Below are 144,179 nucleotides of genomic sequence, written 5' to 3'. Positions count from 1 at the left end.
AAATAATATTTTGCCTGTCGAGATGCCCCCTAATAATAATAAGGGATTAGGTGTCATTAGGTTACTGAAGAGGAGTCAATGTCGAGAATAAAGTATTTTTATATAGTTCTTATAATTTTTCAATTAAGAAGTTTAACTTTTTTTCATTTTAAAATGAAAACTTTCTAGAAATAGTTCCCAGGCGAGGGTATCAAAAACACTCCGTGATGGAAAATCTTCATCAGAAACTGGAAATCGTCTTGCATGTCAAAGAGAATGCGCATCGCAATCGCGTGCCGGAGAGTCGAGTATGGAGCACTCGCAGCGGCTTGTTGAACAAAATTTGTGAACCTCACAAGCACGTGCATGAGAATCGATTACCGAGGGATCGCAGCGGCTTGCCGAACAAAATTTCAGAACCTCTCAAGTACGTGCTCGAGAGTCGAGTACAGAGCATAGGCATCGGCTTGAAGAGCAAAATATTAGAAATATACAAGTTCGCACTAGGAAGTCGAGCTCTGAGCGTTCCCAACGCCTTCATGATCCGAGAGAAAGACAACGGACATCAACGATTAGAGGTCGTAATCAAGTTTTAGCTAATAGCAACAGATAATTTGGGGAGAAATTTTCCTACTCCAAATTTAACCAGTAATTATAATATTCATCTGGATGAGTCTCTAGGCCGAATAGCCCATAGTTTAAAAATTTATTAGATGCAGTATACCCTGACATCGAAAATTTGCACGAAAAAGAATTTCATTGGTTATGTTCTAGGGCAATAGTGTCATCCAGGAATGATAGTGATAAACGAAATAAACGATCTACTTATTCAAAAAGTTCCCGGCCAAAAAAAGACACATGCATTATCCCCAGGAGTTTTTAAATTAATTAAGCCCTTTTAGACTGCCACCACATAAATTGGCTTTAAAAATTGGAATTCCAATTATGCTTTCCAAGCATGTGCAACGGGACGAGGCTGCTTAATAAGGACAATTTAATGGTAGCAACCAATATCACCTGCCCAGCAGCTGGTCAACTAGCTCGTATACCGATGATTCCGATGATCCCAAGTGATCTGCTAATCCAATTTAAACGTCTTCAATTTACGTTGAAAACAAACAAACTTTCGAATTAATAGAGTTTGACATACGAAAATAATGTTTTACTCATGGCCAACTGTATGTTGGTCTATCGCGGGTCGGAGGTCATGAAAAACAATTTACTATATATTGCGGCCACAAAATAAATTAACATCAAATATCGTTTACAGGAAAGTTCTGACTCAATAACTTATTTTTCAGGAGCAGAGAAATTAAAATATATAGTAAAGAACTTTTTACAAAAATTAAAAAGAAATAATAATAATACAAAAAATATACTTTCACGTTCGAATTTCCTTCATTTTACTATTTTTAATGACCCCACGAAAAAAAGAAAAAGTGTGTGTGGGAGAGTGGGTGTAAAATTATAACTTTTGAAATTATTGTTTAATACCCGTGCGATGCCGGGGCGGCTACTATATAACATAATTTTAAATTTCCGCCTTTAACATTCCAGTATGCAAATAAATCAGCAATAAATGTATCGGGATAAAACTGGGAATGTGTCTCTGAGGCCAACCACCTTATGATCAAAACTTCTCCAAATCAGACCGAAACTATTCAATACCCCGGATAACGAACACATATGTACATATATCAAAGATCCCATTGAGAACTTTTTACCGAAAATATCGGCCAATCTATTCTAATTATACTAGTATGCCTGTATGCCAAAAATGGGTTGAATCAGATCAATAATTCCCGTAGGCTCCATAACGCAATACCATAGAAAGATTTTCGAACTTCCAGCCGACCTCATATCGCATATATCAGTCAATATGTAAATTATTTCAATTGGAGAGCGTGTTTGTGCCTAAAATTTATGTAATTGGGCGAATACTTGACCTCATATAACTAATATCCGGATTTTTGAACATCCGTCTGACTTTACTCTATATATGTATATTGGTGACGGTACGTTAAGTACGTAGACGAAATTCAGGCAGCATATTATTGATATGTGACATATTATACTTGTATATATGTATGCTTCCGCCTTATATTATTACACCCACTCCAATATATTACATATACTTAATGGTTTTCGTTTTCTAACAAGTATTCGTCATAAAACGTTCAGTGTGTGATCAATATTTATAAAATTACTTGAAAATATGTTCAAAATCATACTTGAGCAGTGCCCACATTAATGCAATCAGTCAATCCCTTTCTCTGTCCCAATATAGTATATATAATGATTTCTGCCTTTCCGCCTGACTTTACAGTAAACTGTTTAGGTTGGTTAAAATATGCAATATTTTAAAGAAATTAAAATGACAAAATTCCTTGAAAACTGCGTGGTTTACCACTGAATATAAATGGAATTGGTCAATACCTTAATAGATATCTCATACCTCTAATATAAATAATTTCATGAACTCAATATATTATTATTAGCCTCTTCGGTTGAGTTTATATAATATTAGAGGACCCGTCTCGCTTTGTTGTAGCTAAGGTATACATTAATTATAAACTACTAGCTGACCCCGCAGCCGTTGCCCTGCGTGAAATTATGTGTTTTGAAATGAAAAAAAGTTGAAATTATATTGTGTCGAAAATGATTTATTTTCGATTTTTCTACATTTTTTTAATGTAGCGCAGCTTAATAAACCTAACTTTTTGATTTCTGTTCTGGTGCGTAAATATATAGAGAAGATGGGTTTCCAACTCGTCAACACGCCACATATATCTGGCCGTGTGAAAAACATAGCATTTCCCGATTTCCTTGTGTCCTGTTGATTATCAACGCAAGGGCAATTTTCCCTGGAAATTGAATACGTTTGAACTGAAATGGCTGTCCCTTGTATTCGATAACTACGTCATAATCAGTCGGGTTCCTTTACACAGTTTCGGCGCATGAAGATTGTGAAACATAATAATGACAGATCCAACTTTAAGACGCAAATGATGCTGGGGCAGGCTTGGTATGGTATTTGGAAATTCCACTGGATAATTTACGGTTTCGTCTTCCTTGTCAAGACGATCGATCGATTTATATGAGCGCAAACCTCCCGGAACTTGACTTTGAATCTTCCAGTTTAAATCACTAACATCGGTATTTTTGGCAGCTAAAATTGCTCGTGCACTCAAGCTATCGCAGTTACGATAATTTGGCCAATGTTCGGATAAACATTCGTGATAAGTTCAACTTCCGTTGAAGTGAATTGACAAAAGGGAGGTGAAATTGATATCAAACCACTGGAAGTATCAACCGAAATTTGCCCATTTCCAATTCTTAGCGAATACAATGTAAAATGTCATCGGTAATGTCATTTTTTCGTATCCCATAATTAACGCGAATTTGAAGGCTGATATGTCGAAATGATCTTCGCGAAAAGTATGCGAACTTCAGTGGCATGCGAAGTAACTATCGCATTGTCCTTCGTCTGTTTCCAGTGATTATCATGTTCCAGCAAATGCAACTGCTGGCATGCTTCTCAAAAAGTTGCACACACTGTACCATTCACAATACGCAATGACTTAAATGAAGTTGAACCGCGAGACGCACAACAGTCGGAAAACTTTCATGAATTGCAAAAGTAAATATCCTACAAAGCGCTTTATTGCAGTTCACATATCGACCCATTTGATACTGCTGATCTCATATCGTTCAAGGCCAATAACCGCTATGTTGCTTTCTTTGGTGACGTACTTGCAAACGTATTTGATCGATTTCACCAATCTGCAATATTCAACATTGACATGAGTTTTGAATGTGAATTAGACAAAAGTGGCGAATATGGTACGACCCATGTGTTGTCAACTTTCGATGTGTTGTTAACGTCGATATTCACGCCTCTAAATGCTAAATGTTCTGCCACTGTCGTCTGGTGAGCGACGGCGATACAGTTAATATCCATCATTTCCCATTCCCGTTTCCGAAAGAAAAGCACATGAGTAGTGTTTCGTGCATTTATTGTCAAACATACAAACCAAAGTGGGATTGTAAGGTTCGCAAGGTCCATGAATCATATTGGTTTTCACCACTTCGTATAATTCTGGATCTATCTCTGAATCAGGAATTTCCGCTGAAATGAGTTCATCAATTTGATCTGGTGTAATCACCATCTTTTCTGCTACTCAACAGAACACATTCAGCATCTAACAGCATCATATATACCATAGGTTGCTTCAAGATAAAGACCATCAAACATCGCAGCTATTGTTTAACCATATTGACCGCGATCCATAATTCCGCACGTATATCATCGCATTTTGGGAGTACTTCTTGCCTTTTCGTGGGCTGCCATACGTTGATGGCAAAAAGAACGCCTACCAATATTAGCGCCACCTCTTCGTGGCTTCGTAACAAATTTCAATCTGTAATTGATCACATCGTCTGAAACACACATAAAGTTTTCACTGAATAATTTTCAATAATTTTTCCTTTGCATAGCCGGAATAAAAAAGTAAGCGACCGCAACTGAACGATTCAAATAATTTACAAATCAAAATATTGAAAAACAAAACAAACAAAAATTGAAAAAAATGTGTATGGAAAATGTTGCTTTTTGGAATTGTCCAATTTTCCGACTTCTCCTCATGAAAAGTATAAGGTATTTTGTTTCTAAACCTTTCCCGATCCACAACAAACAACCTTTAAAAATTTCATTAAGATTGGTTCAACCGTTCTCTTAGTGTTACTAACAAACAAACATTCATCATATGTATTGTAACGTTTGTATGGGGAAAAGAAAAGGGCTGTTTTTAGGGGTTTTCCGGAAACTATTCGAATTTTTCTCGCCGTAAAAACCATCCTTGAACTTCAACAAACATTTAAGAAAAAGAATTGGCCAAATTGGTCTAGGCGTTATTGAGTTATGCGCGTACATACAGCTTGACGATTCAGTTTTATTTATATAGTAGATTCAATACTGCAAAATTGTAATTTTGAATAACAAGTAATGAAGGGATAAGTTCGGGTATAACCGAGCAATGAAAAACATCTCTGTTGTCATTAATACATACATACATATGTATGTGAAATATAAAATTAATCATACAAGTCATAACAAGTCTATTTTTATTTTAACAACAGGAGTATATATAGATAATATATCATTTGTAACTTAATATAATGAATTGTTTTTTCACAAAAAGTTTCACTTTGAACAAAACATTTAACTTAAGTGAAAAGTTTTGCTACGACAATAACGATATTGTGTACATCAGCTGCTTACTTCAATTTCATTTCAGATAAAAAATTTCGCTATCGCGCAGTCCATCTTTGAGTTCAAAGCCTAAGGCTTGTCAAATTTTCCCTAAACAAATTTTCACTCGATTTTGTTTATTCTAAGCACAACTATGCACCGTTATTAGAAAACCACGCTCTCTCAATTTATCTTAAAGCGCCCATACACGAGCACACAAGTGCGTTCGATCGGTATGTGTGCGCTTGCAGTTTGTCGTGTATGGGCTTGTTCGCGTACCGATCCATGTTTGCGAAAATGTTTGATTTTTTACGATCGGTGCGCGAGCATGTGTATCGTGTATGGCGTTGTCGGCGCACAAAATCTCATTTCTCTCGTGTCACCGAACAGTGAAGATCGCGGACAATGGCAAGTGTTAAGGGCAGAGCCTGCTTTCGAGGCTTCAAAAAATCGATTTTTTTGAGGATTTTTTTGGGAGGGAAAGAAATAATTGATTCAAGCGAAATTTCTAGGCTTTATAGTTACATATATACTTGAACATCTTTCACAAATTTTTTGGATACGAAATCTTTGATATTCTGCCTTTGGGAGGCAATTGCCCGATGCATCTCGCATGTGCAGTTTTCGGACGGCGGGCAGGATGCAGGTCGCAATTTATATCGGAAACAAAAAATTCAAAGAGATACATATTTTTTATTAATTTATCTTCTAGTTAAACTAAGAAAATTCCAAAAAAAAGTGTAAAATTTAAAATTTTATTAAAAGTTGAATAAATAGTGGCTTTTTGAAAATTTTAATTTATGCTATTTAAAAATATGTTAAAACTTGATTTTTCTTAATATTTTTTTAGTTTAAATAGAAGATAATTTTATGCCAATGATAATAAACTTTGCCCTAATTCTATACGACGTTTAGTTTTTTTTTCTATCCTGCCCGCCAATTAAGAATCGTAAAAATGAAAAACCGAGAAATCACGCTTCAAAGTTTTCGCTTTTTGCCTAAGCGCTCATACATACATATAGTGTAAGAAAAATAAAAGTTGGAATAACTTATTATCGAAATACATACAAAGAAATATATATAAGTGCTACATTAGAAATAAATTCGAAGAAATGTTCCGCTTGCCTGTCACACATGTTAACTCTGTGAAAAACGAACTCAAAATGGATTTGTGTGTCGTGTATGGGCAAACGAATTCACACCGATCGAACCCACTTGTGTGCTCGTGTATGGGCTCTATTAGGTATATGGAGCAAAGAGAAGTATTGACGATTGATGATTCTCTCCAAATTATATATCTCATACCGTGCCCATTGTCCAACTTTGACCCCGTCTCTTTTAAAGCCTTCTCTTACAATCTCGGAAATAAAATTTAATGTCTATGGCGTATTTAGTTATTGATTTATCTTGGTTTCAGGAGTCTTTAACAGTGCCTCTGTGCCAAATTACTGTTTTATATCTAAATTTATACATACTTATAACATCCGGGTGAATTAATGAATCTCAGGTAACATTTAATTAGTATGAGGCATGTTAATAGTAATAGATAAAATCGAGTCGATACCACCCCCAACTTCCATATACTACATATGTATGTATGTATGTATAATTTTTTTCGTTTTTGTAGCAAACCTTATGTCGAATATGTCGGTCAGTGTTTGAGTCATATACATATACATATGTATATACACTATCTATGTAAATATAATTGATCCTCTTGTTGACGTTTTGCACCTTAAAGTATTTACCTCGCTTTGATTCTTGAAAGTTTAGAGAGTCGGTTGCATCCGAACTTTTGCATGAAACCACCGGAAAAAAGGTTACGTGTGTGCAACAATGTACGCAATATCAACAACTCTAAAAATATATAGGCATCTGGGTTATGGAAGGAAGTCGGCTATTATGACACTCCCCAAAACATTCGGAAGCTGATCCAGCGTTCAAAAATAAGGATTGCAAAAGTCTAACGGAAGTTTTGTTCACAAGAAAATACGAATGTTCACAGCTATTCTATATACATATCTACAAAACATTAAAAAACAACGTTGTCCAAGGTACACTGAAGAGCAGATAAGTCAAGTGAGATCACAATGTTGGTGGATGTGCTAGAATTTAAGTTTAAAATTGTTCATTTTGAATGACGATAGCTACTCTCAACTCAACGGTCCGCAAATTCCGGCAACGATGTTAATTACACGAACGACATGTCTACAACCGCTCCAGAGATAAAGTACAAATTAAAAATAAAAAATGTGAGTCCAAAGTTATGCTCTACATAGCAATTCCTTCTAAGGGTATTTCTGAGTCATTCTTTAAACCAAATGGGCTGCCAATAAACCATGAGACGTGGAAACATCAATAAAAGTTTGGACAAAATTTTGATTCCTTTCAACATAAACACCATTAAAACGATGAAATCGTATTTTGGCCTGACCAAGTTTCTCCTCATTATGCAAATGCGACATGGGAGTTCTTGGTCAACAAAAACATCTGCTTTGTGCTTAAAAAAAATCCTACAAACTTACCACAATGCCGACCGATTGAGAATTTTTTTAGAGAACTCAAAGCATTAGTGTATAGAAATGGTTGGATGGCCCAAAGTTTGAAGCAGTTGACATGTTGCATCCGGAAGTGGCTTAAGGAGTTGATACTAACGCTGCTAAGACGGGTTGCTGACAATTGCCTGTATTTTAAAGTTCATTATTTTTTTCGTTTTCATACTCTTGAACATGTTGCTACAGAGTATAATAGTTTTGTTCACCTAACGGTTGTAAGTATCACCTAAAACCAAGTGAGATAGATATAGGGTTGTATATACATATATAAATGACCAGGATGATAAGAAAACTTAAAATCCGGGTGAATGTCTGTCTATCCGTCCGTCCGTCCGTCCGTCCGTGCAAGCTGTAACTTGAGTAAAAATTAAGATATCTCGATGAAACTTGGTGCACATGTTCATTGACAAAAAAGTAAGGCAGAGGCCGTAAATGGGCTTAATCGGGCCCACAAAACGCCATTAAAGGAAAAATTGTAAAGTTCCACAACTAAATACTAAAATAAGATATAAAACTGTAATTTGACCCGGAGGATTGCAGTAGCAAAGGGCACCTGTGGGGTGAAAACATTGAAAAAGTAGATATGGCCCCGCCGTCTAATAGGTTTAAAGTACATATCTCCTAGACTACTACAGCTATAATAGTCAATTTGTATTCTAACAATTATTATAAGAATTATTACTAAGTTAGCATAGTTGTCTTTTTACAGAAAATATTGGTTAATGTGTCAGTTTTACATATAATTGAAATTCAAAGATAATCCTTTCCTGATAGTAGTATGTATGTATATGTGCTGCATATACCTTATATAAAGATATTCGAACTTGCGGGTGACTTTATACCGCATATATCAGCCATATTTTCGGGTGAAAATCGGGTGAAAACTCGACCTATATTCCAACTAACTAACAAGCCTTATATATCATACCTGAAGGTACTTACCTAGCTGTAATCCTTGCAAGTTGCAAGAGTATAAAACGTTTGGTTACACTCGAACTTAGCCTTTCCTTATTTGTGATATTTGCATTTAAATTATTTAATTAAATTAATTCTACAAACTTAACCATGCGTTGTGATGGATTTTACTGAAAAATTACATACATATTCTAAAATATTTAAAGCTTAAAAATCAAAATGCGAAACCCCAAACAAAATAACAAATCTGTTTATTTAACTACACAAACACATGTATATATACATATATGTATATACTCATATCAAATTTTTAATGCATAATGGCTTTTAAAAAATATAAGTATTATTTCAACACACTGGTCAAGTTTTTTTGCAAAATCAAAACATTTACAATTTTTCTTCAAAAGTAGGAAAATTAACTACAGTTAGGGTAATTATTGTTTAACATAAACAAGTACTTGTGATTTTCATGAATATTGGCTTCTGGAAGTTTTTTTTCCTTCTCCAACAATAATCTGCCCTCCAGAAATCCAGACAAGAGTTTACTACATACTTATATTTATAAGTACATATTTCGCCCCAATGCTTTATATGACATTATAAGTTCATTTATTAAATCTGCGTAATTTTCCGAGTTATGGTTTCCTAAAACTTTAGGACAACGTTCTCAAACAATTTCCAGGCAAGTATTTCCCGCTCATTCATTAGCCGTATTTATGGGCATAAAAATATTCCCCTTTTCTTCTTTGCCTCGCTGAGTTAGGGAAATTTTTCTACCAGATATATAAACCCACTGTCATAATACAAACTCTTTATTGGCATAGACATCGCTTACGCGGTTATAGCCGAATTTACAACAGCGCGGCAGTCGTTCTTCCTCTTCGTTGTTTGGCACCAATTGGAAATTCCAAGTGTAGCCAGGTCCTTCTCAATCTGGTCTTTCCTACGGAGTGGAAGCCTTCCTCTTCCTGTTATGCTTCCTCCAGCGGGTACTGCGTCGTATACTGTCAAAGCTGTTCATTCGGGCGACATGACCCAGCCAGCATAACCGCTGTCTCTTAATTCGCTGAACTAATGTCGTCGAATATCTTGTACAGCTCATTGTTCCATCGTATGCGGTATTCGCCGTTGTCAATGCGCAGAGGACCATAAATCTTCTGCAGAACCTTTCTCTCGAAAACTCGTAATATCGTCCATGTCTCTGCATCATATAGCAGGACGAGGATGATGGGTGACTTGTAGAATTTGGTCTTTGTTCAGCGAGAGGACTTTACTTCTAAATTGCCTACTCAGTCCAAAGTAGCACCTGTTGGCAAGGGTTATTCTGCGTTGGAGTTCGAGGCTGACTTTGTTGTTGCTTGCTAGTTCCAAGATAGACGAAATCATCTATGACCTCGAAGTTATGACTGTGGCTTTAATCTTGGAGCTTAGTCGCGACTACGACGATTGTTTGTTTGATGACAGGAGCTATTTCGTCAAGCCCTCGATAACTACTAGACCCATTTTAGGATGTCATCAGGATCACTTAATCATCATTTTTAATATTTTTGTAGCCTGAAATGAGTGATTTACCTTTGGCCCACATTTCTTCGTAAAGCGTCTTTTCTGTCCCTACTCTACGATTCGCAAATGAAACAACAAAATTTGTCTAACTAAGCTGTAGTCCAAGCAAAAGTGCAATGACTTTGAATCGAAACAAATTTTCTAATAGTGTTAACGACGCTGAGATGTCAAAGTTATTTCTAACAAAAATTTCAGTGTCGTTAGAATACTACTTTCGTGGCATGTTTACGATCTAACAATCGTATCTATATACATATGATGCAAATTAGTCGAATGTAATAATTATAATGACATTACTTAAGAAAGAGATACGTATGTATATGAGGTCAGAAATGAATATGTAGCTGTCACAAAAAAAATGGACGATATCGAAAATTAACAGAATTATTTTATATTGTTAATGAGGACATACCAACATAAACTAAAATCATCACTCAATTCGTGCGAAAAAACAATGTTTATCAGTGTTATTATTATGTCTAAAGTTTAGTGAATAATATTTGCATTATTAATATACGAAATCGAAAAAAGTGGAAGACAAATCTCACTTTTTACATTGCTGTGTCACCCGACAGATGTTTTATATACATAACTGACATTATATTCACTCTTCACAAATGAATTATTGCACTTTTAGTAGTTTTCAACATTTCTCCCGTTTTCAGTGTATAAAAAAAAAAGTTGGTACATACATACATACTATTCAAATAGCTTTTTTAAGGTTAATTCAATTCTCCCAATTTGAACCTATTTATTTTTTTACACTTTGAGGTTAGGACTTTTCTATCTTCTACATTCTTCTTCTACATATTTAAGTTAAATCGCTCAAAGATGGCTCTAACCTTAGCCATAAAATGTGACTAATAGGATCTTATGCAGATTTCCCTAGTTTCTAGTCGCTCATTTGTTACTATAGAAAATTTGTGCTAATTTACGTAAATTAAGAAAACTTTATTGTAAATGCTTATCTGTTTTGGTTTGACTTTAGAGTATTCTATACTCCATTTAAAAAGTGGTTTTTATTACATAATGGTAGCGCAGTATCAGTTCATCCCCGCTTTTCAAGTTCACTAGGTTCTCTTTGTTCTCTTTTTTCAATTGCGACATCAAAAATTTGTTTTAAGGAGAAAAGGAAAGCTTACAAAAGTAGATTAAAAAGTAAGATATTTTTAGAAACCAAAAATTACAATGGTATCTATGGTGAATACTTTCACATATTTCAATTCTTTACGAATTTGAATAAAATGTTTATTTTCTCTTCTCTTCTTGTAAGAAGTTTTTGTATGTAATGATACATTGCACGTACATACGTTAATGTTTTCTGCATTGTTTTCTCTTGATTCCTATGTTTTCACAAAACCAATTCTTCGTTGTATTTAGAACCACACAAACCTCTCTAGAACCGAATTTGTCACCAAAAACGTCAAAACAAATTCGGATCTACAGGGTGGATGTAGAACATAATGTTGTCACATAAACCATTACTTTGTACTTATAGACAATGCACCTTACTATGGTTTTGTTCCATCTTCTAACCTACATGTGTGCGTATGTGGTTGGTTTCTAATCTGTAATTAGAAATAAAAAGTATGAGTACTTATGTACTGATATTTTAATTTATGTTTAGTTGAATGTTAAACCATTGGAAAAATCGGGACACTCGATTCATTAATGAACTTTTTCATTTGTTTTTCTTTAAATGTATTATTAACGTTCACTCATTTCTGTAATTACTTATAATCGAATGTAAAAAAAATAGTTTCACCATTTTATTTTTTCTAGCGCCAGTAATATGCGCTTTAGGCGGCCTTGATAGATTGTACACCGCAACAAATCCTTCGAGAGGGCTTACTATTGCTCACATTATTACAATTCTGACCATACGGAAATTGCTATGAAATTCTGAATATGACGTACAAGAATTAATTAAATTAACTTCGCAACACACAAAATATTTATGTTTCGCTTGCATTAAAGTATTAAACAAAAACTGAATCTTGACTCTTTCTCACCAGAGGCAATTTACCAACAGCCCACGAGCTAGCATTGGTGTTCTCTACCCGTCCACGATCCAGTATCGACTGATTACTATGTGGAACTATGTAATCATGGAAGGCTTTATAGATAATGATTCGAATGTCGAAAATTCCGATTAAAATTGTTTGTCCAAGAGTTCAATGCAAATTCCTCTGTCTTTAAAACAAATCAGAAAAGCTTGCATTGTTGAGTTTTTGCTATTGTTTTATCATATCTATGAAATTAGATGGGTGTCTTTGGCTCGAAGACGTATGAGTTTGCCGATAAGATATTGAAATGGAGCACCGAATATTTATATATGTATGTGTACATGTACATACAAATGCACAAATGTGTTCGTATCGTCTTAGACAAATTAGGCTAAACATTCCGAAAAAGTTGAAAATGTCATCACTCACAAAGAAATATGCCGAATTGAATACAAGTAATATGTACTGTACAATTCATTTTATTTATCTTTGATTACATTTGTGGATTAAAAGGTGTCGCCTCTTGGAAACAGTTTTTGTTTGTTTTTCACATTGCTATCATAACCAACTTAACCCTCTAAGACCGGTAGAGTTACCTTACACATACTCATGCAGAAAAACAAAATAAAAGCGCATAGAGTAAGAAATATGGTATATAAAGATATGTGGATGTATACAATTATTGGCACAAGTTGTGATATGGTATATCCTAACTATTGAACGCTCACACCTCGTGCGCTAGCTGGCCTACTGCCTCTGTTACCAACCTCGAATGAGTAATTAGGTCTCGTTAGAACTCCATTGTATGTGTGTGTTTATTTAAAATATTATCATCAATCAATCTCCTCCTTAAATGACTTTCCGGTAATGGGGTTAAGTTCGCATACAACGGCGTGAATAAGGTGTAATACACATATTCAAATATACATATATAATTACTTCAATGACAAAACCAAAAAGTTGGCGCCAAATGTATTTCTTTTTACATATTGGAACAGAGCTGCTTTGAAGTCAATGCAATATATTGTATAGTTGTATTCATACCATTTTCACCTTGTTATCAATCTGCATAAGGCTGTAGTCAAAATAATAGGAGTGACTGCAGTACTGAGTTCAAAGTTATAAATTTTTCTTGAAGTAAATTTTTGGTTTTGAAACGACAGTGTTCCTCTTTTACTTGGAATCAACAATTTCAACTAAATTTTTGGTTGTTACCAAAACTCATACATACATATGTTTATTGTGATTACTCTTATGGTTGATTGATTATTAAGAAATTTGTTGTTCTATATCAAATCATATAAGTGATATAATAATTTTAATATTTAATTCAATTAACTTGAAAATATTTCATAATTTCAATATTTAATTCAATAGTCTCAATATTTTACCTTTTAAGGTCTAAAGAGTGAAACCTTTGCAGACTTGTGTTGAACCCATCTGAAAAGGAACTGACAAATATATTTAATACTTTTGTATAATGTTGACAAAATAAAAGAGATTATAGACGGAAAAATAATTTTAGATGTTGGCAAAGCTTCATATTAAACAAGTAAGGAAGGCTAAGTTCGGCTGTAACAGAACGTTTCGTACCTTCGCAAGGTAAAGTGATATATGAGAATTTCGTATATGCTTAAATTAAAATTAGGAATTTTTGTATTAATTATTTTGAATCATGGGCAAAAAGATACACGGCTATCCGAAAGATATTCTTTCTAAATTTCGTTGAGATTTCTTGCATAATGACTGAGAGAAGTAAACCGGTATTTCGAAAATATATTGGGTATATGGAGGCTAAAGAAGGCACAAGAGCATGCTATCATCCCAAGAAAATACTCCCCAAACTTCAATACTAGTATTCACAGATCGGCTCATATGTTCGATTAAAAATCAGCTAAATTCTCTAGGGTCCAGATATTTGGTGTTTGGGTCCTTGAAAAGTTATAGACTGATTTCGATAATTTTTGGGCATAAAATTAATTGCTTTTAGCGAACTACTTGTGCAAAGCTATATCCCGATATAATCGACTGGAAGGGAAGGAATCAAATGGTATGCTAGTATATGATAAGATTTCACCTAAAGGTGAGTGGTACAACGCCCACCTTCCAAATTTTACACTTGCTCCTATAAAGCTCTGCCCTTTCATCTTGGTTGTGAAATTTAATGCTTCTGGCGCATTTATTGAGTGAGTTATCGCACTTTTAGCAATTTTCAACATAACCGTTATACGGGGAGTTAAGGAAGTGCTGAAAATATTTGCTCTGAGCAAATTTGGTTAATTCAGCTTTAGTGCTTTGGAGGGTGGTTAGGGTCACTTTTCAACAATTTTTTTTAATGTGCGGATAATAAGCAGTTTTTTTCTTATTGTGAGTGTTAAAATGGTCCGATACGCTTAAGCCCATCTGCACAAGATTCACAAGGTATCTTAATTTTTACTCAAGGATTTTTACTTACAGGATGCATAGACGGATGGACGGACGAACAGACAGTATTACACTCTGCAGCAATGCGGTGCGAGAGTGTTATTATAATTATAATGATAAGTGTGATATAAAATGTACCATACCTGTTTAGAAGTATGATAAAAAAAAAACAGAGTTGAAATCATCAACAAGAATATTAAATAAGACTATTTAACTGCTATAAAAAAACGTTACTTTAAACTAAAATTTAGTTAGAAAACAAAAAAGTTGGACTAAAATTAAAAAAAAAGAAATTATTCCAAAGTGAGATATTCAATATTTGCCGGATATACTTGTATAACGTTTATTTCCAACTTCAAGAATTATTTTCTTTAATTTTTTTGTCAATATCAAGTAATTACCTTCGCATGGAATTGTGAATAAAAAACCATGTATGCGTGTATGTCTTCTTGCCAATGCTTAAAGGAAGATCGTCAACGTTAAATAATTTGCGGAACTAATTATGCTGACTAATGTCCCGGCTATGAAGGCATAAAGGGCTATTTCTCAGTATTTCTACTGTTCCTTTTACAAAGCCACCCGTTGCCAATGGTTCGGTTCCGATGAAAGCGATCTGAGCGCACATGTTTGGTTGGGAGCCGGCAGCTGATGGCAACTTCTCCTTTAGAAATAAAATCGAAACAGCAAAAATAAATGCATACATAGAGAAAGTAAAATCCAAACAAAAACTTAATGTAACCGTCTAAATCATATTGCTCGACATACTTGTATGAAACAAATCATTACGACATGCAGAGCGTAGCAGCACAGCAAGAAGAAATTTTCCAATGTCAGCGGGTTTTCCAACGCCTTCGGACGAGTGCAGCACACACATACACCAACTGTGTTGAAATGTATGAATTTTGCAATGGATTATAAATAGTCACCTCCGCCGACGTTTAAAATGCTTGTCATTGTTCCTTTTGCTTATTTGTTGTTTTAGCAGTAAAGTAGGTTAAACGTTGCCAATTTTATGACTTTAGCACCATTGATCCCGTTATTTAGTTTCGTTCATAAGTACAGCATTAATTCCTGTTGATCATTAATTCTCTGAAAAATACACAGAAAGAGATGGGATGTAAGTAATGTGAGTAATACCTACTTAAGCCAATTCATTAGGGATATTCAGAACAGAAAGTATTACAACTCATTACCGATTGTTTTCTAGTTAGTCTACATTTTATTGACTTAACAATTTAGTTGGTGCTAAAACAATTATGAAGTCAAAAAGCAAATATTGAGGTAAGATTTTCGAGTATGGTTGCAAGTGTCTACCTCTATTTTAAAATGTTTTTCTTTTGGGTTTAGTGGCTTCCCCAGAGGACCCAGCCAAGATTTGAGTAAACAATGCATAGAGTTCGCGCAATTACACCGTTTTACAAACACATATGCATTATACCCACTTTTATTCGGCACCACCTCTAATAGTTTGTGCTCTTGCTCTTTCACTCTCCAATCATCAGGCCTCTCGCACGCACACACAATCAGCTCTGTTCGCCTTCGTCCTTTCAGTACATTGAAGTACACTTTTAATGGCTTCTATGCAGCATTGCAGACACATTGCAACATTATGAGACACAGGGGTAGGTTGGTATATATGTATGCATGTGTCGTGTAGCATTGTCGTGTACTTGTATACATAAACGTGATATGCAATATTTACAGTGGGAACTTTTCTTACTACGATTGTGAGATTTATCTATCGTAATCATCTCAAATCTATCTTACTCATATGGTAGATAAGAAGATAATAGGTAATAGATAATTGTAATGAAGTTCTTCAGTGTTTTATTTTATAAGCTTTAAGAAACAGTTAATTTTTTTTCACTAAACTATATGAAAGTTAGTAAATGACATTTGTTTTTTTCCAGTTATTAACGTTATATGCCAGAGAAATATTTTTTCTCCGGTTGCCTCAATAGACGATGGGTGATAAATTATTAACAATGATATTATATTAATTAATTATTTCCCGATTTTCGGATCTCATGCAAGGCAACATACTTTCGTCTAACCTCAGTTCAATCTGATCTGAGCGCTTGGAGGAAACCTAATTGCGATAAGAGTTAAATGAAAAATTAAATTTTATTTAAATAAGCTGATTTAGTTGCTTGAAAAATACTAGGCAATGCATTTTCTTACATTGTATGAAGTGTCTGAATTGTACTTGCCAAGATGTTTATACATTAATAATACATATTTACTTATGTATATTTTGTAGGTCATTTAACGTATAACTGCTATATTGTATGTAAATAACTGTTTCAATTCGGCGACTGATAATTAAATTCACGTGTCAAGCCATTTAACACCAATGAAGCTAATGAAAAATATTTGATCACGACTAACTTTGAATTCGTATTTCTACATTCATATGTACATATCCAAATACTACATATGAATATGTATGCATAAGAAAAATGAGCGTAAATGTATGGTTAAATATGTAAATGTATCATCATTGCTATTGATAAAATAAAAAATAAAGGGAAAACAATTTTGTTCAGTCTTTACTCATAAGACGTATAATATTTTTAATTTTGAACAGTTGATTATGAAAATGTCCTTGTGACAGAAAATTTGAAACGCTTCGTTTGACCGAAATATTTGGAAAATTAACCATATTTGATTGGATGAGATTTCATCTTAAAACAATAATGTTGTTTACAAACCAAAATTTGTTATCCAGACTCTTAATTTTATAAAAAATTATAAAGTGTTATGAAGAAATCAAAATAAATAAATAATTTAATATTTATTACAGTTCTTCCAAAATATTAGCCTGATTCTAAAATTTTTCTTGTGGCAGAACCTTTAAACACCGATCGAGCTCATTAACAGACAATTATAAATGTACATCTACAGAAACGAAAACATATGCATGTATTTTATAGGCACATACATACTTATGTATGTATGTATTTGTTCGTATTCTCGAAATACGTTGGGAGTATTTACTTGGTGCGCGGTTCGCACAACATAAGCACCTATTCATTCTTTTGCCAAAAAGTCGGAACAACGGAGCGATCGCGAAATTACAATTTCCTTCAGTATCTTATTGTGGCAAGTTCACTCCGGTAGTTAAAGCCGGTTTGTTGTTTACAAACATCGAAGCTGCGCATTCCATTAATAAAGATCATTTACCCCAGAGTCGGCAAAATAAAATGCATGTATGTATGTATGTAGGTATATGGGTTAGAAACATGACTACGGACAAATATATCTGTTCATATATGCACACATATAATACATACATATGTGCATAGTGATTCAGCATTATACCGTTGAGAAGTCAACAGATTTCCCAAGAGCTTCGCTACTGAGATTCATTTAATTTGTATAAAATGTTTTAAATAGGGTGACTTTCTGAGCACACCCACAGTCGTATTATCTCAAATAAATCTGGTTCAAGGATTTTGTCTGTACTTTCCAATTTTATGATTATGTTACGACAGATATTCTCGATTGGGTCACTTTCATTTTAGTTTTAGTGCCAAGTTTTGTTATACCTGAGAAGTTTGATAAAACAATATTGTATTATTTTTTTAATATCATTTCACATTTTCATAGATCTATGTACAATACGTCTGGACATCACCTTGTCTGTTCAATATTTTTATATATGTAAATGTAAAATAAAATTGTGCCTTAATAAAGGTGAGAATTTGCGCGTGTAATTTTATTATAAGACAGACTAATCCTTCTAAGAATTCGAAATCATGGTCAGAATAAAATCGGTCTTGAGTATAGAAATGACAAAAATTATGTTGGGTCCATGCTATTTTTTAATATAAAACAATTTTAATTGAAACCACTACACTTCTGCAAATAAGTAGAAATAATACAATAAAACTGAAACGCTTAGTTGAATTAAGGGTATGCTTAGAATATAGCGTAGATTCGAATTTTATAAACATGCTAGAAGTGCTTACTTTTGTCGAGTTTCTCCTCCAATTTGTAGCGTGTATGGAATTTTATAAAGTCTTTTTTGGCAGATTTGCTCTCCAAGCTAAAACATGTAAGTTGTCTGTTAAAGCTTGAGGCCTAATGTAAATTTAAAAGTTGTAATTGTAAATGTAAATTAATAGTAACTATTTTGATAATAAAAGTGCGAAAGTTGAGAAAAATAATATGCATTGTATACCATCGATTTATGGGAAATATTTTAGTTTGACCACCTTAATGATACAAATACAATTGACTTGCGCCCCTAGTACATATTTCCGTCAAAGCATAGATGTTGCGAAGGTAATACTGAAAACAATGCGGAGAACAGGTAATCTTTGCAACTTAGACCGCTCTCGCAAACTGAAAATCGCATGAAGGTTATTGCCGCATGATATGTTTGTATGCCGGTTTGTTATTGTTGTTAAACATTGCGCGAGTGGCAAGGTTATAAAGCAGATATATTCGTGGAACGTGAAAAACAGAATGCACATGCGGATACGAACGTTGTCAGACATTGTACCGGCGTGTGCGCGCAAATGCGACCGCCAACAATAAATGAACAGTTGACTTTTGCCTCCGACGGAGCATAGTTTTGTTTTTATTCCTCCATATTTTAGGCAGTTCCTCTTTGAGCTACGTTTGTAGTATTCGAAAAAATGTTGAATGCCCGACTTTGTATCACTATGATAAACAACTGAATCACAAGATGTGGAAAAATTCGAAAAAGAGAGGAATTGACAAAAGTTTCCTTTGAAATATACATACATACTTATATCTTTGCTGTGAACTCAATATTACGATGGGGGAAATAAAATGCTTTTTAAACCTAAAATGTTTTGGGACATTACTTCTATTATAAAATAACAATTGCTTCAAGAAATTTTTAAATTAAATTATTTTTTTATGTTGGAATTAAAAACAACAATAACATACAAATCAGAACTATATTTCTATTGAACTAATCATGCGTGCTGTTAATTAGTTTCCGTTGAATCACCGCGAACCAGTGCAGGTGAATTTGTGTGATATGATCATTTCACGTATTATTCTTAAAAACAACTGTCCAAAAACCAAAAAATTAATTAGAATTTGAAAAAGAAGAATTATGAATTTATAAATTGTACACGGTTTCCTTGCCAAATTTTATGAAATCTTGTCCGTTTATCAAAGATAGTTTGATCGAAATATTGCCAAATTAGTGTTCGCGTCCGGTCACTAGAACGTACTCATGTCGAATTGCTTGTGTATGAAAATAATATGAATGTCGGGTTCATGAAATTTATCCAGTTACGGGAAAAGCGATGAGGACTGCCCGTAAGGTGATATTCTTATAATATAAGTTTGTTTTATTGTTAGAGTTTTTAACTTATTAAATATTCGTAGTTTCAACAAATAAAAAAAAATTCGACCGTGTAATTAGTTTTGTATATAATAATATGTTCTTTTTCCTGGTGATATGAGTATTTTAAATTTACTCCTTTAAATTGAACTCATAATAATGTATATGCGTCTGATTTGTGATAGCAACAACACAACAAAGTATACAAATTAAGTAATATGGAATTCTTTGGAATAAATCAGCTAAAACAAACTTTTCGTGTCGTAAGCAAACAGCTGCCAAAAACACCAATTGGTTAGTGTGAGATGGAGATCAAACCTGATTCTAATATAAAAAATGATGTATCAATATAGGAAATAAATATTTAATGATTCGGCTTGCGCCCGCAAATTAAATGGACCCGTCTGGGTCAGTTTTCGACAATTCCAAAATTTAGATTAATATTCTCCGTCACTAGTAAACTTTTTATACTCTCGCAACAAAGTTGCTAAAGACCTAAGTCCTAAACTAAAAGAGTCAGATATAGGTTTATATATACCAAAGTGATCAGGGTGACGAGTAGAGTCCGGATGTCTGTCTGTCTGTCCGTCCGTCCGTCCGTGCAAGCTGTAACTTGAGTAAAAATTGAGATATCATGATGAAACTTGGTACACGTATTCCTTGGTTCCATAAGAAGGTTAAGTTCGAAGATGGGTAAAATCGGCCCACTGCCACGCCCACAAAATGGCGGAAACTGAAAATCTATAAAGTATCATAACTAAGCCATAAATAAAGATATTAAAGTGAAATTTGGCACAAAGGATCGCATTAGAGAGGGGCATATTTGGACGTAATTTTTTTGGAAAAGTGGGCGTGGCCCCGCCCCCACTAAGTTTTTTGTACATATCTCGGAAACTACTATAGCTATGTCAACCAAATTCTATAGAGTCGTTTCCTTCAGGCATTTCCATATACAGTTCAAAAATGGAAGAAATCGGATAATAACCTCGCCCACCTCCCATACAAAGGTTATGTTGAAAATCACTAAAAGTGCGTTAACAGACTAACAAAAAACGTCAGAAACACTAAATTTTACGGAAGAAATGGCAGAAGGAAGCTGCACCCAGGCTTTTTTTAAAAATTGAAAATGGGATTGGCGTCGCCCACTTATAGACCAAAAACCATATCTCGGGAACTACTAGACCGATTTCAATGAAATTCGGTACGTAATATTTTCTTAACACCCTGATAACATGTACAAAATATGGGTGAAATCGGTTAACAACCACGCCTTCTTCCAATATAACGCTATTTTGAATTCCATCTGATGCCTTCTCTGTATAATATGTATATGTATGTATATGTACATTAGGAACCAATGATGATAGCGGAATAAAACTTTACACAAATACGGTATTTGAAAAATATGTAAATGACTGGTAATGAAATCTCGATTATCACTTTATCGTGCGAGAGTATAAAATGTTCGGTGACACCCGAACTTAGCCCTTCCTTACTTGTTATATACATACATTTGTTTTCATCTAAAGCAAGTAAAAAAATAAAATAATTTGAGCAAAGATTTTTGGCATATATGTATAACAACAAAGGTTTAACGAAAGTGAATAGCGAGATAGAAGCAGTAAAAAAATTGAATGCAGACGTGATTTAAATTTTAACCTACATTTGTATGAAATGATTTCATTGTTGCCCTTAATGTGAAGCTACATTTGACGTGAACCAATAAAAAACTCCATTTTAATTACCGCACCCTAATTTAAAATATTTGATAACATTTAACAATAATTAATAAATTATAAATAAAATAAGCTCGCTTCATTTTTACTATATTAATTTATTTTAAAGAAAATAAGCTGTTGCTGGTAAGAAAATAAAAATTGATTTTTAACTGTCAGAAAACTGCCTGAAACTAAAAATGGAAATTTTTTCATAATAATTTCTATAAAAGCTTATTATTTTTACCTCCTCTTCTCACTATATCGCAAAACACAATAAAAATACTGACAATGTTATTCGACGCACATCCAAATGAAGATGGCTTTGGAATCAGTTAATTGTCTTTGATGGGACAGAATCATAAAGCAATAATATAACATCAGAAGAAGGATTTTTGTAGATGTCTACTTCTAAAATAATTCAAAATGAAAGAAATCCTTGAAGAAAAACTCTAAATCATAAAAATTGTATTCATAATATATAGCAAACACGATAAAAAGGCAAAATTTAAAATTACGAACATTTAAGTTTTAGATGATTTAGTCCAACTGTGCAGAAAAATATTTAGGTACGCAGAAAAATAATAGTGGTATAGCGTATATGGTATGACGGCATGCAATCATTGAACAACTTTAATATTTATTAAATGATTGGGTTAGTTAGTTAGAATATAATAACTGTATCCAAAGTTTAAGTTTAAATATTGGCAAAACAAATTATGTATTTCGAAACATATTCACAGTTTTAGAATGGCGTCAGATAAGAATAAAAATATTTCAACTATTAACTAGCGTTTAGTTAAATACATCGAACGTTTTACACACATACAATATAATACAGATACATTTTCTTGTATGACCTTCCTTAAAATTGGAAGCCACATACACAATTACACGAATTCGGCCGCCATGTTGCACACAATCAGCCGTACTGTAGTGAATGCTTATTTTCACGCACACACATATATAAGGTCCAAGAGCTCCTTTTATGCACACATGAACAACTCTAGACAGCCTGCCAGTCAGGCAGGTAAGCAAGCCTTGTGGCAAAAATACCCTGTTCATTGCCTCCGAATGACGGTGGTAGGGTTGCAAAACCTTATTAGCTAACGTTTGGATAGGGGAGAGCGAGAGATCTTACGGCTCAGCTATGTTTAAACGCGGTGAAATGGATTGCAACTATGTCTGGGTAAAACGAGTGTTTTTTAAGTTCCACATGGGTTACGTTCACTGTTATCCGTTATTTGTTATCGGTAGCTTTATCATTATTACTTTCTATATTTTTGGCTCCTCTGTTAAGATTTTAGTATACCTAAATGATGAATTAATACTTGAGAGTCTGACAAGTGTCATCATTGGCGCTTATGGATGAGACTAAGTTAATTTAAGGGTGGATTTCAATTCAGTTTCCTTCTGTTCAGATATTTTTAAAGCGTTATAAGTAATAATGTAGTTGTTAGTTAGTTAATTGTTGTTTGTCTCTTTACTAAGGTGTTAATAGCAATGCGACTTTTAACATCGGCAGCAATTCGACAGTAAAAGGCTTTTGAAAATATCAACGGAGGTGGTGGACTCTCCCCTGCTGTTTTGCCCCTCTTCGCTCTGGGCTCATAGAACAAATGTGGATGAAAAGCTTTTACTTGCTGAAAGTTAAACACACGCCAGAGCAATGCAGGGGTGAATAGAACTGTTGTTGCTAGACTGTTATAGCGGCAAATTGGTGTGTTTCTCACACTCAACACATATGTACATATTTTCAGAATTATAGTTTTTTAAATAAGAACCAACATGAGGTCCTTTTGCATGGCTATGTAGTATTATATCCTAGTAGTTCTTTGAAAATATTAAAAATTTCATTTACACGCATCAATTGATTTGCAAATTAGTCCTTGTATGTATATGTAGCTTGTATGTAGGCGAAGAGCCCATTGGAAACCAAGGCAAGCAAACAATGGTAGGGGGCGCGTCTGCGCAATAATCGCAGGCGTTTTTTATTGTAAGCGATTTTCGACACAATTTTTAAGATTTTTCAGTTTTCATTTCTAACTTTCTAAATATACATACATAAACACATATGTATGTATATATATCTTTAATACTATTCCCAAGACTGTACTTACCAAATTTTGGTATCCGTTTTATTTCCTATAAATCTATTTTGTGCTGCTTAAACGATTTTTTCTATTAGCAGGAAATATAATTATTTTTTAATATTATAAAATTTTTAATTAAACTCGGCACAAGCTAGTAGAAAATCACACTTTACTGAACAAAGAGTTATTAGTGAGGTATCAGCTCCAATATCCAACCCTGGATGAGGACACTTCTGTAATATCCACAATAGTTTGCGACGGCATTGCGCAGAATGACGCAGTGTCACTAATATTTGCCCACAGAGACCCTTTAACTTCGGCGTTTAATTAACAACTGAAGTATTATATCGAGCTGCTGTTCGCCACATGTCTGACCTCGTCGCGCTCAGCCAATGGTGTGGAATCTGCTGGGTAGAGAGCGGCAACGATGAGCATAACAAATGTTACACACAACACAACTAACGCTACAAACGGTGGTAAATATTCGTTCGAATAAAATTTTTAGTCTGAATAAATTTTCTCACAATAACAAAAACAAATTTCTACAAAATACGAATAAAAAAAACAAATGAACACCAAATAGTTAACAGCAAATCAGTGCTCTAGCAGTAGTGGATATCTATGCACAGACTGTAGACTTTCCAGCTTAGCTTTAGCTACATTTATGTACAGATGATTTTGCCACTGTATGCACACACTTAGCACAAGATAAGAAGAGAGCAAACAAAAAATGCTGGCTTCAATGCAATAAATTAGTAAGCGATTGTCTGACTTAAAAGCGAGGGTATGTTAAGAGAAACTGAAATATTTCTAAATGTTATTACATAAATCAATTAACACCACCTGAGCGGGAAATTCGACATATGTACATATCTCCCCTCTAACTGATAGTAATTATGTTTACTGAAGAAATCAAGGCGTCTTTTTGGGCTCTATTTTACAATGCCTTCCTATTCTGAACGGCTAGTGAGATCTCCGGCCGTCGACTCGAATGTTGGAGACAAGTTTGTGGTAAGCAACGTCATAAACGAAGCAAACTGTCAAACTTTCATAACAATTGTAAAGAAAGCCTTCCCCTAATTTCCTTCATAAGGTAGCGAACGTATTTTTTGCCAACGCACTTCAAAAAAACACCGAGACGAAACAAATATCGAGTTTACTATTTCTACATATGCATCATTGTCGCCAGTTACTAGTTAGGGGAAGCAGAAGTAAAAATTATTGCTTGAATATTTTGTCATTGTCTGTATTTTTTCAGGAGGATGGAGTCATGTGTAGAAGTTCACGCAAGTGAGGAAAGTTCTCTGATCGCCATTCACTTGGGAGTGGCCAGAAACGATTCTTTTACATATGACTCAAGCAGCTCACGACTTCCGGTCTTTGACCAAGTATCCTCTGGGTAGCCTAAGAACATCCGTTTGAAGGCGAGCGTGCGTTGGGTTTGGGACTAGCCACGTAAAAAAACACCCCCAATGAATATTGATATCATCGGCCTCAACACCCGCGCCGTTAGTTCTGCTTTCTCCAGACTGGACATGGAAGCAATGCAAATGGGTCTAGCAGTGAACGAGGGCAAGACGAAATATTTCCTGTCATCAAACAAACAGTCGTCGCACTCGCGACTTGGCTCTCACGTCACTGTTGACAGTCATAACTTTGATGTCGAAGATAATTTCGTCTATCTTGGAACCAGCGTAAACACCACTAACAATGTCAGTCTAGAACAGTGGTCGGCATTTCTTAGCACAATTGTGCAAACTAACTTCACACGTACGCTTACGCTCTATCGTTCAGTCGTTATCGAGCCAGCAACGAACTAATATCACGCAATACTATAGCGCAAAACCAAATATGCCCTGCGAGAAATATTTTATGATTCTAAATGCCTTTGGTGCCATGCAATGCCTTTCAAAGATAATAGGGAATATATCCTTAAAAGACATTTTGTTAATTTTCATTATACTATTAGTTGTTTAGATTAGATGCTTAATTTTAATTCCAATTTCTCACTGTGCTACTTTTTTTTCGTGCTCGCCAACACAGTGACAGATCCTCTCATGCCGACCACTGGTCTAAAAATCCAACGGATAACTCTTGTCAACAGGTGCTACTTCGGACTGAGTAGGCAATTGAGAAGCAAAGTCCTCTCTCCACGAACAAAAACCAAACTCTATAAGTCACTCATAATTCCCGTCCTGCTATATGGTGCAGAGGCTTGGACGATGACAACAACTGATGAGTTGACGTTGCGAGTTTTCGAGAGAAAAGTTCTGCGAAAGATTTATGGTCCTTTGCGCGTTGGCCACGGCGAATATCGCTTTCGATGGAACGATGAGCTGTACGAGATATACGACGACATTGACATAGTTCAGCGAAATAAAAGACAGCGGCTACGCTGGCTAGGTCATGTTGTCCGAATGGACGAAAACACTCCAGCTCTGAAAGTATTCGACCCGCCGGGGGAAGCAGATGAAGAGGAAGACCTCCACTCCGTTGGAAGCACCAAGTGGAGAAGGACCTAGCTTCGATAGGAATATCCAATTGGCGCCACGTAGCGAAAAGAAAACGACTGGCGCGCTGTTGTTAACTCGGCTATAATCGCGTAAGCGGTGTCTACGCCAGTTAAGAAGAAGAAGAATGTATTTTTTCTTCCAGAACTTTATGCCCATATTGTAATTTAATTCAGTATTAAAAACTAAAGGTTTCAATGAAAATTTCTACCGACTATAAGAGATACGAGAGGAGTTTAAAAATAACGGGAATATTCGTCTCTTGAGAAAAATATTTAATCATATGTCTACATTAATGTTGTCGTCTTCAAGTCTTAGTCCCCATCCGATATTAATCGCTTATGCCAGCGCTTCCTCCAATTCTCAAACTCTTTGGGATAACTTTAGTTCTTTCAACGATTTTCATTTATGTTTTAAAACTTTTTAAAGAAGGAAAAAGTCACATTGAGGCTTTGGCACTATTGTTTTTGGCCAAGAATTCATAAACAAATTATTTGATAATTTATTTTTTAACAAATGAAAAGCGACAAGCTTGAAAATTTCTGGGGCATGGAGGATACATATATCTCTACATAATAAAAAAATGTTACTTTTTGAACTTCAAAGGCTCGTGAAATGCATAATTCTAGGATTAAAGCTTAAGGTCCTGTTAATAAAAATAATGAGTGTTGGATTGTATCAAGCTGTGAAAGAAACCCTATCAGCACAAACCGGACTGGTATAACGAATGCGAAATAAGAACTTTTTAAAAATGTGCAAAAATTATAAACAAATTTACTATTAATAAATATACCATAACACATATTGAATTCTAAAATGTTGACAAAATTAGGAATAATAATCCTAATCACAAGAATATGCATTTTGAAAAATTTAGTTTGGAATTATTTATGTTTACATACATAAATTATACTTTGAAAATACATTACGTAAGTAAAGATAACATTTTAGTAACATCAAAAATGAAAAAAGTAATGTTTGACTACGCCTGAGAAACGTTCTCTCTACATTACGTATTCATATAGATATATGACATGGAAGTATGTACATAAACGTACTAGTTATTTACTCGGGTTTTTATTAAAAAATTACATCGATATTACTTAACTTACCTAAAAATTCTTTATCTTTTCATTTACTTAAGTCAATATACGGAAAGCTTTAATAACAGTTTGTTTTTGTTGTAATAGGTTCTTTGACCATGCATTAATTATCATCGATGTTTTTGGATATAAAATATGTATGTGTATTCGTATGTTATGTATGCATCTCTGTTATGTTCATACCTATAAGTACGCATGTATGTTACTTTTAACAGAAATGTATTGTTTAACATTTTGCAAACCCCTGTAATCTTAAGCTGTACTCTGTGCATATTAATCGAAACTAAAAATTACCCCAGTTGTCAGTGTTGGGAAGGAAAAAATACTATTAGTTTAAAGCCATCAATGTTTAATAAATGTTAGGAGGAAGCACGAGCACACCTGACTGCAGAAACAACATTACTGGGTAGTAATTATTAACATGGATCTTGGTGTGACTTATTACATTTTTTGCGTGTGTTTTGTTCTTATGGAAACCAGCAAAAACTTAAAAAACTTCGCAATACGTGCACCTTGCATCCCCCAACATTCTTTCTAGTATGGATGCATTAATCGATTTGTGTTTCAGTGATTTGGAAAGAGCTAAGTTCGGTAAAACAATTACAAATTGAAAAGTATCACAATATGAAGATATTTGCCAAAAGTCGTTCCACTAACAACATGTTACGTGCAATACAGGGTGATCCATATTTAAAGTTAAAGTTAAACTTTTTAAATTTTTTTAAAATCCCTTATACTCTAGGGACATATTTCAACATAGTACAAAAGCATAAAAAAACAAGAAAGTATGCTATATCTCACCTCCAATTAAAGGTATCGCAGTGGTTTTTACAAGTGGGCATGAACCCACCCCTGATTGATTTAAGGGATCGTCTCAGTGTAAAATTTTCGAGAAATCGAGTCTTTTTTTGGATTAACGGATAGTACATACAGTAAAATAAATATTCTCTCAAAATTTTAAATCGAAATTCAAATTATTACGGTCGCTACAGTGATTCTTGTAGAAAGGGAACAGAGTGGGAAACATAGCGACTCTTAACTTTAAACGCGTTTCTCTCAGAATGGTTTCCACTCTCAAAGGAAGAGTTTTGAAGATATTTAGTTCTAATTTGGAAAGAACATTTTTAACATCATCGCGCTATGGAAATTTCTATTTTTTTTTAAATCTTCCTATTTTTTTCTACGAAAAACTGTCGAAAAAAAGAGCAAAACTCGATACTTTTTGTTCAAACCGCTGCCATTTTGTCAAATTTCAAAATAAAAAACAAAAATCGACCAATATTGCGGCCGGAATCCTGGACATAGTACAGGACTTTTTCTACGTGTCGTTTCAACAATTTATTTAACTATAATACACCCAATAAATAAAAAAAAAATCATTTTGTACTATATTTATTTATTACAAAAAAGACGCATTGATTAGTTAATTTAAACATTAAAAAACGCGAAATTCACTGATTGTATTGTACTATATATCTCCGAATTCAATGTATCATTTCAACACAATTTTCTCAGGACAAACCTTTTTAACAACCTTTTGAACTTTGATAGTGTGAAAATGGGTGGAATCGAAAAATAACCCCTTTTGCTGGTCATGTTGTGTTGAAAACTACCTAAAGAACGATTACTCCCTAAGGAAATATTTCAGAAGCAATGAATTTCACAAATAAGATGGTGCGCAAGAGTTTTATGGGCGCTAATATAAAAATTGAATAATAAGCGTGGCACCGCCCACATTGATATGGAATCCCATATCTCAGGAAATTCGCGACCAATTTCAACTCAATTCAGTGCATAACATTATGTTAATATTGCTATCTTACAGTGTTAAAATGGGCGAAATCGGAATACAACTACACCTAGCTTCAATATAGTAAAATTCAATATAGAAATTCGACAAATTAAACAGCATTGAAGTTATAATGATAAAACTTTATATAAATAGTACTCCTAAGATATGACATCTATCGTCACAAAATGGTCGAAATCGGAAATCTTACCAAGCCCAACATAAGATTTTCAAACTTCCGTTTGGCCCTATATAACATATAAGATATATTGGGTAGCCGAGAAAGTCTTTTCGTATATCCAATCGAACTTAAAATTATTTTTGTTTTTACTTTTATAATGAACTTTAATGAACCAAATTTTGGTCGACCACCTTTAGCCATTTTTCCGCTAGATACATAATTCCATCAGTGTAAAACTTTTCTGGTTTCTCGCCAAAAAACTGCGACAAGTAATTTACTCCATTAAGGGAGTTCTGGATTGACCGAAACAAATGGTAGTCCGATGGTACAAATTCAGGAGCTATATGGTGGATGCATTAAACTTCCCAGCCAAGCTCTCCCAGTTTTTGCCGAGTCATCAAAGATTTGTGTGGTGTAGCGTTGTCCAGATGGAAGACGAAGCCCTTTCTGTTGATCAGTTCTGGCCGTTTTTTTTCGATTGTTTGCTTCAATCGCACCAGTTGTTGATAGGAAAATTTAGAATCAATCGTTTGACCAGGCCGAAGCAGCTCATAGTGGATGAATCCTTTCCAATCCCACCAGACACTCAGTATAACCTTTCGAGGCGTCAATCCTGGGTTTTTAAATGGCTTTAAACCGATTGATGATGAATGTCATGGCTGATATATGACGGCCTGTTCAATCTTTTCTATAATTTAATCGACTTTTTCAACGAAAGATCAACCAGAGCGAGGTGCATCTTGCACATCGAAATTTACGAAAAGACTTTTTCGACCCAATATTAGGAACATTAAGTAAACTTATAACACTGGGTTAACATTAGTTGAATGTTAAATATATGCGATATCAATCACTAAATATGATTGCGAACTATTCATGGAATAAAGATTATTACGCAATATTTTTATACTTTTGAAACATGTTGCTACAGAATATAATAGTATTATTTATCTAATGTTTGCTTGTTTCAACATTAATAGAAAACTAATAAATTGTCATAACTAAGGTCTACAATGATGTATGCAAAAGGCTATTATAAGAATTCGGATTCGTATCTGCCGTTTAAAAAATGTAAAATTTGGGAATGTCGCCGAACACTAATTGATTCAATGTACACATCTTCTAAGCGGTGAAGCTAACGACAAATCTCTGTTGGTAGAACAGGGTAGCCGAGATGATACAAATAGCCTTTGTGGGAGCCACCGTTACAATTGGACGATGAGCGTGGCATTACCCACATTTAGGTGAAATCCCATTGTTCAATATAAAGTTTCGTCAGCACTTTAAGGAAATTGCCGGACTTTGATTCTTGCAAGTTGCAAGACAATAAAATGTTGGGTTACACCCGAACTTAGTTCTACTTGTGTCTTGTAATGTTTTGTTAACTCCTGAAAGTATTTCCCTGGCTTAAATCCTAACAAATAGTGAGACTATAAGTATTCAAAATTACTGACACTCAAATATTATTTAAAACTATGATGTTTGTGCAGTTAAATGATTAGCATAAATTAAAGTTGGTTGCAGATAATTATAACCAACTTAAAGACAATAAAACAACATACCGTATATTATGGAAATAATAATACATACATACAGTTTCCGTAAAAGATTGAAAAACCCTCAGTATTACTTGAATACATGGAAGGAATCTAAAATATATTGCATACTGTTAAAATGAAGTGAGTGTAAGATTTAATTTTCACATATTTTAAAGTCCATTCTTAGATTAGGAATGAATTAAGCAGAAACTAAATAATTTCGTCAAACAGTGTAGTCCTGTATGTCAGCGCCACCTATCCGCCAATTATACTACCCTTCTGGCAACACCATTTTGACATTGGACTATATTGGAATTAATTACCGCAAGCTCTGAATAATGTATACGGGATATGTAGTCTAAATAAAATTACAATTTCTTAGTTTTCGGCAGTCAACTTTACTTCAAAATCAAATTTTCCAATGCCCAGCGTTGCCGCCGCCCTGTTTTGAGTATGCGCCGTACATATTCTATGGGCACGAGGAATTTTTGGCAGTAATTTGTCGCTGCCGCTTTTATTTAGGGACGCCAGTAAGAAAGGGCAAAGGTGTAACCCAACATTTTGTACATACGCAATTCGCATAGACAACAGCCGAGATCGCTTTGTCCTATGTATTATGAATACACTTACTTACTTGTGTTGCCTTTAATATTTCAGGACTAGAGAACAAAAATAAATATTAATCATCGAAAATCGCTTTATTGTTTTTAAAAATAATCTCCATTAAGATCTATACCCTTTTGCATGCGTTGGAACCAATGGCAATGTTTTAGATATCTCCAAAACATGAGTTTTGATCGTATACCGCCTTTTCAGGTGTCGAAAAACGTTGACCCTTAGTTTATCGTTTACATACGAGAATAAAAAGAAGTCATTCGTACTATACGGTGTATGACTCATCAAATCAAAGTTTTCACAAAAATGCATTTGTTTCAGTCGATGTGTGAGAGCTGGCATTGTCGTGGTGAATAGTGATCCGCATTCGGTGGCTGGTTTTCCTGATAGTTTGAAAGACATCGTTGTGAACCACTCATAATTTACTGCGCTGTTCTACTGCTGTTTATTTTCGTGCTCATTCATATAAATCCCAGATTCATAATCTGTCACGTTGTCGTAAAGATGTTTCGAAGCACCGTTATTGTGTGGGATCCCATGTGAAAAACAATCTCTACAATGAAATGTTCATGCAATGTAAAATATTTTTCTGGTCCCATTAATGTCTATAGTTGTCTAATTCTCACGATAGATCATATGACGGTCTTGCAATATCTGATTTTAGACGATTTCCATGAAATTCGTTTGGAATGACCTATATCCTCGATTAGATACACCATACCATCGATAAACACTGGTTTAAATTAATTTCATAGAAAAATAATCTCGTGAAAATGTTCGTGATTCAATTCCGAAATATAAAAAGCAATCTACGTAAAATCAATCAACACAAATTTCTAAATTTAACATATTGTATTATTGGCGAAAAATATATGCAATGATTTATAGAATTTTTGTCATTACGAGAATCACTATTGATATGTTCTTGCATAAATTAATTGAGATATCTAACAAATTGGCGAAATTTAAAATATTGGGTATATGAGGGAAAAGTAATTGTAGGTGCAGATACCTTTATATTAGTATTTGGGTTAAGATCAGTTTTAATCATATTCAGCTAGTGGTTAAGAACTTGGTTAAGCCGATTTTACCTGGCAAAACGGTCAACAGGTAAAAATTCTCTCTGAACTACAAAAATATATCTGTGATATTTATCTATATTTTTAGAAAAATATCTGTAACATGAACTTAGGGCCACATTTGCAGTATGTGGAAACTTGAAACCTTATAGTCCGATTTAGACAATTTTTATCTTTAGAATTTAGAATTCCATATATAAAAATGATTAGGATAACGAGACAAGTTGAAATCATGTTCCTTGGCATCATAAAAAGTCGGTATTGGACCACACATCCACAAAACGGCATTTGTACCACATTCGGTGTAGAACATTATTTTGGCATTAGTATGTTACATCATTAAAAAGGGATGAATACGAACAACAACCACGCCTACTTCCTTATATCACAATTTTAATTTCCATTTGACGATTTTACTTTACAATGTAAAAACCAAGTAACATAGAAGATATGGTATATAGAAATTTCTATAAAGAATGTTATTGGACACGTCTAAAAATTGTCGAAGTCGGACCATACATTTTCAAGCTCCAAATAATGTCTACGAGTACATACAAGTATGTTGATATCAGTGCCTATAACTGATATTATTCGTAATAATAGAGTGTCGTTTTGCCAAAAAACAGATTTTCGAACTTCAGGTTGACTTTATACCGTCTATGTATGTATATTGGTCAGTATCAAAGTTATCTTGATGAAACTAAGATATAAGAAAAGATAAAATCAGGTAAATACAAAGCATGCATATACCTAATATACGAGATGACTTTGTGTATAATATATTGCTCAGTAAGTGAGGTATCTTATTGATGCTATCACTACTACCACTCTAGTCTTCATATACATATATAGGAATTTCAAACTTCCGGATGGTCATATGGACCTAACAATTCGTTAAATATCAGTAACTTTAAGTGAACGTATAATAAGGGTCTCTGCGTTAAACTATACTACAGGTTAAAATTACTTGCACTAAGGAAAATTATTATTTACATGTGGTCTATGGGAGCTGTAATAATTTGTGGACCGCTTTTATATAATGTATTTCTGCACTAAACTATAGTACTATATATAGTATATTTATAACACACAGCAGAAAATGTCACAGACCTATAGAGTATATACTAATATATAAATGATCAGCATGACGAGCTGAGTCGATTTAGCTAAATCCGTTTTTGAGATATCGATCTGAGATTTTGCACACATCCTTACAGAATCTCACCACTTTTGGGCCACATAAGCGGTTACACCCGAACTTAGTACTTTTAGAGATAAGGTGGTATCCCTTTATGGCACTATTTATGCAAAGTTTTGTTCGATATACTGTACAGTTAAAAATCGTACAATTTTCATACCGAGATAGGTATGATAATGCTGTGCACCCAATTTGGTTGAAATTAGTCTAGTGGTATAGGATTTCATCTGAAGGCGGGCTGGGCCTATTGTCTAATTTTTACACCCATTACTATGAAACCCTTAAGCACCATCTCTGACTTGCTTCTAACGCATATATTAAGTGAGACATTTAACATACTTAAACATATTTTTGTTAATAGCAAGCCAATCCTTAAAGTTATTCTACATATGTACAAAATTACAGTTTTGTATCATAATTTGGAGTTTAGTTTTAGTTTTATAAGTTTCCGATTAACGACATTTTGTGGTCGTACCAACGAACTTTACTAAGTTTACGAAGGTATCTTAATTTAAGTTTTCGCCTGACGGATAGTCTTCCCGAATTCTACTTGTCTTGTCATGCAATAGGTAATTCGGCATAATGGAAGCCTGTGAGTGTTTTGCCGTTCTACAGGTAGTAGATGCATATCGCACTACCGAGACAGATTCGGCTAAAATTTTTATAGTAGCCTACATCTATTATATTTTGCTATACGTGAGTGAGTGAGGCTAAGTATATATATGTACATATGTACATACAAGTATGAATGTAAATTATTGTTAATTTTTCTTACTTAACGGAAAAATAAAAAAAGTATTTACACAAAAATGTGTTAAAAGTTTAACTCAAAGATATACATATGTATTGATTACTTCAATTTGCGATGATTTGTTGCTATGTACATTTACACATTGACAGACATGCCTCATACCTCAAAATCAGCTAAGATATTAAATGGTAATGTAAAGAGAAGGTGTTAATTATTTATACATATCAAGCGATGTTCCAATTCAAATAAAATAATATTAATGCTTTGGTGGGGCCTAAATTTAGTAAACCAATTTCGAAACTTTTGAAGTTTTCTTTTGATCAGAAGGTGTACTTTAATTATTATATATTCCAAATCTATAAATTTTATACTATCGCAGCATTGTAATTGTGTTGTTCACAGAACGGTTTTTTGTAACACATAAAACTGAACGAGATAGATATAGAGATATATAAATGATCGTCAAGTTGTAGATGAGTTGAAAATAAATTAGGTATATTGATAAAACTTGATACAAGTGTCGCCTGGCACCATAAATGACCCAATTGGAAATTTCCCAAATCGCACTATTGGCCAGCCTACCAATTTCGTTAATTGGAAACCAATAAAATGCCATAAATTAATAAAAAAAACCTTAGTTTGGTATCGTTTCTTTAGAAATTCTTTTAAAAAGTATGCGTATTCGCGCCTCCTACTATGTTTAACGCAAATATCTTAAAATTCACTACAGTCTCATCAACCAACTTTGCTGATCTTTTCGGCATCTTGTCGGCTCCTGCGACAGTGGGAAACAGTTATTTTGAGCACTACTAAAACAGGGATAACTCACTAACTAAATACATTAGGAATATAACATAAATTATAAGCACATTATATGCGGTATTCTAATTTAAATACGTGAACAAGTTCCATTCACAATTTTGTCGATTAGTATACAGTTTTGAAACAATGAAATTCTTTATGGAACTCGAGCATAAATCAGCCGATTCAATTACACGTTCGTTATTTGTACGAAGTTCATCAATCGTCTAGCTTGTTGGCATAGGCCATAGACTAGACGTAGCCCCACATAAAATAGTCTAACGGCGTCAAACAGCACAACCGAAGCAACCAATTGACTGGGCTATTTCGTGACAAACACGTTCACCAAACTTGTTTTTTTAATAAATCGATTGTGACATTCGCTGTGTGGCTTGTTGGAACCATATTGTCCAAGTCCATATCATTCAATTCGGACCAAAAATATTCGGTTATAATTGAGCCGTAGCGATTCCCATTCATAGTAACGTGCCGGTCTTAATCATCACGGAAGATGTACGGTTCAATGACTCCGCCGGCTCATAAACCGCACCAAGCCGTAATTTTTTGGGATGTAAAAATGAGTGATAATGAGCCTCATCACTGAAGATGATTTTTCGATGAAAATCCGGATCATTTTCAAGTTGTTGCTCAGCCTAATTCACGTAAAACGACGATTCTGGTAGTCAAGCGCCTTCAGTTCTTGCGTCAATTTGATCTTTTCGGAAAATTAACCACAACTACGTCACAGAGATGCCCAACGCTTGAGAGCGACGTGTGAGAAACAAATTTGGGTCTTTCTCTTTGTCTCATTGGCAGGGGAACATTTTGTATTGTGCCTGTGGATTCTAACTTTTCCACTAGATGCTCAATCGTTGATCTGACGGGACGATTGTGACGACCATAAATTGGATGTAGCATTCTTAACTGACTCCAAATTTTGGTAGTAAATTTTAATAATTTCGACTCATTGTTGGATTACATAGCTTTCAATGATGAAATGGCAAACCTTACTGAAGAGAAATATCAAAGGAGCGTGAAAAAATATGGCGCTGTCCTTATCGGTCTACTTTTGTAGCTTCCCTTCTGAAAAACCCGTTAGTGCAAGTATAAGTCCCAACTGTAATCCAATAACGTCACACGACTTTGTTTAAAGATAAAAGGATATAGAATATAAACTACTAATTTCGGTGACTTGGTTAGAAGAATTGGTTCATATGTGCACTGCCGATCAATTGAAAAGTTTCATGAGTCATGATTATTGTAGAACTAATTTGAAAGTTAATTCTTTACCAATATTCCGATTTACATACATTTTTATACTCTTGCAACCAGTTGCTACAGAGTATTATAGTTTTATTCACCTAACGGTTGTACGTATCACCTAAAACTAAACGTTATAGATACAGGGAAAAAAGTTGAAATCCGGTTGACTGTCTGTCTATCCGTACGTCCGTCCGTCCGTGCAAGCTGTAACGTAAGTAAAAATTGAGATGTCTCGATGAAACTTGGTATGTTCCTTAGTACAAAAATAAATATATAAATAAACAAAATATTACTTCGTAGATGGGCGTAATCGGAACATTGCCACGCTCACAAATAGCCATTAACCGAAAACATATAAAGTGCCATAACTAAGCACTAAATTAAGATATAAACTAAGTGTAATTTGGTACAGAAGATCGCAGTAGTGGGCAAAATATTTTGAAAAAGTGGGCGTGGCTCCCCCTCTAACGAGTTTAATGTACATACTTATCTCCTAAACCACTTAAGCTATAACATTTGCTGAGCACAAATCTTATAATAGCTCTTATCGACAGTATGAAAATTGATGAAATCGGAGGATAACCCCGCTCACTCCGCATATAACGGTTCTGTTAGATCTACTAAAAGTGCGATAAATTGAAAACTAAATACGCCAGAAACATTAAATTTTACCACCGAGATGGTATAAGAGAGAGTTTTATGGTATTCAGTGTGAAATTTGGATGATGGGCTTGGCACTGCCCACTTTTTGGTGAAAGCCCATATTGGGAACCTATCAACCGATTTCGACAAAATTTAGTTCGTTGCATTCTTATTGCATTCTAATGTCACATTGTGAAAATGGACGAATATCAGGCTTTTCGAACATCCGGCTGACTTTACTTTATATGATTGGTTTTACACCTTAAAGTAATTCCCTGGCTTTGATTCTTGCAAGTTGTAAGAGTATCAAAAGTGCGGTTGCATCCAAACAGGGATAAAGGAATGTCCAACTTATAGCCATGCGCCTCAAAATTACCGATTTTTATACCATTTTAAATTATAGCCAGATCGAACAAAGTAATAATTTTGGGTATTTAAATTAAAACACCAAACATTTATTACGATTAAAAATTACTATATAATGATCGTTTAATATATGGAGAAATTATTTAAATCTTTTAATGGTCTATTACAACAATTGACTTTCCGATTTTTAATAGTTAATAAAGGCATGTAAGTTTGTTAGCTCGAATTTTCAATGAATTTTAATACTACTGATCATCACATTACAAAACGTTTGATCAAATACATGTAACTTTCCACATTCTTTAATTTTCATTGTTTTGTATCTTTTTTAGTGGTCTTGAACGACGACTACAAATATCTCCGTTTACATATCTTGTTGCTAAGATTTCAAACTGGCCGTCCCTCGTTTCCAATTGCTAAACGTCAAAACCTCATGAAATCTGTGAACTGTCAAAGTTCAGGAGGATTTGACTTTAAGCAATTGCAATTGCTCTCGCATTTCCAAAGAGAGATGAGTTGGGCATTTCTGCCTTTCATACTTCTGACGTATTATGTTCAGTTTCTTAAACAATTACTAACAACATTTTGGCTTCTTTCAATTTTTTGATCGATTTTGCGATGACTAAGAGCGCTTTGGTCAATTGCTCTCCACGACCCATTTTGCTTTAATGTACATAAAATTATGACTTTAGAAACCAGTTTGGCCGCTATGCCTCTAAATCAAGGAAAATTATGTGAACCCATTCAGTTGAGCGGCAGTTCATTTCATCAATATTAGTAACGATTAAAATATGTAAATTTTTTCGGAAATAGGGAATGATACTGGCACAATTATCCATATTTACTCATAGAAATCATATTAGTTGAAAACTATATTTCTTTTCATTCAATTTGAATTGAGTGTTATCTTCGAAATCAGCTTCAGTGCACTCGCAAAACTTGAACATACGATAACTCGAACTTTGGGAAATTGAACATTTTTTCTTCCTCATTGGCTACTTTAAAACTGAAACAAAAATTTTCTATTATTTTATATGCAAAATTATATCATATTCGACATACATACATACATATTCATACTGTTGTTTGTTGACTTGTCTACCTAAGTATCCAGCTAGACGTTGTGATACGTATTTTTGTATTCCATAATGCTCAATTTTTACTCAAGTTACAGCTTGCACGGACGGACGGACGGACAGACATCCGGATTTCAATTCTACTCGTCACCCTGATCACTTTGGTATACATAACCCTATATCTGACTCTTTTAGTTTTAGGACTTACAAACAACCGTTATGTGAACAAAACTATAATACTCTCGTTAGCAACATTGTTGCGAGAGTTTAAAAAATACAAAGTTATATTATTGAAATTCTCAGTTGGCAATCATTTTCTCCGATGAATGCGATTCGGTCAAATGAATGAAAAAAATTAACCCATTGGAGAAAGCAATTCTGAAGATGAATTCGAGGCGGAAGTTGAAAATGAAGCAGAACGCATAAGTTCATCCGAAGCAGTATCAAGTGCTGAACACAATGAGCGCAATACGACCCTTGCTGCCATGGATGAACTAAGTTCGAGTGAACTGAATAGTTTGAAATTAAGAAACCCAAGAGATTGATTAACATACATACATTAGGCCGGGTCTATTTGTGGGGAGGCAAAAAAATCGCCCATTGCTCTATGAAAATCATATTCTAAGGATCAAAATAAGAAACTTTGCCGAAGGAACCATACCTCTGAAACGAATTCTGATGTCCCCCAATTTGGATCGAACTTTTGGGTAGGGGCAAATTTTGAAATAGAATTGAAATTACCATTTCATTCTTATTACCTCTGAAAGTGAGGAGAACTAAAGCAATAACCACTATGGTATTTAAAAAAAAATAATAAGTGAAGTGACCATTCCAAATCAAAAAGTTTACAATGAATCCACCATCCTCTACACCGCAAGATGAAGCAACTACATCAATAACTATCGAAAACCCAATGGGTCATATACCCAAGCATGATGTTACTGTTTTTGGTGTGTCTACTGATTTGACTGATCTTAATTTACCAACCCATCTGGATATCTTGAGGTATTATCTTTACTTAAGCGAACGTGCTAAAACAGAACAAAAAAGTTTTTCCATAAATCATTCACTATTCAAGTACAAGATAAGTTGATTGGAATTTGGGAAAAACTTGGTATGGAAATAATGCTGAAAAAAGTGTATGTATGTAATAAATTAAATAAATTGCTTGACAAGTATCAAGAGCAAATCAAGAGAAGAAACAACACCCAACAATTAACAGAGTATGTAAAATCTCTGGAAACAATTTTTTACATTGGAATATGTAAATGCGACTTGAAGGCAGCTCCATGTGCATGCGGCTGGGTTTCCGAACGCCTCAAAGAGTTCATGCACGATCAACATAATCAGAGAAGACTAACAATGAATGCATTTATGATGGAAACTGAAGAGCAAGGAGCAACGTCTATGTCATCAATGCCAACATACCAAGATCCCGATGATTCAACATACGCACCGCCACCGGTTCAAGAAGATATGGATAGAAGCACAAGTTTACAATACACAGAGAGATACGATTGTTTTAACTTTGCCTTGGTATGTGACAGATTTGGTGTGCCTGACAGAGTAGCATCAGCATTGGGAACCGCTCTTTTGCAAGATTTTAAAATTAAAGATAAGCATGGGAAACCTCTCATCATGGATAAATCGAAAGTTCGCAGAGAAAAGAGAAATGCAGACAAGAAGTGCTTCGCAAACGGTTAGATGATACCAATTTGTTAGCGTTTTCATTCGATGGCAGAAAAGATGATACTTTAACGATAGATAAAATTGATGAGAAGTATCATACTAGGATGGTAAAAGAACCTCATCTTGTTATTTTGAGAGAACCCAATTCTGAATTGATTGGTTACGTAAGACTGGAACATGAAACCGCTGAATACAAAACCAACAACCAAATTAAATGGTTTTTTTAACGATAAAAATATATCACTGGATACATTAACTGGAATATGCACTGACGGTGAGCCAACAAACACTGGCCCACACGGTGGAATTATACGACGATTCGAGTTTGTTTGCCTTCTACACTTCAACGAACTTGAAGCTTTGGATAAATCAACCAGCACTGGACCAAGATCGGCAACCGGAAAACTGAGCCGTCAAGTCGAAACTTGTGAAACTCTTCCGGGAAGTTATTGCTATCACTCATTTATTATAATTGTCAACCATTTTTAATTACTTTATTATTATATATTTTTAGGTGGTGGACGGCTTCCAGAAAATTGAGTTGCAAAATATGCCCCCTGCTCCAGAAAAAAAAGAATTTTCCACCGATTCGAAGTACTTATACGACATGGCCCATGCAATTTCTAGCGGCGTGGTTCCGGTGGATCTGGCTAACATCAAACCAGGGAAAATTGTACATTCTCGGTGGCTCACCAAGGCCGCTAGATTATTGCGATTATATGTGACAACGGAAAATCCAGATGCAAATTTAAGAATTCTGGTTGAATTTATAATTAAATGTTATGTGCCAATGTACTTCAATATCAAGTATTGCAGCTCTGTCGTGTACGGCAGTGCATTATTTTTCAAGTTCATTGGTTGGTCACAATTTCTAGAACCTCGTTTACGCAAAATTGTCAATCAAGTAATTAAAGATAATTCATATTATGCGCATTCGGAAAATATCTTGTTATGAATGTTGTTTGATGATAGGAACGAAAAGCGCGACTGTGCCATCAAGAAAATTCTACGCTATCGAACCGATGTTGACGAGCCAATGGAACTTAGAGTTTATAAAAAACCAGATATAAACTTTAATTGCACAAGTTATACGGAAATGATCAATTTGAATGATATAAATATCGTATTTGAACCACCATTCACGCGAAGCATTCCGTACGATACATTGAAAGAATATTTAAATCAAGATGATCCACCGTTTAATGATCCAAAAATTCCATCACACATGCAAGGAACGGAACGACATGTTCAATTGCTAGCTAGCGTTTCCAAACGGGTTATACCGGAAAATGTAGGGGCTGTTATGGCGACGACATTAGAGAGCCGTGCGAAATTGCCCAGACTTGAAAGTATAAAAGACTTCAAACAATAATTTTTTTTAGTTTCTTTTCTATAACTCACTTAAATTAATTTTTTCATTTACATACATATGTTCTGACTAAATAAATTTTTTAAGAGAAAAAATAGATATTATTATAAATAAATAAATAAAAATAAAGAAAAAACATAGCCATTTAGCTGATTTTTTTATGTAAAGGCCAAAAATGGTGACTTTTTGAAATTATTGTATGGGGAACCCCCCAGGGGAGTTCCAGGGGGTGTGCCACTGGCATGGGGGATCGGCCGTCCAAAGTTAGTGGGGGTCGGTCATACATTTGGACTCGATTGGAGCACTCTAAATGGGTCAAAGTGGGATTTTTCAAAATTTGCCCCCACCCAAAAATTCGACCCAAATTGGGGGACATCAAAATTCGTTTTAGAGGTATGGTTCCTTCGGCAAATTTTCTTATTTTGATCCCGAGAATATGATTTTCATAGAGCAATGGACGATTTTTAAATCGACCCGCCCTAACATACATACATATATGGTAAGCTATAAAGTCAAGCGGCTGCTTGAATATTATATACAGAATATTTGGTATATGGGGATTAGGGGAATATTGCTGTGATTTCATCCACTTTAGGCAAATGGATACTCTGTCATTAGAGAGGAATTTCTTCTGAATTTCCTTCTCCATTTTTTTCAAAAATTTTAACCCACGGGTGCCTCTTGCTTCTGCAGTCTCTAGTACCAAATTGCAGATTTATATCTTAATTTCGTACATACTTATGGCATTTTAGAGCTTTTCGATTAATGGTTTTGTGGGCGTGGTAGTGGTCCTCACTTTTTTGCCAAGGAACACGTGTACCAAATTTCATTAAGACATCTCAATTTTCACTCAAGTTGTTGCTTACACAGACGGACAACCGAATTTCAACTCGTCTTGCCATCCTGATCATTTATATATTTATATATGTATATGTAATACCCCATACCTAACTTGATTAGTTTTAGGTAATACAACCTATTATATTCTCCAGCAAAATGGTGCAAAAGTATAATAATAGTTATTTCCGTTACCAAAAATTTCCTTTTTTTCAGCTTAGATTTTTATTTAATTTAACGAATTTTTGAATGGTTTACCAAGTAATGATCTGCTTGCAGAATATCTGCACTCGTACTTCAGGCATTGGCATACTACAATATGTACTACATGTCTATCTTTGGCAACCAATTTGAACGAACTTAGTCATCAAACATATGATTTCATAATTTTAGTAACCTTTTTTCTATGAAATTGAGAAAGTTTTATAAAATAGAAATTCAGAAGTCAATTAGTTTCATGCTGGTAATATTATTTGCAGAAAAAATTAAATATCTATAACACCATTTCTCATAATTATACCCTAAACAGGATATATTAAGTTTGGTAAAATGCTTGTAACACCTAGAAGGAAACATAAAATATTGTCCAAGGCCAGGCATAATCTCGAATCTTCGTATGGAAACGAAAATATAATTTAACAAAACAAAATATTTCGTCGCCCGAGCAGGGACTTGAACCCTGGACCCTTGGATTAAAAGTCCAATGCTCTACCGACTGAGCTACCCGGGCACTTATCCCCATTCCATCAAAGGCTCGTTTTGTGACCATGTCACTTTGATTTATCAAATGCAATGTGGTTGTGATATTAGCTAATGTGGTGAAGAACGCCACAGTTTGTCAATTTACCGCTAGGTGGCGCCACACGTTCATAAATAATTTAGCACACTCTGATCAAAGCTGGAAGAATACACTCATTGCATTAAAATAAATTATTTAAAAGAAAATAAAATCTATAGTTTTACTTATTTGAAAATTTATTTTCTGATTTGTGTCATCAAAAAATCGATTTTTTTACGGTGAAAATACGCAACTTATTAAGAGGAGTACTTAAACATAATTATTTCTAATTTTTCAAAATCCACTAGTATGTATATGAGTATGATAAAACTCTTTTCCTACGATCCTGCGGCCTTAATCCTAAGCTGTGAAGTTGATGTTTGGCCACAAAAGTAGCTATGTATTGCTATTTAGCAATAGAATGAAACTCCTCCAGACCGGACAACCATCGGCACAGGCTTTTTGTCCGGCTAAGGGAGGTGTCCACATATGGAGACATGGCTAAAACGTGTGCTTAAAATATATTCTTAAAGTCAGATTCTGTATTTCTACTCAATAAATATATGCGAGCCAATGTCAGTCAGATGTGAATGAATGGCAATTATTCCATTAGTTTCCGTTAAGCCATCGCGAACCAGACGGCGCCAGTGCAAGTCAATTTGTTTTTCATGATGATTTTCCGTACTGTTTTAAAAAACTTTAAATTGTACACAATTTTCTTGAAATTGAAATATTGTCCGTTTATCGGAGAACGAAATATTACCAAAAGAATGACCTTGTCCGGTCATTGGAACATACTCCAATCCAGTTATATGAACTGGTTTTGTATGAAAATATGAAAGAAAACGTTGTGTACGTGAAATTTCTTCAGTTATGGGAGCTGTACGGTTATGAGGACTGTCCTTAATGGGGAATTTCGCTGTATATAATTTGCAGGAAAATGGATCGTGGACCTAAATCTAAGAATACGCAATTTGCTTCTAAATTACCTATTTATATGAAACCACTTCATTAGCTTTTCTCTGAAATGATCCAAGTTTTCTAATATAAGATAATATAACAAGATAGCAGACATCTAAGCGTTTAAACCTATTCTTCATATCAGCTGCGGTGAATTTATAGTTCGGAAAATTTATATTCCTCAAATACTGAGTCGCAACTTCTTTAAATGATATAAAGTATATTTTTTTGTTAAATGTCTACAATTAAGTGCTAAAATTGGTATGTGAAATTGTTAAATTTTAAAATTGCGAAACTGTTTGTTTGAATATGATACCAAAGAATATGAATGAATTTCATTAAGATTTTTCATGAATCTTGATTCTAACATCTTTATACTCTCGCAACAAAGTTGCTAAGGAGAGTATTATAGTTTTGTTCACATAACGGTTGTTTGTAAGTCCTAAAACTAAAAGAGTCAGATATCGGGTTATATATACCGAAGTGATCAGGGTGACGAGTAGAGTTGAAATCCGGATGTCTGTCTGTCCGTCCGTCCGTCCGTGCAAGCTGTAACTTGAGTAAAAATTGAGATATCATAATGAAACTTTGTACACGTATTCCTTGGTTCCATAAGAAGGTTAAGTTCGAAGATGGGCAAAATCGGCCAACTGCCACGCCCACAAAATGGCGAAAACCGAAAACCTATTAAGTGTCATAACTAAGCCATAAATAAAGATATTAAAGTGAAATTTGGCACAAAGGATCGCATTAGAGAGGGGCATATTTGGACGTAATTTTTTTGGAAAAGTGGGCGTGGCCCCGCCCCTACTAAGTTTTTTGTACATATCTCGGAAACTACTATATCTATGTCAACCAAATTCTATAGAGTCGTTTCCTTCAGGCACTTCCATATACAGTTCAAAAATGGAAGAAATCGGATAATAACCTCGCCCACCTCCCATACAAAGGTTATGTTGAAAATCACTAAAAGTGCGTTAACCGACTAACAAAAAACGTCAGAAACACTAAATTTTACGGAAGAAATGGCAGATGGAAGCTGCACCCAGGCTTTTTTAAAAATTGAAAATGGGATTGGCGTCGCCCACTTATAGACCAAAAACCATATCTCGGGAACTACTATACCGATTTCAATGAAATTCGGTACGTAATATTTTCTTAACACCCTGATGACATGTACAAAATATGGGTGAAATCGGTTAACAACCACGCCTTCTTCCAATATAACGCTATTTTGAATTCCATCTGATGCCTTCTCTGTATAATATATACATTAGGAACCAATGATGATAGCGGAATAAAACTTTACACAAATACGGTATTTGAAAAATATGTAAATGACTGGTAATGAAATCTCGATTATCACTTTATCGTGCGAGAGTATAAAATGTTCGGTGACACCCGAACTTAGTCCTTCCTTACTTGTTTCCATTACATTATATCCTAAAAAGTGAAATAAAAAGTATTTGATTTCGCCCGAGCAGGGACTTGAACCCTGGACCCTTGGATTAAAAGTCCAATGCTCTACCGACTGAGCTACCCGGGCACATATTTCGATTTTGCCAAATTACATTCTTGACATTTTTGCTTTCTTGTTAACATGGAGAATAAAAATGTAAGGCTCAAAGCTAAAAGTTGTGTGAGAATATAAAATATAATAATACTAATAGTATGTATGTATAATAGAGTTACCACCACCCAAACATTTGTCCATGGCTGGTATAAAACATCAGCGTATTTAATTATTTTGCACAACATTCAAATTAGGAGACCCTTATTTTGCTGTATTTGGAAAAATACGTTTCATAATAATCATTTGAACTTTGACTTTAAGGCTTTGACTATTTAAATGTTATTGAAATATCATTTTAGCTGATAACACTTTATAAAATTATGGGCACTTATTAAGTTTATGTTAAATTACCTTTGCTAAGTGCTTTGCCATCGATTGAAATACTTTTGCAGTTTTTAAATTTGAAAATTATTGTATTCTGCATGTATGACTTATGTTAAAAACTTTACATACTACATAACACATTATGTTAAAATCATACATGCAGAATACAATAATTTTCAAATTTAAAAACTGCAAAAACTGCTCAATAGAATTTCTAAAATATTTATACTTATGTATGTATATAAGGTCTTATGCACGTAGGACGTAATCCTGTGACCATTTTTTTATTGAGCTCTGTCCTAGTTTTCGACAAACCACCCGCGCTTTTTGACACCAAATGCGCATCACCACGCAATAACGAGTGGCACCTGTGGGTTGAAAAGTTTTAAACCCCCACCAACTAATAGGGTTCGTGTATACAAATATTTTATAATCGAAAAAGTCTTTTCGTATGTCAATACATGTCGTTGCAGTGCTACCAATCACATTGTGTCATACCATATAGTGTTGGAAAGATATTTGGTGAGATTTTAAGTTTCATTTAACCAAAAAAATTTATGAATAATGTCTCTAGCGGAAAAATTGCAAAAAGAAATTGCCCAAAATGTTTATTTATTTATTATTATAAATATAAAAAATAAGTTAAAGTTTGATTAGAAATACGAAAAGACTTTTTCGACTACCCATTATATCTCAAAGCATTTAAGTTATATGAAATCGGATGATAAACACACCCTCTCGCCATATAACAGTTTCGTTAAAATCAATTAAAAATACGTTAAATATATAACAAATGTGAAATGCGGAAACCACACATACTTTTCATATAACACAACTTTTAATTCCATCTGATTTCACTTTCCAGTATAACAAATCAAACACCAATAAATACAAGTATATATTCGGATGAAACTTTGCGCAACTTGAGCTCTTAAGGGATGTCATTTCAAGTGTAAAAATTGTCAATTGTCAAAATCGGACCAAAAAGTGGTTTGAATCGGGTTAATATTTCAGTGAGTTTTTTCTCTCTAGCAATCTATAGCAATATCAGGACAATGCTCCTTATATATTGTTCATCAGTTTGCTTTTCTGTTTCTGTTAATATGTAGTAATGACAAAAATAGATAATTCATTGACGATTTCATTGAATAATGAATTAAACACCCTAAGATCCTTGAAAAATCATCAAATGTTCGATAACACCCGAACTTAACCCTTCTTTATTTGTTAATATCATTTAATATTGCTAAAGAACTGCGTCATTATGGTTTTATTAATTAATACTTTATTAAATAAAGGTTCATCTTTAAATTTTGAAGGGATACTTTTTACACATAGAACGTAAGTACCAAATGGTACTTATGGTAAGTGGGATCCTTGTATAAGTACTATTCCCTCTTAAACGAGAATGACTCTACAAACAAATTGATTTCGTCATAGAAAATAAGGTTTTTATTTCTGAAATTCTACCACAGAAGGTAAAGTTTTCCCCGAACCGCACCATCAACACATACACCTCTACATTAATGGGCGACAAGAACGTGGTTCTTTCTTTTTGGTGTCCTTCTCACAAGAATTAAGTTCCTTACCATTCGATATCATAAATACATTTTAATCAATAGTTAATTTTATATTTAATTATCAACTTTACACATTAAAACCACAAGAAATCAAACCAAAATATTAATTCTTATATATAAGTACTTGTGCATACACTTAAGCCATTCTGTGATGAGTTCAGGCTGGGAAGCAAGACTCGAGAAAGGCATCGCAGTACATTAACTGAGGGAGAAGAGCGATCTATTTGAAAATAAATTAATTAGGATCATTTCAAAACTGAGAACGATATATAAGTATCCTTATTGTGTTTTGCCAAAGACTAGATTTTAAGGTTTTATGAAATCAACTTTTATTAATATATACTTGTATATATAATATATTACCCTTAGATTTTGTGTACTGATGAAAGTTAATTTCATTTACTTGGATCGGATTTTTTGGGATAAGTCAAGTATACTCTTCCAAATTACAGGAATCAGAGAATCGTAATACAAGGAATTTTATTTATACTCAGACACTAACCAACATATTTATTATATTATTACAGTATCGACCCGATTTTATCTATTAACTGTATCATGTCACATACTAAAAAAATGGTTCCTGGGTTTCATTATGGTAATGGAGTAAAGTAAGCCGGATGTTCGAAAATCCTGATATTTGTTATATAGGGGCTAGGTCAAGCTTTTGTCAAATTTTATTTATTTTAAGCACAAAGATACAATGTTATGTTATAGTAAAACATTGAGAAATTAGAAATATTTATATTATGTATATGGGGGCTGAGGGAAGTATTGACCTGAGTCAACCCAATTTTGATACACAGAGATTGACAGGAAATGATTCGCTCTGAATTTCAATTGTATATCCCATACATTGGCCGATATTTTCGGTCAAAAGTCAACACTAGATACTGGGGTCCACATTTCCGGCATTTGGGGGTTTGAACAGTTTTGGTTGGATTTGGGACCTTTTTGGTCATAATGTGGCATACATTAAAGGAATTATTAGTACAAATTTTTATCCTGTTATATTAATTACTTCTTCATTTGAAGAAATAATCAAATGGAATTTAAAATTGTGTTATATGGGAAGTAGGCGAGGTTTTAGTCCGATTTCGCCCATTTTCGCACTATCTAGTCGAAATCGGTTAGTCAGATTCCGAGATATAAGATTTCACCAAAAAGTGGGTGGGGCCACGCCCATCGTCCAATTTTTACCCCGGCTCTCATAAATCCTTTTCGTATCATTTCGGAGGTAAATTTTAACATTTTTTTGTTGGAAAGTTTGGTTATTGTAACTTTCGTAGTTAGATACATATGTACATTAAACTTATTAGAGGACGAGGTCACGCCCACTTATTCCAAATTTTTGCCCACAGAATTTAATATGCTTAGTTGTGGCACTTTATAGGTTTTCGGAAAGTGGCAGTGGTCCGATTGCGCCCATCTACGAACTCGTACTTACTAACTTTTACACGCGTACCAAGTATCATCAAGATACAGCTATGGACAGAGATTTAGCGCACTTTCTTATTGTGAAATACAAAACTTAATAACGTTACAGTTAAAGAACGTAAACCTGATACATTGCACCAAAACTAATTATTACTTCACTAAAAGCTAAAATAATTAAGAATAATTAGTTTCTTATAACAAATAAACAATTTTTGGTTCAGTTTACATTCTTAAGTCAAAAATGACTTGGACAAGTATTTAGCGCACTTTAAAAGATCTACATATAAGGCAAAATAAATATTATTAACAAGTGGCGTGACATTTTTTGATATGTATTATATTCCTGGTGGAATAACCGTTATCAACCGTTAATCACCGCTTCACAGCTGAATGGTAAGCTCTCTATTAACCTTTGGCATCTGTGCAAAAGAATATAGTTCCATGCTTCCTCTACTCCTGCCCAAAGATCGTTGCAGTTTGTAAATTTTCTTTGCCCAATTGTTCCTTTGACTTCATTCCACAAGTTTTAGGTCCAGTTTTGATCTGGATCTTGCGCTGGCCAATCAACAAGTGGAACTCTTTCTTGCGTAAACCAGTCCAACCAGTAAAACGACCCCCAAATATTTATATTTACTCCACCTGCTTCACGGTCTTTTTGGTATATTTTGGATTGACTTCTTGGTTTTTCTCTTGATGTACAAATGTTTTTCCATCAGGAGCAACGCGACCGTAAAGCAGGCGATATTAACTATGTTTAGAGTTTTTCACAAATGAATAGTTCAAAATTTTTATCATTTTTTAAGCATGAGTTAGAAGAAATACTAATGAAAAGCGAAAAAGCAGTTATTTTTTTATTTACTTGAAATGAGGATTGTCACTATTTAAGCTAAACAAATGTTTAGAATCGCAGAAGTATAATTCAAGTGAAAAAATAGGTAGGCATATACTCTATAATGAGAAAAACAAACTTATGACAAAAGCTGTTCGGATTTTTGAAAAATCATGAATCTGAGAATATATGTATAAATCTAATTTAATAGACAATTCCAATTAAAAAAAATATATGTATTAATTTCGGTGCAACCGAATCAAATAAAATATTTTCTATACAAGAAGTACATTTAGTTGGGTCGGTGTGTATGGCAGCTATAAGTTATTGCGATCCGATCTGAACAATTTTTATACTCTTGCAACCTGTTGCTACAGAGAATTATAGTATTTGTTCACCTAACGGCTGGACGTATCACTTAAAATGAAGCGAGATAGATGCAGGGTTGTATATGTTTATATAAATGATCAGGATGACGATAAAAGTTGAACTCCGGTTGACTGAATTGAAATGAGGTTGAGTAAAATCTGAGATATCTCGATGAAACTTGGTATGTGGGTTCCTTAGTACAAAATACCTTTCGAGTTTGTAGATGGGCGGAATCGGACCACCGCCACGTCCACAAATCGCCATTAAGGTATAAAGCTGGAATTTGCTCTGGGAATTTTTTTTTTGAAAAAGTGGGTATGGCCCGCCCTCTAACAAGTTTAATGTACATATTTCCTAAACTGCGTACGCTACAACAACCAAATTTGCTGAGTACAGTGTGAAAATGGATGAATTCGGATGATAAACCCGCTCACTTCCCATATATTGGTACCGTTAAAAACTACTAATAGCACGATAAATCAATAATCAAAGAGTAAAACCAATCATATAGAGTAAAGTCAGCCGGATGTTCGAAAATCCTGATATTAGTTACATATGTGCTTGGCCAAGTTTTCGCTAAAATTTATCTATTTTAGGCATAAAGATACACGGTTATGAATAAAACTCGACGTCTTATTTTCATTGGGATAACTCACATATGTATTAGCCTATATATGCGGTACAATGAGACATAAGAATGTAAGACTATCTATTTTCGTCTATTTTCACAATTTGACGTAAGAATATATGTAACTACAATAAGAATGCCGCGTACCAAATTTTGTCGAAATCCCTAGATATGGGATTTCACCAAAAAGTGGGCGGTGCCACGTCCGTCGTCCAATTTTCACACCAGCTCCCACAAAGCTCTCTCATACCATCTCGGCGGTAAAATTTAATGTCTCTGGCATATTTAGTTATTGATTTATCGCGCCTTTAGTAGTTTTTAACGGTACCATTATATGGGGAGTGAGCGGGGTTATTCCCCGATTTCATCGCCCACTTTTTCAAGAAAATTTTCGTACAGGTGCCCCTTGCTACTGCGATCCTCTGTACCAAATTCCAGCTTTATACCTTAATTTGGTGCTCTCCCATATCTCGGTACTCGATAAAACCGATTTCGGCAAAATTTAGTGCGTGGCATTCTTGTTGTAGTTATATTCTTACGTCAAATTGTAAAAATAGAGGATATCGGACAACGACCACACCTACTTCCCATATAGCACAAGTTTAAACTCCATTTGATTCGTTCAGTTTTCAGTACACAAATCAAGAAGCAATTAATATAATGGGAAAAAATTTTGCACGAATAATGTCTTTAGTGTGTGCCACCTAATGACAAAAGATTGTTTAAATCCAATGAAAACTGTTCAAGCTCCTAGGTATTTAGACCCCGGTACCTGTAGTTGACTTTTAATTGAAAATGTCGGTCAATGTGTTATATATGTATGTAACTGAAATGGTATGTCTGTATGTCAAAAATGGGTTGAAACAGACAAATACTTCCCTTAGCCCCTATATACCTAATATAAAGATTTCCGAACTTCCATAAGACTTATAGCATTGAGAGAGCAACGGTGCATATTTGAACAAAAATTCGTCCTAGACCCCATATAACAGGTCTTATGCACCTGAAAGTACATCCCTGGCTTTAATCGTTACAAGTTGCAAGAATATGAATGTTCGGTTATACCCTAACTTAGCTCTTCCTTACTCTTTCATACTTACGGTGCGCCAGTTTTTCCGGGTAGAATGGGGGAAGGCTTAACACATTTAAACAAATAACTTTAACCAAGTTAAATATACCTTTCCTAACATCCAGAATGAGCCCATAGCACCGAGGTGAATATATCTTATGAAAAGATGATTACTTTAAAAAGTGTATTACTGTAAAACGAGAAATTGGTCAATTTTAATTTACCTTATATGAATAAAAATATAAAAAGTGTTTCTAACTTAAAAGTTCTCCATATAATATTTGTAAAACTCTCAGTTTAAGGGAACATTAAAAATTTCTAAACGGAAAACTCCACAAAAGGTTGAATATTATAAAATATTTTGCATTTAAATATAGTAATTGTAATTAAACTACTGAAATTAATCTACCTAAGGACTTATTTTTATCTATAACAAGTAAGGAAGGGCTAAGATCGGGTGTCACCGATCATTTTATACTCTCGCATGATAAAGTGATAATCGAGATTTCATTATCCGTCATTTACATATTTTTCAAATACCGTATTTGTGTAAAGTTTTATTCCGCTATCATCATTGGTTCCTAATGTACATATATATTATACAGAGAAGGCATCAGATGGAATTCAAAGTAGCGTTATATTGGAAGAAGGCGTGGTTGTTAACCGATTTCACCCATATTTCGTACATGTCATCAGGGTGTTAAGAAAATATTATACAGCGAATTTCATTGAAATCGGTAGAGTAGTTGCTGAGATATGGTTTCTGGTCCATAAGTGGGCGACGCCAATCCCATTTTCAATTTATAAAAAAAGCCTGGGTGCAGCTTCCTTCTGCAATTTCTTCCGTAAAATTTAGTGTTTCTGACGTTTTTTGTTAGTCGGTTAACGCACTTTTAGTGATTTTCAACATAACCTTTGTATGGGAGGTGGGCGTGGTTATTATCCGATTTCTTCCATTTTTGAACTGTATATGGAAATGCCTGAAGGAAACGACTCTATAGAGTTTGGTTGACATAGCTATAGTAGTTTCCGAGATACTTATGTACAAAAAACTTAGTAGGGGACGGGGCCACGCCCACTTTTCCAAAAAAATTACATCCAAATATGCCCCTCCCTAATGCGATCCTTTGTGCCAAATTTCGCTTTAATATCTTTATTTATGGCTTAGTTATGACACTTTATAAATTTTCGGTTTTCGCCATTTTGAGGGCGTGGCAGTTGGCCGATTTTGCCCATCATCGAACTTAACCTTCCTATGGAGCCAAGAAATACTTGTACCAAGTTTCATCAAGATATCTCAATTTTTACTCAAGTTACAGCTTGCACGGACGGACGGACAGACAGACATCCGGATTTCAACTCTACTCGTCACCCTGATCACTTTGGTATATATAACCCTATATCTGACTCTTTTAGTTTTAGGACTTACAAACAACCGTTATGTGAACAAAACTATAATACTCTCCTTAGCAACTTTGTTGCGAGATTATAATAATGTCAGCGGAAATTTGGTCAATATATAAACACGTTTACACAGTTATTAACAAAAACGGCATCGCAGTCTCTATTCTACAGAGTAAACACAAACTTTCACTATGTTAAGCTTACGAGACAGAGCAATCACACATCAAAACCTGCTAAATGGTTCTGTTGCTCCATCTTGCCAAGCTTGTATGTAATTGTGTCAGAACAAAACACCATCAAATCTGATAACATAATTTTCTTTAGATAATGTAAGAAATTTTCATAAGGTTATACACCAATTTGGATTATTGTATCATATTTAGGTAAAATGTATCGTATTTTGTAACTCAAGTATTTTGCTTTTAAATATTTTAGACCTTTTCTTCACTTTTTGCTTAGTAAATTACCGAATATAAATATTATCAAGAGGTCGATAGCCTTCGTTGCTAGTGCCTATAAACTGTAATATAACTAACTATACAAGGGGCGTTCCAAAGTGAACAGGACTTTTTGAATCTAGCGCCCCTTGGTGGCGCCATCTATATGTCGACAGATGCGTTAGAATCGGCTATATTTATCGATTGTCCATGGAGTTCATGACATTTCATCGATTGGAAGTGAAGTTATTGCGTTTTAAGTGTCAGTATGTTTGTGTTATCGGTGCGAAAATGAGCTTCGAACAAAGAACCAAAATTAAATTTTGTTTTAAAATTGGTAAAACTTTTACCGAAACGTTTCAATTGATGAAACAAGTTTATGACGATGATTGCCTATACCGTAGCAGAGTGGTTTCAACGTTTTCAAAGTGGTCGTGAGGACAAAAATGACAATCAACATGTGGGTCAATCAAAATCCGTTTTCCCCGGAAATTCCATCGAAACTGTGCGTGAATTCATCAAAAATTCGCCGAAACAATCATTGAAATTCATGGAAATGGAAATAAACCTCTCCAAAACATCGATTTATCGCATTTTGACCGAACATTTTGGCTTACAAATTGACTGACGACCAAAAATTGCTCAGAATCCAACATTCAAAGGACGATTATTTGACCAAAAATCACATTTTAACTATTAACCACTTCCCGTATTCACCAGATATGGTACCGTGTGACTTCTTCCTTTTCGGAAAAATGCATTTGCCCATGAAAGGAAAGCGTAATGCAGACGTAGAGGCCATTCGAAAAGGCTTGCACCGGCATACTAGCGGCCATACCGGCCAACGAGCTAAAACACTCATTCGACATGCTTTTGGACTGTGCAAAAAGCTGTATTGAAGCAGAAGGAGACTATTTTGTATAAAGTAAATTGATTTTGCCTAAAAAACCATTTGTTCTGTTTTTTTTGGAAAGTCCTGTTTACTTTGGAACACTCCTTGCAATTATCTTCTTGTTAAATAAATACTTAAATATATTGTATATGTATGTTTTGGAGACCTTTATTTTGATTTTGGTCGGTATGTTTTAATGGCAGCTTGTCTTGTATGATCCGACCCGAACCAATTGGTTTGTGGTAAATTTGCCGTAATTTACCTTGTTTAGAGTATATTCAAGTCCAGGAGGACCATTAACGGAGAACTGGCAAAACGGAAACTCAGACAATGTGTAGCAATAACGAGTATTTATATTGAATGGATCTATTAAATGTCGCTACTTTATGCAAAGTAATATATAATTCTAATAGTATAAACAGTCATTGTGCTAACGTCATGATAATTTCATAACCACATCATTTCAATAATATACATACATATATATATAGTTTCTGATTCATACTTTACTTTAAAATTATTTTAATTAATAAAAAATGTAGATACGCCCGAGCAGGGACTTGAACCCTGGACCCTTGGATTAAAAGTCCAATGCTCTACCGACTGAGCTACCCGGGCGACACCATATTTTTTGCCAGATGTAATTCTAATTATTGATAGGGATCCCGTTGCGAATGCCATGTAGTGTTTAAAAGAAAACCAGTCGTTCGGACAGTTTGAAAGCCACTTACGGAAAATTTGTTTCTTGTCATTAAACTTTCCCAGCTTCCTGCTACAACTAAAAATCTGCACTAATTTCAATGGTTTGCCATTTTGTTATTTTTATTTTTCAAATGCTTATATTACGCAATTAGCGAACTGATTGCGTCGTTTTTTTGACGAGTAATTTGTAACAGCTTACAAATTCAATTAGTGCTTAAAATGTCTTCTAAGCAGCAACACCTCAGCGACCGCGTTGTACATTTTTATGAAAAACATGAAACCGCTGGAAAAAAGTTTACGTGTGTGTCCAGAAGATTAATATACTCAATATTAAGTACTCTAAAAATAGAAAGGCAACCGGGTTCTGGAAGAAAGCCGACTATTATGACGCTCCAAAACGTTCAGAAGCTAAAGACAGTGTTCAACATTAAGGATTGCATAAGTCAAACCAAAGCCGCACGAAAATTCTAATGCTCACAGCCACATATCTGCAAAACGTTAAATAGACTTGACATTAAAGCCCGAAAAAAGCAGCGTTGTCCAGGGTACACCGAAGAGCAGATAAGTCAAGTAAAAACACAATGTCGGTGGATGTGCAAGAATTTGAGTGGAAAATCATTTTGGATGACGAAAGCTACTTTTCACTCAGCGCGCAAATGCCGATGTTTATTACACATACGATATGTCTATAATGCCTCCCGAGATAAAGTACAAATTAACAGTTTCTCCTATGAGTATTTCTGAGCTATTCTTTAAGCCAGATGGACTGACAATAAATCATGAGACGTACTTCAATCAATGTTTGCACAAAATTTTGATTTATCCAATACATAAATACCATAAAAACGATGAAATCTTATTTTGGTCGGACAAAGCCTCCTCGTATTATGCAAATGCGACATTGGAGTCCTTGGTAAACAAAAACATCTACTTTGTGCCTAAAGAAAAGAACCCGACAAACTTAACACAATGCCGACCGATTGAGGATTTTTTGGAGAAGTCAAAGCTTTAGTGTCGCCTTAAGGAAGTTGATACTAACGGTGTACAACATGCTTGCTCAAGTATCCTGACTAAACTAAGACGGGTGGCTGACAATGGCCGTATTTTGAAGTTCATTATTTTTTCATTTTTAAAATATCATAATTGTACTACATGGAATAGCTTACCTTCCTGTTAATAGTATCTTTTGAGTTACGCTGTAATAAAATTAGTGCAGATTTTTAGTTCTAACCCGATAGTTTTCATCACCTAACGGTAGTTTGCATCACCTAAAACTAATTCTGATAGGCGAAGACCTATTCATATATGTATATACATAAAAAAAACCTCTTATAACAGTTATATTTGAAACAACAAAGGTGCGATTATCTGATTTTTCACCAAAAATGATTGAGTTATAATCTAAAATTCAATGAGAATCTTTTCTTGTTAATAGTGTGCCCATAGGCTAAATTAGATTAAATCGGGTCAATATTTAACTATTATAAAGATTTTCGACTTGACTCCATACCGAAATTTATAGTGTTTTTCTCTAATATTATTCTCTCCTTGCGTTTCAAAACAACACACGAGTTACCCCAGCTCTTATAGATAATATTCGTGCTCTTTTTAATAAAACGCTACTTGCGCGGATTTCTTTTCAAAATTTGAGCGTTTATTTGAGAAAACATATACAGTAGTATTATTCAAAGTATTGCCGGTCTGAAGCTGTAACAATTCCTATCTTCTGGCAATTTGTGAATTCTATCCCAAAAGAGCTGTCCGTCTTGACGGTCAAGGATACATGAAATCAATTTTTGATACCTTATTCTACCTTATTACCTTACCTTATAGCAAATACAGAGCATTACCTTGTCATCATGCTCAGTCGGCTATTTGGCTGGTTGGCCAGGCTCAAACATATGGGTTTTACATTTAAGGTTGTCGTAATGGATCTATTTTTTATGGCACTCACAATTCGATACAAAACCAATTTCTTTTTGTAGCGTTCAAGCAGAGTTTTTGACATAAAAAATGGTATTGTTTTCAATTCATATGCACTCAAAAGTAAGGAACTTTTGCTTTTGAACACTTTGAAATAACTGTTTAAGTGAATTCAGCCTGCTATTATTCCTTCATATAATATGACATATTTGCGTTAAAAAAATTCTTGTCTACGCTTCAAATGAATGACGCATTCTGCACGCATGTTCGGAATATTGGAACATTGGAACAACAATCAAATTACGCTTTTCTTGGCAAAAAGTTTGTTATATACCCAATATGTAATGTATTTCATTATTTTAGGCTGAAATGCCCTTAAATAAAAAAATAATAAGAAACTTTGAAGATGTTTGGGCGCCCGAATAATTGTTGTGCAATAGAATAGAATCCCCATCAATAGATTTGCTATAGCCCGAGAGTCAGAAGTTTCTTATTCTTATCATTGCCTACCAAGTCAGTGCCACTTTTAGATGAATGTGTCGATTATCGTGGGTGTTATATATTGATAAAATTGTTTGCAAACATGTTCTTGTGTTTATTTGAGTAATGCCAAAAGTTTACGCGATCACTCGAGAACTTCCTACACGAGACAGTGGTTTCCATCCATTATTTCTTTTATTATTATTGCTTTTCATCTGACTTCAAAGTGTTTATGTTGGTCAAAATTTGTGATATTTTAATGAAATTAAGTAGATTTTTTAACCATAATGTGGGTTGCCACTAAATATTACTGCGAGCAAAAAACGGACTTTTGGTGGGACTGTCAGTGACATTTGTGTCACATGTCACATCAAAATAATGATTGGTGTTTAGTATGTAAACGTTTGTCTTTCTGAAGTACATAAAGTGTAATTTCTGGTGCCGAAACGTTTAGAATGTTAGAAAGATCTTCGGTAATAATTGTTTGTCACGAACAAGTGTTTTTGATTGGTACAAATTATTCATCGAGGGTCGAGAACGTGCTAATCACGAACCACGTCCTTCAACAACAACTGATGATCAACGACGTTTAATATTCAGAGATCTTACTAGCATCGTTGGAATAGCGGAAGAATCAATGAAAACCATTTTGAAAGAACATTGGGCCTTAGAAAAGTGAAAGCACGGTTGGTTCCAAAATCACTCAATTTTTTCGAAAAATATCGTGGCGCTGACGAAAAATACTATTTGAGTGATATCCGTCGTTTGCGTGAAGCTATCCGTAAAAAGAGGCCGGAGTTATGGGCTGAAAACTCTTGGTTTTTGCACCACGATAATTCACCATCGGAAACTGCATTGATCCTTCGCGCCAACTTCTCAGCCAGTGTCGTGCCACAACCACCGCATTCGTCTGAGTTAGGTCTGGCTATTCAGCAAACTCAAACGACCGCTCGGTGGAAACCGTTTTGAGTCAATTGAAAATCTTAAACGTGAATCGCTACGTGCATTGAATGCTTTGTTGATTTATTCGGCAATTTTCATTAAATACGGAATCAAAGACATTTAAAATACTTTTGTTATGGTTTGCTCAAAAGGTGTTTCTTTTAGAAATGTACCCTATTCCTCTGTATGAAATGAAATTTCATTAACTAAATTAAATTAATAGATTTATTAAAACTGAATATTCCTTCGTATTACTATGACATTATGTATCTTCTAAGTTGGTTGTACCGTCAGCTAACTCTAATTAGAGATCTTATTCTCAAATGATGTCTAAATAAAGAGTGTTGTTTTTTGACATGTGGTTTTCAAGAAGAAATAAGGGTTCGCTTTTTGAATTAAAAATTACTTCAGACGAATTAACACTCCGGCTGGTTCGAATAAATTTCAGCCGAGAAGCTCAACTTCCCACCACTTTTTGCAGCAATTAAGGTCTTATGTCACCAATAACGTACCGCATATTCTCTTCCAAGACGTCACATAACCGCACCAAAAATAGCCTAGTTTTTTTAAACGCACAATCTTGGAGTCCACAGGTCCCCGACTAATGCGCCCACCAAAATTTTTCTTCATTAAATTAATTGTTTGTGGATTTAAGGCATGTATCACCATCTTATTGCATCCAATGGTTGTTCACTGTACGGCATCTATGAAAATTCTTATTACGTAAACGAGGTGCGAAACCCATCCATGATTACTCGAATTACCAACTCTGCTGGGAGCGAGTCTTCGCACGAACCGGTATTTTCGTTTCGTTTATAAGTTACTTGGGGACCCGTCCACACTTCACTGTGGCTGATATTTAGATAATACTACTACTACCATCTATATGATTTCTATTAGTTGGATTGTAACTATTAGTTAATGAGATATAGCATTTTTGTGAAGCAACTTGTGTTAGTTTACAATAAATGGAACATAAGGCATTTCGTGTGTTAAAAAAGCATTGCTTTCTGGGGGAAAATACTGTTGAATTTGGGCTCAGGGAAATCCACCGATGAAAATATATTTTCTAAGCTTAAAGAGGCGAAAGCTCTGTGCAAAGTGGGTGCCTCACAAGTTCATAAACCAAAAAAAAAAAGAATTACTGATTCTGACAAGTGTTTGAGTGCTCTTTAATCGTAATAAAATCGAATTTTTGCGTCGGTGTGTGACAATAGAAACATAGCTCCATCATTTCCCACTGAAGTCCAATCGACAGTCATTCTAGTGGACTGCACATGATGAACTGGATCTCAGGCGTGGAAAGACGAAAAAGTCGGCTGTAAAGGTTATGACATCAATCTTTTGGGATGCACGTGCTATAATACATACTCAACGACTGATTACTGATTACATTTATTGTTTTTATTAAGGTTTTTGTTTTTTTTTGAAGAATTGAAATACTAAAATGATTCCTACAAGCATGAATTTTGAACAAATGCTTATGATTTGAATTATAATTTTTGTATTTATGAGTTGTATTAAATTTTGACATAACGAGATAAAAGGTATCCTATGTCCTTACCCTGGTTCTAAGCTACCTCTCCGCCAATTTTCAGGCAAATTGGTTCAGCCGTTCTTGAGTTTTAGTAAATGGTGTAACTAACACAACTTTCTTTTATATATGTATATAGATTAGATACTTTTTTACTATATACTGAAATATTTAAATATAAAAATAAAAAAAAAATAAAATTTCGCCCGAGCAGGGACTTGAACCCTGGACCCTTGGATTAAAAGTCCAATGCTCTACCGACTGAGCTACCCGGGCACATATAAATATATCTTACGTCCAAGTAGCGGGTGTCACTACCATTTCCACATGTCCATCTTGCACCATAGAACACCCTTGAAATACGAAAATTTAAATTTTTTAAAATATTTTATTAATTTTGTTCTTTTTGATTTTTTAATCTATCCTTAGCTTAGTTTTCTAAGTATTGCATTACCATAATCTTACACTATTTAATCGTATGTTTACTTGTATTGCGCACTACATTCGGGCAATTGATTTATCTAAAGTATGCATACGTACGAGTTTGTGTGTACGCACACATACTTATTACGTAATACATATGAAGGTAAATATGGGAATATAAACTGAAGTCTGATTACTAAACTAGTGCGTTCATTGAAATTGTTTTTGAGACATATTATGTAACTAACCACTTTAATTTCTTTACATGGAATGCAGTGTTTTTATACAAATTGGGTTGATAACTGTGCACATACCACACATACACTTGAGACTCACTTAGCCATCGTATATCAATCGATATATTAATCGCTATTTATACTGATATTGCAAATCACTTATGAAACTAATTTTGCCTTACTAAACTAAGATAAAACGATTTTATTGTAGAAATAAAAATCGGAATACAAACAATTTTCGCTAAATTTTTTTTAAATTAACCTTGTCTTAACTAAATTACTTAATGAAGCAATGTTTTCAATTTGTTTTAGACTATCTCAATATACATATTATATATTTGATACGAATGCACTAACCTTATTATTACCGGGGAATATAATTAGAAGTCTACTTACATGGTCGAACATTTACATAAACCTACATATGTATGTGTATGTATGTACATATATGATTTAAGTACAGTATTTCTCTTTTACAAGTTATTCCTTTGTAAGCAGTGTGTGACTTTGCAGTTTAATTAGCTATTTATTTGATTCTTAATTAAAAGAAGGTATTGCTGTAATTTTTATGTAGCTCTGGAATTCGCTTAAAACGAAATACTTCAAAGTCTGTATGGCTGACAACTTCATATTTACTAATAACATTGATAACAAATATGATGGGAGCGTTCTCTTAAATTTTCACAAAAAGGCTAAAGTGAGGATTTGTGGCAAAAGTTCCTAAGTTTGAATATCAGTATTTATATTTAAGTTTTGTCTTATTGACTACTAAACATGACCTGTTTTCCCCGAATTTGTTGTTGTTATTGGTTTATAAATTAATATTTATGGATTATGAAAGGTTTCTGAAATGACGTGTAGTTAAGCTCAGTTGCGAACTTTGCTAGTGGAAATTCACAGAGTCAACAAAAACAATTTAAAGCTATATTATAAAAAATTCAAAATTTAAACAGATACTTTCAATATATACAAACATGAAAATAATTTTACATTAAAAAATATGATTTGTACAAAGATGAGTACGCAACAAATAAAATATTATGAGGTTTACATCCTATTAAATAGAATTAAGTACTGTCGCACATAATATCCGTCAAGACCTCGACACCTTTAAAATTGGCAAAACTTTTTCGCCAGGTTCAACAATAATAGTTTGTTTTTTGAAATGTTGAAGTTGGAGGGGTGCTGGGACCAATATGATTGGAAAAAATTTAATTCAAACTTTCACCAAAACAATTTGTGAATCACTGTATTGTTCTGTACACTGGAGATTAAACTACTTTTAAACTAACACAGCACTGCCGTCGTTGTCAAGCTTCCTTCAATTTTTAGCGTTTATAAATAAAATACAAAATTTATTTAATCAGATATTTTCTAATAATTAAGTTTCCGAAATATACTAATTAATCATCGCAGTTTTGAGCGGACGGCAGTGCTCGTGGTTTTCTTAAAACTAATTGCTTTTCGAATACTGCTTAGAGAATATAGCGGTTTATCATACTGGACGGTTTTCGCAATTTCACGAAAAAGAGGACGAAATGCAAAGTCTTTAGTTTAAAGCTTTGTCAGTCCATTGAGGTACTTATAACTTACAAAGGAGAGGATTTTCAATGTGAACATCATGAATTCACAAGATTCCAAATGAAACGAAATTCCTCTGTTGCTGACCAGTATCATAAACCTGCACGAGCCACTCTCGGAAGCTTCGGTGATAAGTGCCAATGCTCCACGAAAGCTATATTCATTCTTAGAGGCTCGTTGCTTGCTTAACACAAATCAGTTGCATTCAGAAATTATCATAATTGTTCTTGTTTCTAGCAGTCGCTAGCAGCAGCTATAGCAGCAGTCTCGAAGGCATCTACAGCTTTATTGCAACAACAACATTGGCATTTCTCAACAACAATACATATTACAACCACCGACGATTTCGTCCTTGAACTCCAACTCCGTGGTTTCTGCATCTTCGCACAATTGTTTATTTTCGCACAGCTGCAGAATGGAGCTACGTTCGGACTGGAGGATGTGATGATGATGCAGCGGTTGTTGTTCTAAATGTTGTTGCTCGTATTGGTGTTGTTGCTGTAGAAGTTCGTGTTCATGTTGGAAATGCAATTGCTGTGGATGTTCTCTGAAGATAATTTGAGATCAGAACTCTTGTGGATATTTGACACATTCAGCATTGGAAGCGGTCGCAGATGCGAACAGCGAGTTACCGCCGCCAGAAGCGACCCCAACGCCAGCACCGCCACCCAGGGCCATGCTAGAGTCTTGTGTGTTTTGTGTCTGATACCCACCAGCTGCTACACTAGCTGCTGCCGCCGCCTGATATGGTTCCTGATACAACTGATTGAGTCTCTAACCAGTACCCGAAAAGTGCCACGCGTCCTATGCACTCAAATGGGCAAATTGTGACGGATGAATATCGAATTGATGATAAGGGTGGCCATAAGGACCCATGTGATATGGTACAATATTCATAGAAGCCATCTTGTGCTCTTTTTTCCATTTCATTCGTCTATTCTGGAACCAGATCTTGATCTGTCGTTCGGTGAGGCATAGCGCGTGCGCAATTTCAATACGCCTTCGGCGGGTCAGGTATCGATTAAAGTGAAATTCTTTCTCTAGCTCTAACGTCTGATAGCGGGTGTATGAGGTCCGTTGTCGTTTCGTCTCGCCATTGGCATTAACAGTACCTGTAATGAAAAATAAAAGAAGGGTTCCATTAAAATAATGAAATGTATTGATAATGTAAAGGACGGAAATGCGAAATAGAATGAGTGAAAGTGGCGGACTGCCAAAATCACCTAAATGGGTTCGTGGGATCCTTCGTATCCTCGTAATGCTGAAAACCAGTCACTTTTTAGTAAAGATACATATACATATTTATATATACACTTTGAGAATTTTATGATACTCAAATATGAGCTCAGTGAAAGACCCCAATCAGTAAAACATTCGGTTAAAAGCGACATTTGTCAACTTTCCCAGCATTTAAATAGAAAACAAAGCGATTGCGCGTCTGTTATTCTTCTTCTTCCTTGTGATATTGACTCACTGCCACACATTTCTTAAACACTGTTGCATTTATTTTTGATTCACTTCGCAACTACAAACGTATTTTGCCTTCCGTAGATGCTTTCCACCCCTTGATTAAAAAGCCAATCTTATGTGTATGTAACCAGAAAATGCTTCAGTAAATGGTAATTTTCAGTAAATATAAAATGAGGTGAAAACGGTAATAAACAAATAAAAAAGGTTTACCACATGCCACACTTCACGCCCCCTCATTAGAGTCGACGCGTCTTGTCCTCTTCTTATGGTAATAATATGGTTAATAATAATAAAAAGGTAAATGTCGATATTATCAGCCGCACATGAGCGACTCTAACTCTACGGCAAACCTATACCATAAGGAATGAATGCTTTACCGTGTTGTTTTGTGATTCATTCATTGATGCAATGTAGTTAGAAAACTACGAAAACTTAAAGAGTAATCAAGTCTTTAGTCTAAATTGCGCCTTGACACGTGATTTTTTGTGAAAAGAGCATCGTGTCCAAAGTCGAGAAATCGCAAACCATAAATCGGGTGGTACGCGCCCACCTTATGGGTTAAAGGTCTTTCATGTATCAATCTGATGTATTTTCAGGTAGATGGATTATGATAGTATCTGTCAAATGGATGGAAAGACACTCTCTTTTATGCCAACTATTAAATATTATACAGTCAAAATTAACAGAACTAGTTTGCGTTTGGTGCAGATATTGGTGTAGGTCTAGATGAGTAGGTGAAGAAAGGTTGCACTAGCTTCGCTAGTTTAGATCAATTTGGAGTATGAGTGATTGTCGTTGGTGCGATGAACCTCTCACTTTGCAGGGTGTATTTCAGATAAAGAATTCTAATTGTCGATTACTCAAATGGCTGTGAACGCCTGCTTACGCCTTCCAACACCTCTGTGTAAGTATGTGATATAAAAAACCAAAATGTGAAAAATAAAAAAGAGCAAATGAGACTATGAAAAAAGGCGAGCGATTATATAATGTATTGAATACATACAAATGTATATCGAGCATAACTCATGCATGTATAATATTTGCTAATAGAACATTGTTCATCAGCAGTAAAGCTTCGACACCGCACTTTAGTGTTTTAAAAAGTGCTTTAAACATAGCTTTGTATGGACATGTGTAACCAACCTGGTCTGCAAAATAGTAGTTTTTATGTTAAGCTTGTACACTTATTAGTTCGAGATTATACAAAATGGTTTTTGGGAAGCGCTTTTTCGATTTTAAGCAAACAACGTTCATGTGAATTAAATCATTTGCTGATATAACAAATTGAATTTACGTGTATGCTTGTATATATTTGTACGCTTACTTCACATATTTATATCATATCATCGACAGAATAAAGAAGCATTTATTGTGATGTTAAAATAAATTTATGACGTTTTGTGAATCCTCTTAAAATTTCGGGATTTTTTCCATAAACTCAATAATTATGGTATTTCGTGTTTTATTCTTATGCTTTCCCCGTTACGCATAAAAAAAGTAACCATAAAACAACTTAATTTTTTTCCATTTCAATTCTGCCAGCAAGTATTTTGTGCTTTGTTTCTGATAATGAACCCGATAAAATTCCTATTTCGAACATCAAACCGAGAATATCTGTATTCATAATATCTACTACATTATTTCATCGGTTCCAATTTTAATTCCGGCAAATATCGGATTCTACGTCGGCCCTGTAAGTCTGGTAAAGTAATCACAAAACTATGTTTGGTTTAATTTTTTATGGAATAAATATATATGTACATATGTATTATGTAAATGTATGAAATATCGTACACTAAATACAAATGGGTTACAGTTCGAAAAATGGCGAATGTTTAGGAGGCAGAGGACGCAATTAACACAAAAGTAGACCTAACGGTGATTTACCAGTTAATTAAGATAGTGATGGCAATGGGATTTCTTAGGTAGATAAATAAATTGAAAAATATTGATTTTGAAACCTTTTGAGTTGTGACTGTTTTGTAGTCAGTATTTCAAAACAATGCAAAAACTTATCACATTTTTAAATTCGACTGAAGCGTATTTAGAAGTGTAAGAGATACCACAAATGATTTACTTTAATGTGAATTGTAAGAATATACATATGTATGTGTTATATATGTGTTTATAAAAAATCAATAAAAAGCTGATAACGGTGTAGGTCTTGTAAATAAGTAAATAGCCTTGAAAAGGTCACTTTCTCACATGTGGTAGCAATCCACGCATGTGTACATGCTATATGTACATACATATGTATGTTTGTATGAACATTAGCCGGGCTTTGTTTTGACGCCAAACCGCCAAACATGTCGAAGCATATCAATCAGAGGGAAAATCTAAATGGAATTTCCGATTAAACTTAAAATTAATTACCACTCATTTAATTAAGGTGCATTTGAGTGTGGCAACCGCATCACGTGTATATGTGTATGTGTATACAAATGCACATGCCATAGGGAGTTGTGCAACGCGCAGAGAAAGAGACGAATGACGAAACGAGAAACAAAATAAACGCACACGCCTTTATTGCTATGAATTACTCTACTTTGTGCACTATTGCATATATCCGCACACCTACACATATGCATTATAGTTATTTGGTGTGCACTCTTAGCATTTTATTTCTTTTATAAAAAGACATGTGTGGGGACATGTCAAAGAGCGCGCCAAAAATAGTAAATGAAAATGGAAATAGAGAGAAGGAAAGTGGAAATATTGCTACGTACACATGTTTATTGATAGAACATATGCCCCAGCCGGCATCTATGTGAACGGGTTAAAACTAATGACCAAGTCAGCAACGTGTAGACAGTAACCAGACGCTTGGCAAAACAATCGGCGAGCAGACAGAAGAAGCAAGAAGAAGATTGACAACAACTTCAGTGGTCACAATCAGCGGGAGCATCTACATATTTACTTGTGGTATGCGGCGTGCACCAGAACTACAAGTTCATCACTCATTCGCTGTTGTTCGTTGGAACTGGTGAATATCCGTCCGCTGTTCGACATACATATCCACATACATATCCACATACATACATACATATATACTTATGTTATATATAAAAATGATAGAAGGCTATTATTAATTCTAAAGGCGAAAAAGGGGAAAATTACTTTATTGGTATTTATTTAATAATTTTAGGATATGATAGGATTGAATGTACAAATAAAAAGTTCGGAAGAGCTAAGTTCAAATATGATATTTCATTAAGTTTGTTATAGGCCATGGACTCACTTATGTAGTTGTATTGGCATATTTTATTTCCCGTCAGCGAAAATTATTGAGTTGATGAGCAATTCAATTTATTACTTACGAAAAGGTGATACATTATTAAAATGGACGTTCGTTTTGATTTATAGTATAATACGATGACAAAAATTAATAAAAAACTCTCCGTTTCCTTGCGGTCAGTAGTTATCAAGAATGCATTTTAAACATGTTTACTTTGAGTTGGCGCAGACTACGTTAAGAAGGTTTTAATTTTTTGCGTTGTGGATAAAACATAAATGACTGAAAAGGAGAGAAAAGTTTCCAAACGTTAATTTAATTAAATAGTAGATTGTATAGACTCTTTGTGTTCGAAACACTTCCCACAGTTTCAAAATGTTATATTTGTTGTTTCCAAATTGTAGCTTGCCTCGTCCAGCTTTGGGATTTTCAACTAATTTTTCACATTTCTATGTATTTTTACAAAATAATTGATAAATATAGTTTAAAATTATAAATAAAATATTTTTTTTTACCCTATTAACATTTTTCCTAAATAAAGGCGGTAATGTTCATCTACAACTGCTTGGTAGTAGTTGAAACGTCAATGCTACTGAGACAGAATTGAAAACCGTAATATGTATCAAAAAAAAGTTGAAATGTGAGAACATTTCAACCCAAACTTTTTGGACGGGCTGAGTTGATATCGATAACACCGAATTTCAAAACTTCACCTAAAATGCAGTTGGTTTGAAAACCGAAATAGTTGCCATTATTATTAAAATATTTATTATTATAAGTAGTTCAACAAAAAAGTTAATTATTTAAATATTTTCGTGCATTTAATTTAGAATTAAAAATAGATATAAATATTTATATGGGGCTAAGGCAAGCTTTAACCGGGTTTTATATTTTTTTTTAAATTTATTTTTGTTGTTTGTAAAAAGTCAGCCATATAGGCACTGATGGCCACATCTTCGATACCTGGGCGCATAAATAGTTTTGATCCTATTTGCAAAATTTTATGAAAGGATCAAACGGAATTGAAAATTGTGATAGATGGAAGTATGTGTGGTTGTGGTCCATTGTGAGACTTTTCTACAATATAGTTAACATAATAAAGTCATAATTTCATAAATTTTCACAGGTGCAGAAGAAAGGCGGCTGGCCAGTTGTCTCCGAGCACATGTGAGTGGCGCAAGCCGAAAATGCAGCGTTCGTTAAAGCAGAGGTACGCGATTAAATTCTGTGTGAAACTCGGTAAATCTGCGACAGAGATGTTTGATATGATCAAGCAGGCTTACCCAGATGTTGCTTTAGCAAGAAGTGGTGTGTTTTGGTGGCACCAGGCTTTTTTGGAGGGCCGGGAAGAGGTTGCTGATGAATGAGCAAATCCAAGGTAAAAACGATGCTCAAGAGATTCAAACGAAAGGTAAATCGGGTCCGACTAGACATCACAGCCGAGTGGAAGTTGCACCACGACAAAGCCCCGGCTTACACCGCCTTTCTTGTAAGCCGTTACCTAACCAAGGCCGGCATCCCAACGCTTTCGTAGCCGTCCTACAGCCCAGATGTGGCCCCCGGACTTTTTTGTTTCCTTGCCTGAAAAAGCTGGTGAAAAGCAAGCAATTTGAGCAAAGTGGATCCAAGCAGCACGCACCTCGGCTTTCAAGCCTACATATTCCGGAGAATGCCTTCCGTGACGCCTGCTACGCTTGGAAATCCCGCTGGCAGCTGCATCGACGCAGAAGAAGTTTTTGGAGAGTTGAAGCGATTTGTTCAAAAATGTTTTTAAATCGATATATCTTAATTCGTGGCTTAGTTATATCCTTTTATACTTGTAGTGGCATTTGATAGACGTGGTAATGGTTTATTTCCGCCCTTCTGCAATTACCAACTACTTAGAGAACTAAGGAACACGCGTACTAAGTTTCGTCGAGATAACTTAATTTTTACTCAACTTGCCGGACAGATGGATAGAGAAACAGGCACCTGACAAAAAATATATAATAAAGGAGTTACTGTAGAACAAAAGAAACACAAAACAAAATATCTGGCTTTATGTCCGCATGCAAAGAAGTTCAGCTTTTATTGAAGCATTTAAGTTACTGTATAATTTAATCGATATATTTATATACATTGAATCTTCAGTAAAATTATAATTAACATTTTTCGTCAACAAATTTCATATATTTTTCTATTAATAAACGGTTCGGAAAGATTGCATGCAAATTCCGTCATTTTCGACTTTTAGCTCACTTATTTAGAAAAACTTAAAGTCTTTGGTTTAATTGAGTGTAACCTGAAACCACTATTACTAACACAATGTGAGTTGCTGCACCCAATCAAGTGAGCGTACTGCGAGAGTCCCACCAAAACGGTGTAAACATTAGACAAACTGTCAGTTAGGTTTTCAAAAATTATTGAAAATCTAATATTTCTTGTTTTCCATTAAAAGTTTTTATTTTTTTCACATAAACCTACACATTAGGAGAGTGTTTGCGAGATGTGTGCATAAATATAATAATACATGTTTGTGTGGATTGTGGCTTTGCTATATTGTCGTTATGACCACAATAGTTGGCGTAAATGGACGTGACAGGTAACCCGCTTGGTGGCAAATTTACCTTTATGTGCTTTGAACGTACAGATGCACATACACATCTACATCTCAGTGTATTTGTATACAAGAGTGCAAAATAGTAAATTGTATTAGATACAAAAGTAAGAGAAAAAGTTGGTAGACGTTTGCGATTTAATATTTATCTTGTTGTTTTGTATGCGGGATCAATTTCTTAATGTTAGATTTTTAGATTGTAGGGCATATGTATGTATGTATGTATGTATGTACATAAATCAATAAAAGGTACATTAAAGCACAAGTTTTGATACTCTGATGACCTATTATTGCAACTTAAAGACGTTGGAAACTGATTATCAAAATGGGGCTTGATGTAATTGCAATTTGACTAGTTTTGCGTTGTAAGTTAAACGTTTACTCATTTACAAGCAGAGCATCTGTTTTTATACCCTGAGCAGGTTATTTTAAGTTTGTCGCGATGTTTGTAACACCAGGGAAACGTCAGAGACCATATAAAGTACTTCCTATATAAATGATCAGCATGACGAGCTGAGTCGATTAAGCCATGTTCGGCTGTCCGTCCGTTTGTCTGTATATATGCAAACTAGTTTTCAACTATAACATATTAGATACAATATACATACATACAAACTGAATGAGCTTAATCAAGTATTCCGAAGGAGTTATTCAGATCGAGTCAACAAAGCATATATCTGACCAATCAAAGTTCTTATTATATTAAGGAATCTGAACATATATATGTATATACAAATGTATATATTGTTATAATATTACGTAATATATGATGCTAGAGTTAAATTTGTTGAAATAGTGGGTTTACTTTGAAATACTTTTTGGTCCGACCCATCTAAAAAGTTAGGTTTTGAAAAGTACATACACCACAGTAATTTAGTGAGTTGTGATAACGATAACAATAAGTGCAAAAATACGTCTTAATGAAAGCTGCAAAGTTCAATAACTTCACTCAGACAACCTATGACGTATACGAGTGTTGCCAAAGTAAATCAAATATAATGTAAAGATAAAGATAATATATTTACATATATACATATATATATATATACATATATATATCTTGCCATACAAATTTAAATTGTGTGATATATCAGGCGCTAAGTAATTTGTTATAGCCTATTGCCAATGGTTGCAAAACAAATCTGTCATTACCAATCGCTGCCGCTGTCCCCAAAAGAGCACGATACAACACTGAAACCGTTGCAGCAATAAGCATAGTCATCGTAGCATCACAGCCGCCTAGCCGCACAGCACCTGCCTTTTTATATCACACCACGCGCTGTGCATGTTGTTGCTTTTTGACAGCGTCAATGTCCATTTCAAGCGTTTTACAACTTTGTCCCCATTTCTTAAATACCATAGGACAGAATGTGTGAAGCATTATATTAGGGCAGCGTCTGTCTGACATGTGCATTTTTTGCCTGCATGCATCAGCGAAAGAGATCCAAAACTTACTTTAATGCTCTGGTTAACTTTTATTTTAATAACAAGTTAGATTCTCCGCTTCCTATTGTTATTAGTGCCCATGACAATGTGGAAGTTGTTGGGAGATTTTTATATATGTATTACGGTGCTTCATTTTAATTTTGTGTTATTTTTTCGCAGACACATGAAAATTTTCTCTTTTATGTTAAAAACAAAAGTTCCCTGCAAATTTGAGTCCTTAATTTTGACTTTAGGTACTTCCTTTTCGATTTTTTTCATTTTTCACCCATTTTTGAAAAAATCAATTTCACATTTGTTTTTTTTTTCAACACCAATTATTGTATGTATCATTTTTTGATCAACGAAAAAATAATAATTTATTCAAATTTAAGGCATTTTCAAGGTCAAACAGATTGGTAAATAGACCAATCAATGTAACTTCTTAGAGGGCGCGTTAGGTAAGACCGTAAAAACCGGGTATAGTAATTCTGATAGGTTTGAATAAAAAATGTATATAAGGTCAATACGTAAACTTCATTAAAGCCTCAATTTGTTTTTTCTTTTTCGTGAAATTTCGAAAAGGAAGATCTTAAAGTCAAAACTATAGGCTCAAATTTTCAGGGAATTTTTGTTTTTCAGCATAAAAACATCATTTTCATGTTTCGCCGAAGAAATAAAAAGAAAGTTGAACCCAAGCACTCTAAAATGTGTATATATGGTACATGAAACAAAAGTCTTTCTTATATACGAAAGCTTACCAAGGCCGAATTTGAATGCGAAAATGCTCAGCTACCACTGTTTCAAATGAAAAGCGCCATAACTTCAGTAAAAAGTATGTGCAAGTTACGTAGAAGTTCATATGAACCAGTATGTTGGTGTAAGACAAGTGGCTAGCTAAATTCAACTCCACATAACTGACAGCAGATTAACATATCAGTTGACAGTTTTAATCTAAAACTGCTGATCCCGTTTGAAACATATGCAAAATTCGTACACGTATAAAAATTTATAAAGTGACACAAGACAATGCCAAACAGCGACAACAACAATATTATGCGGCTCAGCAACAAGTTGACAAGGCACAATGCCTTTGTCTCTTCTTCGAATGGCCAACAGTAAGAATATGCATATAAACACAACGTTGTAGAGCAAATGCTCTTTATTTATGTACAACTTTTGGCAGCGTTCACACAATTTCTTTACACAGTGACAGCACTCAGTTAAAATTCAAAGCGCAGCACCAAAATGGATCAACAGCATCCGTTTAGCGATCTTATTGTCCGGGATCAGTTTTTACCTTGAATACACCAGCTGTGCTGTGTGGCAACACTTGTTAGCAACTCTTTGAGTCATTTGCAATGAATATGATAGGCGAAGGAGAAGTAGGGAGTGCAGCGAGAATTGGCAATTCAAATTTGAAATTGTATTTTTGTGTATCGATTCTGCGCAGTATTTTGCATGCCTTGAGGAATTTCTAGATGGTATGCAAAATAACACAAATATCGGCAACAATGATGACAGCCAATGTAACTTATTGAGTGACATGGAATTAGCATAGGATAAACGGGGCCCAAAACCAGTTTTCCAGACTACGCGAATTGTAAAATTCTTTGCTTGAATAAGTGAATTTGAGAGGAATTTTTAAAGAAAATTTGAAAATCTAAGAAATCCAAAAATACAGAAATGATTTATTTCTGGTGAATATAGAGGCTAGAGCATCGTTACGATATTGTCGTTGGTCAAGAATTCATGAACAAGCAACGTAGTGTGAACTTTTAGAAAATAAAAATTGCAAAGCTCATAAATATACGAATAACTTTAGTGGCTGCTATAGACAAAGTAAAAAATGAACACAGCTGAAATTTGTATTGTTATTTTCTGAACGCACGTCGTATATTTGTAGATCTAGAAGATTACATTCAATTTCTTATAGTCTGCGAGTTTTCCCAATATACCATATACGTAATAAAGACAAACTCTTCAGAACCTGAATTGTATGCTGGTAAATAACCCTCAAGGCGCCCTCTGACCAAAATGGTATAACTATTGCCAATATTGGATGAATAAAAGTTGTAGTTTGACCTTTTACACAAACTATTTATACATACATACGTATATACTCATATAAATAAATTTAGTAACTTAGCACTTAACTAATATAGTAAACCAAATATGGCATAAGGAAATGTTTCAATATATTATTATTTAAAAAGCTTCGACCTTCTTATAATTGGAAGTAAATATATATTTCAGCTAAAGTGAGTCGTATTATTTCGTGCAAAATATAAAAAAAAATCGACTGTAACCACCGTTCAAATTCAATTAAAACCCCACAATTATTTACGAAATCAAGAAACCTCGCGACTCACGTTGTGGTCTCAAAATATTTCTGCAGTGGTGATAGTCTTTGATTGCCCTTCTTTTATGAAAGTAAGGTTAAAGAACTGTCCGATGTCATACAAGACAACATATCATAACTTCTTAAGCAATATCTCAGAAATGAGGTAAAAGGGTTAAAAGTCTTATTTTATCTTCTTGGCAGATATGTAGGTCTATTACTCATTTTTTATTGTTCGTTTCAGTCCGAGCTTACTATTTCATTACTTATGAGTCTGTAAATATTCAAGGAAAGATCGTTTATGAAAGCCAAAATTCCTCGTCTTTCATTTTCCCTTGCAATATATAAGGAGATCTAATATGTTTTTCCAGTTTCTCAGAAATTTAAGAGTATTTACTATACCTTAATATTAATATGTACATATACCTATATACGATAAGCCAATTCATCGTCTTATGGTTGCAATTTTCTTTAATTGACAAACAAATTGCATCACGAATGGTTTTTTGAATTTTATTCGGTATTTTTACTTAGCTGCTGACTTCACCTTAGAGTGTATAAGTGTGTAAGTATGGTATTTAATAACAAAATGAAACAGCTAAAAGCAACAACTAAAAGGCATAAAAAATGAATAGAAACATCGTCAGCGAACGTGGCAGTTCTTTTGGTGATCGTAAATAAAAAACTGCAGGTAGGTTGTCACTTTTGCTTGTAATTGTCATTTGTCAGATGTGGTGATATCTACAAAACTTTAACATTAAGCATAATGCATTGCAATGAATGTTTTCATTCTTGTTAGTATGGTGTCGGCGGAAAATATATGTACATACGAGTAAGAATATACGTGCATATTTTGCATATAACATAAGTTCCGTTGTCATTGTCATTTCATAGTCGACGCTGCGAACAACGTGTGCGGCCGCAAGTACTAAGGTTTGGAAGTTGACCCATCGATTCGCATTAAAGTTCATGAAGTATTTAGCACATTTATTCAGTGATGCCAGATAGACACACCGTCCTCACTTGATTGATTTACTAAATATTACTTTAACTTGAAGACTATTATATTTACACAGAGTTTGTTATACTTTCCTGGAATCAAAACTAAAATTTTTGAAAATATTACATTGAATGTGTAGAACTCCGAAATGCAAAGTATATTGATGGAAACTACTTAGAGGTTTAATACTACCTATATTCATTTATAGTAACCTGATAAATATTAGAAGAACTTCTAACAAACAATTAGCAATATAGTATACAGTTATGATAAGTATGTTCGTTAGGGCACTTCGTAAACATTTTTAATTTGTTTATCAAGTTAAACTCTTTGAAATGTTGATATGCTGTAACAAATTCTCACCAAACATATACATATATCTTATTTTTATTATTTCTAAAAGTTTATTTTATGTTGCATCTCAGATAAATAACATAATTAAAATTCTTACAAGTTTTTACAAAACACGAATATTTTTTATTTTTATACTTTAGCAACATGTATGCTATAGTATATAGTATGTAGTATAAAGTGGTAGAAGGCCAACCGGAAGTTTGAAAATTGTTCTTTAGGTATATGGGATTTAAAACATGTATTGTTCCGGTTTTATAAATTTTGGCAATACAACATATTTTTGGCATGCCTCATACTAACAATATGCTTCCTGACTTTCATTAAAGTACACTTACCGTCACCAATATATATGGAATAAGGTCAGCTGGACGTTTCGAAGTCCTGAATATCATTTGTATGGGGGTTAGGGCAAGTTTTACCTGATTTTAACCATTGTTATTAGTAAAAAACGTTCACTCGTTTTCATTAACATTACTCATATATCGGAATTAATCTCTTTATCGCAGCTGACTTTTATATTTCGGGATTCGAGAACAAAAACCATTTATTGTTTTTCAAGAAATTATTAATTAAGATCTATGCATTACTGCATGCATTTGAACCAACTCTAAAGCAATTTTGATGCTCTGATTGAGATATCTCCAAAAGATGGGTTTTGATCGCCTGGCCTGTTAGTTTATTTTCTCGTACGGAAATAAAATCAGTGGCGAGAAGGTCATTCGGTGCCATGTCAAGACATTACGGTGGATTAGTGCAGTTATTTCGTACCATACCATCGATAAATACATGTCCTTGATGGAGCTTCATAGCCAAAAATTTAATTAAGTCCATCGATGCATTGTTACTAACTTAATCCAAGTCGAAAGTTGTAAAAAATAATCGTGAGAAAAATCCTTTTTTTGGTCGAAGTATGTATAACATCAAAAATGTCAAAATTTAATCAAGTTATGAGTTTACTGTTATTGTTAATGCTGTCAAATCCCGAAATATAAAAGGCAATCTACGTAGTTTTTAGCAGAGCCGTTATATGGCGAGTGGACGGTGTTATCATCCGATCTCAGTTATGGCATTTTATAGGTAGAATTAGGCCCATCTACGAACAAGTTCTCACTTTTTGCCAGGGAACTCGTGTGCCAAAACTATGTATTATACTCTGTTCCAACATATTACAAGAGTATAAAAAATTGTATACAATTTAGCTGTGTTTGTATTTAATAAAACAGATTAAAACAGATATTTATATTACTACTACCGTTAGATAATTTGTACATTTCAATATACAATATATGCATAATATCTCATTACAGCAGTAAAATCTTCTTCTATATTGGATCTATGTACATACAAGTAATTATTACATTCTTCTTGGTTTATGTAACGGGTTTGTTCGAGTCTCCATTCTATAAATATAAGTGGACACATACATATGCCTGTGACACAGGTCACGTTCATAGGTAATTGAACCATAAGAGATATTTTGACTTGGCACAATGTTAGTACATCGCATGAGTAATATCAACAATAGTTAATATTGTAAATTCTGTTGGCCAGTTTGAATTAAAAGGAAATATGTCGAATAGTCTAAAGGATATGTTAATTTACCGAAAACCAGTTCAGAATCGGCCTTATAACTAAGGTTAAATTGATGTGTATCATTTTGTTTTCAGAATGGTTTTTAGAGATCAAGATTACTTAATGTACGATATTATCTAATACGATAAAAAGGAGTATCATGTCCACTATAATTGATTGTCAAATTGACAATACTCAGAAATAACAATATTGCCATATTGCCAGGTCTTCTATTTTGCTCGATCACTTTTCATGATCATAAATCATTTAACTTCCGATCTGACCACGCGACCACAACGATCAACATCACACCAGCCTCAACCTCTGCAAGCATCATTGACATTCGAACAAATGCAACAAAAATAACAATTACAAGAAAAACAGTGAGGAAGATGAAATCACAAGAGGTGGCATGGCTGCCAAAACGAAAGCTAGAATCCATCACTCACATTCAAACTGGGCAAATTGGCTCGAAACTACTTTAAGCTGCTTTATTATAACGGAAAGATTTAAGGTAAAAAAAGTTAAACTCGTTTCGGTATTTCGTTGAATTCTTGAGTACTTATTAAACCTAAACATATATTGCTAAACGATTTGTTTACGCACTTAACCTCGCTAAATATGAACTTTTAATTCAATAAAAAAATTTAGTTTACTTCGAAAATCCATAAATAAATCAGAGCGCGTTGTGTTTTATGCTCTGCTATGTTTGAGTTGTTGCGCTGAATAAAAGAGTAGCGGCGGCTGGACTACCCGTGATATGTGCTTGCGACATGCATGAGCAGAGTTGGATGAAATAAATCTTCAAGCTATGCGCATTGGAAGTCAGTAGGGCTCCTTAACAAACGGCAACAAAGTAAATTGTATATTCGGTATAAAAATGCTAAAACGACGACGGGTAAAGTTATTCTTTGAATATCAGCGCGATTTCGGAGATCTGAACGCAGCGACCACTGTGGAGGCAGCACCGTCGGCAGCAAATAACATAAATATTCAACTTGAAGATGTAGATTGCGGTGCTGAAATGGCATTGTGAGTTTGTTTGAGGAAGGTGTCGGTGGGGTCGGCGGTGAACAAATTGGTGGCACTGAACAGCATCGGGTTAATTTCTTTCGGAAAAAGAAAATTAATCAAATCGTATGAGAATTTCGTGTCATGATAAATGATTCTTATTGAAGTGAGGCGACATGATGCGACAAATGATATTACGATTGCTATGGCCACAGCGATAGCGTTTTCGGGGGGTTATTTAATACGCGCAAGCCATGAAGCACTCGACGATTAACTGAACGACACGAATAAGTATGAGTGTATGTATTTATAATAATATACATATGTGTTACAGCTCAAGTTAAAGTTTTTGTAAGCGTTCAAAGCTTATACGTATATTGTTAACGGGAGTGTACGAACTCAATATGACGAATGTCGTGTATAGTTATATGCGTCTGTAGTGTGGCTGCAACAGGTGGAAGCTGCAGATAGAAAAAATACTCGCACAAAAGTTTTTTGTCTCTACAATGTTTACTTCTATTCGCAATCGTGGAATGTTTTATTAAAAAACAATTGCAACAAAAGTTGAGTATCTTAGCGAAGTGTTGGTACTGTTAAGTGAGTGGAAATACTTGCCATTTACTCAATCATTAATCAAATGCTCTTGAAAAGATGTTATTAGTGTCCGCAAATGGTAAATGAATTCCAACGAAAAGTGTAACATGCAAACAATGCACAAAGGAAACGGTGACTGCCGTTGCCCCAGTGAACACATTTCGCACCCACAAAATTAGGAAATTCTACAACTTCCCCAACTTTAGGACATGTGTTCTGCCACATTTTTGGCTTTGCATTTTTGGCTATTTTAAATTCAATAGGGTGATTCATGATATGTATGTTTTAGCTGTTTTTAAATAAAACTTTGTAAATATAATTTTCTATCGTATTTTTTATGTAATTAAAAAATTTTAATTTAGTAAGTGAGAAAATTTATTAAAGTAGTATACAGTGAAATTCCTCATAACCGGACACCCACCGTGGAGTGTTTTTGTCCGGCAATGGGGCTGTCCACATATCGGGGCGTGGAAAAACGAGTGCTAAAATGTATTCTTAAAGTTGGAAGCTGAAACTCAGAACTATGTATATTTCTATTGAACTCCTACATGCGAGCTAAGGTCCAAAACCAGACTGCACCAGTGCAAGTCAGCTGTGGCAAAACATCAAAAATTAATAACAATTATCAACAAAAGATCAGGAACTATAAATTGTATACAAATTTCTTGAGACATTTTATGAAATATTGCCAGTTTATCAGAAATTATTTGAATGAAATGTTACCTACATAAATGGTGTCCGTATCCGGTCAATGGAACGTACTCATGTCTGTTTACAAAAACTGGTTGTGCAGTTTTTGCAAAAGATTTTATTTATTCTGACAATCTTATTATGGGCTAGTCAATTTACACTTTTAATATCAAACACTAGACATAGTGAATCAACCTAACATTCAGTTCTACGTGTTATTTTGCTTGGTGTTCTATTGTTTGTGGATGCTTTGGTCTTCTCTTTTGAATTTTCCTCTCATCCATGTTTTGTACTCGGTGCTAAGTTTTTGATGAAAAATGGAAATTTTGTCAGAAAGTAAATTGATTGCTTCGCTTTAAAGCGTTCTTTCTGTAAGATCTATATTCTACGTGCCTTTGTGATAGCGAATTGGGCAAAAATATCGCACAGTGTGCCGTTGTCTTTAGAATTGTGACTGAAAATAACACAATGTAATCAATGTGTTTGAAGGAGAAAAAAATGTGTAAAATGAATAATAATTTCTTGAGAAAGAAAGCCTTTAACATCTGTATATTGGAAGAATATGTATAATGTGTGAAATGAAATTTTGAATTTTGTGTTCGTTCTCATTCTTAAAATCAAACTCCTTCTAATATTTTCTTTTTGTAGAGGTTTGGCTTTAAAAATTTTATTTGCTATAGTTCACAGTCTTAAAACATTGTAAGCATTTTTCGATGTTTTTGTTTTTTCTGTGATTTTGTGTTTTGTGAACAACAAAGTCAAACTAATGCGAGAAGCGCATTATTATGGTACAAAATTCAGTTTTAGTTCTTCCTCAAATCTGGGCGAGTAAGTTTTTCTGAATTTCATTAAGATTTATCATACATCTATATTGACCGATAGATGCTGAATAAAGTCAGACGGAAGTTCGAAAAATCTTATGTTAGCTATATGAAGGGTAAGAGAAGTATTGACCGGCACAAGAGTATGTTGTCATAACTAAAATATTCACGCCGGATTTCAATACTAGATCTCTTAGATTGGCCGATGTGGTCGGTAAAATATCAACCATATTTACTGCGGTTCACATATTTGGTGTCTAGGTCTAGACAAGTTATAGCTCGATTTCGAAAATTTTTGGGCATACATACGATTAATTACCTTGAGGAAATCATTTTTTAAATATTGGCTCTGATAACTTCACTGATTTGTATTCTGTTAAGTGAAAGAATTAGATAGAATTCTGAAGTTCGTTGTATGGGAATTAGGCGTGGTTGTCATCCACATTCACAGTGTACATATAATAGAAGTACTTTGGTAATTTCAGACACCAAATTGGTTGAAATTGGTCACCAGTAGTTCCTGAGATATAGGATTTTCCCATGAAGGTGGGCAGTCCGAAGTTTAATTCTTATATAGCAGTTTTCAACATAACCGTTTTAAGGGAGTGGGCGTGGTTTATATCTGATTTTATTAATTTTCACAGCATACGAAGAGGTGATAAAAAACAAACTTGTTGATTTAGCTTCAGCGGTTTGGAGGTTTGAAAGATATACATTGCACCAATTTGTGACCGGGGCCACACCCACTTTTAAAAAATTTTATTCCACAGGTGTCCCTGGCTACTGCGATTCCCTGTACCAAATTACAGCTTTGTATTTTAATTTAGTGCTTAGTTATGTTCTTTCATAAGTTTTCGTTTAACGGCGTGCTAAGAAGCGTGTGTACATACTTATGTCATCCTGATTATTTAAACATATACTTATGTATAATTCGTGATACAAATATCCGTTAAGTGAACACAATTTTTATACGAGCAACATGTTGTGATGGTAGAACTAGAATACTGTACCACTGTACCATTTACTGAAACATATTACAAATAATATTTAAATCGCACTCACATTCCCTTTGATTGTGGGCTTCTGGGCTTTTGAGCTAAGGCTCTAAGAAATTTCAGCCGTTCAGTCAAGTGTAATGACATCATATGGTGCTGTGCGGGTTTTGAAATCTGTACGAGTGATTTTGCGAAACAGCTGGTGTAGTAGAAGTAAGTAGAAGCTTCATTAACAGCAACTTTATCAAACGATGTGAAGAAAGTTAAATAATATGTGCTATGTTATTTCGTTTTTTTCATTTTGTTAGGAAGACACTAATGTATTGTAAAGTTTTTTAAAGTTAGTCATTTTAATAAAATAATTCAAACGTTTATACTTTTTATTAATTTTGCTCCGATTCTACTTATTTACTAATATATTTAATATTAACAAAACTAAATCAAACAAAATATCTGCTAAAGCTAGGTTATGTATAATAATATGGTAATATATACTATACATAATTTACAGATTTTCTCTTATTCGTAGGGGGTTATGTATGTATTGGCCTTTTTGTGTTTCAACTTCCATGTTATTGATTTCAAAAGCATCTTATTCGCAAGTGTAAGCCCTTTACCTTCAACGAAAAGGTATTTGCATATAATATTCATTTAATAACAGTACATAATTGCAATTTGTCGTCACAACTTCGTCGGTCTGCATAGGTAAATACAAAAGCATATTTCCAAGCAGGCGGTAGGTGGTGTTGATTGCGAAGTCGTAGAACCCACACTCATCTTTTCTTTATTGCATCATACTCTTTTATTATCGGTTCCATTGTTACATACAAGTATTTCCAAATTCTTTTTATTACTGTACAAAGGTAAATAAACGTGTTAGGTGCTAATCGAAATTACAATTAACAACACTAACTTTAACTTTAAAGCAAGGAGTATTAAATGTACTCTTATATATATGTATATATGTATATAGATGAGTACACATATGTAGGTATGTTATATGCACATTTAAGTCATATTTTACCTACAACTTCCAATATTGGTTGGCGCTGATCGTGGATGCTGTGGCAGCTATTATGATATGGCTTGAACCACGGATCCATTGGTGGAGCGGCGTAAGCGCGTTCGTTCCGCTTCGCGCTTCATTAAAAGGCGGGCGGATGCGAGCAGCGTGATTTTTGTTGTGATGTGCGCGTGTGGGTATATTACTCTGTAGTTGGCGTGCTTTTTACAGCTCAGTGTAACAGCAACAAATTTGCACATGCGCGCCTGACTTACTTGGGAAAGTGAGATAACAAAACAAAAAAAAAAAAAAAAAAACACAAAAAACCAAAAACAGAAAAAGATGAGAATAACTTGTATAATGAGTAAATAAAAAAATCAAAACATCTTTTGTGGTGCTCAAAGATGAGATGGGCGAGAGTCTCTGTTCAGTTCGAGGCAAACACGTACAAGGTACAATGATCGCATATTTTTTGTATCTTTTGTACGTTTAAGATTTTTAAGTTTGACATATAGTGCTAGCGGCCATATTGGATGTATCTTGGTAGTCTACACGTATACATACATATATGGGCTTAAAAACATACATATGTATGTCCTACACAACTATGCATGTTTGATGCTTTGCATTGTTAAAAACTACTATGTGGCAGTCTCCTCTGCTCTTAATCATGTTATGAATTTATCTAGTTTATGTAATCGCTTAAAGTATGTTTTATTTATTTTATTAAAATCCAATTCGTCTACCAACATTCCCTAATCCGCTTAAGCAGAATAATTTAAATTTCCATATTAATAAGAGCCGGATGTTGTAAAAATCGGCACATACATTTCACTCAGCTATGAATTATTATTTAATAACTTTGGCGTTTTGGTAAAACAACAATAGTTTGTATAATCGTGATTAAATTCATGCAGAATTTACTATTTGATTAAATAACCTTTGACTATTGTCATTGCCAATTGAAGTTTTCTGAATAACTAAAAATAGTAAATAAAACCTTACTTATGCTAATAATTCAAAAAAAAGCGCTCAAAAGTTGAGCTAAAAGTGCTAAAACAGCCAATTAAGTTTTGATATTGTAATTTTATGTGCAAAGTCATCATGTACGTATGTATATGAATCAATTTGAAAATCTGGAGCTCATGAAGCTGTGGAATTTTGGTTGAGATTTCAAGCCCTATGTCATAAAATGGACTTGCTTGAAGTTATCGAAGAATCATACCTACTGGAGAATTGCGAACTTGCATTGTCAACTAAATGAAATCGGATTGGCTAATATTTATCTTGATAAGTTTTAGTGGAACCAAATCTGTATATTTAACATTCCAATGAGATATAAAAATCCTCTTCTTACATTATGCAGAATATAAGTCAAATTCGTTTCTTAATCATAATAAATTTCTTTTCAAATGATATTGAAGCCTCTGTATAAAAAACATACAGACTTCAATTTTTATTTCTTTTTTACAGAGAACACAATGTACTTCTTCATATTTTCTGTGCTGGTGACGAAAAGATATTTATCACAATTACGACACCCGCCCGGAAAGAAACAAAACAAAGCAAAAACAAAAAAAAAATAAAAAATAAAAAATACTCGCACCACACGCCATGAGCAAAAATATAATTTTTGTGAATATTATTAATGGCAAATCAATGAATGCGTTGACTACAAACTTCAAGGAAAGTATAAAAAGTGCACTTCCATCCCGAAGAAGTGTGCATAAACTTTCTTGAATAGAAATTTTCTTTGTGGTCAATATTCTCAATTTGATTGATTGCATAGCAGTGCACCGGATTGCAGAATCGCTGTCGGGGTATCTACAGATTATAGTGGCTGCGCGTTGATGCGACCAATATAAATTTGCGTGTGTGCATACTGGTATAGTTCACTGCCTTTCATTAAGTGGCGAAAGACGTGGACAAAAGCGTAATTTTCGGTGGATCCAAAGAAAGCTAAAAAACCGAATGCTTTGCAAGAAAAATGGCTGCGATGAGCACCTTTTCTGCGTGGCGCTTAATGAATATGGTGTACTAAGGTGTGTTCATTCAACGGTGCTCGCCATGTTGGCAGTGCGGCAGGAAGGAAAAAGAACAGGACTTCCATTAAAATTGCTCAGCCGACGCTACTTTAATTCAGCGCTGAATAGACGTTGTTGTAGTATTTTCCTTTAAATTTCTTATTGTGTTTTTGATCATTTGCCAAGATCAGACTCTTCTTGTAGCGCAATTTAATTAAACAACTTGAGCAAGTAGCCGAACAGGTTCCCCGATACAAGAATCAGCGGATTGTGAGCAAAGCAAACATGATGCCAAATGACTTTAATGTGTGTTGCCAAGGTATGCATAAATATACCCAGTTGCAACATCAACTGCCTCAAAACTAGTATGAAACGTAGCCCTACTAGTCAGCCGACTATCATTTTCTAATTTTCGAAATGCGAAAATTATATTAAGTTTTGAAAGTTTTTTTTGGAAAAGTGTGTACAAAATTGTGGTCCGTTTTCTTATTTCCTAAAATACGATTTTTTTTCAGAAAAAATCTGAGTAAAATTTTTATGCAGAAGATATCCGTATGTATGTACATATTTCTAACATGTTCAAATGGTAATTTGATTGAAATTTATTTTTTTAAACAGTTCTAAGCTGAGCACTTCTCTCTTCGAGTGCATACTCTCCTAAGTATTTAACACGTAATATAAGAGGAAACTTTGTGTGGCAAATACAGTTGGAACAGGTTATAACTTGCTGGTCCCTCAACTTTTACACAACTCTAGAATAAACACCTATGTATAATAAATAACGCGTTGATAAAATAAAGTTCAGCCTGAATAGCTGAACAAGTGAGCTCCCTACTCGGAAGCCCCATAATTATGTGAGTTGGTCATTTAGAATTAAACTCTTTTATACAACGCTTTGCAAGGCATCTCAGCCGTAACTACAACATGAACTTAAGGCATTTGCTCTTAAATACATAAATGCATGTTCCTTGTACATGAACATACGAAGAGTAATTATGTATCAGTATATTCTGTGATGTTAATACATATGTATGTATATGCATACAAGCATGCATATCTGACTATATTGAAATTGTATACCCGTATAATAACCCTCTTCTTTTCTTGCACTGGAGTTGTGGTACGGGTTTTTGCAAAATCTTGGACCGACTTTGACGTTCTCCTTCAAGGAAATATAGGCGGTAATTATCTTTGGCGTAAATGCGCACATAAATTATGTGAAAAAATATGTATTCACATTAAAATCGTATGCAGATACAACGATGCTGATAAAATAACATACCTACGTGTATGGCCAATTCAACGGACTTACTGAAACTGACGGCCTTAGCCGAGCATCTTTCTCCTGAAGCTTGCCGTTGTTCCGATCCACAAATGATTTAAAATTAATTATTTTTTGTTAGTTGCTGCTACTTATTTCGATTGCAGCCCTAAGCTCGTTGGACATTGTTACTGATTTAGCTTCTCTTGCTTTTTCTTCTGGAACGGTTTCAAAGAAGAACCATTAAGAATTAAAAGGTCATTAATTATGCAGATAATTAATTTGTTATATTTTCAACATAATTTTTGATTTTTGTTATGGCTGTTAATTGAATTTTGATTTTTCAATAATTTTTTTTTGTTCTAAAAAAGCGAATTTCTACTCAGAGAATATTTGAGAAGTTAAGAGCAGCAAGTGCCCTTTCCTTAATATTTGGAGATGTGCTGATTTATTTGTACAACTAAATCCAATATAAGTACTTGCAGACCTTGTACATTATACCTTATTGAACAGGGTATTTGTATGTATGTATAAAGTTTGCACGAAATTTCAAACAATCCGAAGGAAACGTAGAAGACCCTATAGAGTATATATGGTATATGTATATATACATATATATAATATGCTCTAAATACTCGAACAAGATGCTTTTTTATTTTATGTTCAAATAAGTAGAAATGTCTATTTGAAAAGATAGGTGTGCTCACAAAAAAAATATACATATGTATGTATGTATGAATTCTTACAAGCTGGCCAAGAAGCACGTGACCAGCCGTTGCTCACTGCTCACTTATGTTTATTAATAATTCAACATTTCTTGTTGAATTTGCAACCAATTTGCGATAGTTCTGTTTCACCTTGAAGATACTCCGTTGGGCTGCATTTTATGAACGCACGTTCTGGCTACTGGCTGTCGGCTGTCGGCTGCTGGGTATTTCTGACATAGCCTTCCCAATTTGACATTGGTAGGAATGCGTGGGCGCGTTTGCCGACATGAGGTCAATATAGTGTGCGATTAAAATTCAAAACATGGATTTGAAGCATTTCTGTGTTCAATTCGGTGGGCCTTAATCATGTAGCATGATGGCGGTTGTCATTTTGATTTGATAAATTTTCATTGAACATTTTGCTGGCATTTAACTAAATTTATTGCTCGAACTTTTTCCCATTTACACTCCAATTCCACTTTGCTAGTTTACACTTTAATCTCTATTACATTTAGCACCTAATGTTTACTAGCCGATTCACAAATATATTATTGTATATTTATAAATTTTCCTTTTAATGCGTTGTCTGAGTTATGTAATAAGGGAAAAACGCACTTTTGCTCTTGAGTGAGAAAGTGAAATTTTGTATTTCGTGTAAAGTGCACGCATGTGTTGAGTTATTGTAATTATGAAAGTTTAGTAGGCTAAAACACATCTTTCAGCGATTGTACGTCATCGACCGATGCAATGGCGCCATTGCCTGTCAGCCGATTTCTTCTAATATTTAAACGCATATCACTTGCAATAGTTTTGTATGAATGCACAAACAGTCTGAGCCCACTTGCTGAATCATCACTACTCATATTAAGAAAAATTACCTAATTTTTATACTCTGAACAGAGTATATTAAGTTTGCTACGAAGTTTATAACACCCAGAAGGAGACATTAGAAACCCAATAAAAAATAACATATAAATGATCAGCGCATTTTTGCGCACATTCGCAGCACTATAGCATATAACTACCATACAAACTAAATGATCAAAATTAAGTTCTTTTATGGAAAATTTTCCAATTTGTAAAGGTTTCTTTAGGGAATTTGCCATGGAATATAGTCTAAGGCTGCGGTACAATCTTCAAAAAAATTGATCAGATCGGACTCATAAAGGTTCAAATTTAACAATGGAGTTGCATAATGTATATTCTATATACGATCATTTCATTCGTTTCTCCAGTTCACTTCATTTATATATTGATCAGACTAGAAGAGATTGTCATCAAATACATATTGATTTTAAGGGGTTAGGCGAGTTTGAAAATTTCAAAAAATCAAACTTGTTTTTTCGTCTTATTAAATAATACAAAATCTTTAAAATTTATCCCAAAATTTCAAGCTGATTTGAGGCAAATTTTAAGAGCTTCTAAGAGACGATCCGGAAGCTCCGCCCATTTTGTACAAATTTTACACACATTTCGAAATATCATCATCTAGTCATTGAACCATTTTTTTGTTTATTACAACTTTTTTTTCGGGCAAATATATGAGAAAAACTTTATCAAAACCTAAGTTTTTTCCAAGTCTGTTAAAATTTTAAACTGTAATTAATTTTTTCCTTCGTTCAATTACTAACGAAAGTTTTTGGTATCTTGATTTTAGATAAACCAATAATGATGAGGTACCAATGGCTGAGTTTTCGGAATTTTTATATAAAATATATGACACATGCATATTGAAAAAAAAATATACCTCTGACACCCATCTAACTCCGTAAAATGTTTACAATAAATGACATATATTGAAAAAGGAATATACCTCTGAAACCTATCTAAAAGAGTTAAACATTAAGAAGTTTACTTCGTATAAATTACAACTCCGTAACTTCACTTAATACCAATTTATTGTCGATTCTCCATTTTTGACAGCAGGCTTTCCTCTTTTAATTCTTATGATTCGAGAGTATTTAATATTATATACTTATGTATATACCGCATGCACTTGTCTTATACTTGAATTTACTTCTATGATTTGAAGTTCGATGCCATTTTAAACGAAAATTGCACTTTAAGTATATGGTAGTATATTATGCAATAGGTGGATAGACTGGAAAAGCGTTTTAAAATGCTAGTGCTGCTATGAAAACAGTAAAATCGGAGCATAGTTATGATTCTACTCGCATCTATGTAGTTGTATCGCCTGTCGTAGCAATTTTATAGTTGAACGTGCAAGTAATAAAGAGGTTGCAAACGAGTTAAATGATGCAACTTTGTGCAAAATGCATAGACCTGGACTCGTATTTGATACTAATAGTATATTACTTTAACATTAAATGAGAAACAACTCTGCCTCGTACAAGCACGCACACACTCAAACTAAATGTTTGGCAGCATCCTTAAAGCATTAAAAGAACCATTCTAGATTATATGATAACTAAGATTTGTGCATATACATATGTACATACTACGTATATGTATTGAAAACGATCACTTCTTCATGTTCTCTTAACTTAAACACTTTACTTTATTGTTTCTTATGTTCACCATTTTCTCCAGACCTCATGTTTACTGAAGCTGCTACATAACAAGTTCTGGCATTAACTTTAATAGAAAGCGTTTGGTGGAAGCGGACATAAATGTGTTGGTGTGTCGATGGAAGTTTATTGTCCGACCGGACTGGTTGGTTGACCAGCCGGTTACATCGTTGGTCCGCGCTTTGCTGATGGGCGGCTAGCAGACTGCTGCCACAGGTACCCAATTACATTTTCATTAACTTCGAACACGACTTTTCAAATTGCTACATTTAATCATAACGATTGTTATTATTTTACTTATAGAATGTTCATAAGTACGCGAACGCGTTCGCGTGCTCATCTCATGAGGTTATACATCAATTCCCTATACTTGGCAGCGTGTTATGCAGAAACAGTTCGCGCCGCGAGAGCATTGTTTTCCTCAAAGTGCTGATTGTCATAAATTCAAGGCTCTTGCTCTTGCTGATAGACTAAATAAATATGAAAGTTCAATGGGAGGAAGTGGTGGATCGCATAGGTACTAGAATTATCACTTGTATTAAATTAAGGCCGTAATATATTTATATTTAAAGCAAATAGACTATCCATTTTGAAATCCGTAGTCCCTGCTATATCTGCAGGGTAGAAAACTAAAATTATTTTGGTATATGGTAAGTAGGGTTTGAAATAAACAAATACTATAATAAGGAATAAACGAAATATTCTTTTGTGAAGCTTAATGGGCAAGGACTTCGTTGCTAGATTTTAGTATTATAATATTAAATATTGAATGTCTTTGCCACTTTGTGTATCAAAACTGTATTTATACATATAGACCAAAAATTAATATGATTATCTGCTAATTGTCTTTATGTGCCACTCTTGTACTGTGTAATTACCGTTTGACCATAATTTTAATATAATATGTTATAACTTAATATAATAAGCCTTGCTTTAGCGAATCAAAAAATATAATTTTTTGGGAATTCCTTTGGGAAGGAAAGAAATAATTGATTAAAGCGAAATATCAAGGGTTTAAGGTTATATATTTAAACATCATCCGAAAATTTTTTGGATACGAAATCTGCCTTTGGGAAGCAATTGAGCGATGCATCTCGCATGCCAAAAATAATACACTTTGCCCCAATTCCTTACGACGTTTAGTTTGTTTTCTATCCCGCCCGTCAATTAAGAAAAATCGTAAAAATGAAAAACCGAGAAATCGCGCGTCAAAGTTTTCGCTTTATGCCCAAGCGCTCGTATATCTGCTAGATGCTCGGTCACTATTTCCCTTCTGGCTTCGACAATATTTTGAATTCCCATCTTTAACTTTGGGGACATATTCTTAGATAATTTTTAAAGAGATTTAAGCAAAAAAAAAATCGATTTTTTGAGGCTTTTAAAGCAGGCTTCCTTAATACAATAAGCCTTTCTTTAGGGAATCAAAACTTGTACACACAAATAGCAAAGAATAATACAACACGGTATCCATTATAATGTTTTTTGATAAAAATAAAAAGAGTTGAAAGTAATACGGAATAGGAATGAGGAAATCTTTTTAACTTGCGGGAAAGCTTAAGTACTCGTGTATATTACTCTGACGTTAGAGTCGCAAAAGAACCTGGGGTCAATACACACAAAAGTTTGCAAATATACATATGTACATACATACATATTAATGCAAAATTTTCATGTGGTTTTGTACAGGATGAACATTTCATAAACTGGTTTTAACTGGAAGCAATGGAGTTGGACACAACAAAGCTTAGCTTCAGTACAAAGATTTTCATTGACCTTTCAAGCAACATGGTAGGCTTGAATAGTGCGGATGTAAGTTTTTGAAGTTGTTTATAAGGAAAAATAATCAAGTGGCCAGGGGCTGCCCTTGCTAAGTGTATCCTGTTTCAGCGCATACATGTAGTAGGTCCATACCCGAATTAATACTCTCTTGTACTCCAAGTTTCACATTCTGCATTCTGTATACTCACCACTTGCTTTATGCACTTACAGTACTTGAGTGACAGTTTTTTGTTTCAATATGGCATAACTAAGGTGGTTAATCATGCACACCGCTAAAGACTTAGTCCGCAATATGTACCATCCAATAAATACCTAATAATTGTTAACTGGCGTTATGCGGTACTCAAGTTCGTCGTCACAAATTTGCATAATTGCATACATGAACGCTGATTCGTTGCTTGAAATATGGCCAATTGGGAACTGATTTTAACGGGCTCGCAAGCGTTGCGTTTTAGTACACTGAATAAAACGAAAACTCAATAAACTTTATGTTTTTGTACTGAATTTCAAGCTAAGTTTATTTTTAATTGTACTGTACATGTGTATAATAACTCTTCCTGTGTTTACAAATGCTTAGAAATTTTTATTAAATTGTGCAAAATGGTACAACTACATGCATATGTACATACATACATATGTATATTGCTTTGTATATATGTATGTATGTAAATATGTAAGTGTGCAAACGCTTCTTTTCCTTATTTTTTATATAATAATTAAACTATAAAAATTAATTGAAGCTGATCATTAGTCCAGTTATTACTCATTTCAGATTCAAACTAAACAAATATAATATATTTTACTCAATTTCTTTCTGGTAGTAAGCAGAATGCTTTATAAAATGAATTGATTTTAAGTAGAAGAAGCAAAAACATTAACTTCGTTACACCGAAGCTACTACACCCTACATAAAAAGCAAAATATTTCTAACAAGAACTTGATGCTGTTCGGTCAATCTGTATGACAGCTATATGCTATTGTGGCCCGATTTCTGAATTTCTTCGGACGTTTTACCGTTACTTTGAACATTAATTCGCGTCAAGCTTCGTGGAAATAGCTTTGTAAATAAAAAAGTTTTCCATACAAGCACTACATTTCGATTGTACAGTTTGTATGGTAGCTATGTAAATGCTATAACGATCATGGCAAAATTAACTCAGCTCGACGCTCTGAACATTTGTGTGTATATTTTACATTGTCTTCGATTTGCGATAATAGACTAAGTTTACTAAATTATATCACATACAATCATACATTAGTACGACTCAATGTTCTCTTTTGTAAAATTTACCAAGTATCTCTCTTGCGTATCTTCTCAACAGCAAAGGAAGAAACCTCACAATGAGCACTTCGAAAACTTGAGCACTTGCGGTGTCCAACAATATGTTGACTTCTTACCACCGATTTTGTAACAAAGTACAATAAAGTTTTTAAGCAGCTGTTGAAAATGTTCTACACTAGCTGAAAAATCAGAAAATAATTTTTTACGTACAGCAACAACCATTATATGGTGCGGCGATGAGACAATCGTTTTGGCGGCAGTGCACATGTCGTGTTGCGTTAATATCGGTATTGTTGGCGTTGTTGTTTCTGCTGTCAACAGCGCATATATGTACATAACGGTTTGTTGACGTTGTTCTACTTGTCGGCTGATCGTTTCTGTGTATCGCAACTTTGCAAAAAGCAATCGAAGTGTGGCGTACGAGATCTTTCAATGGTTCTGCCAATGAGCCTATTATCTGCCGCACTAGTAAAAACGAGAGAAATGCCCATTATTTATCAATGCCTGTCAAAGTTATATGACAACGGCAACTGCTAAAATTTTCATTCCAACTTCTTATATTAAATGAACTAGTATTAAATTTTCTTCCAGAATTATTTTTATACAGCTTATACTGAAACTTGGTATACGTGTTCCTTTGCAAAAAATGGAGAACAAGTTTGTAGATGGGCGTTATCAGACCACTGCCACTTCCACAAAACGCCATTAAACGTAAACCTATACAGGTAAGGAAGAGCTAAGTTCGGGTGTCACCGAAAATTTTATACTCTCGCATGATAAAGTGATAATCGAGATTTCATTATACGTCATTTACATATTTTTCAAATACCGTATTTTTGTAAAGTTTTATTCCGCTATCATCATTGGTTCCTAATGTATATACTCGTATTATACAGAAAAGGCATCAGATGGAATTCAAAATAGCGTTATATTGGAAGAAAGCGTGGTTGTTAACCGATTTCACCATATTTCGTACATGTCATCAGGGTGTTAAGAAAATATTATATACCGAATTTCATTGAAATCGGTATAGTAGTTCCTGAGATATGGTTTTTGGTCTATAAGTGGGCGAGGAGACGCCCATTTTCAATTTTTTAAAAAAGCCTGGGTGCAGCTTCCTTCTGCAATTTCTTCCGTAAAATTGAGTGTTTCTGACGTTTTTTGTTAGTCCGTTAATGCACTTTTAGTGATTTTCAACATAACCTTTGTATGGGAGGTGGGCGTGGTTATTATCCGATTTCTTCCATTTTTAAACTGTATATGGAAATATCCGAAGAAAACGACTCTGTAGAGTTTGGTTGACATAGCTATAGTAGTTTCCGAGATATGTACAGAAAACTTAGTAGGGGGCGGGGCCACGCCCACTTTTCCAAAAAAATTGCGTCCAAATATGCCCCTCTCTAATTTGATCCTTTGTGCCAAATTTCACTTCAATATCTTTATTTATGGCTTAGTTATGACACTTTATAGGTTTTCGATTTTCGCCAATTTGTGGGCGTGGCAGTGAGCCGATTTTGCCCATCTTCGAACTTAACCTTCTTATGGAGCCCAGAAATACGTGTACCAAGTTTCATCATGATATCTCAATTTTTACTCAAGTTACAGCTTGCACGGACGGACAGACAGACATCCGGATTTCGACTCTACTCGTCACCCTGATCACTTTGGTATATATAACCCTATATCTGACCCTTTTAGTTTTAGGACTTACAAACAACCGTTATGTGAACAAAACTATAATACTCTCCTTAGCAACATTGTTGCGAGAGTATAAAAATGGCATAACTAGGTTTGTACCTCCAAGAGGGTATAAGATTCATATATCTCGGGACCTGCTCTATCCATTTCAATTAAATTCTTTTGAAATTCTTAAATTACAGTGTGAAAATGAGCGAAATCGTGCCACTACTGTTCTTATAATGAATACTTGCCACAGACCTCGTAAACCAAACAAACTTTATTTACCAAGGTATTAACCCAGCTGTTTATACTAAATGAACACATACTGCATTGTCCTTCGAACTCGGATTTAATCCTTCCCGTACTTAGCCCTTCCTTACTTGTTTCTTAACTATTTGTTTGTTTTACAAATTGAAATAGGGGTTTCTTGGTCATACTAAATATGAAAGTTAAGGTGTTAGGATATACAGGGTCCGGCACTCGAAGTGTAATAAACTTCAGACCGTTAGCGCAGCTGTCGCACTGGAATCAGCTGTTTATAAATTTGCTGAATGACAGTTCGGAGTATTCTTCACAAGCGTTTTGCCAAAATTGAATTCAAACGTAATAGTGTGATTGCTCTATATTTAGCTGGAAAATCACAGCCAGCAATTGTTCGTGATCTCAAATACCTTAATGTGAATAAAGTTTTTGTTTATCGCACCATCACTCGTTACAATGATACTGGTAGCATCGCAAAACGCCATGGAGGTGGTCATCAAAAGACTGCAACGCCACGTGAGATGGTTCGGAAAGTGAAGAAGCGACTTGAGCGAAATCCACGACGAAGTGCCAATCAAAGGGCTAAAGAACTGAAAATATCCGACCACAGCATCCGACCCATATTGAAAAATGAGCTCAAGGTCAAGCCTTACAAGTTCCAAAAGGCCCATGATCTCACACCAAAGCAGCAACAAGTAAGACTTGAGAGAGCGAAGCAGTTGCTTCGCTTGGCCGAAAGCGGTCAAATTCCGAACATTGTGTTTTCTGATGAAAAAATTTTTCCAATTGAGCAATTCGTAAACTCTCAAAACGATAGGGTTTACTTGACCCACCGTTCATATGAGAATCTAAGCCATCGATTGGCCACCAGGAGGCAGCACCCGCCACAAGCAATGGTTTGGGCCGCTGTCACCGCAGATGGGCACTCTACAATTGTTTTCATCGAGCCTGGCGTCAAAGTAAATGCGACATATTATCGGGAAAGTGTTCTGGAGGCTGCTTTGAAGCCGTGGCCAAACAAACATTTCGGTCGCAAACCATGGATGTTTCAACAAGAATTTATGATTATTTACACTTCGAGTGCCGGACCCTGTACAGAAAATTAGTTTTGTCCAAAATAGACAGTTTGATTTTCTTACTACGACTAAAATTTTCACAGACGAACTCTGAGTGCCTATCGAGTCCCTAGCCCACTTCTCTCCAACAGTCGTCATGAAGCTACCGTTCTTTGCATTTGCAATTAGTAAAAGTTAGTTTTGAAAATGCAAACAAAAGACAAACATTCAATATTTATTCATTTGCCGTAGCCGTTTGGAATGGCTATAATGGTCAATGGCTTCAAGACAAATCCACTCCTACGTTACCACATTTTATGCATCGTTTGCACGTAATTACTTTCCATCATAATTTGTGGACCGTAATGAAATGTGGGCAAATACTCTCAACGGATTCCGAACCAGCGGCAATCAATGGCGCATTTTCGCTTGTATCAGATACTAATAGATAGAAATGTTTCGTTCTACAGCTTGTTGCAAAAACAGGGCAGGCGTCAGCTAGGTGACCATTCTGTAGAGCCATGCGTCTGTTTAACCACATCAAATACTAAAATTTTCTAATAATTACTTAGTCATTATATCCGAATGCCTCATAATACACATTTACTCATACGCGCCCACACATACAAAATAACATGTGGATAAACAATATTTGCCAGTCTGAATATACATACATATATACATACTCATACATATGTATTTCTATATTTGTAAAAATAAATGTTCGTGAATGCCGATGTGCCAGGTGAGTGTGTGCATGTTCTGGCCCATTTTGCTATTTTATAATCATTATGCTGCATTTGCTTAGTGTTTTGTTGCAGCTTCTTGACTTCTTGCTTTGTTGGTATCTGATTGTGGAGCACGAAATCCATTTGTAATATTCTTAGTTGTGGAAAATTGAAATCTGTTGATGCAACGCTTAGGTGCGATTTGGTTTTAAAATTAGAGTACACACACACATGTATGTGTGTATTTGTAGTCCGTATTTAAAGTTAATGGAGAGTAATTAATTTCATTCAGTTTAACTTTAGTTCACATTAAAACAATGTATGTATCCCTGGAATAATAATATAAATAAACTACCACAAAATGAAAAATTGCTTTGTTAACTGAGTTAGAAACAATTAAAACCGGTAATTATTTAACTGATTTGAGTCTGTAAAAGGGAGCACGTAGGCATTCCATATTTATTATATTCAAAAACAAGAAAAACCGTTGACTTCGCTTATACGAGCAATAATACCCTTCACAAATGGAAACGTTTTCCATACAAGGGCTTAAGTTTGTTTGGCCAGCTTTTATGGCAGCTATATGCTATAGTTGTCCAATCTAAACTATTAATTTGCAGTTTCGCGAAGATACCTTGGGAAGAAAAATCGCTTCTATGCAAGAACTTTTATTTTGATCGCCCAGTTTGTATGACAGCTATATGCTGGTTCGATAGGTTCCGATCCTGTTAAAATATAACTGTATTGTTTTAAAGGCATTTTATTGTTTTAATTTTCATTTCTTGCATTCATTTTCAGTAGCACTGAAAAAAATTACAAACATGCAGATGAAGCTAATAAAAGCGTTTTAAAATCAACCAGACGCACTGGGGTCTAGGTATTTGGTGTTTGGGTTCTTGAAATGTTATAGTCCGATTTGGACAAATTTTGGGCATAAGATTAAATACAATTGAATTTGTGCAAAGTTGTATGCCGATATATGTACATATTCGTTGGTGTTTGATGTGTATACTGCCAGTGAAAGAATCAGAAACGTGGGCGGTGTCTCACTCATTGTGCAATTTTTACCCTCACTCTGTAAAACTCTTAACCACCAGTTTTGTTGTGAATTTAAGAGAATTGGTTGTGTCCATTATCTGATTTTACGCATTTTCTCAGAGTATGAAGAGACGCTAAAGAAACTTTTGGGAGCGGAGCTAGGCCCTAGTTATGACACTTTAAAGGTTTTCGTTTAATCGTGCTTTGTGGGCGTGACAGTGGTCCGATTACGCCCATCTGCAAACTGACTCTCTTAGGTGGCAAGAAATATATCATCAAGATGTTGTAAAAGTGTTGAAAGCCTTTAAAAGTCTGTAAAAAGTCCGTAAAAAGTCTCAAAAAGTTGAATAAAATATTGCAATGTGCGTAAACCAAATTTATTTTATTAAGTTGCAAAATTATAATTCAAAGTAAATTTATTAAATGGCTTTCGTTCTTTGAAATACGTCTTATACTACGTTCGGACCGACAACGAAAACATGTTTTCGGGGGAAAAACTGGTTTTCGCACGAAAACTTGTGTTTTCGTCCATATAAAATCTGTCAAACGAAAACACAGTTTTCGCTGAAAACTACTTGACAACTTAGATTCCACTCATTATAATCGGTGCCTGCTCTAAATTAATCGATGTTTTTGGAAGACATATTTTGCCGGCCCTAAATTGTCACTTGATATTTGTTTACATTCCATATCCCTTTCAGTGGAAAAAATAATTTGGGGTGGAAAAAAAATCTAAAACTTTATTTTTAAGGTAATATAATGCTCCTAAGTTCGAAAAAAATATTTATTTTTACCTGTGATATCGCAATTTACAGTTAGGGCATGTCGATTATATTCGACATTGACACTGGAAGATACCAAAATTTGTTATATGAAAAATGCAATTCTGTCTCAAATTATATGGCATATTTATTGAAAATTAATTGATTTTATAATTGTACTTATTGGTTTTTATGGTATTCCAAGAAACAATTGGCTTCTCGTTTTACACAGAGATAAACGTTACATTTTTTACATATTATAAAGGAACTTTTACCACAATTGTTGGCTTTGCAACGTCCTGCGCTTTTAACATTTAAAAATTCCGGTAAATGCCTTATTTGATCCAAACGAACTTCTGGCGGTGGTTGTGTTTGGACATTTCTTTTATGCTTAGGCGGATTAGGCGACATAGAATCATTGTCGCTTTCTGTGTTCCTTTCAGAACGCAAAGCTATTTGGCAGCTGCCCCTTGACTTTGTCTTCGACGGTCTTCCTCGTTTACGTGCTATATCCCCTTGTGTATTTTCCTGTTCTGCAGAAAGCAATGTTGTTGCTACAGCGATCCTAAAACTCATGGAGTCCTTTACATTTTTCTTTGGAATATTCTTCAATGTACAGTCGCGTCTATATTCCAACCATGCCGCTGTCAAAGACAAATCCACAAAGTGCATTATCACGCGAAGTGTCCACTTGACAGAACGAATGTCAATGCGGTAATATTGAACTTGTGGTCTGTCAAAGCATATAAATTCATTAGAATCTTTTTCCCACCGTTTAGCCTTATCTTTAACTCCAATTCCAACAAAACTCGACCCCAGGTTGATGACTTTATTGTCATACCAACGAGTGATAGGTACAACACCATTTGCGTCAATGCATTTAGCAGAAAACCCTCGCCCTCTTGATTTCATTTCTTTCTCACTAGGAAGTTTGGGATTAGCGAATCTATTAACACGAATGGTTCCGGCGGCATTAATTTTGCGTTGCTTCAATATTTTGAAAAGCTGGTAAGAAGGAAAGTAGTTGTCGAAAAATAGATTGTGACCAATGGCCATACTTGGAATCCGTTGACATAGATCAAGAACAACAGCAGAACCGAAACCAACATCCTTCACTATTTTTTTTTTCTAATGGAGTTGTCGATCCTTGATAAATAAGAAAATCTTACGGAATTCCACTTTTACCGCATAAAAAAAAACTTTGATTCCCCATGGGGTGGGCTTTCCTTTTATGTATTGTTTTGCTACGAACTTCCCTTTAAATGGAATGATTTGTTCATCAATACAGAGATTTTCCTCCAATGGTAGGCTCCAAAGACGATTTCTCACTGTGTTTATTATTGGTTGAACTTTAAAAAGTCGATCTCTATTCTGCCCTTTTTTGTCCATAACATCAACCAAATGTAAATTATTTCTAATAGAAAAAAAAAAAACGTTTTCTGGTCATATTCTCTCTGAAAAATGATATTCCAAGCGAAGGATCGTAAAACATTTCAACTCTCGGAAATTTTAAAACCCCCATCATTATATGATGTGCAAAAACAATTCGAACTTCATTGACTGAGCACTCCGTGAAATTTAATTGACCTTTCTGTTGAGCATATAAATTGGTATGATACGCAGTTCCAATGAAGAAATCATCAGTAAGGTATTTTTTAAAATATGAATATGGTGTACCAATTTCAATATCTGCAGCATCTTGTGTACGTTCAAACTGAATTGCTGTCGAAGAATGTTCTATTAGATTTTTTCTCCAAGAAATAGCCTTCTTTGCTGTGAAGGTCAATGAAGTTTGTATGCTTGACCTTGGCTGCTCATTATCAACTGATATACCCATTCTAGATATTTCGGCCTCAGTGATAAGCGGCAATTCCAAATGTAACACTTCATCTAAGGCTTCACCGCAATCTGGAATAATTTCCCGTTCTATCACTTCAAAAGTATTTCCATCCACCTTTTCGACATCATATTCCACCATATCTTCACACTGGCACTCATTTCCATCTTCAATATCAGAACAATTTGCAAGAATTTCAAATATCTCATCATCATTTAAAGCTTTATATGTCATATTTTCTGAAAATTTATTGTAAATAACCAAACTTTTATATACATTTTTTTTTTCTAATTGGAAAACAAAACTTACTTTGCGGGTCAATGTCAATTATATTCGACAACAATATACATATTTGGAATTATAGGTATACGCTAATTACTTTTTCTTTGTTTTTTTTTTTATAAGAACGATTATTTGAACACTATTGATTAACATATAATTTTGTCGAACGCTTCTGATAAATTCTAAATACCTAAATTTATGTTGAAATATAGCCGATCGGACAATCTTGTTGATAACCCAGCAAAAAGATCAAATTAACTAAGTAACTAAAATTTAGAAAACTGAATGTAGCTTATGTTCATTAAAATGCTCTCTGCCTGACTAACTAATTTAACAACAAGAACTTATGAGCACGTTTACAGTTACTTTTTTGACATGAAAAAGCGCGCTCATCCAATGTCGAATATATTCAACAAATCCACTGAAAGGGATATACAAAAACAGCTGTTGGTTGATATTCTCATATTAGGGGGATTCTCTTGCTCTTGCAAAACCTTGCACGGTGCAGAAATGGCAGAATTTTCCTGTTGGTGCAACGGCACAACAACAAACACACGCTATAAATATGTCAGACCAAAACCCACGTTTATTTTCGAGCCGTCATATATCACTAGATTCTGCAATGGGTGCTCTCTTGGCCTTGCATATTTCGGTATAGGATTTTTGCATTTTATGTCATCGTGCAATCTTGCAAGAGCAAGAGAATGCCGCTATTGATAGTTGTCAGTGATAACTCATCGAAAACACACACTGTCGGTCCGAACGACTTAGATTCCACAACATACAAATGTGTTTTCAAAATGTTTTCAATGTCGGTCCGAACATAGTATTAAAATGTGTCGTCTGACACTAGTAAAGTAAAATATCAAGTGATTTGAAGACTTGAAACTAATATTCTCAATTTACATCATATGGGGCGTTTGTTAGGTGTGACCTCGCCGATATGAAAATGATCCATAGATCTTGATCAGCTAGTGGGCAGCGAGAGAAATTCGAGAAAGAGAAATCCACATTTTTTTATTAATAGTTTAGAATTAACAAGTGGGCTTATCTGCGCCTTATCTTAACAATCTTAAAAATGTAAAGCCCTCACTAAATAAATTCTGAAATGAAGAAAATGTATGATATTCTTTTCACTACGATGTACCAGTTCTTTTGAAAACTAAAATTCTTATTTTTGTATTTACACATGTACATAAGTATGTAGAAATTCAATTTTCCATATCCATGATAATTGGGAGCAGCATGTGTTTGAAAGAGTAAGCGTGGAGAGCGTGTACGGGGGGATAATATGCAGTGAGTGCGCGTAAGTGCACTATATACAATCAGTGTATGGAATATGCTGCTGACACTTCTTCGCAGAGTGGTGGGTGGTGGTGATAGGCGCACGAGAAGGTGAAAGTGCCATGAAAAGATTGTTTATTTGTTTTGACATAACGCTGCGTTGAAAGTTGAGGGTTCGAGGCATTGATGTTGAAGTACTACACAGTTTTGTTATTGAAGTACTTAAAATCAAACTATAAAAAATATTTCCTTTACACCAATGTTTGCATGATTTATTGAATCTGAGCAACGCAGACAAGCTGGTGTGAGATCGTACGCCAAATTTCAACAATATAATTTGTCTATATGAACTTTTTGATATAAACAAAACACAAATAGTTTTGATTACTTCCTTATAATGCCACAAGCTATCTTGAAGGGGGAGATGTTAATTCAAACAAATGAAGAATTTTAATCAAATAATATAAAAGTGGTCGTAAACTTACTTTGTCCTAAATGTACCCTTTTCATCCACGGATAGATCTGAGGTGGGTTTTTCTTGCAGTTGCCACTATTTTGACTACTACCAGCCTCATTGCCGCTATCGCTTTCCGAGTCGCTGTCACCACCTCCAGGACTGTGCATTGGCACATTTACGTTGACGTTGACATTCACGCCAGCCCCACCGCCTCCACCAACACCGCCATGAGTGTTTGTTATGTTGGCCGCTGCTGCTGCCACTGCCAGATTCCCGCTTAAAACACTTTTATTTAGCGATCTTGCCACACTCTCCACCACCGACGTTGGTGATAGTTTCGGCGAAATCTCTCGCGTCGACAGATCTTGCGGACTGGCTAAAGATTGAGTGTTTGTGTTATTATTGCTGGTATTAGTGTTGTTATTGTTGCCGGTGGGCGTTGAGGGATCATTGGCGTATTTGCAATTAAGATTGGTTTGTTGTTGTGCTGGTTGTTGTTGGGGGTGCTGTTGTTGTTGCGGATGTGATTGCTGCTGTTGGGCGGCATGTTGCGCCGTCACATGTACATGTTGTTGCTGCTGTTGTAGAAGCAGCCGTTGCGGCTGCAATTGAGTGTAGTCCACCATGTCGGGATTTTGTTGGCCACCTCCACCTGTCCCACCTAAACTGTATGCTGCCTGATTGGCATAATGGGACTGCGGTGTATTCGGGTACAAATTTGGTGAATATGCAGCAGCAGTTGGAAAGTAATCGTTGCCGCCAGGTGTACCAGCGCTAGAATTGCTCTGCCCCCCGGAACCACTGCCACCGCCGCTTGCGCCAGGGCCGCCATTGCTGTTTGTGACATTTGCTCCGCCGGTGGGATTGCCCGTGTGATTTTGCTGAGGATTTATTTGTTGTGGATAGCAAGAAGCGAGAGAATTCACGAACTGATATGAAGACATTGCAAAACAGTCGGGATCCATGTTGTCGGTTTATTTAGAAGGGGAGTTAATCACAAAATCTTCGATGCTGCCAACTCCTGTTTATAGCCTTTTCAATCTCTGTGAATAAAAAATAAAATTATTTTAAGTCTTGCTCAGTTTCGTTTCTTAATTTATTTGTTCTTGGTCTAAATTGAATTCTATTATTAATAACGCTATAGTAGTTAGAGTATTGTTCAAACGAATATATACAAGCATTGTACGGGGTCAATACCTTCAAGTAATGAACTTAATTTTTCTCCCTAGAATTTAAGATGTGTACAATTTTTGTGTTCAAATCTAAGCACCCGAACGGTTGAAAGCTTATTGAAAACTCTTAGCCGCACTATTCGTTGACTGGTAGTAATAATAAGAAACGGGCAAACGAAATGGCGTTTAAAAAAAGAAAAACAGAGAGTAGACTTAAACAAGAAAGTACGTTTTTTCAAGTGAATTTGTTGAGAACAAGGAAGTATGTATATAAAAAAATGTTAACACTTTATGCTCGTGCTCACAACCTGTTTCGGTGGAAAAGGGAATATAAAGCCGCACCAACTCTAACTCATACTACCAAAAGATACAATGAAGAAACAAAACCCAACCGTTAAAATACTTATTTTACACTTAAGAAGCAACAAATATCGTGAGGGCTTCTAAAGGGGTTTAGTCGAAGGGGTAAGTCTTGCTCTATCATATGTTTTTGCCTTTATTCTTTCCCTCATTTTTGTTACAAAGGCAATGCTCCGTTATTGAAAGAGAACCTATAATTTAGAGTCAGTGGGCAATTTATGCCACTGGCAACACCAGGCTTTTGTTGCTCAACGAAAAGATTCTTTCGTTACTGAGCTGTGTTAACTTCCATACTTAGTATACTAGTATATCTACTTATGCCAGAAACGTACGTATAATAATATGCGAATACAGTGAAATTCCCAAATACGGACAGCCCTTATAACCGGACACCTTTTTTTCATACAAAACCAATTCCTATACCTGTTTATGAGTATGTTCAAATCATTTCTGATAACACACACACACAAGCTTTTTGTAAAATGTTTAAAGAAAATTGTGCCGAATTTATAATCACAGTTTTTATATTCTGGAAACCAGTTGCTACGGTGTATTATAGTTTATAGCGATATAGATACAGGGTTATATATACAAATGATCAGGATGACGAGAAAAGTTGAAATCTGGTTGACTGTCCGTCTGTCCGTCCGTGCAAGCTGTTACTCGAGTAAAAATTGATATATGTATCTTGAAGAAACTTGGTATGCAGATTCAATGGTACAAAAAAATATTCGAGCTCGTAGATGGGTGTAATCGGACCACTGTTACGTCCTCAAATCGCCATTAACCGAAAACATATAAATTGCCATAACTAAATTAGGATATACAGGCATGTGCTGTCGTGCGATTTCTGTTTGATATCGAAATTGCAAATCGCACGAATTGATTTGAGGTGTGAAGAAACTCATTCGATTTTGTTCTGGTTCGAACTTAAATTCGAAAGAGTTGATAGTCAAACAATTGACATTCAATAACAATTTTGTGTGAAATATTTTTGTGAATATGAGTGTTTTTATTATTTCTGCGTATTTAATATACCGAAATGATTGGAAAAATAGTGAGAAAGTTGGACGACGCATTTAGATATTCCAGAGTCAGTGTTTCTAAAGTTGCATGATGCATTCGAACACTTTCATTGTGCTCCGTTGCCAATCTGTTTTGATTGGCAATAAGGGTAAATAAATTATTTATAGACTTTCCCGAATTTTCATTCGCTTCTTTTAAAATTGTTGAAGTTTCTATGAAACTTTTGAAGAGATGCTCCAATGTCCTCCTTTACGATATGTTGCCTTGTGCAATCTTGAATCGAGTCTTGCCGAGGACGTTTTCGGGATATTGACGTACTTTCTGACGTACTCGGCACAATATTTTCTTCATCCGAGGAATCAGAGTTTTCATTTATACCGAATGAAAACGTTTTACATACTTATATTTTTCCAACTTTTTCACAATCAAACATATTTTGCGTGTGATCTCGGCCGACTGATTTCGAAACGGAAAAAATATGACGATTTCGATTTCTGGCACATGTTAAATATGATACAATTGATGTTCGAAAACGAAAACGGAACAGTGAAATTCAGCACATGGTGTCTATAACAATTTCATGCGAAAACGAATTGCAGCACATGCCTGATAAAACTGTAATTTGGTACAGAGGATCGCAGTAGCAAGCAGTATCTCTGGGAATTTTTTTTTTTAAATGGTAGTGGTACTGTCAAAAACTACTTAAAGGGCGATAAATCAATAACTAAATACGCCAGAAACATAAAATTTTACCAACGCTATGGTATGAGAGAGCTGGTGTGAGAATTGGACGATGGGCGTGACACCGCCCACTTTTTGGTGAAATACCATATCCCAAGACAAACGATTTGGACAAAATTTAATACGTGGCATTCCTCTTACATTTTTATATCATATTGTGAAAATGGACAAAATCAGACAAAAACCACGCCTACTTCCCATATAGCAATATTTTAAATTCCACTTGATTCGTTCAGTTTGCAGTACACAAATCAAGAAATAATTAATATAACGGGATAAAACATTGCACGAATAATATCTTTAGTGTGTGCCACTTTATGACAAAAAATTGTTTTAATCCAATAAAAACTGTTCAAGCCCCTAGGACCCCGGTATCTATAGTTGACTTTTGATGAAAAATGCCGGTCAATGATAACACATTGACAAATCAAAAATAAATGAAATTAAGGGACAATCCTTCTCTTAGAATGGTGTGTCTGTATGTCAAAAATGGGTTCAATCGGACCAATACTTCCTTGGGGGATATACTTAATATAAGACAGTGTATCTTTGCGTCTAAAATAAATCAAATTGAGCGAAAACTTAGCCTAGCCCCTATATAACTAATATAAGGATTTTCGAACATCCAGCTGATTTCACTCTATATGATTGGTATTTTCCTGGCTTTGATTCTTGCAACTTGCAAGAGTATCAAATGTTCGGTTGCACCCGAACTTAGCCTTTCTTTACTTGTTTTATATACGTTGAGTTGCGAAAACATGTTCTATATGTATAAATTCCGAAAGTTTTAAAATCTGTAATATTTTTAAGGTCACATGAAGAATTTTCTATAACATGGAGTTTTTAATTTACAATTTTATTTATGAGTTGTAAGCGAAAATGAATTTTATTTTTATCTGGGTACTCAAGAACACCTGTTCTTACCTTAACTTTGAAAAGCAAAGATGGGGAATCCACATATATGTAGGTTAAGTGAGGCAACGCTGAATAGTTTGCTTCCAAGTGCATTCAAAACAACGGCAAGTGATGTAATAAGAAGAAACTCCATAGTGACTACGGCAATCGCTACCGGTGGAAACAATTTGGTCGAATAGAAGAAATGCAGAAACGAAAACTGGTTCGCGAGGTTGGTCTTATCGATTAATTTGCCAAAAAGGCAAAACATTTCTTGGCTTTGTTGGGTCAGTGCGAATGCCCATCAGTGAGCAAGAGCTGTATAAATGCGAATGTAGGAAACATACAAACATACATATGTATTGGATTTTATTACCCAACACAGCTGAAATGGCTACATTTATCAATACATAGTAGTAGTCGTAAATGTTTTTGTCTAACTAACATTTGCTAAGTTGCCATTACGCCATCGCTGATGGAGTAAAATTGAATTTCCAAACTAATAAGCCTAAATATAAATATACATACAATGAATTTTCCAGTCATCATAGCACTTGGAAAAATCCTCCGTCGTGATGGCCATCAGAGACTTCTTCGATTCAGCTTTTATATCCTCGATTGAGTCAAAACGGTGTCCTCGGAGTGGTTATGTGAATTTGCTGAATAGCCAGAAGTTACATGAACGTAAATCAGGCGAATGCGGTGGTTGCGGCACGACATTAGTTGAAAATTTGGCGAAGTGATCACATATAACCAATGCATTATGAGATGGTGTATTATCGCACTCCTTTGTACAGCAAATTCAGACATAGTAAAAATCGAAGAGTTCAAGGGAATCACAAAACGACGCGTATCTCAAATACTAATGAATATTTTGACGGAAAATTTAGCATAGATATCACTAACAGTACTACCAACTTACACAAAACAACTTAACTATTCGAAAAATTCACCTTTCAATTTGATCACAGGTATATTTAAAATTCTATTCAGTTGGAGGAATGTCACGGCGTATTAATGTAAGAAGGAAAAATTAGTTTTGGAGACTACCATAAACAAAGGTGGAAATCACGCCGACGCAGAAGTCGCTAATGATAAAAACAGTCAGGAAGTCGGTATGGCTTGAACTAGATGATGGCAAAATAATGTCGCGGGCTCGCGAAAATACAACAGTCCAAAGGATGTAATTACAGTCGATGCTCACAAATTAGAACCTTCAGTAATTAGAATTTCCATACATAAGAATCAGAGTTTGCATACATTAAACATTCTGAATCTGAAATCAATAATTTAATTAAAATTTTGTAATCATAATGATTTATTCTTTACTAAAAATGTAAATAATCTTCTGGCTCTCAGATATTGTTGTTTCATAACAAATATACAACTGACTATGTCAAGTAAAGATCGATTCGAGTGGAAATTCGTGATCGTTTTGAAAATTATCGTCATTATCTTTTTTTAATGAAAACATATCAATTTATAACAGATATAATATATTTAGTGTAATTGGAGTGAATTTCTGTGTTTTATTTTGTTGCATCTACTTTTGATTTAATGTATACTTGCACATATACATATACATATGTATGTTTAATTGAACATGATCACCGATAATTTGTTACCATATTAAAGGTAATTTCATAGTGATACTCTCGAGAAATCCTCGTCCCTTTTGGCAAAATATTCGGACAGGTGAAAAAACCCTTTGTGAAAGACAGGAACAGGTAGTAATCTCTAGGTGCAACGCCCAGATGGATGCATATGATTATCCTAACCGATATATCAATGTGTGTGGCCTGTGCTGTTCTGATAGATGACCAAAGTCGGTCGCTTTTAAGCGATTGCTTCCCTTAGACGGTCGAATTGTTGACAGTACAGGTCAAAATTAACCCTGACCATAGGGGAGCACCTCATAGCACATGATTTCCTGGAAAACTCACAAAACGCATAGAAAATCCTTCCTGAGCGTCAACCAATTTTCACAATACTGACTTAAGCAATTTCGAAGCTGCCTGAGAAGTTTTTTTAGTACGAAAATTTATCTTTCCAACGGCCGATCATTTTTATAGGTATACAACACAAATTCAGATTACTAAAGCCATCTATTAGAAGAAAAATTTCTAGATCTTATTAATAAGTTCATATAATAATCAGTATCAGTATCGCTGCTTTTCGTTAAACTCCGGCTGATTCAATTCGGTAGAGCTATGTTATTTGTTTCATTTGTTGTTCAGAGTTTTGAATGTACTCTGCGTATAAAATGGTGGCTTCGTTGTGTTGGGCGTGAAATTTATTATTTAATTTAGTAAAATAAGATGCAAAAAACAATCGATCTGAAGTAAAATTTAGAGATTTCTGACTACATCATGCTCCATATGTAAATACAATAGATTTTGTTAAAACTTAAAATTTCGTTTATTTTGAATTTTAGGTTCTCAATATTATCAAATGTGTCATATTGAAAATTTAAGAGAAGAAGAAGAATATAACACAATGTGAATTCCCTTTGTATTTTGTCATAAGCGACGTCCCCACAAATGCCCATAAATTTTATTTTGGATCGTCAGGAATTGCTTTCGTTCTGTTAAAGAGTAATAGTTCGTGCGACAAGCAGTTCAATTGGTGTTAATTAAATCCATGAATAATAAATATTTTGAATGCAAATGAAAATGAACTAGAAAGAAATTTTTGAGCGCCGCAAAGCGCTCGAGAGTTTCATTAAATTGGCGCTAAAACACTAGCATAAATATTTATGTACTTATAGTCACATAAGAATCTACACATATAGGCACATACATACATATATAGTACGAATAGATACAAACAAATAAAAGTGCGCGCAGACGCAATAGTTACTAGCTGCCTTCTCGGATCTATGGCTGTTTGTTTGTGCAACTAACACCGTCTGACTCAAAGTCGGCTTTCGTCTGCGCGCTTGATTGTCTTATGAGAAAGTAATAAATTATTTCAATTCGTTTCTGCGACAGTTGGGCATTTATTCGTTTCCTTCCTCACATTTGCAGTTCGCACTTGAAGTATACACAGATACGCGTGCATGTGTGTATGTAAGTATGACGGCTAAAAGTAGTGAATTAAATATGAATGCGAGTGTTTATTCGAAGGTGAATAGGCATGTGTATTTAAATAGACAATTATATGTTCATGAATAGACTTTTCCGTATACATGTATATACATATATATACAGCTAAATATATATATATTAAACAAATACATATCTATACTGTTGTTAAGGTTTTTTACGCCCATATGACATTTTTACTTGTTTTCTTCATAATTGCATTTCGATATAGGGTCGACCCTTCTTCTTTTATGTGAGTAAATATTTTCGATTAAAAGACCTTTGTGCAAAGTGATAATAATTAAACCGCAGAACGAATTTGAAATAAAACAGGTAAGGGCGAATCCTCTTTGATAACATTGTTTTCATTTCAGTAACTAAAATCGGTTTAGGTAATGCCATAAATCAGTAAAAATCGACACTTGAAGAAGGTTCACATAATGTGACAGTTCTGTAATTCTTATTTGGCGGTTTTTTTCATAACAATGGTGGATATTGTTGGCATATACTCGACCTTATTTGTGCTAAGTTCATTAGTTGTGAAAGTATGTAAATTTTTTGAAGTATGATCTTGTGTCAAAGAAAAAATATACATATATACATACTTACTTGCATATCTTTAGAAAGTCCAATGAAAGAATAAATTAGTTTAGGAACAGAAAATAACTGTTATTACATAATTTTTGACTACAAATCATTAGGATTAGATATATACATATGTGTGGTAGTGAATTTTTTTTTGAAAATTTAGTTATATATTCTTTCGAGATATAAAATTTTACACAAGAAATCTGCTCAAAAGTATAAATTTGAGTGGACAAAACTAAAGCCTTTATTAAGAAAAACATTATCACGCTACTGTACGTTATTCGTTGAAGACGTTGACAATAAACCATTTCAAACATTATTGAGAGTTTTTTTAAAACATTGTTGACGGCATCACTGTTCAGTTGCGATTTAGAGTTTATAATCAAAAATACTTATTCATCCGATTTTAAAAATAAAATAATAAGTGCTTGGAAAACAGTTTATCTCGACATAAAAATAGTAGAAATTATCAGTGTGTCGCGATTAATAAATAAATTGCAGCAAACTGGCAGTGAACTTACTCGGGACAACTGAGGAAGACAGCGAAATCTACATGGAGAGGCGATTTATTAATCAAAAAGGTTATCCAAATAGATCCTACTTTTGTTAACAGTTAATGGAAGAACAATTAGAAGGCGAGCTGTTGAGGCCTGGTTGTTTTGTCCTCGTCCAGCTAGAAAGGCTTTTGTTTTAGGAAGGTCAGACTCATATTTGCGACAGCTCATCTCGATTGGAGCATTCAGGTGGTCAAGTTATATTGTGGGACCCCTTCTATGAGCACTGGACTGGACCTATCCATAAAATAAATGGAATAATGGACCAGTTTGTTTACACCGACATTTAAAAAAATACGGTGCTACCGTATGCTAAAGAGAAAATTCCACTTAACTGGAGATTTCAGCAGGACAATGATCTATTGGTATTGTAAAACTTGATTACTCGATAGCTTATGGAAGATCGTTAATTCCAAAATAAATAAGGAAAACTATAAAAATGAAAATCAGCCTTTTGAACCCGTACAAGTGTCTTGAAACGGCGTACCACATGATGTAGTGAATTGATGCTTTAGTTTTGTCGAGTTAATTTTTAAACTATAAATGCTTTTGTTGTTTAAACCTTTATAATTTAGAAAACTAAAAAAGAGCTTTATTTTAATAATAATTAACGCAACTAATTGGAAAACGTCCAATTTTACTTTTATTTGCTATTATTTTTTTTAAAGATCTTAGTCAAAAGAAACCAAAGTAGAGGATGCTTTAGTTTTGTCACATACTGTGTATACTAAAGATATAGTGTTTGAATGCCCGGCCAATGCTAAGCAGGAACATATTTTTACAACAAAAGTAGGTAGAGTGGAAGTCTGACCACGCACCTAAAAACATATATGTACCTATGTATATACATACTTGCCCAAAAAATAAGGTGCAGAAAGCCTTTGGTGATGAGGCTATGTCTAAAAAAAATGTTTACAAGTGGTATAGTGAGTTCCAAGCCGGCCGTGAACGTGTCGAAGACGAAGAGCGTCCAGGGCGACCATCAACCTCAACCGACGAAGCTCACGTTCAACAAATCAATGATTTGGTGTTAAAAAAACGTCAATTAACAATTAGAGACCTTGCTAATGAAGTTGGCATATCGAAAGGCTCAGCCAATACCATTTTGAAGGATGTTTTGGGCCTCAAGCGCGTCAAATCTCGACTGCTACCGAAAACATTGAATTTTTTGGAAAAAAGGCGTCGCGTTGAAGTGTGTAAAACGATGCTTTCCGACTACCAGGGTGTCATGAAATGCATTATAACTGGCGATGAGACTTGGATCTATGCTTACGACCTCGAAAAAACCGATCAATCGAGCGAATATCGTGCCAAAAGAGAGCCGAGACCAAAAAAATTGCGCCAAAGTCGCTCATAAATCAAGGTCATGTTGACTGTTTTCTTTGATTATCGTGGTGTTGTGCATTATGAATTCCTTCCAACCGGTCAAACAGTCAACAAGGAATATTATTTGAACGTTATGCGTCGTTTGCGTAACGCTATCCGCCTAAAAAGTCCGGAATTGTGGAAAGACAATTCTTGGCTTTTACACCACGATCATGCACCATCCCATACTGCCCTCGTAATTCGTTATCATTTCGCCAAAAACTCAACCCATATCGTTCCGCAACCAACGTATTCACCTGATCTGGCGCCGTGACCGCTCCGGGGACACCGGTTTTATACGATAGAGGAGATTCAGCCGCACCGAAGACGGAACTGAAGGCCATCCCGGAAAAGTACTACAACCAGTGTTTCGAAGATTGGAAAATCCGTTGGCATAAGTGCATTGTATCGGGAGGGGATTACTTTGAAAGGGATGAAATTGATTTGGAAGAATAAATAATGAATTTTCAAAACAAATACAATGTCACCTTATATTTTGGGCACAAGTATATAAAATTGGTACAATATTTTCCAAACATATTGTTAAAATACTTTTCCTATATTTTTCCCATTAGTACCTTCGTAATCTCATTGGATTGAATCAATTGTAAATATATATTTTTTTCACTTACGGTGGACTTACTATTACCACTGTATACATTTCAATTATATTTATGCGCACAGAATTAGTGTAAAATCCTTCCAAAATCCTCGCTTGGGTATCATCAAAATGTCAAAAATGCCAACTTAGCATTTCTAAAACGCATACTAACATTTTTAAAGCACTTAGATAGTAGTGCTAGTAGAACGCAAGACTAAATATTTTTCAATAAAGTCGCAGCGCATTTAATGTTTATCTCAGATTTTACATCTGGGAGGCTTAAAATGTATTATTGTATGTATTAAACCCTTTAAATAATATGATCTACAAATTCTGCAATTACAAATTAAGCGAAAGAGTTCAGAGTTCTCGAGACTATACTATGTTATACTCTGAACAGGGTATATGAATTAGTCACGAAGTCTGTAACACCCAGAAGGAAAGCGACGGAGACACTATGAAAACATTTGTATGTACATACATACATCTGTGTATAAATGATGAGCATGACGAGTCGATTTAGTGATATCCGTCTGTACTCCGTCTGTATATATCAGAACTACTCTTTGAAGTGCATATTTAATGTACTTATACACTAGTGTTAGTAGAACCTGCTAAGCAACCCAAATATACATATATTTAATTTGTATTATCTTAATTATCGATAAACATACACTTAACTTTGTTTTTATGAATTCCATAAATCATAACATTTTACAAAGTAAAAAAAGGTTATTGCATATTTGTCAACATGGGCGGTGTTTCGCTCACTAGCAATCGCATACAAAATGAGTCTTCATACAGTAAGATCATAAGTATACACCAACACCACATTACATGTACATACATATACGAGTAGATGTGTATTTACAAACAGTTCATAAATGAAAATATGAATTTCAAGGCAGTTGCGCACGCGCATTCACCGCACCGCTCACACACTTTGTGCTGGCCACACCAGGCAGGCATCAAATAGTGTGGTGTGAGCTCATGTCGAATACTTGTTACTGTGTTTGTTCGCAGCCCATTAAAAATCCATAAAAATTTGTAAGCACCTCGTAAAAACAGTCATAAATATTTTTTCATGCATTTTTCGGTTTGCCTCATGAATGCTTAGTTTTTGTTGTTGGTATCCTCTTAAATACATTATGACTGGATGTTGGGTTTTGTCCGGTTGTCGTTGTTTCCATTGTGCGTACTCATAATTTTCAGACATTAATGATTTTTCAATTTTTGCGTCATTATTATTGGTGGATGGCTTATTTTATGGTAATTGTGCGGTTTCGAACAACCGAAATGGGTCTCCTCAAGGCGAAGTAGCACTGCGTGGTGGCCATTGTTATCCTTTATGTGCGGTAGATGGAGGTTTCACTCTGGATAGGCCGAAGTGGGTGATAATGTTTTTCTTTGTTGTGGTTATTGTCGCCCTTTTTGTTTTTGTTGTTTTGTTTTCCATTTCATACCATATTGAATTGAACTCAACAATTCTGTTGTTATGCAATATTTATGGGTTTATAATTAACTGTGGGATTCTTGAGACAGACAACTAAATGATTGCGCCAAATTCAGAATACTTTTTAAGTATGTTGTTTTATGGTGTTGAAGTTGAATAATCAAAAACAGTTTCTGTTTTAAATATTGTGTTAAACGCGTTTATAATGTTTTTGTAATATTTGCTATGTGTTTTAATTACGTTTGCACATATCTGTTTGTAAGCTTTCTTATTCATAAAGTTTATTTTCATTAATATTTTTTTCTAATTTTTATACTCTGAAATGGGTAAGTTTGCCACGAAGTTTATAGCACCCTTTATTATGTGTGTAGTTACATTAATTTGACCATGGCCGTTTATCCGTCTATCAGTATATACGTGAATTAGTCGCTCAGTTTCTGAGACATCGATATAAAATCTTGCACACGTCCTTGTCTCCTCGAACAGCTGCTTATTTGGGAGAACCGCTTTTGTCGGAAACAATTACTTGTACGGAAAACTTATTTATTTAACAAAATATATTTTCACAAAATTTAGCATGGATTATTGTTCAAAGCAATGGTACAATTTCCGAATAAATTGGTCACATCGCACCACTATAGGATATGCATAGCTGACATACAACTGGCCGATCAAAATCGTTTCTTGTTTTGAAATGAACTTCGCACATTTTGATTTCCTGCTAACTTCGTTGAGCCGTTTGCAGTTGTTTCCTTACATAATTTGCGTTTGGATAGCGTGCAGGCTTCTGATGAGCGTTGTCGTTAATGTAAACAAATGTACGCAGTCACTTATTGTACAATATTTGGCTCTTAAAATTCTTTCCGAATAAGTTGCAGCACCGCATTCGTTATGAAAGTTTGTCATTTTCGTTGAAATAGAAAAAACAAGGACAATAAATATTAGTCTCTTAAGAGCTTGCGTGATTTCTGATGCCGTTTTCATTTCTGATTTATAACCAAAAAAGGACTAATGTGAAATGTCCTTTGAAATGCGAAGTTTTATTATGTGCTGCGTACCCTTAATATAAGTTTGATTTCTTTCTATATGAATTGAAATGGTAAGGTACTTTGAGAAAAGAAAGCTTGTATCTGGGCGTCTGTTGTGTAAAAGTTAGCTCAAGGGAAGAACGGATGTACGCCAAAGACCACAGTACTGATTATAATTTTAGCTTGAAAATTTGAATCGACTTACTACTGGTTCGTGTGGTGCAGAAAAAATATAAAACAATTTCTGGTAATAGGAGAAAATAATAAGAGAGACAGAGCTAGATTTTTTTAAGCGAGGAAATTTGCCAATCGATGAGACACAAACAGCAAGGCGCCATTCATTTTCTGACCAGCGAACAATGCTAAGTTCTAGTGTGAGCCTCTGCTGGTAATTGGCCTAACCTAGCATGCATGACATTTGTTTAGCCACATTGTGCAATAGTTTGGACTAAATGGATTGGAGTGCCGCAGTGCTTATCTCTTTGAACATTTATTTGCATACCACCCGCTGGACATCTGCAAAGTGCACAGTGTGTAAAGAACAGCTAGAAGGGCCTTTTTACCTAATTTTACCTCTTTTAAAGAATTGGCTTCGCAATCTATTTATGTATGCATATTGTGAATACATATGGATTAAAGAAATAAATACTTTCACTTTCACTCACTCATTCCCTCAACGTTGCTATGGACTAGAAACAGCACATATTATTTGGACACCATGTGCGTTTCATTTTTGGTTTACATTATGAAATTAGAGTCTTCTGCATACTCATACTCAAGAGAAGTTCTTGCATAATATCTTGCTATTTAAGTAAGCGCGTTAACATCCGCTTTCTCCGTATAGTGCTTAAATCTATATATATTTGAATTATGTTGGTATGCATCGGCATACTTACATATGCTACTTTTTAGTCGCGTACCCGCTTAAGAAATTGTTCAAACTGTGATCAGCATGACTTCCCCTGTCTCCCAAAAATGCAATACATCAGAGGTGGACTACCTCCATTCGGTAAATCGAATCGTAATCGTATTGTATTCTACCCAAATTTCAGTACACAGCGCTTCATAAAACTATAGGTCTGCTTAGCATGGCGCAGATGATTGAATAAAATTTATTAGCCCTATTTGAGCTGTTTTAATATGTAAAGTACCTATACGCTCTAGCATATATACATATACAAATATATATTTATTTTGTCCAACATTCGCTCTCTCGATCTTAATTATTTTGAAAACACATGCATTCATTTTAATGAAGTGAAAAGTTTTTCCTCGATAAGTGACACGCGAGCCTTCTCGAGCACAGTAGACGTATAATAATGTTACGGCGATTTTTAGTACTTTTAAACATAATGAGTTTGACCCCAGTGAAATCATTCTAAACCAATGATCAATGTTAATTAACAATAGTTTAGACCCAATATGTGTAATTTTTAAACTATTCAACGGACTTAAAAACATCAGAAATCAAGTGAACATCTCGATCATTATTCCTTCGGATGACAATATTTGCGACTTTTTGGAGTTACTTACTTTAAAATACATAATCTAAAATGACAATAGTAATGTAAATAAGAAAATTCGTTTACTTAAAATTCCTAGTGTACTAAAAAAATCGAATTTGCGAATTACAAAATACATATATTATCTAATAGCAAAGCTGGAAAGTTTTATAAGCTGAAGAGAAAAGTGAATGTGTTCGTGTGCTTTCTTAATGTTCACTATACCTTGAAGAGGGTATTGAAACGGAGCTGGTAAAATCCAGAAGGAAACGTCGGAGACCCTATAATATATGTATGTACATATATTAATGATCAGCATGACAGCTGAGTCAATGTGTGTTTATTCTATGTGAACTAGTCCGTCAGTTTTTGAGGTACCGATTTGAAATTTCACCTTCCTTTCTTGCCACGCTGCTCATTCGTTAGAAGATATCGGTCTACTATAGTGTATAGCTTTCATACAAACTGGGCTATCAAAATCAAGTTTTTGAATGCATAACTACTTTCATTTGTTCAGAGTATTACAGCTTCGATGCAATCGAAGTTAGCTTTAACGTGTTTATTGTTGATTTGAACATTGTTTCGACTCAGTTGTTTTTTTTTTTTCAAAATACACACTAGGCATATATAATGTATTAAAAACGTATTTGGAACTAAACATATTTTGCGGTATCCGTTATTTACCTCATTACCTATAACAGTTAATAGCCGTCGGTTTCACGGCTTATAGTTGTGGAACTATTATAATAAACTTTTTTTTAAGCTGTTTAGGGAGCACTGTCATAATCATAATAATTAATTGTTGATTCACTTCCGATACTCTTGTGTTCCATATACTATTTATATTTTATCAGCGTCACTTGGTGATGAAATCCCCAAGTTATAGGAACGAAATCGTTTTAAAGCTTTGACGCTCATAATATACTCACTGGATAAGACCAACATAAATGTATATATTAAACTTAAATTAATACAAAATTACAAAATATTCCAATATCTGCCCCTATACGAATTTCACAACATATGTATGTGAGATCTCTAAACCGATGTTACCAAAATGTCTGCTTATTGCTATCGCATGATCAACCTCGTCCCCTCTATCCACTCTTACCATACATATAAGATAAAAAATACCCCATCCGTAAATTATTACTAAATACAGAAAAATATACTCTTTACGGCACATTCAGAGAAAGTTTAAAGACAGTGTTCAATCCGAAAATATAATTATTTATACGATTTGCGATGGTACTCACCTAAGCAAAACTACTGCGCAGATATGGATGTAGCGTTCTTCATTTAAAATTATTATTTACTGTATGTTATCTTTTGTTTCCGCTTTAGTTTACTTGTGTGCAAAGTACATAAAATTGTAAGAATTCTATATTAGACTGTAAAATTGTTGCAGTATTTTTTGCACCAATTCTATGTTTACTATGCACACCATTCACTATAAATAGCATTGATTATAACATAACTATAAACAACTTATAAATATAATAACCCAATAAGACGCATGCAGCCATAAATCAAACGAGACTGTCACACTAACTGCCGTCGCCGCTGTTGCAGGTTGGAATTTTCAACTTTAACTTCACAAAGCCCGCAGCGGTTATTCGGGTGGCTAATTGTTATTGGTCGGCACACACAGATGTTACTTTTTTCTTTTAGGTTAGTTGTCGGCCGAAGATAAAGCGCTACTATATTTTTGTTGCAACGAGTTGGATTTGTAGTGAGATGGTGGCGTTTGGTTAGTTTCCGCCGGTGGCAACTGAACTCTAAGCAATTGTGTTGTTCCGTATTGAACTAGATACTTGGGTTCAGTTGATCGGTCAATGTGACGACATTGTGCTATTGCCGCGCAAATAGATGTAATCATTTGCTGCTAGTCTGGGGAAGCATGATGTTGTACTCGATCACATAAATTAAGTAAATAGTGACAATGTAGGCAACTATTCACTTTGTTGAATTTTAAAATTATGTCTGTTTCTGTTGTATTATTTGTGTTTTTCTGTTTGTAATAAATTTTCGAATTAAATAGTATTTTGTATAAGTTTGGGGTAGTTCCACACGAAAATTAAATAAAAATGCATGTAATCGCTTATCGACGAATTTTGCGAATTTCAATTGGATACTGCAATACTTTTGCTTGTGAACGTTTTTCTTTTTGGAGCTTGATATTTTCACAGTTATTAATTTTTTAAAACACAGAATTAAAACGTCAATAATAATATTTGTTTTACTTTTTAGTTTTACCTCCACATTACATATATTTTTTATTTCTTGACATAACCAGTCGCGTATCCTTTAATAATTTAAACACATTCAAATTCGAATCTTACGATCAATTTTATTTCATCATCAATTGTTTTTAATTATATAAAAAGTAGGAGCTTCGTTAATTTGCAAGCAGTCCCGGAAACTGTTGCTGCTTTGATTTACGAGTCGCCATCAACGGCGATGCGATTTGAATCACCATCAGTTAAAGGCTAAAGTAGTCGGCTAATAATCCATCATTTATTATCGGAATACACGATGTCGGTGCACCTTACGCACAGGCAGCCTACCGATCCACAAGTATTTTACACCGAACTAGTTAAATTAATGGATGATGGCGGTAATCTGATGGGATCTGTTCGGATCGCATCGGTTAGTTAGTTTGATTGAACTTAGAAGTGTTTAACCCGAGAATACGTGCTCAAAGCGCCAATGTTTCTGTTTGACTACTTGGACATAATTCAAATCACAAATATCTCGGCATCAATAAAAAACTCCTCTGCTCTGCGATACTAACAGCGCCGCACATAATCCAATAGCGCATACATACGTACCCGTATGTGTGGCTGTGTGTACACACAGTGTAAGTATGTATTACTCGCGAGTAGCTGCTGATATCCAATTGTAGCTGCGACTACGCGACTCCGGTACTGAGTACTGAAGTGAGTATGAGAAAAAGAGCGCTCGTTATAGCAGAAGCGGGGAGTAGGATTGAATAAAATGCATTACATTATTTATAAACAGTCGGAGAGTATAAAAAACTGAGAAAAAGTTTATATCGAAAAAATTAAGAACAAGTAAAAATGGAAATATTCGAATCAACGTAGACGAATGCCCGACCCTCTATAGCAGTAAAATAAAAGACGAAGATAACAACATTGAAACGGCGCTGCCAATGCCAACCGGCAATTCTTGCTACTTCGGTCGAGCTGCCTCGTCCATTGCGCTCACTCGCATTGGTACAGAAAGTAGCCAAGCCTCGAGTCTGTGAGTGTGTGGTTGTGCATATCCACGTAAATATGTTTGTACATGGGTACATGTACGATATGTGGTGAACCAGCGCTTGTCTCAATTGAATTGATATGCCTTTATTTGTGGTGTTTGTCTATATGTACATACATACGTACGTTTATTCGAATAATAAATTCTGCGAAACCAGAAATTGTCGATTTCGAAAATAAAGAGCAAATGCCTGCGTTGACTTTCTCAATTTATACGGCTTCTTCTACATATATACACACGTAAATATGTATTTTAGTTCTCGATCTTAGATACTCTGCTCTGTACGTGAATTCATACTCAATTTTGTTTGCTTCATTTTCGAATTTAGATTTTTCGAATATCACACAATGCCTGTGCGTGTGTTATTCATATTTTGTCCATACATGTGCCGTATACGTACACAAGTAATAAATGTGAAGGTGTGCATCATTTAAAGGATCACATTCAATGTTTTCGAATATTTAAATTGTGCAGCTAAGCCGTTTTCGATTAGAGAATAAAATCATAAAAGTATATACTTACATACATACATATATGTATATGTATATACATATGTATTATGAATTATATTGGAAAAATCGTATACCTATAAACAATAAATATGGCTGCATAAGTAAAATTATACTAAAAGTTAAGTTATAGTCTCGGCTATACTGAAAAACATTTCTGTGTTTTTAAAAAATTGGTATGCACTTTTCTAAATATGTTTTAAATATTACTATATGTATATACAATCCATTTTCAGGGAGTCATTTCCCACCATCATCTAGGTATTCATATTAATATTTAACTTTCCAGACGGTGCCTAGCCATTATTGTCAAGTTGACTTTTTTATTATAGCCAATATTTCAGCAAACAAGGTTTTTAGAAGTTTAATTAGTCACTCATAGCCAATAACAATAGTTTGTACAATTGTGCACGGAAAATCTTTATTGAAAAGCCATTTACATTGCAATATAATGCAGTAGGTGTCACACTGATATTTTCCTTTCGACCAAACTTTTAATATAGTTAAAAGATAATATTTTCTTTCAAATTGAAAAAATTTCGCCGTTGCTGGTTTTATGTATTTTTAATATCAGAATTGAAATTCACTTTCTACCTGGTAATATTTAAATTTCAAAATTTTATCAGTTATATTTTCAACTTTAGTAGTTTCGAAATTGTGTTATTGCTGTTAATAAATTCCCCGTTAGACAAACTTAATATTTTCGCCACGACACATGCATCTTAGTAACATAATATGTAAATTAATCGCGGCTTTAATACCGAACGATAAATGCGACGCCAACAAGAAACACAATCGGTAACAAAAACAATTGAAACACGCGCAAGCTCCCCGTTCGAAGTCCGCGTTGGAATTGAGCAGCCAATTCTACAAGTTGGTAAAAGCACTTGTACACCGTGATGCACCAAAGAGAGCGTCTGCTTCTTTGTATAACAATGAATGGCGATGAGATTCGAAAATCGTAAATCAAATTTACTGTGTACGCAGAAGCTGTTGGTGTGAGGGCGACGACATGCACTTACCAGGTTTCGAAAATACTGCTTTTTCGGTCGCACTACTGGATTGCTCCGCCTTCTGTGATTGATTTACGAGCGAAGGGTGGAAAAGGCCAATGGCCAACAGCCACAATAATTAGTGCGAGCGAGAAGGATCGATTTGTTCGGTAATGGTTGTGTACATCGTTGCTGGGATTGCTTGTTGAGTTTGGAAAACAGGTAGTTATTACGGGAAGACTTTGTGAACTTGGATAAAGAGAGTGGTGGTATAATTTTCTCGCTTCCTGACAAAAAGCTGATTGGGGAGCACTGTTGTTTGAAAATTAGCCTACACTGTATTATATGCGCACGTGTATACTAGAGGAGGCAGAAATAGAGGTGCCAATCATTAAGCCGGTTAATATGCTCGAAATTAAAACAGAAGCAACAGAAGTTCTTACAACTTTTTGCTGAGGAATCAATGGTAATAATCATGATTTTGAGTGAAGATCGTTGATCATAATGAGCTTTTCCAATTATTAAATAACAATAACCAACTATTTTATGGATATAAATAAATTTTAAAATTAAGAAAAGTTGGTTTTCTGTGTTACTAAACTATTAAAAATTATATATCATTGCACTATCGTCAACATTTTACCGTATTCAAAATACAAAATTGAAAAAAAAATTTTAATAGATACATTAAAATCAATTGCGCATGTTCCTATATACATATTTATGTACATATTTGCCATAATCATCATTCTTTTATTAGAATATTTAGAAACTTACGCTCAGGTAACATTATTTTGCGTATTTACATACATATGTCCATTGGAATATATTCTTCTAGCTAATTCCTAATATATCCCACATATCTATTGCTTAATTCATTTGAAGAAACTTTTTTTTTTTGTAAATTGAAATATACCCCCAACTTCAGTTGGAACTTATGATTCAAATAATGGCACTGTCTTATTAATGAGATTTTACACATTTTTACGATTTGAAACAAACAAACGAAAATATAAAAATAAATTAAAATTTATACAAAAAGTAGACAGCAGTGGCCCCAATCTTCAAAACGACTCCTTATAAATCAACGAGTTCTTTTTGCTCAACAAGAGACCAATTGAGTTAAAAGGGATTCTTTGTTTGAGATGTGGTGAGGCTGCTGCGCATGGACATTTTCAATTAAACAAGAAAGTAAAATACACGACAAAGATAGAAGTTTAAAATTAGTGCAGAAAACAAGCGCGTTCGTTGTCATTTGTAGGCAAACTGTGAAAGCTATCGTATTCAAAATGCGCTTTACCGTGAACATCAACAACCAAAGTGCGAGTATCTTATTCATTAACAGAACAAACAGATGCCTTGTGAAGAATTAGGGAGTCCCCGTTGCAATTCCATACTTGTATAGAGACTTAAAGTTAAACCTTAATTCTTCCATATCTATGAAACATGCATGCGCTGCGAATTTTCTAATTAATAAATTTTTAATTGTAAAACCGGAATTTAAATTTGGTAATTTTTTTTTAATTTTAAATAATTTCGTGCCGGTGTAATTTTACCACTTTGGTTTTCTTAGTGTTATTTAGATTTTGTTACTTTTTATTCCTTGAACTAGTAATACCCATAAGGAAACATTTTAGAGTCTATGAAGTAGATATATATGTATGTATGTATATGAATAATCATTATGACGAGCTGAGTTGATTTAGCCACGTTAGTTTGTCCGTCCGTCTGTATCTATGCTAACTAGTCCCTCAGTTTTGTAGATGTCGCTCTGACATTTTGTACACGTTCATTTCTTCCCAAGAAACTGATCATTTGTTGGAAAATTTAATTTTGTACGGAAAACTTGTTTTATGTGACGAGATATCTTCACGACATTGGGCACGGATTATTGATCAAGCCAAGTGTTTTATTTGTGGAGGGCATTCTAGCTTCAGTGCAACCGAAGTGTTAACCTTTTTTCTTGTTTTTGTCAGATATACATATATGTATATACTTTTCAGTTTTTTAATTCCAGTTTGTGATTTAAAAACAAGTTCTTTGTTTGTTACTTCAATTTTTAAATTAAATAAACATTTAATTCAGATTTTGGAAATTAATTGCATATAAAGATTCAGCTCCGAACTGCGATATGAGTCTATTAAACGGTTTTTCGAATATACTTAGTATTCAAAATAGTAAATTTTTTCAAATTTCTTGAATAAAATTAAATTTTCTACTTTTAACTCCAATTTCGGGATATTCCCAAATCACATAAAAGCCGTTACTCGTGATTTCATGAAGTAAAGGGCCGACAGCATGCATATGTACTTATACGGGGTGACGCCATTTTACCTGTAAAACGTTCTTCCTATAAAAGGAAGAGCCGATAATTTACAAAGTCGGGCAAAAAGTTTGAATAATGAATTAGCATTAAAATTCAATTTAAAGCAATTATTACAGCATTACTACAACATCGGCTTCAAGTTTTGTTTTCGATAACATTAAATCATCCTGCATTAAGATCGTCTGAGCAATGATGTCCCTTACCATGTCGTGCTCCAGCATGGTAATATACGAACAAACATATGTACTTCGGTTTCGTAATAGCAATGACTTCGTTTGTTATCTGTATTTCATAATGATGAATGTTTGTCAGCTGAATTTTCAAAAGAAACTTAATCTGACTTTCAATACAAAAGAGGGAGTTGAGAGGAATAAATTAAGAAGTTGTAGTATTATAATTTTATTATGAATCTGCTCTCAACTCTAAATTTCGATGACAAATAAGAAAGTGAACGTGAAGTGTAAATGAAATGATTCCATAAAATAAGGCTTAATAGATATACAAACCGTCAATGTGATAGAACTTGTATCATAATGTTTGCAGCGGCTCATATACATATATACTCTGTTAATTGATTTCTATTTTTCAACGATTTTAATTCCACAAAATTTTATCGAGTAGTATTTATGAGCTATATCCGAACACAAAGCCAATATTTAAATAATAATTAATTGTCCAATACAAATAAATAAATCACAAAACTGCTCATTTAAAAACCTAACAAGTAAGGAAAGGCTAAGATCGGGTGCAACCGAACATTTTATACTATTGCAACTTGAAGGAATCAATGTCAGGGGAATACCTTAAAGTGTAACATGTCAACCAGACTTATCGGCATAAGGTTTGTTGTTAGACTTAGTAGATAAGATTTTAGATTATATCGACACGAGTTTATCCATTAACTTATGTCATGCCACATACTAAAAAAAATTTCACTGGGTTTCATTAAGTTAACTCACATACAATCACCAATAATATGGAGCAAAGTCACCCGGAAGTTCGAAAAACTTTATGTTTATTGGGTACATGGGGAATCAGGGCAGTATTGACCCGATTCAACCCAAGTTTGATACACGGAAATAATATTATCAGGAAAAGATTCTGTCTGAATTTCAATTGTATATCTCATGTATTGATATACATTGGGGGCCTCATGTTTGTTACCTAGGGGCCTAAAAAGGGTTTGTTTGGATTTGGTCATAATGTAGCATATTCGAAAGGCATTATTAGTGCAAAGTTTTATTCCGTAATGTTAATTACTTCTTGATTTCTATACTGGAAAGTGAAAGAATCAAATGGAATTTAAAATTATGTTATATGAGAAGTAGGCGTGGCTGTAGTCTGATTTTATCGATTTTCGCACTGTGACATAGGAATGTAAGAAGAATGCCACGGGCATCCAATACTTATTTTACGTCTCTGACGTATTTATTAGGTGTGGACGGAGTTATCTTCCGACTTCATCCATTTTTACAGGGATTTAAAGAGACCGATTTTGGTTATTTTAGTTTAAGTAGTTTAGGATATATGTACATTAGAGTGATCCAAAAAAAAAAAATTTTTTTTTTCGTTTCGTACTTGAAAAAATAGGTTCCTAGACACCTCTAAGAAAGCCTCTCCAAACATGAGTTTTTAATTGTAATGGGAAGGTCCTCCTACATACAGTTTTCTATTTTTTCTTATTATCAGATAGAAAAATTTATATCTCGCTTCCAACTACTTGAAACAATATTTTGTTCCTTAGATTTTGTAGGAAATTCAATGCTCTATAAAAAGGGTCTGATATGATTTTTTCGTAAACTCAACCGTTTAAAAGATGTTAACAGTTAAAGTTTGATTATTTTTGGGAAAATTTTTTATTTCTTATGAAATTTATAACTCAATGAAAAAAAATTATTATGTTACATTGTACATAAAAGTAAAAAGAGCGGGGCCACGCCCACTTCTTAAAATTTTTTAGCCCTCTTAGTATTGCGATCCCCTGTGCTAAATTACGGTTCTATATGTTAATTTAGCTCTTAGTTATATACGTTTTTTTCCCCCACATATTGCCAAAGCTTTATTATACAAACTTTGTGAAACCTTTCTTGTAACTTGACAGCATGAAAAGTGGAACTGTTTAATAAAAGCGTATACGTCCCTTATAACAGTTTTGTTGAAAACTACTAAAAGTTTAGTAGCCTTTTTACGAAAAACATCGAAATCCAAATTATGTGTGTTCCGGTATAGAAATGGGAAAATGGACGTGACACCGTCAAATTTTAAGTGAAATCTAATATCTCAGTAACTACGCGATTAAATTGAGTCAAATTTTACTCAAAATAAGTAAGTAAGTAAACATAAATATCGTTTTCAAAGTGCTTTATTTACGATCTAAAAATATTGAAAACGGATCAATTTTCACATACTGATCGAAATCTTACATACATATTAGTCAATTCGTAAGAAAACCTAACATCTTTAAGTGACCCCATATATCAAATAATTTATAATGAATCAATCCTTGTAGTGTTAATAAAGATTAATGACATGCAACGGTTAGTGGGTGTCATTATGCTCTTGCAACATATTGTTAAAGATTAGAATAGTGTTGTTCCCCTAACGGTTGTATGTATCACCTAAAACTAATCGAGCTAGATATAGGGTTATGTATATAAAAATGATGAGGATCACGAGATAAATTGAATCTGTCTGTCTGCCTGTTCATCCGTATATGCTGTAACTTGAGTAAATATTGAGATACACTTATAGATGAAACTTGGTATACGCGTTTCTTGGCAACAAAGGTTAGGAAAAGTTGGTAAATGGGCGTAATCGGATCAATGGTACATACGCCTACAAAACGCCATTAACCATAGCCAAGCACAAAATTAAGATATTGAACTGTAATTTGGCACAGGAGATCGCAGGAGCAAAGAACATCTGTGAGCAAAAAAGTTTGAAAAAGTGGACACGCTCCAGGCCTCGAATATGTTTAATGTACATATATCCTAAAGCAGCACCTAGCGGTATAAAAACTTCTACCAACAGTGTGAAAATGGATGAAATCGGATTATAACCACGCCCACTCCCTGTATAGGATACTATTAAAAACCACTAAAAACATGATAAACCAATAACTATCTACGCCAGAGAAATTAAATTTTATACCCGAGATGGTATAAGAGAGCTTTATATGAGTCGAGGCAAAATTGGACAATGGGCGAGGCAAACCCATATCTGTAGTCCCGCTCGACCGATGTCAACTAAATTGGGTACATGATATTCTACTGATATTCCTATATTATAGTGTGAAAATGAGTCAAATCTGACTACAACCACGCTTACTTCCCATATTATACAATTTAAAATTCCATAACGGAATACAACTTTGCACAAATAATGCCTTTGAAGTAAGCCACTTCATGCCTACAGCTGATCCTTTACCGCAAATAACGGTCGATGTGTGAAATATATGGCATATTTGAAATTCGGAGAGAATTTTCCGTCTGTCTTTTGTGGGTCGGTTAAAACTAAAATCGCGTCAATACATCCGTTAGCCCCCTTTTACCAAATATAATGTTTTTAAAACTTTCGGGTGACTTTATACCGCATATATCGGCTAATATGGGAGTATTTCTCTAACAAGGGTGCATTTTTGTGCTTAGAAGGAATAAAATCGAGTGAAAACTTGCCATAGACCCATATAACTAACAAACCCTAGATACCTGAGAGTATGAAATGTTCGGCTATACCCGAACTTAGCCCTTCCTTACTTGTTTAAATATTTTTAATTTTACAGTACCCGCTCTATTAAGTGAGTGATTGCATCCAAGAATAATTTTCTTATATGAAAAACAATGGAATATAATTGACAGAAATGCAGTGTCAATTAGAATAACTAAGATAATTTTTGTTTTCGACAAGAAACTGCATTTCATTCCGTATTATTTCCCTTTTTTAATTTTAAGAGTTACATTGCATTTTTTTAGATATTTGTGTGCATAACTTAAGGATATACTTATCCATATACTTGTATAGTACATCTGCTTCAAAACTAAAAAAATATGTGTATACTCGCATACTCCACAAAAACTAGTGAACTGTATTTGTCCAGCTAAATCTAAATTTAAAATAAACGTATTCAATTTTTTCTGGTTAATTCACATATGTAAATATACTTATGTACATATATATGTATATGCATGTGTATTCTATATCCAAAGTGAATACTGTATATATTTTTGTTAAAGTTTGCTTTGTTCTTATTGTAAGAATTGCCGCGACTAACATCAGATTTTGAAGTTCGAAAAAGTTTCCCACATCATGGAAAGTGGTTTGAAAGCTTTTTCCCGATCCCACTCCTTAAGCAGTAGCCAGAAACCACCCCCTTCTGCGTGATGCTGTCGCATATGAGTACAATATATCGTTATCAGCATCCAAGCTTGTTTCTCGCTCCTACGGTGTATCGCGCATGTCCTGCGTGCGGCTCATTTATTTGATGATTGATATTTTTGTGGGTGGTCTACAATTCCTAGTCGTACACATATATATACATATATCTAAGTATGTGTGTACGTATGTATTTCTGTTTTATATGTTTTTGTTCAATTGTTTCCTGGGCAGCTGCTGTGAGTATTTGACTTCTACAACTGCTACTTCTTAAATATGTACCAATGGTGAGTTAAAAACGTTACATACAGTTATTTGGCTTTAAAATTAAAGCCAATTGATGATTTTTGTTATAAATATGATTATAAAATATGTTGAAAATATCAGTTATTTGATTAATAATTTTCTATATTTAAAGTGTAATTTCGTATACCTTTTATGTTGGAAACTGGAAAGACACCTGGTTATTTTGTTGGAAACACAATTTATTGAAAGAGTACCCCTGGCAATAAAACAAATTTCCCAAGGGCAAACCCGTCTGTTTTCATTTCTCATATACATATATATATACGCAATAGACTTTTCTAACACAATGTCAGTCGTACTGTATAAGTCACCGCATATGCTAATGCGTGTGCAAAACATTCGATTGACAACCAAACATCAATGCCAAATCAAAGTTTTGTCAATCAGTTCGCTACGCCTTGGCATTCTTAGCTCTTCAGTCGGATCACGTCTTTTCGCATCCGCATTCGTTATTCGAAACAAATTCTTTTGTCAATATTGGCAAGTAGTGCACGAAATGGCAATCACTGTCGCATTTGAAATTATATTGGCCGCTCACAGGTACACTAAATGGGAAAATTCGGTCTTTCTTTCGTTTCGCATCATTGTTCAATTGCTTCATTACTCGACAATCTTTTGTGTCTCATCTGCTAAGTCGTTTTGCTAATTTTATCCTTTATTTTTGGCCATTTAGTCCATTGTAATTTTTGCACTCATTATGGCGGTCCTTGCGCTCACCATGTTAAATCCTTTCCCAATATTATGCGTGTAAACAATGCGGAAATTACCTCTACGCCCCCATTTTTTGTATGCATGTATGTGTATTTGTGTCAGAGTGTGACAAGTTAACTTCTCAGTGGGCTTCCCGATGGTAAGGTGTGCATTGATGTGGATAGGTGTTCAACAATTCATCTGAACATGTGCACTTAATACACTCCATTTACAAGATGTACTTGCTTTTTGTGCGGTAATGTATGTAATTATTTGATTCTGGTGTGGAGATCAGAAATGGTCTTATTTTAGTGCCTGGTGAGCCCTTTGTATTTAAAATAAAATCAGCATTAGTTCGCTGCAGAAAAATACAAAAGTCTAACACCGTTTAATGACACTAATTTTGGCACTTTCCAAAGCCTACTCCTTTGGCCTTTATTTAATTTCATTTTCTATGCATATCTTCTCAATGACTAAAATCCATCCTTATATTGTATGTTGTGCTAATGTGGGCATATTATATGATTGTTGTAAAAGTATATACCCATTTTTCGTTTTTTGCAGATGTTTTATATTTTAAGGCTTAAATTGTGTAATAGGACAAAGGGAATTTGAAAAGTTTCAGTTTCACATTATCGTTTATTTCGGAATCGGTAATCATTATTCTGATTCGTAGCATTTCAAAGTAAATATATTTTAAAGTAGCAAACCACTAACTTATATCCTATGTGTCAAATGTATGGTATGTATGTTGATCGCAACATGTTTCTAAGCTTAGGGCAACATGTCTCGCGAAGTGCATCACGAGTATTGCGCTAGGCTAAGCAACATCACTGCATTATCGACACTGCAAGTTGCAATTTTTGAGGATTGCGTCTGTGTTTTTGGAGTTTTTGCATTTCCTTCGGTGACGGGAAATAAAATCCACCGGAAATGTGCAAATTTTTACTTTGCATAGATTTCCAAATCTGATAAGAATGCAACATCTGCAAAACCAAACATGTCTAAGGTAGACTGATTGGATTGATTGCCTACTCTACTTGTGCAAATTAGAATGGGGTAGTAGTGATTTTTCTCTATATAAAAAACGCTTTTTCATACAATATAAGCTGCTAAAAACTTACTGATATACATATCACTAGATCTATTGTGGTTTAAGGATAGCTTATTATTATTATTATTATTGAAAGCTGTAGGTTTCCAAATGATTGTTTACCAAGATTTTATGTATGTGGGATGTGTTAGCAATTGATACATATATTACAGTATCGTGGCATACATATATTGATTAACTTGCCTTCTGATAGTGAATTTTCGATAAACACACATGTATTCGAACATACATATCCTATGTCGAAGACGAAGTAGAATGACAAAAATTCAGAAAGAAAATTTTAAACTATTAATGTTATATGCATTATAGAAACTTACGATGTAAACACAACAATAGCGAAACAAATGCCCAAAGACAAAGTGAAACATAGTTTTACAGAAACATAATACAGAACTAATTTTTTTTAAATTTTAATTACTATAATATGAAAAGTTAACAAAATGTTTCGGATACTTTTGAAATTAAGTCAAACTTTTCCTTGCATTTCAAACATGTGGGTCCAGTTGCGAGGATCTTATTAGAGAGGGCTTGTGTAATTTGGAATCTCGCCGTAGTCCCTCACACCAATAAATTTAATATGTGATGACGGAAATCGGGTAATAACTGCGACCACCCCCATTCCACGTATTATACATTGTGACAAAAAAGTAGCCGGAAATTATAAATAAAGCAAAATATATAATTATTCACCAATATTAATTTTGTCGCCTTCAAAATAATCCCCACCAGATGTAATAGATTTATCCCAACGATTTTTCCAGTTTTTTTCACTTTTTGGATGACCTTTCCTTCCTTCAGCGAATTTTGTTTTAGCCCTTCGATCGAACGGGTTCCACAGACCGGCAATTTCAGTTTGGGGAGCAAGGGAAAACTACACGGAGCTAAACCTGGTGAATTCGGGGGTTGATCGATGGTATTCATTGCGTTTTTGCCTTTAAATTCGGTCACAATCGTTGCTCGATGCGATTGTGCTCTATCATCGCGTAAAATCCATGTATTGTTCTTCCACAATTCCGGCGACAACATCCGTCGAGTTTTCACGTTAATGCCTCATACGGCCAAACAGAACTCCTTATTGACCGATTGTCCCTCTGGAACAAATTCATGACTCAGCAAACCACGAATATCTAAAAATACTTTGAACATAATATTGATCTTTGGCGTTATTTTTTGTTTAGGTTTCGGCAAGTTCTTTTCCTCCATTCCGATGATTGTTGACTTGTTTGCATGTCAAATTCATAAACCCATGAATGTGGGATCGGAATTCGCATGATCAAACATGTCCAAAGAGACTAGTTTACGGTACTCTTTTTGAAAAAAAAAAATCAGCTTTATCGAGAACGCGATTAATACCCAATAAACGGGCTTCTCTAACACTTGCCTAACGATTTTGAAGCACCATATCTTTCACTTTTTTAATATTTTTATCAGTTGAAGAGGACGAAGGTAGTCCAGAACGAGGCATGTGTTCAACGATCTCTCGAACGTCCTAGAAAGCTTTGTACCATTCGTGGGCGTGTGTTCTTGATAAAACTGAATCACCGCTAGCCTTTTGCAACATTCGTAATGATTCCGCACACGGAATTTTTTTGGAAATTAAAAATTTGAGACAAATTCTTTTTTCGATATTTTTATCCATTTTCAAAATCGCAACGCACTACTGAGGTACACCGACTTAAGCATTTGTTGTAAACAAACAAAATTAAGGATTCCTACCAACTTAGCAAAATACATTTTTTTGAAATATCATTTACCCGGGAAATTTAATCACAATATTTTTTAAGGTTCCCATCTTGTACGAAATTTCGAAAAATCAAGTTGTGTTGCACACTTTAAAAACTAAATCAATTTTTCAAATATTTTTCAGTCACAGCATATTTAAGTCTTCACGCTTATGTAATTGCTTCAGCTCAATTGCCCATTTACATTTAAACGCATTTTTTTTCTTAAAACTGCAAGTTTCAAATTCGTTACGGGTGTAACTCAAGCACAAATCATTAGAACACTTTAATTTTTGTCTGATTACTTCGTCATTTTTCGCTAAAAATCATTTTGATAACTTTCAAATTTATTGTAACAATTTGGTATGGGCCATACCTTCCGTATTAACAATTTCAGAAGAAGGACTGTTTGTTTAGTAATGTTAATGTAGTGTTAATTTAGTAATAGTGTTTTTTATGCAAACTCTTCTAAAGAATTTTATAATATTTAGTATGGTAGATATTAAGGAAAAAGTAATGTTTTCACCTTTGGTCAAACTAGCACTTAGATAAAGTAAAGGGTGTTGTTGGGCGTATTGTTTAATGTTATAACTGTGAACTTAACTGTATTATAAAGTTGAGGGTTTGCCATTATGTTTTAAAATGATTTCGGCAAATGACCGCCGTGGCAAGCTTCGACCAATTGTTGTAGTCTCTCCAATCGTCTAGAGATTATCTTCAAAGATAAGCGAGTTCAAACAATCGCACAAAAAATAATTCAGTGGTGTTAAATCGCTTCAGTTTCTTTCCATAAAATTGATGTTTCGTTGGCTATTTGAAATGTAGCGCCGTCTTTTTGGAAGCAGTCGTTCACATCAACGTCTTCTATTTCAGTCAAGGTGAAGTATTTAATCATTGCTTAGTTCGCGGCTTTAGTTTTGATGAAATATTGGTCAATGATTCCCTCTTTCCATTTAGAACACTAAACAGATTATGATCACTTCAAATGCGACAATTTTGTTTACATAGTTCTTGTGAAAATCGGTGGTCATCTCGTTTTGGGCCCATTCACTAAACGTGCGACGTGCTTGATGCTCATTCGGCTTAAAGTCTTGCATGAGTGGACCCAATGGAGTCTTCTTTGTTACTCTGCTCCAGAGCACCAAGAGCGTATTCGGTTCGCACTGTACGGCATCACTGCGGAGGCTTATTAAACACTAGAATAAACGAGGTGCGAAATCCATCCATGGTAGCTCGAATTACCGCTTTTGCGATAAAAGTTTTGACTCATTGATTATCACATATTTAAAAAAACACGCGTTATGTATGGACCGAACTAGGCCGAAATAATTTTAACGTATTTTACTGTATACCTACATACTATATTGAAATACCAGCTCCGAAGTATTTTAAGTTTAAAGATGTAGAAAACGGAAATTTAACTTAAAGTTCGACATCGACCTTGGCTATTAATCTTCTTAATTCAGCTTCGACATGCTCCAAATGAAAGTGTAAGTATCACACATTTCACATTTTTTAATGAAGTGAGCTTAGAAAATCAATAGCGTCTTTTTTATACTCTTGCAACATGTTGCTACAGAGTATAATAGTTTTTCACCTAACGGTTGTTACTACCACCTAAGAATTTTCGATGTACAGGTATACAAGAATAAATGATCAGAATGACAAGACGAGTTGAAATCTGCATGTCTGTTGGTCCGCTTGTTTGTGCAAGCTGTAACTGGAGTAAAAATTGGGGTATAGTAATGAAACTTGATACACGAGTTGTATGGCAAAACACGGCAGACAAGGGCCTTGTCGGATCAGAATTGTAATTTGACTAGGGTATCTCAGCGGTTAGAGGCACCTGCGAGTTTGATATAAATGGTATATGCACATATTTCCTAAACAACTTAAGCTATTATAACCAAATTCGCTCCGGTCAATTCACTTAGTTATTACTACCTACACTCTAAAAATGGATGAAATCGGAATATAGCCCAATTCACTCCCTATATAACGGTGCTGTTAAGAACTACTTAAACTGCGCTAAATCAATAATTAAATACGATAGAGACTTAGAATTTTACACCAGGGACGGTATGAGATGGCTTTATAAGAACCGGTGTAAAAATTGGACGATGAGCTTTTAGATAAAATTTCATATCTCAGGACCTACCCCACCGATTTCAACCAGATTTGGTACATAAAACTCCCATATCATATATCTAATACAAAGGTTTTCGCACATATTAACTGATTTATTTTCTGCGGTCGAGTTAATATTACATAGCACACATATCTCATTTGAACAATAAGCTTAATTCTTTCGCAGCATATTTGAATATTAAGTTTTGCCACCATCTGAAGGAGTTTAGCCGGCTTTGATCAAGAGTACTTAATGTTTAGTTGCACCCGAATTTAGACCTTTCTTACTTATTTTAATGTGACTTTACTCAATGTTTGTCAAAGTATATCACTTTTATGCATGGATATGTATGCTTGTTTGCAAATAAGTGCCATTATATACATACATAACTCTAGCCAGCGTGACAGGAAGGAAGAATCGGTAAAGTGTAAAAAGCGTTAAATAATTTGTGAAAATAAATTGGGAAATTCCTAAGCATTCGACACTACGGCATGTGCAGAATAATATTGTATACGTATATACAAATGTCGAGACAACTTCGGCTTACTTTGGGGGTAACTTTAGAGCATTTTACGATAACATGGATGTATACCAAATGTTGTTGTTGTATGCTTTCGACACACATTTTGAAAGCCGATAATTAATGATTGTCGACACATGATACACAGAAGTTGCTTGTCTGGGCAATAACAAGGACTGCCACAATACAGAGCTGCAGTAAAAAGTCAATATACTCACTTAACCACACGCAGCTGAAATTCAAAATTTAATGAAATAAGGAAAAAACTTAACACTTAACAGTAACTTAACTTACGTTTGTGGACAATTTAATTTTACACAATTTAAGTTCACAGTTGTTTGTAGTTATTTCTCAGTCGGTTATGAATTGATAAAGTTGTTGAAGTTGTTGTTAGGGATAAATATTATTAGTCTCTTACACAAAAAATATTAATCGATTAATAATGTATTAAAATTATCTAAAACAAGTAAGGAAGGGCGAAGTTCGGGTGCAACCGAACACTTAATACTCTTGCAACTTGCAGAATCAGCAAGAGTAAAACCAATCATATAGAGTAAAGTAAGCCAGATGTTCGAAAATCCTGATACATATGTATATGACATATAGGGGCTAGGCCAAATTTTCGCTCAAAGTTATCTACATATTTTAGGTACAAAGATACACTGTTGAAAAACACGCTCTCTCATTTTCATTGGGAGAACTCACTTACCACTATAAGAGAAGGATTACCCCTTAATTTTAGTTATATAAATCACACATTGACCGAAATTTTCGATTAAAGGGCAACTATAGGTACCGGGATCTAAATATTCGGTACCTATGGGCTTGAAAGGTTTTATATTTTATTTAATCAATTTTTGGTCATAAGGTGGCACACACTAAAGACATTATTTGTTCAAAGTTTTATACCGCTATATTAATTGCTTTCCTGATTTGTGTACTGCAAATTGAACGAAAATTGTGCTACATGTGAAGTAGGCATGGTTGTTGTCCGATTTCGACCATTTTCACACTGTGATATAAGAAAGTAAAGGGAATGCTACGTACTAAATACCATCTCGGTGGTAAATTTATTGTACCTGGCGTATTTAGTTATTGATTTATCGCGGTTTTCGTAGTTTTTAACAGTACCGTTATATGGGGTTGTTGCAGCTTAAGTGGTTTAGGAGATATGTACATTAAACGATATACGATTTGTGGACGTGGCAGTGGTCCGATTACGCTCATCACGAATACGATTTTTGTTTGTACTAAGGAACCCATACACCAAGTTTCATCAAGAGTTCTAAATTTTTACTCAAGTTACAGCTTGCACGAACGGACGGACGTACAGATAGACAGCTAACCAGATTTCCTCTTTCTAGTCATCCTGATCAATTATATACATATAACCTTATATCTATCTCGTTTAGTTTTAGGAGATATTTACAGCCGTTAAAAAATTAGAAAGTTCCTCGAAAATAGGAAAAGTGTTTTGTTAACGATTATGGGCAGTATCCGGTGTAAGTTCTAGAAATCTCTCAACTATTTCATTATTATCACGTGCATATCTTACAATTGTCAGCCTCAGAATCCATCATTCCGTAAAAATTTTTTGTCAGATTGCAGTTCTGAACGTTGTAGCAATTTATTTTGAATTATTAATATCTCCACTGCTGACATATACATCATACAAGTAAATACTCCAATAAAATTACTGATTTTTCGATCTAAATAGTGTTAAGTTTTTTTGACTATATGTTGGTTATATAAAATTTTCTAAACTGTAGATTCAATAAAATATTGGTGTTTTTCTTCGGCTAAAAAATTGTAATTGGCGGTAATCCATCACTGCATATGATATGATGAGTTTGTAACACCCAGGAGGAATGATTGGATATAAAGGAGTTGTACTCATACCATATATTGTATATAAAATATATCGAGAATGCTTTCAATTATTTGGTTTACATCCTCTTACTTTCTCAAATATAGTAAACTTAAATATTATCAATGTTCTTTACGTAAGTATACGTAGCAGGCAAGTTTTTAAGCGCATTTCATAACTTCGTGATGTGTGATATATACTCGTACGAGTGTATGGTATGCGTGTAAAATTCGATGTATTCGTACCTTTGTGTGAAAAAGGAAAATATTTTCTCTGAAACTTAAATTTTGCTCGCTACGAAGATTTCTTTTGGCTGATCTTTCTTGTAGTTTGCGTCTACGAGCACATTTTTATTGATATACGAAACAATGCGGCGCGTGGTCGCTATTTTCGTCGACATCGTCCTTCAACGTTTGTCGCCAGGTTTGCTTGCTGTAACTGAAGCTAAAGTACAGCTCAAGGCTGAGACTCACGCGCCACAGTGCTGATGTGTTTTAAATGTGCCGTGTCATAGGTTCTTATTCGTTTTGATTAGACTCGTGTGTACCACCAACGTGTCTGTACGATGTAGTCCTGCGTCGAATATTATGGTTGTGCATAAAAACATTAGAGGAGTAGCAGGAGGTTCAAATATACTAATCAGCACGAGGCGTACAGAGTTCTTTCAAATGTGAGCTCTAGTTAAGATGCCTTTAATACATATTTACTTACTTTTGTTTGACAAAATTCGTTGAAATTTTCGCGCAGTCTCGTCAGTTGGTACATGCAACAGAATCAAACGAAGGACATTTCATTTATCTGTTCATTAAAAAATCACCGGGAGCCGTTAGCCGACAAATGGATATATTGAGTTAGTAGCTGAAATTATTTGTCGCCTAAACACATTTATATATAAAGGTCTCCTTAAATAATATTTAGAGTAGAAATCTGAATGCTTCAAAGGACAAGGCCAAATAGTTGATACATTTAACTTCGTCGTTGCTACTAAAATCTTGTTAATTTGTTCAAACTCACGTGTCTGTTATTAATGGTTAATGTTTTCCTAAAGTGGTCATCATCACATCATTGAATGGAGATCAAATATTTTTTAAAATCTTTTCGTGTCAATACAGCAATCCATTTTTTGGTTATTTACTACAATACTTCAATTCAAAAGGGACCAGATAGATTATTTATCGATGACCACCAAGCCCAAGAACAATTGCATATGTAATTTCATATAAACGAATAATAAAGTTGTCAACTATTTAGATTTTAGTTGATTATTGTATTTATATCACTTAATTTAACCTGCGTAGTCATGTAAAGGAGGCTTAGCAGCGCTCCTAAGCTTATAGTATATGTATTTAATTTGCTCACTTAACGAATTTTCCACTTCGGTAGTTTGACTCTTAAACTCAAATTAAAAATGCCTGGAGAAGTAATCATGGGTACCGACAAGTACAACTAATTCCACCGGATATGAGCCGATGTATACCACACTGCTACTTCTTAAGTATTCTTCAATAGTGGCCTCCCAGTTGCTTTTAGCACCAAAGGATACTTTTAAAGCTTTCATCAAAACTTACTGTCATGGTGATATCGCCTCTAGGATAATTTAACTCCAATGACCCTCTGTTTCTGAGCACATATTATCCTTTTCTTTCCAAACCGTTGAGGACATGATTGGTCCTGTTGTCATTTCTATAATGATTTGGAGAGGAGTAAGATGCAAAATCACTTACCTATCTGATTATAGGTGCGTCAATGTGCCCTCTTCCCTGCTCGAAAAAAATTAGAATTGGAGGAATTACTATACAGCCTTTTTATATATAGGAATACGCATATGATTACTTTTTTAAACACAGTTCTGTACGCATGAGCGTTTAGAAGTATTTTAGTCCGATCTAAACATTTTTTTCTGGGATTGTAGCGATGCTTTGGATAATGATCAACACCAATTTCGTCACGATACCTTGACAAATAAAAAAGTTTTCCATACAAGGACTTCATTCCGATTGTTTTATGACAGCTATACACTATAGTTGCCCGATGTTGCTGGTTCTGACTTAAGTAGCTTCTTGGTGAGTTTCAGTCCGATATATCAAAGATGAGATGACTAGCTCCTTACGCTGATCATTTGTATATATACTTTATTGGGTCCCCCATGTTTTCTTTTGAATGGCGCAAACATCGTGTAAAACTTAATATACCCTGTTAAGGTTATAAAAGTATTGAGGAACGAACACGCATCTTTATATAACTTTTTTGTGAGAAAAGAAAACGTTTTTAGTGAAAGTGCTAATTGTCTATTGTACCGTTTAGCCTGTGGGATCTAATCTGTAATAAGAAGAAGAAATCCAATAATAAAATATTCGAAACTATAAGATCGATTTTAAAAATGTTGATTGAAACATGCTCATATACTATACATACAAGTAAATCACTAAGTAAATTTCCAACAAAATAGTTATTTAACAGTTGTAAGCATATTATAATTTGATTTTCAAACATAATCTGATTTTCAACCAAATTTCTCCCTAAAGTGAACGGTATTGTGTTATACTATCACTTTCACAGACTGAGTGCATTTCGGGTCGAATACTGAATACTTTGATATAAATAACTCTATATCCGTCTCAATTAATTTTAGGTTTTACAAAAACTGTTAGTTCAAATCCGAGCAACATTGGCGAAAGTATAAGAATAAGCTTTCTTTGATTTTACGGGTTTACTGGTAGGAAATAATATCAACTCCTTTTTTGTTAATGATATTTGATAATATGATAAATGAAATTTTTAGAGTATTTTAATGCGTACTTAAAATTTATGGTCGTCATCAAAAGGGGGTTTCTCTTCCGAGGCTGTCGTTTAGTTTTCATTGGTAGAGTTTTTTTCGTGGCGGGTCCCAAACCCAGCGCACAACCCTATGTAGAGAATGTTTCGCCTTCTCACTTTAGCTCGCCTTCGAACGGATGTTCTCCCAAGTGAATGGCGATCAGAGAACTTTCCTCACTTGCGTGAACTTCTACACATGACTCCATCGTCCAAGAAATGCGATGGACGGGACAAGGACAGAGACGAGTAGGTCCTTTTGGCATTTACTACAGTGGCAGGTTTGGTGTGGGATTCGTGGTGGGAGAGAGACTCCGCCGCCGAGTACTATCATTCACTCCGGTGAACGAATGTCTAGCCACAATCCGCATCAAAGCGAGGTTCTTCAACATATCGCTGATTTGCGCCCACGCCCCGACGGAAGAGAAGGACGATGTGTCCAAAGATGCCTTTTATGAGTGCTTGGAGCGCACTTATGAGAGCTGCCCCCGCCAAGATGTCAAAATCGTGCTTGGCGACTTTAACGCCAGGGTGGGCAAAGAAGGTATTTTTGGCGCTACGGTCGGTAAATTCAGCCTCCACGATGAAACATCCCCAAATGGGTTGAGGCTGATCGACTTCGCCGGGGCCCGAAATATGGTTATCCGTGGTACTAGATTCCAACACAAGAAGATTCATCAAGCTACCTGGCTGTCTCCGGATCGAAAAACTACCAACCAGATCGATCATGTTGTGATAGACGGAAGACACGTCTCCAGTGTTTTAGATGTGCGTGCGCTCCGAGGTCCTAACATCGACTCGGACCACTATCTTGTTGCAGCCAAGATTCGCACCCGCCTCTGTGCAGCAAAAAACGCACGACAACAAACACAAGGAAGGTTCGACGTCGACAAGCTGCAATCACAACAGACAGCCGAACGATTTTCTACTCGGCTTGCACTCCTGCTCTCTGAGAGCACGCGTCAACAACTCGGTTTAAAAACTCCTTACGTACAGCTGCAACCGAAACCATTGGTTTCAGGAAAATGCAAAAGAACAGCTGGAGTGCCGTGTCGCAGCGGAGAGAAAACAAACTGCCTATCTTGCATCGTTATGATCGACCACAACACGTGCGGGATGGGATAGATACCGAGAGTTGAAAAGGGAAGCGAGACGCCTTTGCAGACAGAAAAAGAAAGAGGCCGAAATGCGTGAGTACGAAAATTCTACGAAAAAATGCGGCGGCTTACAGAAGGTTTCAAGATCGGAGCATACTCTTGTAGAAACCCCAAAGGTGATCTAGTGACCGATGCCCAGAGCATACTTAAATTATGGAGGGAACACTTCTTCAGCCTGCTGAATGGCAGTGAACGCACAACGCCAGGAGAAGGCGAACCCGATTCCCCAATCGATGACAATGGAGCAGACGTTCCATTGCCCGACCGTGAAGAAGTCCGAATAGCAATTACCGCCGATGGATTGCCGGCCGAGCTATTCAAACACGGCGGCGAAGAACTGATAAGGAGAATGCATCAGCTTCTTTGTAAAATATGGTCGGACGAAAGCATGCCCAACGATTGGAATTTAAGTGTGCTCTGCCCAATCCATATAAAAGGAGACCCCTCAATCTACGCCAGCTACTGTGGGATAAGTCTCCTCAACATTGCATATAAGATTCTATCCTGCGTATTGTGTGAAAGATTAAAGCCCACCGTCAACAAACTGATTGGACCTTATCAGTGTGGCTTCAGACCTGGAAAATCAACTACCGACCAGATATTTACCATGCGCCTACTCTTGGAAAAGACCCGTGAAAGAAGAATCGACACACACCACCTCTTCGTCGATTTCAAAGCTGCTTTCGACAGCACGAAAAGGAGCTGCTTTTATGCCGCGATGTGTGAATTTGGTATCCCCGCAAAACTAATACGGCTGTGTAAGCTGACGTTGAGCAACACCAAAAGCTCCATCAGGATCGGGAAGGACCTCTCCAATGAATGACCAAACGATGTTTCAGACAAGGGACTCCTTATCGTGCGACTTCTTCAATCTGCTGCTGGAGAAAATAGTTCGAGTTGCAGAACTTAATCAAGCAGGTACAATCTTTTATAGGAGTGTACAGCTGCTGGCGTATGATATCAATATCATCGGCGTCAACACCCGTACCGTTAGTTCTGCTTTCTCAAGACTGGACAAGGAAGCAAAGCAAATGGGTCTGGTAGTGAACGATGGCAAGACGAAATATCTCCTGTCATTAAACGAACAGTCGTCGCACTCGCGACTTGGCTCTCACGTCACTGTTGATAGTCATAACTTTGAAGTTGTATATAGTTTCGTATATTTGGGAACCAGCATAAACACCACCAACAATGTCAGCCTGGAAATCCAACGCAGGATAACTCTTGCCAACAGGTGCTACTTCGGACTGAGTAGCCAATTGAAAAGTAAAGTCCTCTCTCGACGAACAAAAACCAAACTCTTTAAGTCGCTCATAATTCCCGTCCTGCTATATGGTGCTGAGGCTTGGACGATGACAGCAACCGATGAGTCGACGTTACGAGTTTTCGAGAGAAAGGTTCTGCGAAAGATTTATGTTTCTTTGCGCGTTGGCCACGGCGAATATCGCATTCGATAGAACGATGAGCTGTACGAGATATACGACGACATTGACATACATAGTTCAGCGAATTAAAAGACAGCGGCTATGCTGGCTAGGTCATGTTGTCCGGATGGACGAAAACACTCCAGCTTTGAAAGTATTCGACGCCGTACCCGCTGGGGGAAGCAGAGGAAGAGGAAGACCTCCACCCCGTTGGAAGGACCTCGCTTCGATTGGATTGTCCAATTGGCGCTACGTAGCGAAAAGAAGAAAAGACTGGCGTGCTGTTGTTAACTCGGCTATAATCGCGTAAGCGGTGTCTACACCAATTAAGAAAAAGATTTAAAATTTATTCCAGATATCATAGTTCTTGCTCTTTTGAGCCAATTGCCGTAAGCCCTCAAATCCGTATTTGTAGAACCCAGATGACAGAATATTATATCCATTACTTTAAGTTAAGAATAAATTGAGTACAATTGCACTGGAGCCTTCCCCATTTATGGTGATCCGTTGATGCCGCTTCCACATATTAATATCATATTTAGAAAAAAATGAAGTCGACAAGTAAGATATATCTGGGATGCGCCAACATTGACACACAAAAAATTATTTTAATTTCTGGTTCTAATTCGCTTACCTTTCGTTATTATAAGTAAATAATTTTGCATACATTCATCAAGTCGTCAGTTAAACGCTGGCTGCTGAAAGCTTGTTCCTGCTAATGTTGCCTGCTAATTATTCGAGCTTCGGAAAACATCCTGGCGTACGTCATGAATAACAGAATAAGCTCAGTCAAATACATAACCTATGTAGATGTACCATAAATGTCAATTTTGTGTACTGAACATTGAATAAAACTTTACACAGACTCTTTTAAAATACAAACTTACAACCGATCTTACAATGAGCTTGTTAAGAGCACAATTCCAACTATTTTTATTTATCTTACATTTCGGTACCTGCTGCTCTGATCGTTTGATGTGATTATGAATTATTTACAGATAACGATCAGTATTTGCTGTTTCAGTAAGCATCATTAACTCCCCGTGGCAAGGTATTAAAACGTATAAATTGGGTGTATAATGTGCACTATTGTATATTTGTTGATGTATTTTGGTTGTATTCAAAGTTAATAGAAATGTGTTTGTAATAAACTTCTACCGAATCTTCTACTACTGCTGATGTCTGATAGGTGATGAAAAATAAGCAAAAAAGTACTTGAAAATTTACGTCATGCTGCGTACGTCTGTATATAGAATGGGCGAAAATGGACAACAAGAATTAAAAGTAGAAAAATAAACAACGGATTGATTATTTACATATTAGTAGTGTGCTCATGTTAAGCGAAACAGCTCTTCGCGGCGAAGAAGTGGTGTACTAAAGAAATTCCAGAGTCCATATGTCTGCATAGCAAAGCAATGGAGCGATGAGTAGTGAGCAGAGGAAAAGGAGAGCAACTTTGGAAAGCAATATAGAAGTAACGTTAGCAAACTCTTCAACTTCTTTAAATAAACCAGCAAGCGCTGAAATCTATGCGCAAGTGACTCACACCTGATTCGCAGATTTGATCTCACTTAAAGTTAATAGGTCGCTGTCAAATAGTAATACAGTTCACGTATTGTGAATCCGTGTGGATTTTAATATTTTTATTGAGAATATTTTGAAAATAATTAGATTGTGAAAATATTGAATCTATAAAGTTTGCCACGATATTTGTAACACCCAAAAGAAAACTTCAGATATCCTATAAAGTTTATACATGTATAATGATCAGCAAGAAGAGCAGACTGTCAGACTTTATATGCGCGATATTATATGCATATCTAAATACATAAGGCTAAATAGTTTTGTTCATCCAAAACTAATCGAGAGAGTTAATGAATAATATATATACATATGTATATAGATGGCCAGGTAGATGAGATAAGTTAAATTACAGGGGAACTTACTGTTCGCCCATCCATTCGTCCATCTGTGCAAGCTATAACTTGAGTGAGACATCGTCATGAAATATAGTATACGTGTTCTTTGGTACAAAGGCAAGGTTGACGTACTCGTTCTATTAGCACGCCCTTAACATGTCTTTAATCGAAAAAAGCTTCATATTAAAATATATTATAAAATTGAAATTTGACATAAGAGATCGAGGTAAAAAGGTGCTCTATGGACTAACTTTTTTTTTAAAGTCGGCTTAACCCCGCACCTTAATAGGCTTAATGTTCAACTTCTAAAGTTATATCAACCAAACTTGTTGAGGTAATACTGAGGACAAATCCTGTCAGTACCTTCTCAGAGGGTGGGAAATGGGTGAACTCGGATAGTAACCACGTCCACCTGCATATAACAGTTATGTTGAAAACTATTCAATGCGCTATAGCTCATTAAGTTAATACAACATAATCATTAAATTTCATAACCAAGTTAGTAAAGAAGGGCTTTATAGGAACTGGTATAAAAATTGGACAATCGTAGTGATAGATGCAATTTTAAGAACTTAGGAACCATTCATCCAAATTCTTACAGTGTGAAAAGGGGCGAAATCGGAGCACAACCACGTCTACTTTTCATATAGCAAAATTTTAAATTCCATTTATTTCTTTCATAATCTTTGCAGTATATGAATCACCAATCAATGAAGTTATCATATCAAAAAATGGTGAAAGTCGGATCATAACTCATCAAGCCCTAAATATTGAATGTGTGAACCTAAGTGTCTATGGCTGACTTTTTACTGAAAATAACACTCAATCTGTAAAATATAACAATGAAAGTTGTGAACATCTTCCAATAGGCCTTTTTGCTCAATGCTTTCCACAGCCTCCCATTAATATAAGGATTTTAAAAGTTCAGTTTGACTTAGTATGTAGTACATCGATAAATATGTAAGTTCTTTTTGAACTTCATATTGCATTTTTTTCTGGTAATAATATGTATTGATGTCTAAAATAGATGACACTGGGTGAATACTACACGTACCTCCCTTATACCTAATATGATAAGTTCTAGCTTCCGGTTGGCTTTATGGCGTATATATCGATCATTCGCCCTGATGTGAAAACTATACTATAGTTTAATACCGAAAATGTGTGAAAGTGGTTCAAATTACCTCAGTCCCATATACCAGACATTGTGATTTCTGTTGTTGTTGACTTTGTTGAAAAATGTTCTCGAATACACTTCAGAAATGTCAGAAGTTAATGGAATCAGTCCAAGCCTGCTCCTAGGATATTTGTATTTGTCAAAATGTGTGATTTATTAATGAAATTATGTGTAGATTTTTGCTTTGAGTGAAATCGATCTATACCCTGATCTTTTTTTAATATAAAGATTTTCGATTCTCTTCTTACCTTGTCTTGGTATACCCACTAAATTTAGTCCCTGATTTAGTTTATATTGCATACTTTTTCATTTCATTTACTAAGTTAGTTTTAATATATGTAAATACCTCGGACAGGAAACAAAATATAACGAAGAAATTAAATTTCTCTAAAACTGAAAATAAGTGTACGTGTTTGAGATACATAATACGATTCTAATCCATGGATTCGGCGAATAGCAATTGAATCTTCCTCAACTTTTTTATACCCTAAACAGGACATATCAAGTTTGCCACGAAGTTTACAACACCCAGAAGGAAACGTCGGAAGCACCATGCGACAAAACTAAAGCACGGAATCTACGACTACTACAAAAATGTTTGGAATATATCATACTATTGTTTACCGAACATTAAGCCGATTTCGCACATCATTATTTTTAGTTACATTGCATAGTTGGAAGGCCGCGGAAAAACCCGA

At 34.7% G+C, this 144,179-nt stretch overlaps 1 protein-coding gene, 2 long non-coding RNA genes and 4 other non-coding genes across 8 annotated transcripts; all 7 read right to left on the bottom strand.

The window, feature by feature from the left end:
- Positions 1–11,545: 11,545 nt before the first annotated feature.
- LOC126757550 (uncharacterized) lies at positions 11,546–24,141 on the bottom strand. Of its 2 annotated transcripts, XR_007666750.1 has the most exons (5): positions 23,855–24,141; positions 15,459–15,782; positions 15,095–15,354; positions 13,661–13,720; positions 11,546–11,831 (listed from the first exon to the last, which is right to left on the bottom strand). It is a non-coding gene; the product is annotated as an uncharacterized LOC126757550 (long non-coding RNA). The 2 variants fall into 2 exon arrangements; XR_007666749.1 differs by lacking the exon at positions 11,546–11,831 and having other exon boundaries at positions 13,506–13,720.
- Positions 24,142–43,291: 19,150 nt separating this feature from the next.
- On the bottom strand, positions 43,292–43,364 carry Trnak-uuu (transfer RNA lysine (anticodon UUU)). The gene has a single exon. It is a non-coding gene; the product is annotated as a tRNA-Lys (tRNA).
- Positions 43,365–45,845: 2,481 nt separating this feature from the next.
- On the bottom strand, positions 45,846–45,918 carry Trnak-uuu (transfer RNA lysine (anticodon UUU)). Its single transcript has one exon. It is a non-coding gene; the product is annotated as a tRNA-Lys (tRNA).
- Positions 45,919–55,459: 9,541 nt separating this feature from the next.
- On the bottom strand, positions 55,460–55,532 carry Trnak-uuu (transfer RNA lysine (anticodon UUU)). Its single transcript has one exon. It is a non-coding gene; the product is annotated as a tRNA-Lys (tRNA).
- A 5,166-nt stretch (positions 55,533–60,698) lies between these two features.
- Positions 60,699–60,771, bottom strand: Trnak-uuu (transfer RNA lysine (anticodon UUU)). The gene has a single exon. It is a non-coding gene; the product is annotated as a tRNA-Lys (tRNA).
- Positions 60,772–60,863: 92 nt separating this feature from the next.
- On the bottom strand, positions 60,864–117,999 carry LOC126757472 (homeotic protein Sex combs reduced). Its single transcript, XM_050471409.1, has 3 exons — positions 116,424–117,999; positions 100,829–101,843; positions 60,864–63,847 (listed from the first exon to the last, which is right to left on the bottom strand). The coding sequence occupies exons 2-3, from the start codon at positions 101,763–101,765 to the stop codon at positions 63,540–63,542; spliced, it is 1,245 nt and encodes a 414-aa protein (XP_050327366.1). The 5' UTR covers positions 101,766–101,843; positions 116,424–117,999; the 3' UTR covers positions 60,864–63,539.
- An 18,286-nt stretch (positions 118,000–136,285) lies between these two features.
- On the bottom strand, positions 136,286–141,557 carry LOC126757567 (uncharacterized). The gene is made up of 4 exons (XR_007666754.1): positions 141,332–141,557; positions 141,020–141,187; positions 136,824–137,309; positions 136,286–136,750 (listed from the first exon to the last, which is right to left on the bottom strand). It is a non-coding gene; the product is annotated as an uncharacterized LOC126757567 (long non-coding RNA).
- Between the last annotated feature and the right edge of the window lie 2,622 nt (positions 141,558–144,179).

This window comes from Bactrocera neohumeralis, chromosome 2 (genome assembly GCF_024586455.1).
Source record: "Bactrocera neohumeralis isolate Rockhampton chromosome 2, APGP_CSIRO_Bneo_wtdbg2-racon-allhic-juicebox.fasta_v2, whole genome shotgun sequence".
Lineage (NCBI taxonomy): Eukaryota > Metazoa > Arthropoda > Insecta > Diptera > Tephritidae > Bactrocera > Bactrocera neohumeralis.
Note: the sequence above shows the minus strand (reverse complement) of the source record. Positions and strands in the feature narration are given on the sequence as shown.

Excerpts from the sequence above, each read along its gene's own strand:
- LOC126757472 (XM_050471409.1), bottom strand. The coding sequence starts at position 101,765 with ATGGATCCCGACTGTTTTGCAATGTCTTCATATCAGTTCGTGAATTCT. Across the intron at positions 63,848-100,828 it reads AAGGGTACATTTAGGACAAA|GTACTGTTAATGCCAATGGC; the intron begins GTAAGTTTACGA and ends TTTTCATTACAG.